This window comes from Sphaeramia orbicularis, chromosome 16 (genome assembly GCF_902148855.1).
Source record: "Sphaeramia orbicularis chromosome 16, fSphaOr1.1, whole genome shotgun sequence".
Classification (NCBI taxonomy): domain Eukaryota; kingdom Metazoa; phylum Chordata; class Actinopteri; order Kurtiformes; family Apogonidae; genus Sphaeramia; species Sphaeramia orbicularis.
The window spans coordinates 34,123,927-34,243,947 of record NC_043972.1 but is presented as its reverse complement, the minus strand read 5'-3'; the positions used below and the strand labels follow the sequence as shown (position 1 = coordinate 34,243,947).

At 39.1% G+C, this 120,021-nt stretch overlaps 12 protein-coding genes across 13 annotated transcripts; 4 read left to right on the top strand and 8 right to left on the bottom strand.

Moving 5' to 3' along the window:
- The first annotated feature begins 1,887 nt into the window (after positions 1-1,887).
- On the top strand, positions 1,888-16,839 carry LOC115436077 (brain-specific angiogenesis inhibitor 1-associated protein 2). Its single transcript, XM_030158796.1, is given in 17 exon segments — positions 1,888-2,189; positions 2,281-2,479; positions 5,711-5,846; positions 5,989-6,064; positions 6,160-6,246; positions 6,845-6,906; positions 7,691-7,762; positions 8,029-8,166; positions 8,725-8,877; positions 9,384-9,560; positions 10,800-11,433; positions 11,529-11,727; positions 12,324-12,386; positions 12,758-12,817; positions 12,819-12,924; positions 13,840-13,880; positions 14,318-16,839. Coding segments are annotated over 15 exon segments (1,989 nt in total). The 5' UTR covers positions 1,888-2,189; positions 2,281-2,479; positions 5,711-5,798; the 3' UTR covers positions 14,391-16,839.
- Positions 16,840-17,156: 317 nt separating this feature from the next.
- On the bottom strand, positions 17,157-19,300 carry ndufa3 (NADH:ubiquinone oxidoreductase subunit A3). Its single transcript, XM_030158798.1, is given in 5 exon segments — positions 17,157-17,339; positions 17,431-17,493; positions 17,496-17,507; positions 18,921-18,995; positions 19,247-19,300. Coding segments are annotated over 5 exon segments (249 nt in total). The 5' UTR covers positions 19,254-19,300; the 3' UTR covers positions 17,157-17,247.
- A 640-nt stretch (positions 19,301-19,940) lies between these two features.
- On the top strand, positions 19,941-26,022 carry tfpt (TCF3 (E2A) fusion partner). The gene is given in 8 exon segments (XM_030158797.1): positions 19,941-20,024; positions 20,027-20,044; positions 21,069-21,095; positions 21,098-21,193; positions 21,424-21,494; positions 21,568-21,637; positions 24,764-24,922; positions 25,088-26,022. Coding segments are annotated over 8 exon segments (600 nt in total). The 3' UTR covers positions 25,163-26,022.
- Positions 26,023-26,212: 190 nt separating this feature from the next.
- cnot3a (CCR4-NOT transcription complex, subunit 3a) lies at positions 26,213-38,727 on the top strand. Its single transcript, XM_030158799.1, is given in 19 exon segments — positions 26,213-26,366; positions 27,005-27,075; positions 27,266-27,333; positions 27,443-27,517; positions 27,625-27,714; positions 27,842-27,970; positions 28,230-28,325; positions 28,447-28,666; positions 29,610-29,743; positions 29,982-30,032; positions 30,331-31,258; positions 31,336-31,441; positions 33,351-33,409; positions 33,412-33,491; positions 34,160-34,259; positions 34,739-34,937; positions 35,908-36,040; positions 36,180-36,305; positions 36,983-38,727. Coding segments are annotated over 18 exon segments (2,718 nt in total). The 5' UTR covers positions 26,213-26,366; positions 27,005-27,050; the 3' UTR covers positions 37,082-38,727.
- A 1,102-nt stretch (positions 38,728-39,829) lies between these two features.
- prpf31 (PRP31 pre-mRNA processing factor 31 homolog (yeast)) lies at positions 39,830-47,501 on the bottom strand. The gene is given in 15 exon segments (XM_030157497.1): positions 39,830-40,076; positions 40,176-40,274; positions 40,363-40,491; positions 41,835-41,846; positions 41,848-41,908; positions 42,044-42,171; positions 42,471-42,560; positions 42,653-42,810; positions 44,914-45,083; positions 45,202-45,308; positions 45,498-45,595; positions 45,723-45,806; positions 45,920-45,980; positions 46,059-46,274; positions 47,335-47,501. Coding segments are annotated over 14 exon segments (1,527 nt in total). The 5' UTR covers positions 47,335-47,501; the 3' UTR covers positions 39,830-39,962.
- Positions 47,502-47,659: 158 nt separating this feature from the next.
- On the bottom strand, positions 47,660-69,716 carry lmtk3 (lemur tyrosine kinase 3). Of its 2 annotated transcripts, none has more exons than XM_030157495.1 (16): positions 69,461-69,716; positions 67,245-67,393; positions 66,202-66,349; positions 65,577-65,650; positions 65,237-65,355; positions 64,555-64,642; positions 63,550-63,698; positions 63,373-63,457; positions 63,157-63,278; positions 61,198-61,347; positions 54,920-61,109; positions 53,839-54,005; positions 52,285-52,418; positions 51,109-51,440; positions 50,752-50,836; positions 47,660-49,069 (listed from the first exon to the last, which is right to left on the bottom strand). In XM_030157495.1, the coding sequence occupies exons 1-16, from the start codon at positions 69,549-69,551 to the stop codon at positions 48,936-48,938; spliced, it is 8,217 nt and encodes a 2,738-aa protein (XP_030013355.1). In that variant the 5' UTR covers positions 69,552-69,716; the 3' UTR covers positions 47,660-48,935. The 2 variants fall into 2 exon arrangements, with proteins under 2 accessions (XP_030013355.1, XP_030013356.1); XM_030157496.1 differs by having other exon boundaries at positions 67,260-67,393.
- A 2,904-nt stretch (positions 69,717-72,620) lies between these two features.
- Positions 72,621-76,258, bottom strand: leng1 (leukocyte receptor cluster (LRC) member 1). Its single transcript, XM_030157577.1, is given in 10 exon segments — positions 72,621-73,143; positions 73,146-73,247; positions 73,250-73,326; positions 73,815-73,873; positions 73,876-74,104; positions 74,781-74,909; positions 74,911-74,975; positions 75,694-75,750; positions 75,752-75,773; positions 75,775-76,258. Coding segments are annotated over 10 exon segments (837 nt in total). The 5' UTR covers positions 75,825-76,258; the 3' UTR covers positions 72,621-73,096.
- Positions 76,259-77,471: 1,213 nt separating this feature from the next.
- Positions 77,472-84,115, bottom strand: tmc4 (transmembrane channel-like 4). The gene is given in 29 exon segments (XM_030158406.1): positions 77,472-77,571; positions 77,703-77,758; positions 77,760-77,787; positions 77,922-78,077; positions 78,200-78,248; positions 78,251-78,331; positions 78,427-78,451; positions 78,453-78,493; positions 78,496-78,539; positions 78,541-78,606; positions 78,711-78,808; positions 79,202-79,219; positions 79,221-79,329; positions 79,516-79,673; positions 79,763-79,791; positions 79,794-79,886; positions 79,889-79,919; positions 80,069-80,196; positions 80,199-80,215; positions 80,507-80,521; positions 80,523-80,650; positions 80,832-80,854; positions 80,857-80,916; positions 81,188-81,211; positions 81,611-81,742; positions 81,821-81,969; positions 83,024-83,082; positions 83,084-83,223; positions 83,423-84,115. Coding segments are annotated over 29 exon segments (2,112 nt in total). The 5' UTR covers positions 83,478-84,115.
- A 130-nt stretch (positions 84,116-84,245) lies between these two features.
- mboat7 (membrane bound O-acyltransferase domain containing 7) lies at positions 84,246-90,930 on the bottom strand. The gene is given in 13 exon segments (XM_030157575.1): positions 84,246-85,655; positions 85,658-85,994; positions 86,827-87,000; positions 87,094-87,246; positions 87,484-87,638; positions 88,138-88,243; positions 88,245-88,291; positions 88,417-88,475; positions 88,478-88,542; positions 88,656-88,729; positions 88,731-88,786; positions 89,824-89,903; positions 90,800-90,930. Coding segments are annotated over 12 exon segments (1,383 nt in total). The 5' UTR covers positions 89,897-89,903; positions 90,800-90,930; the 3' UTR covers positions 84,246-85,571.
- Positions 90,931-91,602: 672 nt separating this feature from the next.
- On the bottom strand, positions 91,603-94,074 carry rps9 (ribosomal protein S9). The gene is made up of 5 exons (XM_030157576.1): positions 94,023-94,074; positions 93,057-93,169; positions 92,851-92,973; positions 92,495-92,681; positions 91,603-91,857 (listed from the first exon to the last, which is right to left on the bottom strand). The coding sequence occupies exons 2-5, from the start codon at positions 93,151-93,153 to the stop codon at positions 91,680-91,682; spliced, it is 585 nt and encodes a 194-aa protein (XP_030013436.1). The 5' UTR covers positions 93,154-93,169; positions 94,023-94,074; the 3' UTR covers positions 91,603-91,679.
- Positions 94,075-94,604: 530 nt separating this feature from the next.
- On the top strand, positions 94,605-106,362 carry rbfox1l (RNA binding fox-1 homolog 1, like). The gene is given in 13 exon segments (XM_030157058.1): positions 94,605-94,953; positions 98,471-98,707; positions 101,870-102,049; positions 102,131-102,184; positions 102,267-102,279; positions 102,282-102,358; positions 102,452-102,521; positions 102,628-102,687; positions 103,100-103,247; positions 103,336-103,375; positions 103,469-103,536; positions 105,073-105,154; positions 105,247-106,362. Coding segments are annotated over 13 exon segments (1,161 nt in total). The 5' UTR covers positions 94,605-94,866; the 3' UTR covers positions 105,292-106,362.
- A 1,876-nt stretch (positions 106,363-108,238) lies between these two features.
- On the bottom strand, positions 108,239-117,884 carry leng8 (leukocyte receptor cluster (LRC) member 8). Its single transcript, XM_030159339.1, is given in 17 exon segments — positions 108,239-112,294; positions 112,392-112,599; positions 112,740-112,869; positions 112,961-113,029; positions 113,132-113,233; positions 113,455-113,749; positions 113,907-114,073; positions 114,151-114,392; positions 114,677-114,849; positions 114,928-115,099; positions 115,245-115,262; positions 115,265-115,546; positions 115,549-115,657; positions 116,169-116,246; positions 116,441-116,578; positions 116,809-116,941; positions 117,523-117,884. Coding segments are annotated over 17 exon segments (2,520 nt in total). The 5' UTR covers positions 117,564-117,884; the 3' UTR covers positions 108,239-112,131.
- Between the last annotated feature and the right edge of the window lie 2,137 nt (positions 117,885-120,021).

The window sequence follows — 120,021 nt, the reverse complement described above, 5'->3', positions numbered from 1 at the left end:
TATAATGTAGGAAAATACATGATTTACAGTGAAAATTGCAAAATACAGAGGATAATATAATAATAAATGGTGATAAATCACTTAAGAAAGGGTAAATGGAGAGAAAAATTCATCTGTGAACTAACATAAAATTAGCACTGGGTCTTTTATGGGTTAACACGTTACCCAAACATTTTATATCTTGCTTTTCAAGTATTTTTAGTCAGTGTCATTTACTTGTGATTGACTTAAAACCTCTCTTCCTGCAGACACTGGCCCCAGGTCCAGTCGACGTCATGCAGCTCACCTAGATCTTCACAGGGGAGTAATTGGCTTGATTAATGCATCGTCTCTTCCAGTCTGACTGACTGCCAGAGAGGCTGTGGCAGGATGGCAGATGGCTGCTTTAAGGTCAAAGACAATCACACAACACAAACACAGTGGAACACCATGTTGATTACAGGGCAGATAATTATACTGACATTAACATTACTTTGATAACATTAGACACACTGGCATATGTTGGACACTTACACTGTTCTTTTTCTGGCCTCTTTATCTGTTCAGGAGCCACAACTGAAAAGTTTATTGAAAGGTTAGGTTAAAAAGTCCATGAATTATATGTAGACAAAATGCATAATACCTGTTGTTTACTTGTACTGTACAGAAAACTGAATTTCATTGTACAAAACTAACATGTCCATCCCAAAAAGACTCTCAAGACATCATTTAGACAAATAATCCAGAACCAGTGCATACTAAATTACAATACACAAATAAACAACCATTCTAAAGTTATTATGTATTTTCAACAGAGATTTAATGAAGTTTTGGAAAATTTTAGTTAATTCTTAATTCATGTAATCTGTCCAGTCCTCATGGATGTTTTAAATCTGCAAATTCAAGGGTCGGAGGAAAGATTCATGTTCTCTGATACAAAACCAAAGATGTTTGACAAGTTTGCTGTGACGTGTAACACAAATGTAGGCCTTAACCCTTCGTAGTGTTGTGAGGTTAGATATAGACATGAAGGTAAGCTGATTTTTTACTTCTGTTTTTGCCTTTGAGTAACATATTAATAGGTTTTAGGTATATGCACGGTATTTGACTGGTTAATGAAAGACGCGCCCATCCAATCCACTATTTTGAACAAATGGCTGATTTATGGTATTAGTAGAAATTAAGTGCTTTCAAAACTGTTGTCCTCATTTTCCTGTTTAGAGGAATCTCTGTCCTCATGAACTTTTTCCAGTAAGAGGTTTCTGTGTCATGCATCCAGAGTGTGTGTTTTGACACCTAAGTACAGAAGTATGTTTTAACTACTTTTTTCTAAACTAGCCAGGTAATATCTCATTGTGTTCATGCTGCGTGATCAATTATTGTTACACATAGATTCAGCTTCCTCAAAAACATTGGGAAGTTCTGCAGCCAAAGAAGAATTATGTGTGAATAAAAACATTTTATTGACCCCATTTTCCAGTGTATTAAGGAAATGTTTCCACAGTCTCATCACTTCACATTTTCTCATAATTGATTCATTTGGTATTTTCACCTGAATAGTGCATTATCAGACAATAGTGAATATTCTAGATTATTTGTGCAAGGGCAAACTTTGATATTGTGTCTCCAGGGATGGTCAATCATCTCAGACACTATGTGATACATCTGGACAAGAACCAAGGAACAAATCTGAACTGAAGATCAGCCAGAGGGTCTAAACCATAGTTCTAAACTACAAAATACTCTTTCAAAGACAGAATAACTGTGTTGAAACATGTCGATGGGTGGACAGATGACAGAGACCTGGATGGTTTGTTGTTATACTTTAATAGGTCAGTGTGCGCTGAGTTCTCCTGTCTGTCAATCTCCTTATCTTGGTGTGAATTAGGACCCAAGGAAGCGATCCAAGACAAACAGCTTTACAGCTCATGTCTAAGGACACGAGACTACAGATGCTCTAGTGTTCTGTCTGGTACTGAATCATGTGATCCAGACCCCACAGAGGATGAGAGCACACTGGGCTGCCATGGCTGAAAAACTGAATGGTAAATAAAGAGAGGTTACGTCTGAGAAATAGATGGAGGCTCCGGGAGAAAGGACACTGTGTTATGGCTTTTGATTTGGGTTTGTCTTTATCTTTGTCCATTTACACATGAAATTTAGCACGATGAATTTGATTATATTGAGAATTGCTTTGCTGCAGCGATGAGGTAAGACATTAAAGACAGTATGTGTTTGTCATTATGAGGGGATACTGTCTGTCTGTTGTGACGTGTTGGCTGTCAGACTACACTGTAACAGAGTGGGAGTCTGCACTTGTTGCACACTGGCTGCTTCAGCTCACGTGGAAAAAAGCAGCAAAAGTCATGTCCTTCTGTCGCCATCATCTGGAGAACAGCTGTCATTGCAACAGAGCCTTAGACACCTGACTGTTCAGGCAGTGTCCACCACAAGAACATCTTTATTTCCCTGAAGACATCAGCATTAATTATGGAATGTGGTAAAGTTATATTCAGTTTTTGATATAACACATTTGTAATATGCAGCTATGTAATAATATATTTGTTGCAGGGAAGCTTTAGGGAAATAGGTAGCATGATGATATCTTGGAAAAACTCCATAAAACATTACATTAAATCTCTGGATATAAATATCTAACAGTGGCATTAGAAATTAATAAACCATTGTATTTGGAAATCCTCAGAGTTTTCTTTTTCAAATACTTTTTTTTTTTAAATTGTAGCCTGTTACTTAACCTACAACAAATTAGTATTTACTGTTTGTCATAAATCAGCACAGACACTCCAATACACATATACAAATCTATTTAAAATATCTCTATTACATATAATCTAGATAAATAGTTATAAGTATTTTCTTTAGTAAATTATGCTTTCAGTTATAACTCAGTATCCATTTATTTTTAATGTGATTGTCCAAAACTGGGGATTCTGGATATTATTATGTACAGTCATGGCCAAAGGTTTAGGCAGTGACACAATTGACTCTGCATATGTGATTTATTTGCCAAAACAAGTCTTTGAAACTTTTAAGAACTTAAACATAATCAAATTCATATACTTTTTCTTCAGTCTACTTCAGAAACATGCAAAAACAAAATTTAGCCACAATTGAACAGGTCATAGATTGAATAAAAAATTGCCTGTCACAAACAGATTTTATATTTTCCCTCTTTTTTATGTGTCTTATATTTCTTGTATTTATTTGTTTTGTATTTAGAGTTATGGCCACCTGTGTTGACTTTATCTGATTAAAAAAATATTACTAGGAGCTTTCTCTAAAACCTTTTCAAATGCAGTGCTTGACTAAATGTAGAAGTTACAGCCCATTCTTGTATACAGCTGAACTTAAACTCTTGGTATAGTTTCTCTCAGCCTCTGTATTATGTCTTATATCAGCCTTTATCTTTGCAGCCGTTTGTTTGAAAGGCCTGTGTCCATCCAGGGCCTCCTCCTCCTCCTCCTCCTCCTCTTCCTCTGTTCCCCCTCTGAGAAAAAGGGGAGCAGGAATGTGTGATGGGCCGGCTGTATGTAGGCCAGTGATATGGCTGCCTGTGCCGCTCTGTCTTTGGCTTAAAAAGTTCAAGTCATTATTCTCCTCCTGCTGCTATTCAGACGAGGTCCCGTTTGCTCATTGTTATTCTGCCCGAGTGAGAGAGGGAGACAGAGAGAGGCAGACACAGAATGGGAGGCAGCCTGTGGTCTCCAAACGGGCAGGGAGCTGCTCCTACTCACTGCGCCTGTGGGTGATTTTTTTTTTTTTTTTTGCGGGCGTGAAGGCATGTTGATAATCGGCTCAGTAATGAGGAGAGGTACTGGACGGCACCAAATATCTGACCCCAATTCCTAGGAGTAAAGACCGGCAGAGAGGGAGAAAGAAACTGTGTGTGTGAGAGAGAGAGAGAGAGAGAGAGAGAGAGAGAGAGAGAGAGAGGGAGGAAAAAGAGAAGAGGGCCATGTGAAAAAGGGGTGGAGGGGAGCTGAGATTTAGTGCTGTGCTGGATGAAACAACCCCCCACTAACTAACGGAGAGGGAAAGTAGCCTAATAGGAAGAAAAGAGGGGCTGTTACTGTTCATTAACCATTCAAAGACGCACAGGAAGCCTTTATCGCACCCAACAATGAGGCCAAAAAAGGTATGTAACTTCTTTTTTTTTTAAGTAGTTGAATTATTTGTTGTTGAGTTTTTGAGATCAACAGGTACTCTTCTTTTGGACTGCACCGTGGCCAAATGGCAGAGTGTGAAACAACCTCAAAGAAGTTAGATTTCTTCTGTTCTTTGCTTCTTTTGCTTCACCATTGAAAAAGACAATACTCATACAGGTTCTGATGTAGTTGATGCAAATATGAGATGGAGGAGTAAGCACCTGCATTTTGCTGAGCTGTTCTTACTGTTTGCACCATTGTCTAATATTGGAGGAAAGTTACACTTCAGAGCATTAGTATTTGCAGCCCTACATCTTTAAATATACCACAGATGTTCAAAGTGGCCCAAATGTGTAACTGAATTACTCGTTGGTCACTTAGTAATTTGTTAATATGATTTCTTTTTTACCATTTTTGATATTGTTGATTCAGTGTTAATATGCATACATTTTAAGACATTTAAAGAGGCTAAAGCAAAGCAAATGAATGCACCTTCTGTATGAGGCCCCCAACCACCTGCAGACTTTTCCTGTTGCATCCTGAAACAAACAACACTTTCTTAGAATTTAAGCACATAAGCTGGAAGATTTACATGTAAGTGGCTTTAACCTTTCACTACTTTCCCAAGGATTCTTTGCACAGTAATTAGCTGGAAAGGAAATAAAAAATGACAAATATGGGACAAATCTTACAGGTGGTCTCAGACCTTTTCTGTCTTCTCCAGTAGACTGTTACAGCTGCCCTGACAAATGACAGACTACACCAGCATGGCCTTAATGAGCAACAGTCTGGAAATGTTTTCTTTGTGTCATATACCATTAGGTGATCTGGGTCAACATTTTCTCTGTAATCTCGCTGTCATAACAAAGGAGGGCTGCTCAGGGAAAACCAAGTCTTTTCGCCATCAAACCCAGACTGGAAATCCTCTGACCCTGGATCACTCCCCCTTGATCGTCCTCTCTACTGAGGAAATATTGTTGTCGCATGTTTATTCAGTGCTCTGACACCTGTGACTCAGTCTGGTGAAGCCATTGTTCTTATCTGGAATGGTATAACTCATCTGGCACATGAATCTAGGAGAAATATTTGGGTTGCTGTAATGTGGTGCAGTGATAATGTAGAAACTGGCAGCTGTGGTGCAGATGAGATCCATGAGAAAGTAACTCTGCTGCCCTCAGTTAAAACCCAAGACGTTCATTACTGCTCAGTCAAATGAGGGTTCAGTGGCTCTTAAAATTCTTGAATCTGAATGGGCTTTTGCTGAACAATCCTATAACTGCTACAAAGAACTATAAATGTATCAAAGGTAATAAGTCCAGTTTCCCCCACCAGTTATTAGAACTGAAGAAGTCTCTTGGATGAGAGCTGAAATGTTTTCAAAAGAGCTAAACCAGTCCAGTTGAACCGAGAAGAGCTACCAAAGAAAATTTAGCAAAGGTATCTGCATACATGGACCAGTCTGATTTTCTGTTAATATAATTGTGTTAATACTTTTTTGAAGGTTAATGCATTTCCACAATTTTGAAGGCAATTTATTTTTTCTCTGTGGTTTTTTATTTTGGCAGGTTTCTATCGGCTGTAAAGCATAAGCCCTTGATCAGTAATAAGTGATAAATTCATGCACATTTGCAAGACGTAAGTAAAAGAGGAAAAATGTCTCGAACAGAGGAGGTGAACAAGATGACAGAGAATGTCTATAAGGTACAACTCTACATATTATTTCCATTTCAACTTCATGATAATCTGTTGTATTAAATTATGTCATTTTCACTCATTCACGGTCATATATAGTACATTGTTCAGCATTAACATGTGGTGTTTTTGTGTGTATTTTTGCCAACAGGGGATTTTAGACCAGTTTAATCCCAGTCTAAAGAACTTTGTGACTATGGGAAAACACTATGAGAAAGCCCTGACAGGTTAGTTAAACACAGACCCACTCACAATGAATGAATTATTAACTTGAATTCTTAATGAGTTTTTACAAGAATCACACATTTTCTGTCATCTTCAGGGGTGACGGTGGCTGCCAAGGGGTACTTTGACGCTTTGGTGAAACTTGGAGAACTGGCGAGCGACAGCCAAGGCTCCAAAGAGCTGGGTGAGTGAAGAAGAAAATAAAAATGATGGACTCAACAAAGGTTAAGGGAGTCGCAGTGACGGCTGGGGAGAAGTTGAGAATATTGTCTGTGACTCTGATGTATGTGTTTATGAGGGAGGAGATGAAGACAAGAGGGAATGAGGAAATGTAGAAAGAGAGAGAGAACAGAGGGAAAGGGAGAGAGTGGGGTCATTGTTGGGAGATTAACAACACCACATGATCTCATTGTAATGCTGAAAACAGCGGGGGAGGCAGGCAGGAGTGTCGGAGGGCGAGATGCCAGCCACCACATACTACTGTGCTGTGTGACCGAGGGAAGCAGCTGACCACCAGCATGTCAACTGAAAACTGTGTCAAAGAAATAACTTTAAAGACATTTTCGGAGACATATTGTTTCATACATGTGGATATTTCACTGAAAAGCAGTTTGAAGCTCACAAATGTTAAAAATTAAAACCATTCAGTCCTCATTATCACACAGGGTAGAACATAGAGCTTCTGCATAGAGTAGGGATGTTTCTTTTTTATGAAAAAACATAATAAGCCTCAAATGTCAAAATCATTTGAAGCTGTTTTGATTTTTTTTTGCTCCACACAGGAGACACACTGTTTCAGATGGCCGAGGTCCACAGACAGATTCAGGTGCAGCTGGAGGATGTGGTAAGAAAATCTACTATCATGCGTCAAAGATTAGATTTTGTAATTTTAATGCGTACATTTTTAAACACGTGTAAAAAATAACTGGTAAATGTAAAAGTACTAATTCAATCTCTATACCCCAGTTTAAGTGAAGCACAGATGATAAAAGTAAAAAGGCTTTTGAAGGACATTTCTGGTTACATCATATTAATATAACTGAAAGACTGAAATGATTCCAAATTCAAATTAAGTAAGAACAAAATACAATTATCATTAACTTTGCTCAAATTTCAAAAATCAGTTTTCAGTAGCGATTATGGTGTGTTTTCTCCATGGTCCACTCTCATGTCTTTTTGCATCTTTTCATCTTGTTTGTGTTATGTTTGATGGTCACCCATGGATGCACTAAATGTTTGTGTTTTCTACGTGTACATGTCCTGTCCATTTAGGTTAAAATTGTCTCTGTGATTGTGAAGGTTTACATTGATTGAAAGCACAAATTTAAATAATACATATTTGTGTTAAAATGTAGATAGTAGAAGTAAAAATCCATCATAAAGTAAACAAAGGAAAGTACAAGTACAGGAAAACTGTACTTAAATACAATAACAAAGTGTTTAAACTTAGGTCTTTCTGACATAATATATGACTTAATTTGCATTACATTTCATTGAGTGTCAAAAAAGTACTGCGCAGTTCTAGTTTCGAAGCCTGTGTTTTTGTGATCATTGATGAACTGTGGCCACGTCTGTCATGGGGACGGTGAACTATAATCATTTAAAATGTATATGTGGCTTGTTAACAGTTGAAGCTGTTTCACTCGGAGTTGCTCGCCCAGTTGGAGCAGAAGCTGGAACTTGACATCAAATACCTCACAGTAAGTCTAAACATCTCACACAAAGAAAATCTGTAATTGTATGTGCAGAAACAGGGTTTTCCTATTATACTTAATCTGCTGGTATTGTCAGTAATGTGAGAAATTGCTTAATTTAGTTGACATTGGGAACAACTACAAATAAAGCTTTAATACTTGTATTTCCATGTACGAAAGTGCATCAAATGAAGTCACACTAAATATAAATAAACTAAATATTAACGCTTCTAAATCTGAAATCATCTGATTAATATTGTTTTTTCTCATAGGCTACTTTAAAGAAGTATCAGGGTGAGCGGAGGTCTAAGTCTGAGTCTATCGAGCGCTGTCAGTCTCAGCTGAAGAAACTCCGCAGGAAGAGCCAGGGCAGCCGCCACCCAAACAAGTATGGAGACAGAGAGATGCAGGTAAGTGACGCCCACCTGAACACATGCAAAACATTCAAATATAATACAAGGTAGTGAACAACAAAGTGTTAGAAACATTGACCTCCTTCATGTGTGGAACAAATCCCTCTCAAACACATATATCTTCCATATATAGTACACTCAGCATTACAGGAGATTAAAAAACAGAGTTGTGAAATACAAGCCAGTGTAAATGAGATTAAAGAACAATCTGCCTCAGCTGAGTTTTGAGAAAATAAGAAACATAGTTCAGAAGCTTTTATCCAAGGAAATATGAATCATATAAGAAGCTGAGAGGATTTAGTGGGGATCAAAACAGAGGAGAGGGATATAGTGGCGAAAAGGTCACCGTATTTTATGATCCAGATTGTGTTATCATTTAGTGACTGGCAGGATGTAATGTCACATGTTCCTTTGTGTCTCTTGTTTTTCTTTTCTTCTCTCCATTTGCATCAAAGGTCACCTCATATTTGTGCACATTATGAAACCAGGGTTATGTGTTCATTCTGCATAAATGTATGTTTAAGGTTGCGGTAAAATCTTTACGTTTCCTTTCAGTTTGTGGAGTTGATGAGTCGTCGACAAGGTGAGCTGGACACACTTGTGGCTACAGGTTACAGGTCAGCACTGACTGAGGAGAGAAGAAGATACTGTTTTCTGGTGGACAGACAGTGCTGTGTTACCAAACTGCTCATCAACTACCACTCCAAGGTGAGCTGGCTGCATTTATTTTTAATTACCAAGCCAACAATTCAACAATTGCCATAATAAAATATTAAAATTTTAGTTTTGCTGATTGGTTACTCTGAAGGTGGTTTGAACATAGTCAAATCTGATAAAAACAGCAAATGAAAAGTGTATTTGTTCAGCAAAAACAAGGTGCTAGAGTTCCACAGAATCTATTAAAACACAGTAATCAGCCACATATTTGTACTACATTATCATTTTTCTGCTGTAATTATGCATTAGAGTATAGAATTTATATCAATACGCAGCTGTAAACAGACCAGGACTTTTACATTGTTTACTCCTCTTTCAGAAGCATTAGGAATTTAATGGGCAAAAGAAAGAAGATGTTTTTTTTGTTCTGTGTGATTGAATGAAATTAGGGTTGTGTACCTCAGGCACCTGAAAAAAAAAAAACATCAGTGTTTGTGGTTTTCTAATTAGCTGTTTCAAAGAGTTAACCTTTGGGGTTTCTTTTATTTTCATCTCAGGTGAGAGAGCTCCTGTCTCAGAAACTGTCTTCTTGGCAGCAGTCTTGTTCTCAGCCAACTAAACTCCCAGAGCGTGCACTGAATCTTCTGCGTCACACTGCACCTCAGAGCTCAGGGGCTGCTGGGATAGCAGAGGTCCTCCGCCACACCAAGCTTGGCTCTGCTCAGCCAGAACAGGTCTGGTCATGTTTGTGCATTTGGTTTCAGATGTTTCATTTATGTATATTGTGAAGCTCTCTGTTTCTGCAAGAGTTGGATGATTATAATAATAATAATAATAATAATAATAATAATAATAAACTTTATTTGTATAGCACCTTTCATACAGAAATTGTAGCCCAAAGTGCTTCACATTGATTGAAAAAAATACAATATTAAAATACATTTAGATTTGATTAGAAATACAATAAAATAAAAATAAATATAAAAACAGCGCACATTAAAATATTTGATTATGCATAGAATTTTTGAAGTGCAAGAAATAAGATGAAATGTGAGAGAAATACAATAAAATAAAAATAAAAGCAGCACACATTAAAATATTTGATTATACATAGAATTTTTGAAGTGCAAGAAATAAGATGAAATTTGAAATACAGTAAAATAAAAAATAAAAACAGAAATACAATAAAATAAAATAAAAATGAAAAACCGCACATTCCTGGTTCCTGAATTGTGACCCCATTTTTATCTCCTTTCAAAGGCTAATGAGAATAAAAATGTTTTTAATTTGGTTTTAAATATATTCAGTGAACTGGCTTCTCTAATGTCTTTTGGAATTGTATTCCATAACTTTGGTGCATAGCTAGTAAATGTAAAGTAAAGTATTATGTTAATTATATGGATGTACTTTTGCCAAAACACATTTGGAATTTGGAATTCATTGGCATCTAAAATTAGAAGCTTAAAGGAATAACAATATCAGTTTGTTCACTGTACACATGAGAGAACTGATGCTCCTTCATATTTGGAGCTGGAGTCTGTTAGAATGAAGTCTGAAAGTTGTAGGAAGTAGACAGGAAGTAAAAAGGTCATCTGGAAAGTTTCAAAATTAACAAATTTTTGTATTTTTTTTTGTTTCTAAAATGTACAATGTCCCAGAGACATCATCGTCAAACTGTGCTTCCTCACTGATGTTACCTAAACTTAATTTCCCTTAAACTACAAATGACAGTTCAAAACTTTTCCGTTTATGCACAGACTAAACATATGTGATAGATTGTGTATCTTAACTACACATAAGAAGTGTTAGTGTTACTGGTGTTTGCCCACTCTTTATGCTAAGTCAAACTAAGCTAACTCTCAGGAAAACAGAAAATCTCCTAAAAGCCTTTCTTAAAGTAATAGTCAGCTGTAATGCCTCTCTTTGTCAGCCTAAATTCTGGTCATTACTGTCGTCTGTCTTTGGTTTTCCAGAGACTCTCTGTTCAGGAGGTCCCTCCTCTGTTGAACGGTGACTCCAGTCGCTCCCAGCAGCAGCGCCCCCTCCCCTCCACTTCTCAGAGTGACCCCTCGCTGACCCAGGACTCCCCACAGACGTTCCGTTCCCTGTCTGCCACGGGAGGAGTGATGGCCAGCTCATCAACAGGAGCGTCCCCTCAACATGCCAGCACGCCCCTCAGCACGTCAGCCAGTCCCCTCACTGAGAGCAGCGGCACCCCGGCCGCCTCCACCCCCTCCACGTCCAGCAGCTCAGCTCAGCAGAGCTCTCTCCTCCTGGCTGCCAACACGTCCAACCTCTCCCCGAGTCTCATCCCCTCCACGGTCATGTCTCTCAGTCAGGTTTCTTCAGCCGGCAGCTCGTTGCAGGGCATGACCCTCCCCATCGCACACAGTGCTCCTCACAGCCCCCCACTGCCCCACAGCGCTCCTCTGTCCAGAGCTATGACTCCTGTTCACTTACTGCATCAGCAGGTGGGACCAGGTGGAAGCAACACTTCATCACTATCTCACCATCCATGGCTGATGAAAGCTGCAGAGATGTGTGCAACAGCGACACTTCCACTCCCACGGAGGCCCGTCAGTGAGATGAGGCTCGGTGGATTTCAGGGTGTGATTCTTCTCCTCAACCTGTTTCTCATCATCTCAGTGTCTTGCCCTTTCCCTTCATTCTCCTGTTTTCCTGTCTCTTGTCTCTTCCTCTAGGCTCCAGTCTGCCCCGGATGCTGCCTTTGTCAGGACCTACGTGTGTTGAAGCTATGTTTGCTCACAGTCCTGATGCGTCGGAGGCTGGCATAGGAGGCGGGGCTTGTTTACTGCACTTCCAGCCTGGCGACAACATCACCCTGCTCATTTCTGAGCCCAGAGATGGATGGCACTATGGTCAAAATGAGCGGACTGGACGGTATGTTTTACAAAGCACAATGTTGTACATCATTGTTAATCAGTAGTAACATGAGGAAAATATGACTTAGGCAATTAAGCTATGAGGCTCACAATATAATAAATATATAATTGAACCTAAAATAGTAAGTCATCTACTGTAACATGCAATAATATTTTTTTTACAGTATAATATTTTGTAAAATCTAAAAATCTGAAATTTCACATCATGAAATACAAGTTTTAAAAATGAATGTTACTTTTAGAAAGTTTGATTAGCTTCAGTCTTGCATTATGATTAAAATTTGTGTTGATCACCCTGGAACAGATTTACAATACAAAAGAAACTCACTTCCAGTGTAAACTGTACAACCTGGTCAGAATTTATTGCAGTACACTCACATGGTGTGTGGGCTACTGTGACATCTCTCCATCTTGTATTGGTACAAGTTCATTTAATCCTGTCTTGAGAACAGATATAGAACTTATATTTAATTCATAATGGTCCTAAAAAGTAAAATGTAACTTGTTGAAACCTGCAGAAACCCTTTTCCAGCCAAAATATATTTGCCTTCACTGTTTTCTTCATCATAAACACTTTCTCGTTTTTCTTCACAGGAAAGGCTGGTTCCCTTTCTCCTACACACAGCCACACCACAGTAAGATGGATCATCTCGAGAGGTAAGAAAAAAACTATAAATCAGAGGAATTTCCAGGTTGTTGTTGACAGAAATACTTCCTTCACTTTCCTTCAGAATTTTACTACTACTGTCTGTCTGTCAACATATTTGTGACACTTAGGAAGACATTAGTATGACATCCTTCCCTTTTCCGTCGCCACATATAATAAATGAAAACATCTCTTGTGACAGAATGTGCAGAGTAGCTGCACAGTGATACTTACTGTTTGCGTTTTTATTTCTTCCACCACCCTTTCCTTACACATTTCTTTTCCCTTCCAATAGCAACAACTTTGTTGATGAACGCTCACAAAACCAACATGTGTGGGATCTCATGATATTTCCCCTCTCTGTCTGTGACCTCCCCTGCAGCTCCCTCTTCTTATCTAAAGCTAACAGCACCAGTACGGCCAGCTCGACAAACTGGGTCTCCAGGTCTCCCGGCTCTGACCCCGGAGTCAGAGGAGGAACGCTCTTTTCCTCCCCAGAGGGTCAGCACCTTCCGCCCACGCCCCTACAGCATAGCCGAGGGAAACAAGGTCAGAAACACGAAACCCTGGGGACAACGACGAGGGTCTGGGTGAATGAGCGGGACAGATAGGAGTGTTTGTGCTCCATACCATGTATTTGGTGATGAGCAAATAAAATAAATAAGTTATAGGAGTCTTCATCAACAGATAGCAAATGCTCTCCATCTGACAGAAAAGACAAAGATAAAAGATAAACATGATTTCCTCTGTTTAGGACATGTAGTATTTTCTTAATGTATCGAGGCAAATGATTTTTTAGGAGTGATTTGTCAAACCTGCAGGTGTTAAAACAAAATCTGCGGCAGGGTTTTTCCACCAATCAGGATGCTATGTAATAATATTACAATCTGTTTAACTTTAATAATTTTCTGTCAAGAATTTAGTCATTATTGATTCTTCGTGTTTTGAGGAGTCTGTTACACAGATATGGGCAAATTTTCTAAGACAGTGAAAATGCAAAAGAAAACAAAACAGTGGTGGAAAAAGTTTTGTTCACCCCATGCATTTGTCATATTTTGCATCAAGAATCACACTTATATCTTTGAACTGTGCCAAATATTGTTTAATTCTCCAAACCTGCGTGATTCCTTCCTCACATGCTCTGTTACATCAAGGTTAAAACTGCAGATAATGAAACACATCCAGGACGTGACATGATGAAACTCTTAAGAATTTTATTTTGTTATTTTTTCTGGTTAACAAGAAACAAAAAAATCCTGTGCAGTTGTTTGTGTCTGTCTGATCCAGCCACACCTTTTGAAATACAGAGTTTTATTATTTTTCATGGTAATATTTGGGTGTCCAAAAAGTTTTTTCTACAACTGTACATATATGTACAATAATGTAGTATATAGTTGATAACAACGGCTGTATAATAATAAAATATATCCATAATTAATTATTTGTGTCTGTTTCACATTACAGATCTCCACAGTTTTAGCCTCTCCTCCACCATCTCCAACCAGGTAAGGGACGCACAGGGACTGTAAGTAAAAGAGCAGTCCACAGTTTTCATTTTTCAGAGGTAAATTACAGACAGAAAAGCAGTAAAATGTTTTTAAAAAATGCCATACCTGCAGATGTTAGAAACAATAACAGTGACGTCAATCAAAATCAAAAGGAAACCATTTGTCACTGAAAAAATAGAATCGGAAAAGAGGTTTAAGAGTCAATGTCAAACTCCTACTAGACTTCAAGTGACTTCAGAATAATTTGTTTTTGTCATAAAAGCAGATTCAGCTTGTTACTGTCAAACCCTGGGATGAATGGAGCTGTGTGATGTCATTTTTATAGCCTTACCCTCTATGTTTTAATGGTTCATATAAATGTAGACTCTTGTTCAGTTTTTGATAAAGTAAAGCAGATGTTTTTGCACATTTTGTTTGTTTTTCCCTCATTCCAGGCCAAACCCATTTGCCCATATCCGACTCCGAAAAACTGTCACCAATGATCGCTCTGCTCCCATCATTGAGTAAGTGGTTTATTCACACTACGGCAGCGATCCTTCAGTCTGTTTGTCCATCAACTCTCAGGTTGAATCCTGGAAACAGCACACTGGTTGATTTGATTTTACCGTGGTGTCTTTTTTTTGTGGCAATTTGATCATGAAACACTAAACATATTGTGTTTCATGGTGAGAAATAGAGCATTAAGTCAACATGTAAAGACTGATCTGTCACATAAATATAATTACTGTCTGTGGTGAATGTGGTTGCATATGAAAAGTAGAAACAGGACCAATATTGACTGAAAATTCAAGTGAAATGTGGGTATTAAAAGAAGATGTAGGTTAGTTTAAAAAAAAAAAACAACTGATGTTTGATTCGTATTTTAGTGTTTAAAATCAGCAAACTCTATCTTGTTCATCCAGAAAAACTAACTGAAGTAGGTTTGTCCTGGTCTGTGAAGGACGCCATTATCATTATTAGAGTGCAATGTTTTCTTGATGTAACCTTCAGTGTAGGTTTATCGTTATCGTGGCGATACTCAATTTTTTTTCTTTTTGGTTAGCTGATTTAGGGACTGGCTCCTAATAGCAGGTTTTGGTGTAATTTCACATATCACGGGAAGAGGACAGGCTCCTACTTTAAAAATGTTATTATGACTCTATTTCTTTTTGTTTTCAGCCAGATTGTGGCATTTTCTTGGTTTCAGAGAAGGTGAACATTTAAATTAACCAACCCTTGATTTCTTAAATGTGGTTAGAGGTGGGAATATTTTAATGAAACTGGCCCACTCCATTTATTTCTGTTTTAATCTTTACTTTAAATGTGCAGAGCGAGGGCAGTGCTGTGTGAGTGTAGGAATCATTATCTCCTGTTTATGACATACATTCTGCTGTAAAGCCACATATGAACGTAGATCATTGTATTAGTTTAACCTTTTACCTCAGTACAACATGTTTCTACCTTTTAATTGAACATTAGCAAAACGATTGAGATGAATCATTGTACTCAAAAACCAGAATATGCTTATTTAATGTAGAGCAACAACAAGAAAAGCTTGTGAGCGTCACATACTACTGTGACAGTTAATAGTTGAACATTTGGACGGTTTTATTATTGAGAGAAGTGTTTTTTAGGAAGTAGCATGTTGTGGAGGGTTCTAAGTAATGAGAATGAGAGATCTCAGCACTTAGTCTTTGGATTTAATGTCTTCTTGATTCCTTTTCAGTCCCAAAATCTAAAGCTAGACAAGACCTAGGCTAGTGCATTGTAGCTGCATGTTTACCAGTCAGACTGAGCAGAATCCACAAGAGAGATGTGAAAGCCAAGATGGATGGTAGGATTAAGATTTAACAAGGAAATGTACCTTTGAAAGTGATGAAGAAAGTATATGGGAAGTTGACCAACGTCTGAGCAAGTGTTCATGGTAAACTAGAGACATCCAAAGTATTATTCTGTAGTTGCTTCTGACAGAGTGTGTGAAATGTAAAATGTGAAATCGTGTACCTGTGTAAACTGAAATGGTTTATGTTCTTGCTCTAACCACCTTGAGTTGCTGTGAAGGTTCAAGAAATCACCCACAAGAGATTCAACAAATTTTGTTTTTCTAACCACATCTGACTGTCTGAGTAGTGGGCATCAGTAATACATGTGAAACAAAATGAGAACTAATGCTTGTAAATAGTGCTTAGAATGTGTATTTAATTGAGTTTTTTGGGGGAAATTATCACTTTGTAGAACAGTTTTGAACTTTGCAGCTCAAACACAGAAACAAATTTCTACCCGTTAAGTTTATCTGTCATTTTTACTCAAACTCCCCTCAAATCTGAATGAAAAAGAAATAATACTTTGCAAGAATACAGGTGAGAGCATGATTTATGATGGGTAGATTTGTTACTGGTAAACTGACATTTGATGAAAGTTGTGCTTTTGGTGTGAAAGTATGCATCAAGAGCAAAAAAAAAAACATACGCATAAACAGATTTATATGTAATTTGTTTTAAATATTAAATGTGCGCTGAAATATGTGGTAAGATGTTAATATATGAATAAGTATTTGACAAACTTACACAGCATGAAGAAATGTACTATAGTCGTTTATGTGTTGTCTATTTAATATTCTATTGTTCTCTTTCACAACTCAAGTGAACTAAAAAAGTTCAAAACTCTTCTACCGGTGACAAATCGTTTTCAGATCTGCCACTAATTTTCGCTCGTTTCCTCAGTAAAAAAAATGTTTTAAAAAAAGCAGAAATATCAATAGAACTGCATCAGTATTAAATCCTGTTTGCTGCAGATGGTATTATTTCCCAATGTTGAATACTGCTGAGGTCATCACTCTGTATTGACATGTTGTGGAATAAACATTTAAGGAACTCTGTGCTTTTTCTGTTTCTCTTGTAAAACAAACTTGGTCATCTGTACTCGCTGTAAAATGTGCATTTACAGGATTATGGTAGAATAAAGTAAACATACACTATGTTTGTTTTTTGGGGTGTGTTTTAGTTGAAGGAACTGGATTAAGGTGTTTCAATGAATGACTGCTGTTAATTTTAATGAATGACCTCCATTTTTAAGTAGAATAACAAGCATCCAGCAAAGAATTCATCTTTAGACTGTTAATCACCATTAGCTTCATCACACTAAGCCTCTTGGAGGATCAGGGCTGTGTTTTAAAGCTTTGTTTCATAACTTTGCTGACCTGCTATGGAAACTCAAAATCTTAAAGCTGAGTCATGTTTTCTGGCCTAGGAGCCTCAGGCAGCAGCTCACAGACCAAACAATGCACCACAAAAGTAGAATTAAATAGATTATTTTATTTTGGGACATTGAGAGGTGGATCAAACAGGTATAAACAGAGGAGTCAGCACTGGTGTTGTATGGAGGATTATAGTTTTTTCAGCCATTCCAGGTTGTTTCCTTTTGGCTCACATGGATGGGACGGGATGTCAGGCATATTTCCATCATCTCGTACAGGAACTGGATTAGACAGACAATTCAGAAAGAACAGTGTTACAGTAAATGGTTTAAAAACACAACCTGTAAAATGAAAACAAACAGCGACGTTTACCTGGGTAGTTTGCTGGAACCGCTGCGTTAATCTTTGCTGAATACTTTGACCAGGGGCTGATAATGGAAGAACAGTACCTGAAGGAATAATTTAACACAAGATACATCAGTGACACTTATTGAATACATTCTGTCTTCACTACGCATTTGTCAACAATTCATGCATTAAGTTGCCTCCATCCTTCATTCATTTATTAATATAGATGTGATAGTGTTTATCATATAGTTACATGGATGGTAGGAGTTTCTATTGTTGGTACTAACAGCTGCAGTAGTTGTATCCACTGCTAGTACTTGTTAGTGCGTGCAGTTATGGGTATTTGTACTAGTTATTGGTAGTTATACTAGTGACAGCAATTCTCATTGTAGTTCAGTGTGCTGTGCATCTATATGTGTCTCCCCCAATCTCTCTCTCTCTCTCTCTCTTTAACCCCAACTGGTAAAAACAGATGACCACCCTCCAAGAGCCAGGGTCTGCTCCAGGTTTCTCTGCCTGTTAAAAGGATGTATTTCTTCGACACGGTCACCAAGCGTTTGCTCCTGGAGGATTCTGTTGGTGTCTGTGAACTGGGTTATTAAGAGTCTGGTTTAGATCAGCTCTAAATGTAAAGAATCATGAGATAACTTTTGTTATGATGTGGGGCTATATAAAAAAAAATTTGATTGACTGATTATTTAAAAACAAGACAGAAAGCAAGATGGCCACTAAAAGGAGGACTCCTCACATCCTTCCTTCATTTGTTATTTTAGCAAATGTATCAACAATTTAGCTCTAGAGTTGCCTTTCAATGGAAGTAATTATGAGCAAGATGAGTAGCAACATTAAAACATCACATTATAGATTTAAATTTGGACTTTCTCCATGGGCTGGAACAACAGCATCAACTCTAATCATATCAATCACAGATATAAAATCTTTAATTTGTTGCTATATGTCATTGTACGCCTGCAGTTGTAGTGTACTGCAGTTTTATGGGTGAACTATATATCTGATCAATAACTGTATGTAGCAGTGTATACAAGAACAGAGCCTGAAAATTAGCAACAGCTCAAAACATCAACTCCATTCTTGGAATTATGTGAAATAAGTATTTATTCAATGGAACAAACAATATAGAATTTTATAATAAGAACAAAACGTAAAATGTGGACAAGATTTTAGGGATTCGTTACATTTTACATGTTACACCCACAAAACTACAATAACTGTAAATGAAAATTTCACAATTCAATTATCAATTTTAGTGTGATATTCTTCTGTGATTGAATGACTACAGCAAATAACAATTATTCACTTAGAGAAGATTAAGCAAAGGATAGAAGCAGCAAAGTTAATTTGTCCCATTATAACTTAGCAGATCCATATTTAAGTGCCTCCTTCAGTTTAAAATTTTCGCGTTTCCGTTTACACACAAACACACACAAACAAGTTCCTGTTGTGCTCTTTCACCTTCTACACGAACGCTCTCCAGTAGCAGATTGGTAACTCACCTAGCAGCCCTATGGTACAGGATGCCAGGATAACAGGCTCCTTATTCCACGCATTTTTCAGGAACCCCACGACACCTGCAGCAAACAAAATCAGACAGGTTACAGTCCTCCACAGCTACCTGGCTACTTGCAGCTAGCTAACGTTAGCAACACACCCAAGGTCACATATTCGTATTATTTCAACTGGAAGTCCTAATTTAAACTCTTTCTGCTAGGTTTTTAGCGTTAGTTATAGAATTTAAAACATTTGTTTGTGGTATCTTGAGGTCATATTAATGTCAATTACACCGGTTAGACGTGTAAAAGATGGCAAAATACACACGTACCCGCCATGTTGTCGAATGTAGTTTCAGAGAGATGTTGCTAGTGGGAAATGTAGTCACTATGAAGTGACGCATTTTTACTGCGCCGATCTCATGTAAACATTGTTTCATCAAGTGGAGTATGAAAGAAGAGCATTTATTGGCTTTACGTATAATTCCAGACGGATTTTATGCGGGTACACGATTTTAACTACCCGTACTGCCCAGGAAAAGACTAATATTCAGTCTTTGAGTTATGAACGTTGAAGGTTGAATCTGAGTTTTGAGGCTGAAGGACCCAGAGCTACGACTGAGCAGACTGTTCCTGGACTGATCACCATTAAATGTATAAGTATTGGTAAATTAACATTATAATATTTCATCATTGGTGGTACCTGTGCTTTATTAACTTCCCTACGCACACAGTTGCTTCTATATTAAACTATTCCTTTCAGAAGTCATAGTCACCAGTGTCCGTATCTATTTATCTGACCAGATTACCTATCCATTAGATTTATGTTATAAAACGGGAAAATTATTAATAGTTTTGGTTTATTTTATTATAACCGTAATGATGTCTTATAAAACTGGTATTATGTTTTCAATTGAATGGCAATAGTTCTGTCCATATGTGTTGTGAGGTTTTGTCTTCATACTTTATGCAAAGAAAATTTATCATATAATTTTTTTAATAATAACAAATTTTCTTCTTCTACAGATGATGGAGGATTTCTCTGGTTTAGCTCTTCCTCCTCTGTTTGGAGGACACATTCTGGAGGCAGAGCTGGAGCCAGGTGGAGTGGAGAGTTGGGACCAGGAGAGGTAACATTCATGTTAATGATCATGTTTGGCATCGTGATCACTGTAAAACTGAATGAGTAGGACCAGCTTAGGATCACAAAATATGCCATATGGCAAAAATATTGAAATGCGTCGTACAGACAGTTTGTATGACTTCCCATGCTCATTGATTTGAAAGTTTAACAGATTTTTTATTCCTGATTCAGAGTTGAAGTAACTAGCCAGTTACTTATGGTTTAAAATATTTATGGTCAGAGGTGTAGAAGTAACATGTTTAAAACAATTAGAATGATTAAAAAATCAATGCTAAATAAAGTCAAGTTAAACCCTACTCTGAAGCATTTTGTAAGCATATATAACAGTTTAAACAACATGAAAGCCAACATGATATTTATTGCAATATAAATTATATATTATTATATATTATATGTTTTCTTTGTGGAGTTTGCATGTTCTCCCCGTGTTCGCATGGGTTCTCTTCAGGTACTCCAGCTTCCTCCCACCATCCAAAGACATGCACTAATAGGTAAATTGGTTAAAGTAAATTGCCCATAGGTGTGAATGTGAGAGTGATTCGTTGTTCGTCTCTATATCAGCTCTACGATGAACTGGCGACACGTCCAGGGTGTACCCCGCCTTTGCCCATAGGTTGCTGGGATAGGCACCAGCACCCCCGCAACCCTCTTGAGGATAAAACAGTTCTGAAGATGAATGAATGAATAAAATTATATTATAACATTCATCATTGTCACATTAGCAATGAAACACCTGAATTCAAAATCCCAATACTAGTCTATGTATATAATAATAGAATACATTTCTGATGTAGGTAACAATATAAATCTGTAAATGAAAGGTAATTAATAAAAACTTTTTTTGACAAGTACTATAGTATTTCTGTAAAATGTCACTAGAAGATGTGAACTTTATTGTAGCAGTGTAATATAGATAAGAACTGACATTTGCCCAGTGAGACAACTGTTCTGTTTGTTCACAGAAAAAGAGATGTGAACACAGCTGAGCCCATGGACTATTTCTTTTCCAGGTGGAGCTAGGATCAGGATCCAATGATGCTTGCTGGAGAGCAGGGCTCAAGATGATGAAGAGAGAAGAGCTCTAGATAAGAGAAAATATCTGGCTCTGAGCAGACGATGCAAAGAAATTGAACAGGTGTGTGTAAACTGTAGTGTTATTGTAATGCTTTTATTTAAAAAATGAAGGGATGTGGGAGAGTATATGCAGATGTGAAACAGGTCACACTTAGACTATGTAATATAATTACTTCATTGAGAACCATAACACTATAATATTTTTTGTTTTGATTTTTAGTATCATGATTTATTAATATATTTGTTAATACAACCCTGTATCAATACTGCGAATGTTTGTTTTCTGTGCAGGTGAATCAGAAGATCCTTGGTCGCCTTCACCAAGTACAAAGAATAACAAGACGATTAAAGAAAGAGAGACGGTAAACATCTTTCTACATATTTACTACTTAAAATATTTCCACTTGAGGCCTGTATAATTTTTTTTTCTTACAGGTTCCTCATGAAGACTTTAGATGCCCATGGGGATGATTATAGAAATGCCCAGCTCACATTACTGTTGGAGGTGAGACTTAATAGATTCATGGAATATATTTAGAATAGGTTCATCAACTGAGTCAACAGACAGACTAGTCAGTCTGAGATCACTTTGTCAAAGTCATTGTGCACCATTCATCTGCCCAAACTTTTCTTTTTTTTGTTTTTGTTTTTATTGAAGCATAAGAGATACAACATCTTCCAGTCACATTAATCTGTTACATATTCCTCACAGTGTACATATTTAAAAACACTTTCTCCATCAAACAAGGTACAGTGAGGTTAATATGTTTCTGGTTGTCTCTGTCCCACTTTTTTAGGGATTAAAACTGATTCTTTTTTTTCCTTCAAACATCCAGAGAGAGAATTGCATGGACATATCTAGCTTTGTAAGACTTCCAAAAAAAAGAAAGAAAACAAACAATAATAATCCAGAATAAAAAATAAAAAGTAAAAAAGGATGCATTATATCAGATAGTGGGCAACACAGTGCAGTGGATAGCACTCGTGCCTCACAGCAAGAAGGTCCTGGGTTTGATTCCATCACCAGTCAACAGGGGTGGGACCTTTCTGTGTGGAGTTTACATGTTCTTCCTGTGTCTGCGTGGGTTCTCTCCAGGTACTCCGGCTTCCTCCCACTATCCAAAGGCATGCACTAATAGGTTGATTGGTTAATCTAAATTGCCCATAGGTGTGAATGTGAGAGTGATTGTTTGTCTCTATATGTCAGCCCTGCGATGAACTGGCGACACATCTAGGGTGTACCCTGCCTTCGCCTGTAAGCAGCTGGGATAGGCTCCAGCAACCCCCGTGACCCTAGTGAGGATAAAGCGAGTTCAGAAAATGAATGAATATATCAGATAGTCTCATTTTATGTCACCAAGGTAACATTTGGCAAGCATTGTTTCACATAGTTTTCCCAGTTTTCCCAATGATTGACAAATATTTCTAATTCTAGATTAACAGTGAAGGGGATTTTTTCCATTTTGTAAATGTCACTGGTAATTTGAACCCATTGCTGAACAGTTGGCTCATTTTGTACCATCCATTCCAGAGATACCCATCTATTTAAATAGGTGTCCTAAATACATAGTTTTAAAGTCAGAGGGAATATACATTTTAAAAATTAGCTGCATTGCTTTATTGATCTCAGACCAGTAGTTTTGTATACCCTGACAGTCCCAGAATATGTGGTAGTGATGGGTTAGCTGACAACCACAGTTTCTCCAACATTTACTCTTTACCTGGGAAAAGTGTGCTCTCTGGCATGGGGTTATGAAAAAGTGTGATATGTTTTTCCAACAATATTCTTTCCACATATGAGGTCTTGTGTTTTTCCATTGAGATGTACATATTTGCTCCCAGTCTTCATCTGTTATTACTAATCCTCCTTCCTTTTCCCATTTTTTAAAAATGTTTTTGGTGGAATGACTTTAAGATTTGAAATATTCATATCCATTCTCACAGAGGCTGAGGTCTCAGAGGTGGACTCATCCATTACCCAAGCTGAAGTCACCGAGGTGGTTGGCAAGCTCCTCAGTGGCAGGGTGGATGAGATTCGCCCTGAGTACCTCAAGTCTCTGGATGTGCAGGGGCTGTCTTGGTTGACACGTCTCTGTAACATTGCGTGGCAGTCGGGGACAGTACCTCTGGATTGGCAGACCGGGGTGGTGGTCCCCCTTTTTAAGAAGGGGGACTGGAGGATGTGCTCCAGCCATAGGGGGATCATACTCCTCAGCCTTCTGGGGAAAGTCTATTCCAGGGTACTGGAGAGGAGGATCCGACTGATAGTCAAACCTCGGACCTATCCAGGTTGGTGAGGAGTCCTTACCCCAAGTGGAGGAGTTCAAATATCTTGGGGTCTGGTTCACGAGTGAGGGAAGGATGGAGCGTGAGACTGACAGACGGATCAGTGCAGCGTCTGCAGTGATGCGGTCATTGTATTGCTCTGTCATGGTGAAGAAGGAGCTGAGCCAAAAGGCGAAGCTCTCAATTTACCATTCAATCTACATTCCTGCTCTCACCTATGGTCATGAGCTTTGGGTCATAACTGAAAGGACAAGATCCCGGATACAAGCGGTTGAAATGAGCTTCCTCCGTAGGGTGGCTGGGTGCACCCTTAGGGATAGGGTGAGGAGCTCAGTCACCAGGGAGGAGCTCGGAGTAGAGCCGCTGCTCCTCCACATCGAAAGGAGCCAGCTGAGGTGGCTCGGGCATCTGTTTCGGATGCCTCCTGGACGCCTCCCTGGGGAGGTGTTTCAGGCATGTCCGACCGGGAGGAGACCTCAGGGAAGACCTAGGATACGCTGGAGAGACCATGTCTCTCGGCTGGCCTGGGAACGCCTCGGGGTCCCCCCGGAAGAGCTAGAGGAGGTGTCTGGGGAGAGAAAGTCTGGGCATCCCTGCTTAGACTGTTGCCCCCGCGACCCAGCCCCGGATAAGTGGAAGAGGATGGATGGATGGAAATATTCTTATAAAGCTGTGATATTATCCCTGTTGGGAGTTCTGATTTGTATGCTTTTATAAAAACTTTAATAAGGGGGTTTTATTGTTCTGTATTTTTTGTCCTGATTTCCTGATTGTAGTAATTTTGTATTTGTAGATATCTGTAAAAGTCTTGGTTTTCCAATTTAAAAGTTTCCTTTTGTGTATCAAAGCTATTCATTTGATTTTCTTTGGTAATTTGGTGAAATGTTTTAATACCTTCTGTTATCCACATCTGCCCCATCTTAACGATAGAATGTACTGACAGGTGACACTTGGTCTCTTCACTGGCACACTGTGTTTTTTCACTAGGTGTAAACTAGGGCTTTTTAAATGGGGCTTTTTGTATTTAGGCCCAATATGGCTACTTTATTGTAGTGACTCGTCATGGCAGGATTAACCTGTAAAAAGGCAGAGGGATTGGTAAAAAAAGCATGATTTCAGCATCTTAAATCAAAATGTAACATTGGACTCAACAATAATGATATGTTACAATAATGTTAAAAATGTCTTTGTTGAATATCGTCCTAACATGATTTTACAACAGTTATGAAAACAAAATGACATACAGTTTGGGTGAGGTTTTTTGCTATTGGATCAAAGCAAGTCTGCCTGCTGCTTTGTTTCAATGGAAAATCTAAGAAAAGTGTTTTTTAAAATTTTTTTCCAGGATGAGCCTGGAGCCAGTTTAGATCCCACTCCTGGAGTAGAAGACGACAGACTCAATGGCGTGTCTGGTTCAACTTCGTCTGCAGTGTTACATCATGCTGCTGGACCAAAGAAGAGGAGGCATCGAATTCAAAAGCAAGAAAGGGATAAAGACCAGCAGGTAGGTAAAGTCTGCTGGGTGGCTACATCTAAATCAGTGACTCGTTTCTGACATTGTGCTCCATGAATGAATAAACAGGAGACATGGATGGATACAGACTATTTAGACATCATGTTAAACAGAGTAGCAGCTTTCTATTAACTGAATTTCTTTCTGTTTTCCCAGACTGAAGGAGACATGTCAGTGTTGGCAGACACATCGTTTGGAGAAATGCCCAGCCCGCCCTCTCTATCTCATTGACTGACCCTGACTGGTAACCTTGGATGTGATGATACATAAAAGAGCGCCCAGTTTCTTAAACTGTTTCATAAATACCTGTATGCGGCCTCTGTTCAACCAGTCTTTGCACTAAATGTAATTATACTTGACCATTGTGAGCAAATGAAAAGTTTGCCAGGTGCATACATACATACAAACATATTCTTTGTATATTTTTTTGTTTTTACTTTTTATATTGAAAGTTGATGTAATCACATGAATATCAGTTACAGTGTGTCATGTACAATCTTGTTTGGATAAGATCTAGCAACTGAAATTAAATTTCAGAGAAGCTACATTTTTTTCACAATAACTATGACAATATTGACCTAGACCACTTTAATACAGTAAAGAAAGGATCATCTTAAAAAATATTGTGAAGTCACTGCAAACTGCACTGCACTTAAAGTTCTGTTGTGTTTTTTTCATCTCCTGTATGTTCAATATTGTAGTGTTACAACTGAAAATAGCTAGAGAAACGAATTGCTGTTTATTTGTGTTCTCACATTTAGCTTTTTAACACTGACTGTCCGCTACACAAGATTAATTATACTTTCATACCATAATTTCAATACACATCCTCCAAAAATGTAGGTTTCAGCCATAGATAAATAGCAATGTGGTATTTGCATCATACAGATCATTGTATCTATACGCAGGTGATTTTATTTAGCATCACCAGTTCCATTTAGCTGCTTTTTCAGGTTTTTTTCTCAGATTTCACAGAACCGTGTCATTGAGTGTTCTCTAGTGATCATGAATGAATGTGCTAACATTAAAAAAAAAAAAAAACATAGTGTCACGTAGTAAACTCAGGAGTTAATAAATAAAGAAATACTGAAGTGTTCTGAAACATTTTTAAGAACCATGTTTAAGAGGTGGTTTGAGGTTTTTAATGCATCAATGGTTTGTATCGATCACAGTTCATCATTCTGAGCCAATGGCTGGTCGTCGTTTCAGCGGATGTGTCTGACTGACAGGCATCCAAATTGTCCAATCAGATTTTGTAGATTATATTTAGGGCGGGGTCTGTTCGAGGAGGTGGGATTTTAGGTACCGTCCATCTTCAGCTACATTACAGTGAGCGAGCTTGTCGAAAAGAAAACACAATTTGGAAGTAAAGAAGACTTTCTGGAATTAGTTTTGGCTGTACTTGAAAAAAGACAAACGAAAGCCCATACAATAGGTAAATGTCTTAAACAAGTATGAATGTAGATGCTCGGGTCGACCCAATTTCCCTTTTTCCTAAATTTGGCTAGCTGGCTAGCTAAGCTGCTAGCTAGCATTTTATGCATTAGCTAGCCAGACAGTTAGCTAAATTAGCTAGCAGGTTTTCGTTTAGAACGGATTGTGATATATTGATCATTTTACAACGCCAAACCACAATACAAACGCTATATTGGACCCTCAAAATAATGATGCATGTTTATGGAATCCATCCATCAATATATTGCGTTCTTGTTTTGAAACGGTTCAGGTAATGATCGAGCGAGGTGGAGGTGCTAAGTGACTGGCTAGTATTAACGTTAGCTGGCTAGGTCGCTAAATTTAGCTGATAACCATTTTAGTTACATTGGAAACATTAGCTGCATTAATTCTGTGTTGGAGAATTCAACAGTATGCGTGCATTCATGGGAAATACGGGTTTAAAACGTTTCCTGTTTCTGTAAATATATCGTTATTTGTGCAGCTAACGTCAAGTGGCAGCTAACTGGTGTTCACGTCAGTTCCAGTGAGAGTACCGATGTACTGATGGCTCTTTTGAGCGGATTTGTGTTTTCTCTCTACTGTGTTTGAATAAACGTGATATTTTTCTTTACACAGCTAACTTTGTGACAGACGGAATGTGGACAGTGTCGTAGTCAGAGCCATGGCTGACAAGAGAAAACTTCAAGGTAAAACTCTGCTGCTCTCATCAGCAGTGTTGCACAGGAACCACCACTATGGCCAACGTCGCATCTTTTTATTGTGCAGATACCCTTGACTGATTTTATTTGGTTATATGATAATGTGAAGATGTATGAATCTCTGCTGGTTTTGCATAAAACTGTGCCCAGTGACGTTGTCTACTGTCCATCTCCACAGGTGAAATCGATAGATGTTTGAAAAAAGTAGCAGAGGGTGTAGAACAGTTTGAAGATATCTGGCAAAAGGTAAAAAAAAAAAAAAAAAAGTCTAAGCATTCCGCCTCTATTTAATGCTGCATTTGTAAAATAATGCAAAAAAACCCCATAATACATTTATGATTTGTGTGCATTACAGCTTCATAATGCAGCCAATGCAAACCAGAAGGAAAAATATGAAGCTGACCTCAAGAAAGAGATTAAAAAACTACAGGTAGAGTAGTAAAGTTTTGTTGTTTTTTTTTTCATTTAAGTGGCAAATAAACAGTGCAATTCCTTTTTTCCATACTTCACTGTTTTAACCATCTTTAATCTTTCCAGCGATTGAGAGATCAGATAAAAACATGGGTGGCCTCAAACGAGATCAAAGACAAAAGGCAGCTAGTTGAGAACCGCAAACTAATTGAAACGGTATGGCTGCATGTTATTTAAATGTTATACAGCTGTATTGGTTTATTTTATGTTGGTTTATTTAAAATGAAATTAATCAGCAATACTTGGTTAATTACTGAGCCATGCTATACCTTTTTCTCTTTAGCAAATGGAGCGGTTCAAAGTGGTGGAGCGTGAAACAAAAACAAAGGCCTACTCAAAAGAAGGACTGGGGCTCGCACAGAAGGTGGACCCAGCTCAGAGGGAAAAGGAGGAGACGGGACAGTGGCTAACAGTAACATAACCTATGTTATATCTACACCACCTACACATTTTTAATATTTTTTTTTTCTGAAAGGTTAAATTAAAGTAAATTTCTCACATGTAAACCAGTTTTACAAATATAGCGAAGACATTGAAAATGATGTTTTTAGTCATATTTGAATAGTAAATATAAAATGGGGACCTCAATGGAAATGTGTATAGAGGACTCCTTAATGTTAAAATGTGTTGAACAGTCTGAGTCATTTGCACTGTTTTTTTGTCTTCCCCAGAATACAATAGACACTCTGAATATGCAGGTGGATCAGTTTGAAAGTGAGGTGGAGTCTCTCTCAGTTCAGACAAGAAAGAAGAAGGGTGACAAAGAGGTGAGTCTTTTTTTCCTTTCATCCTTTGTGACATTCTGTAGCTTATGTGTGTCAAGTACTGTAGTCCTTCAAGAGGTTTTTGTTACAAACATTTTTTTTTTTTGGTCATTCTGCATTGCAGAAGCAAGATCGCATCGATGAGCTCAAGCGATTGATTGAACGGCATCGATTTCACATTCGCATGTTGGAGACCATTTTACGAATGCTTGACAATGACTCTGTGCCAGTGGATGCGATCCAGAAGATCAAAGATGATGTTGAGTACTACATTGATTCCTCCCAAGACCCAGACTTTGAAGAGAATGAATTCCTGTATGATGACTTAGACCTGGAAGACATCCGTGAGTATATTGTGCATACAGTATATTCAGTAGGGGTGGATGATCTGGTGAAAGGATCATTAAAAACACAATCTTGATCTATAATTTGGATTACACTCATTCTTGAATAGCAGTAGAGCACAATATGAACTATTAAAATAGAAAATTGACCACAGTTAATAATATTATTATTGTTTTGGTATGAAAATATTTACTAGCTTTTATACTTCTAATTTATTATGTATAGTATTTGCTCTTGTGCCGTGTACTTCTATTTTACTCATTTTTGCTGTGGTACTCTATTGTTGTATCTATCGATCGATCAATCGCAGTTCACCATTTTCTGATTTGACCTGTCACAGTTTCATAATCACAAATGTTTGTTCACTTTTCATAATTGCATAAAAGAGCCTTAATGCTGTTAAGCACAGTTGCTTCCGGAAAGAATCCACAGTATTTACTGGTCAGAGTTCTGCAGCCACCAGCAGCTGAAATGTGACCAGAATATGTTTTGTTTACATGATTTTATTTCATTAATAACATAATCAATAGTCAAAGATCCCCTGCAGGTGAAAGTGGACTTACCAAACACTTTTAGTACTTACAATCTCCCAAGTATCACTTGGATACAAGGAAAAAAAACTGCCAACCCAGCATCAATCCTAGACTAAACGGCTGATATGCTGGACGATACAAATGCAAGACAGATATTTATAGACTGATGTTTTTTTATTATTTTAATACCAAAATAATAACCTATAGTGGAGATATTGCCATCTTTAGCTAATTTTCTGTCATTTATGTTTGTTTTAATGATGTGATTAGTACAAACTTTCTGAAAAGCAAATCATATAATTTTAATTCTAATATGCAGACATCAGTCAAGATTCATTCTACATTTTAACCCAAAGTTTTTGTTCTGACAATCTCATCTGTTTTTAACATGACTCCTACTCTCTTGCAGCGGCAGCATTAGTTGCCACTTCTCCATCAGGTCAGGGTAACGTTGAAGATGAGATGTATCTCCACTCCAGCAGCACTCCCACTTCCACCACTTCCTCTTCACCTATTCCACCTTCCCCAGCCACTTGCACTGCTGTAAGTTCTTGTCTAGGAAAAAACTATAGTTGGTTGTTAAAGGAATTCTGTGTACACAATACATTAGTATATTCTGACAAACTTCTGACATAATTCTGCCAATTTATACACATTTTCCTCTCTTAAGTTTGCATTCAGTTTACCCTCTACAAGCCCAATTGTGTTCTGATCCACTGATTAGTATGATGAATAACATTTTCAAAAGTGGATTGTCATATCAAGGTATCTCCTCCTATAGGAGAACTCAGAGGACGATAAGAAAAGGGGACGTTCGACAGACAGTGAAGTAGTCAGGTGAGAGGCTCTCATCTGTGCTGTGTCAGTAGATGAAAAGTTTAGTGCAGCTCTCTTCACCCCTTGGTCCTGGAGAGTCTTGGTGGCTGAAGGGTTTTGGCCTCTCAGGCACTAAAAGGAATAAGCTTGTTCTCTTGGGACCACGGCTGGAGACTAATGATTTAGTTGTACCATCTCCTGCATTTCTGGGCCTACATAGTTCACAGTAAACTTTGCTCCTCATACACTGTGTAGCACTGTGGGTGCCCTCTGGGTAGTTATGTCTGAAATCTCTGATACTCTGTCATTTTCAGTCGCCTGTGAAGAACGGCACCCCATCCTTGCTATCTTCCTTCTCTTCCTCCACCACCTCTGGGTCCTCCTCGTCCTCCTCCCTTGTGTCCATGGCGAGTGTTGTTGGAGGTATTCCTGCGGTTCCCACGAGCAGTGGTCTTATAGGAAGCTTCAGCAGTGCAGTGCAGCAACATCACCATCAACCTGCACAGCAGCAGCAACAACCTCAACCACCAAACCAACCGCAGCAACAGCAGCAGCCGCCACCTCAGACAAAACCCTCCGTCACCTCACACAATACCCCCAGCCCACCAAGCAACCCCCTCCTACCAGCCTCCACTGCTCCCTCTCTCCCTACACCCAGCACACCCAGTTCATCAGCTCCCAGTTCTCAGTCTCAGCCTACATCTGGGCTAACCCCAGCATCCAGCTTGGGGCTTGGGCTTGGGCTTGCATTGAGCAAAGGTGGCATGACGGGGACCAGCAGTGCCAATCAGATACCTGGTTTGGGCCTGGGCAGCCATGCTCCCTCTCTAAACACAATGGCAGGGCTTATTTCGGGTTCCACGCCTGCCCCTTATGCTCAGGCAGCAGCTTCAGGAGGCCTGGGTTTGAGCAGCACCACCCAGTCCAGCATTTCAGCAGAGAGCAGCACTTCCATCCCCACCACTGGCTCCAGTGGAGTCACCACCAATGGGGCGGGGACCGGCCTTGGTTTGCTAGGCTCCAGCCCGGCCCATAGCTCTCTGAGTGGGAGTATTCTGGGGTTGGTTCCTGGGCAGAACACCCCTGGAGCCTCTCAGGTGCCACCTAGTTCCGTCAGTGCTGCCCCTGGAGTAGTTGGTCTGATGGGAAGCAACGGAGGGAGCGTCGGCGTGGTTGGAGGAGTTGGGGTGAATGCTGCTCCTGCGAGACCACCGAGCGGACTGAAACAAAATGGTAGCACAAGTATGTCAATTTCCTCTAAGTATTTCTGTCTCTAACATGTTCAGAAATGTAATTCAGTTGTGTGTTTTGTGTCTCAGGTTACAGCGCTGTTGTGGCGGAGAGTTCCACAGAATCAGCTCTAAGCACACCGAGCCAGTCACAAAGCAGCCAACCATCATCTCTCAGCTCCTCAACCAGTCAGCCGTAAGTTATTTATTCTCCAACTCATCGAATCCTCTAATCTATTTACACCTTTTATTTTGTATGTCAGAAATTGTGTGACTCCTTCAAAATTCTAAACTTAAGTCTGCAATAAAATGTATAAGAATATCTTAAATATGATTTTGACAAGTGTTAAAAAATGATTGGCTTATGAAGCTAGAGTTACTTTCATAGAGTTGCATTGACTTTTATCCTGAGTTTAAATGTTTGGGGGAAATTCACATTCCAACAAAACTGCAAAACAAAAGTAACATGAAAGTAACCACTGAACTCTGCATCCTGAATTTATTGGACCCCATTCAACTAGCTAAAGAAATGGCTACTTCTATAAATAATAAGTTAAGATTTGTTTCTCCAAGCTTTTCTTGGGGTGTATTCACACCTAGAAAGTCTTTTGGTCCACTTATTTGATTCGGATCAAATGTGGACTTTATGTTTTTTTGTTTGGGTCGGATCACATTGTCATTGCATTCTTTTTCCTAGTGGACCAAACTTTGGAAACAGAAGCACACATGTGATGGCTGGCATTGGACAGAAAAGTTAGGGGCAGGGTGAATTGGAGACGGCAGGTGTTGATGAAAACAAACATGGAGGTCCTAAGTGCAGTTATCGCTTTCTGGATATTTATTCTATTTTTACAGATACAAATTTATGAAAATATTGTTAACTGTCAAGAACAGCTCGTTCGGAGCCATTTTTGTAATGTGGGCATCTGACGAAATGTCAGTGAGACATTCAATCTCATCATTGCTCTATGTCTGTCCACGGTTCATGGCTGCTGCTGCAATTAGCTCTGACTACCTGTGCGGTTTGGTTACTTCCGGTTCCAGCGGCTATGGTGGCTCATCAACCACAAAAAGGCGCGTGATTCCTTGGTTTGTTTTGGCTCGAGGCTGGTTGTATTCACAACTGAGGTGAGCCAGCCCAGAGTCCCTTTGGAAGCAGACCAAGACCAGGTCTGCTTATTTGATTTGAATCAGAGTTTGCATGCTTGTATTCACACCAAAAAAAAAAAAAAAAAAAAAGAAGTCAGGACTTTCCAGGGAAACGAACCAAACAAAGTAGGTCTGAATGCACCCTTAGATCTACTCTGGGTAAGTTTAGGTTAGGTTCAGTAAAGTTCAGTTTCGGTTTTGATTCAAGATCACTGACTGTTTTGTTGAAGCCTGTTATTTAACTCTTTCAATGCCATGGGCCGATTAAATCGGCTTTACGAATACAACCTTTAAAGTGCCACGGGCCGATCAGATCGGCTTTGGAGAACACGCCATATTTGTGTACAAACAAACCATCCACCCCCATTTCTTTCTCACATTTCGATGACGTTCTTTCTGTGTCCCCCTTTTGAGACCAATCAGACAGGAATTTGAGGTCACGCGACCGAATAAATTATGCAAATTATGATCAATAATGAATCGGCTGCGTCCGGTGCGTTTTGAATCTAATCAGCAATCGGTCGGATGTTACCGAGCGGTTTCCTGCAGGATTCTTCAAATATTATAAAAACGACGCGAAATACTGAAAAACGGCCAAATTCTGTGGCACTTTTAAGGCTTATTAGCCCCTTAACTGTCTGGCACCGAAAGAATTAAAAAAAAAAAAAAATTAAAAAATAAATAAATATATATATATATATATATATATATATATATATATATAAGAAAACACTCAAATCAGTAACTTGGGGTGTGAAAGGTCTTAGAGTTACATGGGAACTCAGAACATTAAGTTGGTCTGTGTTCGCCATTTGACCCCAGCATGATGGTAAATCAAATTAGTCTTAAATTATGTTCAGTATCTGTAAAAAGCTTTTAAATACAGCTGTCACAAATCCCGCATGTGCATTAAATATGTTAAATATGCTTTGCCACTCCCCTTCTATCTGCCACAGGATGGACAACGGCCCCAGTTTAATCAGCTCCATCACCCTGCCTCCCAGCTCTCCGTCCCCCCGTTCTCAGACAGCACACCTGGAGGAGGGAGCCTCCTCAACGGGCCCCACTCCTACTCTCAAGCCTCTGAGGGCCTCAAGGTGAGCGTCCAGTCAGGGGTTGTAGCAGAGAGGGCACATATTATACGCAACCTAAAAATAGCCTGCATTTGTTTAAACCAAGCAAAGAGTAATTGATCCTTATTAAGTATTCTGAATTTCCCCTGAGAGATTACGAGGCCATCAAGACAGATGTGAGACCGTAAAATCAAAAGCTTTGTTCACAAACAACTCATTGCTATTTCCTGGTCAGATTTACTAAATTATCCCCTTCAATTGGATCATTTTTAGTTCAATAAGGTGACTGTGGTGGCACTGGCAATTTTGCTTCACGCAGTAGTCAACAAAAAAGGGTAAAGCTGTGAATAGAATTAGAATATCCTCGTCTGCCTACGAACCTCTGCTCTCTGCAGCTGCCCCCACAGTACAAGCCCACACTTGTGATGCATTTAGCTACAAATCATGTAATGCTAAGATGCAGATATTTGCATGTGCACCTGTCTTGTTCTCTTCATTGCAGTTATGAAGAAAACACTGCCAGGCAATTTTTGAGACTAAATGAGTCAGATGAGTTGCAGAGTTCTGTTTGTTTTGAATCTGTTGCTCAGATGTAGTGTAACAGGTCATAGTTTAATGTTATGGCTAAAGGTGCATGAGTTTACCCTGACCCTTGCCCTTATGCTCATTTTACAATCCCGTTTCCTCATCAGGCTCCTGAGCCTCTGAGCTCTCTGAAGGCGATGGCTGAAAGGGCAGCGCTGGGATCTGGTCTAGATGGAGAAATTAGCAACCTGCACCTAACAGACAGAGGTCAGAATGGAACGACATTCTACGTATGATAATTAATGGCTCGTGATATGAAACTGCTATCACATGCGTACCAGTTTTTTACATTTTGATGAATAGGTTATGTTCAGTAATTATAGATTGTTCTTCAGTTGCTGCTGTTTCAAAGGTCAAAGGTCAGAGCACCTCATATAGTTCTGAAATCAATATTTAATGACTCAAACTACTAAAATATTTATCATAGGTTTATGTTACATTATTTAAAAGTAAATGCTTCTCTTTGATTCATATCATTGAATTTTTTTTTTCACCAGCTAATCGAACTAGTTCTACAGGCTGGCCGTTAAATAATAAAATACTTGCTGATAATGTGGTAGCAGATGTTCCTATTTTGTTATTCATAAATATTTAGTGTACCAGTTTCTGCCAGTGTAACCACATGAAGAGAGGGAGAGGTCCTTGAGGAGAATTGCTTTCTCATTCATTCTTTCTCTGTCCTGTAGATATTTTCTCTGGTTCATCTGCAGCGCCCGGCACTCCTGCAGCCCCTCAGCCGTCCGTGTCGGAAGTCAGCATCCCCCCATCGCTCGGGGTGTGCCCGCTGGGACCCACCCCACTCCCCAAAGACCAGCTGTACCAGCAGGCCATGCAGGAGTCTGCGTGGACACACATGCCGCACCCCTCTGACTCTGAGAGGATCAGGTGAAAGCTCCACATTTTTCATTAATATTTCATCTACTGCAGTTCCACAGTAACAGTTAAGGTGGCCTATTTTTATCCTTATTAGAAGCTTATTAAGCATAATCACTATTCCTGCACAACAACCTTTGAGGTGTGAAATACTGTAAGATCATTTATTATTTAAACCACGGGTGTCCAACTCATTTTAGTTCAGGGGCCACATACAGCCCAATGTGATCTCAAGTGGGCTGGACCAGTAAAACAATAGCATAGTAATATATAAATAATGACAGCTTAAAAATGTTCTCTTTGTCTTAAAGTGAAAAATGTAAAATTACCCTGTGAATAACTTAAACAACCAAGAACATCAAAGTGCATTTTTACTAATATTATGCCTCAGCTCATCATTTACTCATGTGCATCAAAACATACAGATCACAGTGGATCTACAAACACACCAAACGTTTAGTAACAGGCAGAATTATTGTTTTACTTATTTTTCTTCAGACATTTCAGGTTGTACATGGTTGTTCATGTTATTCCCTTTTTTGTGAAAGAATAGTTTGTAAATGTAAACATTGTTATATAATTTTTACTTTTTTTACACTAAAAGAAAACAATTTGGAGTGGTTGTTATTTATATATTATGGTATTATTTTACTGGTTCCACCCACTTGAGATTGAATTGGGCCGCATGTGGACCCTGAAATTACTGATTGTACATGTCTTCAGTGTAATTTTTGGCTTTCACAAATTCATCCCACTGGCCGGATTGGACCCTTTGGTGTGCTGGATTTGATCCACAGGCTGTACATTTGACACCCCTGATTTAAAGTATGACATACATGCAAGTGTGGGTTTCTTTGTACATCATCAGTTGCTGGTTTTTCTCTGTGGATTATTAGAGTGTACTGTGGAATAATATGAACATCTGCAGGTGAGCTGTTATCAGTTGTTGATGTTACTCATTTCCGTCTGTTCTGTCCTAAAGGCAATACCTGATGAGGAATCCGTGTCCCACATTGCCCTTCCACCATCAGATCCCACCTCACCACTCTGACTCCATAGAGTTCTACCAGAGACTGTCCACAGAAACGCTGTTTTTCATCTTCTACTACCTGGAGGTAACTGCACACCCACTCAGCTCACACACGCAAAGCTTCTGCCCAGTCAGCCTTTTCTGTTCATCTGCCTTTTCCCCCCTCGTGTACCGGAGACTGCATTTGTAAGCTTAATCCTCTCTTTGACGTATCTCTCTCTCAGGGCACCAAGGCTCAGTATCTGTCTGCCAAGGCTCTGAAGAAGCAGTCATGGAGGTTTCACACCAAGTACATGATGTGGTTTCAGAGGCACGAAGAGCCCAAGACTATCACTGACGAATTTGAACAGGTGCAGACCCTCTACAGTCCATATACACAGGACAGCTTTAACTAACACTGTTAACATGCACAAAATGGACAGGTTTTACTCTTATTCTGTATAAGATCATATTTCTAATAAGATGTTTACACTGCTAATGAAAAAAATATTCAACTAATTATCAAATGATTTTTTTGAGATCGGATTTAATTTCCCTTCTACATGCAAATAAATAAGCTCATTTTTAACCTAAACACACACAAGCTTTCATTTCAGTATTGACAGATTGACTTTGTATGTTTTCACATTGAATGCAGGACTACACAGCTTTAAGAAGCAATGTTCTCCTGCTTGTTACTCACCTACATGTCATTGCACCTTTAATATCAGTGCTCACTACTTCAACCATTCCATTTGTTTCATTAGTTATCTTTAATGACATATACTTTAGTGATTATTGAATAATAAAGCACTTAAAATATGTTCACAAATTTCTGCAGTAAAAGTGAGACACACTCTAAATGCCCCAACATATTCTCCATAAATAGGTGTATTACAAACACACTCCATTCAGAGAAAAGGCTAATTCAGAGAATCCAAACAGAACTGCTTTTCACATTTACGTCAAATTCAGAGTAAAAGTATATGCATGTAAACATAGTGACTGATTTGTAATGTTGTGTTAATGATGATTTTTTTCCCTGCAGGGCACTTACATTTACTTTGACTATGAAAAATGGGGCCAGAGGAAGAAGGAGGGGTTCACCTTTGAGTACAGGTACCTCGAAGACCGAGACCTGCAGTGACGGACACAGTGAAGCGAAAAGGACAGAGAGACAAAACGTGCTGCTGTTGACATTCCGAGACTGAACTCCAAACTGTGGATAGAGATTGTGATGTGTAGTAGAAACCCTCTCCTAACATGGAGACTGGTATCTGTATAGGCTGCATCTCATGTGAAGCCCTCGCTCCTCATGTAGCAGATTGCTTTTGACTAAAAAACGCCCTGTGGGCCTGATCAAACGCAGTGTGCTGTATGGGCTGAGGGGGTTTTCATTAGAGATCTGCGTTTGTGCCTGTCTGTGTGCACACTCAGTATGTGGCATTAGGAAAGCCTACCCCATGCATGTTTCTCATGTTTTGTTTTCTTTTTCCGTTTCATCAAAGATTCTCTGTACCACCTACCCAACATGAGCCTGGAAGCCTTTGACTTGACACAAAACAAACCTTGGATTGGATTGTGAAGTAAACTGCCCATCTTGTATTTACTGTAATTTGGTGGTTTAGAATTGGGGAAGTACATTGGACATTTAGTCATGGTGTGTAGGAATGGCTTCTTTTAAGACCCTACGATGCCTGTTGAATATGGTCACTATTAGAGATAGTGAGCGGTTATCAATAGTTTTATTGATATTGTCTTGGTCAATTTAAACGCTGATTGAGAGTGACCACAGGGCCTCTCCCCTGTGAAGGGGAAAGAGTCCTATTGGACATGGATTAAATTGCTATGCAATTGAACTGGTCTCTGACTCCCTCTCTTTACAGAAAACGTGTTTTTAAGTTAACCTGTCAGACAAATGCATTATTATGGCGCATTCATGTTTGTGAGAAATTAATAAACTTGTAAAATAAATCTCACCAATAGGCTTTGAGAAATTACTCTACTTGATGTTTAATTCGTGCAACACAAATTTCCCATTGGCCTCAAAGCCAGCGTCCATGCTCAGCGTAGTGAATGTACATGTCCCCAAATTCTGTAGACACAACACAGATCACCTCTTCTAGTCTCCAAATACACAGGTAGTGTTAAATAATCAGTTTGTTTGAGTCAACGTCCCCTTTTATTACTTTGGTGTTATGTCATCCTGAAATCCCACTGTGTTTAATTTACCACCTGATACCACCTGAAGTGAAGACCCGCTACAGTGACTGTGCACTGATTCAACTGTTTACATGTAGAAAATTACACATCTGGTGGTAGATTCAACTGGTGGTGAAGAAACATTTCGTCTGCCGTGCTTGTTGACGTGCAACCCAGAGGAACAAACCCATTTACACTGTAATCGGCTGATGGACAGATCCCAGCTTGTCTTTGAATCGGAAAGAGTGTTACAAGCAACGAAAACATCTAGAATCTGTACTGAGTTTAATCTTATGTTGCGTGTAAAATTCAGCTCCTGGTTAGTTTTCGGCTTTTTTTTTTGGGTGGGAGAGGGAGGGAGGGGGCGATTGAGGATGTGAAAAAGAAATATGTTTTAAGTTATGAGGAGATTGCCTTTTATAGATTCTATTTTTGGGGCTTTAAGGTTTTCAGAAAGGGAAGGGTGGATAAGAAATGTGAATTTCAAGACATATTTACAGTTTTTTTCTCATCACAGTTCTGCATGGGAGATGTCATAAAACGGGGTTATAACAGGATTGTACAATTTCAATAAATACTTTTAAGAAATGACATGTCGGTGTGTTTGGTAAAGTCCAGCCATTTCTACACTATATAGACAGTTTCCTCATTTTAGATTACAGTCATGTAAAAACTCAAAAAAAAGAGTTTGGTAAATTTATGTCCAACTTTAGTACTATGGTCAAGTTACTCGGAGCATTTATTACATTTTTTAATGTTAAAACACTAAGATTCTTGAAATTCAGTCTGTGAAACACTTAGCCAATGTTACTAACCTGAACACACATGATCTGCTTCACAATCAGTTTGCAATTTAATGACATTTCTCACAAAACTACACAATCTGCTGCACTAATCTTTCACATTCACACAAATACTTCACTTAATTGGTTATAAATAAGACACAATAATACTCCATGTGATGTGATACATCACACCTACAGGGTGGGGAAGCAGTATTCACAATGAACATTTAGTTGTTTTTTCTCAGCAGGCACTACGTCAATTGTTTTGAAACCAAACATATATTGATGTCATAATCATACCTAACACTATTATCCATACCTTTTCAGAAACTTTTGTCCATATGAGTAATCAGGAAAGCAAACATCAAAGAGTGTGTGATTTTCTGAATGCACTCGTCACACCAAAGGAGATTTCAAAAATAGTTGGAGTTCCATAAAGGACTTTATAATGGAAAGAAGAGAATGACTATGAGCAAAACTATATGAGAAAGTCTGGAAGATACTATTAAAGAAGATGGGAGAAGTTGTCACCCAAATATTTGAGGAACACTTGCGCAAGTTTCAGGAAGTTGTGTGAAGGCAGTTATTGAGAAAGAAGGAGGACACATAGAATAAAAAACATTTTCTATTATGTACATTTTCTTGTGGCAAATAAATTCTCATGACTTTCAATAAACTAATTGGTCATACACTGTCTTTCAATCCCTGCCTCAAAATATTGTAAATTTTGCTTCCCCACCCTGTATATCTGGATAATTTTACATCAGACCCACAAAGAACATGATTTAACCATTTCTTTTTCAGAGTCAATATTTTTGCATTCTTCTAGTGTGCTCCTGTTGAGAGGAAAACTACAATAAGTAACTTGTACATTCAATATTTTTCTCTATATAAATGACAGGACGCTGTGAAATCTTTACAGACTTTATTAAAATGAAAAGTCAAAAAAGTACAAACAAAAACAGAATTAAACACTGTTTCAGATGAGTTGGACATATACTACAAGCGACATTGAGTGCAAAGGTCTGTGTGCATCCATGATCACATCTTCGATTCCTTCTTGACTTTGAGGAACTCGGCCATATTGGAGAAATATTTCTGGTTGGCTTCAGCCACCTTTTTCTCTGCAGCTTGTGGGTTCACGATTTCCAGTCCCTGCAGACGAAAGCATGTTGTTAGCCAAAATAACTCAGTGTCGCTCAGGGGACATTTTGGTAGAAGAGGACGTCTGGTGTGTTTTTTATTTATTTTTACCTGTAGAGGAGTGAACGCCACACTGGAGCTGGTTCCTGAGGAGCGGTCTCTCACTGTGGATTTTCCTCCATAAGTCATGCTCTGTTTCTGTAACGTCCTCTAAAAAACAACATGGATTAAGAATCAACAAAAAAAAAAAATCATACAAAGCACTTCCAGCGGAGATGGACAGGTCTCGATGTGTTACCTGGAGGGATTTGGAGATCCGGGCCTTGGTGGCCTCGTTGACCTGAGCTTGACGGACTCGCCCACTGCCGCTCTTCCCCAACTGCCCCAAACTGAAGCCCAGATCCTCCTGGTATGCATCATCTTCAATCTGTAATCACAAATCATGCTTGAAGTTGCAGCATACACACTGTATATTAAGACTAAGGCTATTAGATGATGTTTAACAAAGATGATTTTTATTTGTTACCTCCGCCAAGGAGGTTATGTTTTTTGCTGGCGTTGGTTTGTCTGTCTGTCTGTGTGTAAGATAACTCAAAAAGTTATGGACAGATTTCGATGAAAATTTCAGGAAATTTTGATACTGGCACAACGAACAATGATTAAATTTTGGTGGTGATCGGGGGGGGTCTGCAATCTCCGATGTGCTTGTAGTTCCAGTTCTGTTTTCAGCTTCTTTTCCCTGACATTGTTTATATCTTTTACCCCTGGATGTCCACTGGATCATCATCCACCCCTCTAATGAGGGGTCACAGACCCCCTGCCCGTTCATTAAGTCATAAACATATTACTAGTGCCTATATAGGTATTCTATGGATCATAAGATTCTCCATATTTTTGCTATTTGGGCACTTAATGAAAATCATTAGCAATAAAGAACACTTTATTATGAAATCAAGATGTGTGTCGAGGATTGTTCATGTTCCTTTAGTCCAGTTCAATTATGATTTAAGGAGGTCCAGATGGAGAAAATTGCTCATGCACAGGTCTGCCAGCATCACCATGTTTCAGTTGCATTATAATTTAATTATACATTAATTAATTAATATACAGTATATATATTGAAGTAGCACTGGTCATGTATTAACATTTGCACTGTGTGAAATCAATGCCTCAAATCTAACAAAGAAGCAATAGTTAATGTCATTTCAACAATTTATTTTTTTCAATTATTTATTTTTAGTGCAAGTCTGAACTCTGAAGAGTTATCATTATCAAATTAGTGATGTTTATGTTTACTTTATTCTGATGAAACACTGGCCTAATTAAGGATGAGGACCCAAACTTGTCCTGATCTCATTTTACAGATTTGAAAATTTAACTGTGTTCCAAATATGGATTAAATTTACATTTATTATAAAACATGCTGAGTGAAAGACTATGAAATGTTTTTTTGACACAGTCTAAACTGTGCATCAGGTTTAAATAAAGCTAGGGCCTAAAGTGTCTAAAATGAAATCTCTGGTGTTTTACTGTTGAATCACATGTGACTTATGTGAAACTGTTCATCATCCATCTTCAGAGGTTATGTGGGCTGAACCTGAGCTGCTGCAGAACATGGAGATTTTTATTTTAAGGCGAGACATTTATGAATAACATGTATATTTAAATAAACCTGACTTGCCACACATTACTGCCAGAGTTAGACAGAAGTGTGGCTCACGGAGGTATTTTTATTAATACACTGAAGTCATGACAATACAAGCTACCGACCTCTGCAAAGGTTCATCCTGTTGGCGTGTTTCCTGATCTCAGTCAACCCAAGTCGCTCCTTCATCTTTCGATACCTTCAGTAAGAAAGAGCAACAGTCTCTGTTGGTACATACTGTATATACACACACACTTGTTACTGTGTTTTTTCACAGAGCCTTATGTAAGCCTCTTGTGCCTGGTGAGTTTAAAATAGCTAACAGGTTGTGTACCTTCTCCCTCCTCTCTTCTTCCTCTGTCCGTCCAACGGGGCCGGCAGTGGTTTGACCTGCTTCACCGGTGGAGGCTCCTGCCATTTATCAAACTTCCTCTCGATCTCTTCTTTTAGATCGTAGCCTACCTGCACAAATTCAACTCAAGGTTAAAGTCAAAACTGTCACAGGTGAGTTCCAGTCTTTCATTACTGCAGACACTCAAAAACAGGGAAGGTTAAATGGTAAAACTGATGAGAAAAGGGGAACATTTCTGCACACTGTGATGCTAATAGATTAGCCTTATGGTGCAATGTCATTTTTGAAGAAAAGGAATGACTAATACTATGCATCAGTGTTATTTTGCTTCCTCATACATGCAACAAAATATGTCAAAAACATTATGTTGTTCAGTATTGATGCAGATGTGATCTCTCTGCACACTCACCTTTCCATCTGAACTCTCATGGAAACTGTCCACTCGAGCAGCCAGTGTGCACTTGGCAGCCACCAGACGAGCCGCCTTCCTCCTGAGGTCCTGAACAGAAGTAAGACAGATATTAGCTACTGAACCGCAATGGAAAGCTCCTTCAACTTTTGATGTCTGTGCTTCTAACTACATGCACTGACAGGGGGCAGGGACTGCACCACATCACAGTGGTAGATGAATCCGGTGTGTGGAAGTAGAGAGGTGCTGCTGAAGCCAGACAGGGTTCTCCTCTGGGCTCCCAGCAGCATCAGGTTACAGGCTGGCATCTTAGAAAGGTTGGTCAGGCCTCCAGCGATACCTACAGCCAGAGAGGGAAAGAGAGGGAGTGAGAGAGAGAGGAAAACTTAACATTCATATGTACAAACAATCATTATCATAGCATAACTGCCCAAGTCATATTTTTGTAAAATAACAGCCAATGATGAAAAATGAAGCAGCAGTGTTAGGAGAGTAAAGTTATGCTGTTATCACAACGTGGCAGAAAATATCACATAGGCATTTATGCTATGAGGCTAACGATATGTAAAATATAAGATATAATATAAGAATTACATTTTAACAACATTATGAGACTAACAGAAACACAGAGTCCCCTGGTGCTTCAGCTTCTGACTTTAACTTTCACCTGGAAAAAGGCCAAATGGACTTTTAAAATGATTAAGTCTCCCCTTGTGTATTTTCTGTCATCTAACAGAGGGTAAAAGTATAGCGCACACAGGATGGTTGTCCAGGATTCTTTGCACTCCTCTGAACCAACTGCCATGAAAGTCAATGTGATGACATAATATGAGTCCCTTCAATCTGGACTGAGAGGTTTCCATGCCACATACTGCATTAGGTGCTCTAATGCTACACTGCAGGTAAAAGTGTCTCAAATCTGACTTTTTGCCCCTATGTGATTTTGTATGACAGTCTGAACAGCACAAATCCCATTTTTTCAAATCAGACTCAGACCACTTTCATATGTGGTCCTAAATCAGACATTTATCTGATGTTTTGCAATTCAGTCTGAATGGTCATGTCACATTTCATCTGACTTTTATTTCACTGAAATGCGACAGACGTCACAATTTGGCACTGGAGGAGGCGGGACCACGCAAGATCCATATTTAGGTCTATAAACACAGTGTGTGATGGTTTGTCTTTCTTCTGCGCATGCGGGTCCATAGACTGTTCACACATCAGTCTGACAGTATCACATTTGAATTAGAAAATGAACCCCCCACACACACACACACAAAAAAAAAAATTTGATTTTGGCCAATAAAAAAATAGAATTGAGCATTAAGACCTGTAGTGTGAATGTAGCGTTAAATTTATGGGTAGAACAGATACAGAAGTTTATGTTCAATCCTACAGTCTAAGCCTCCTGAAAAATGCAATCTGTGCTGCAGCCCAGAGCACAAGGCTGTCAACATGAGCTTATGAGATAAGCATGTTACAATGTGGACACCTGTGGGATCAGACCTGAATAACAGGAGTGAATATGAGTGAATAATCACCAAGCTACGATATCTAACAGGGTTAAGCAGTATCTCCTCAGTTTTATTCACTTTTAGAATGAGGTGATTAGCAGTATACAAATTTCTCAAAGTAACAGGGTGACATCCCCTTCTTTCTCTATACATTAAAAAAAGGCTGCCATCACTGAATTTAGTTAGACATTTCAAAAAATCATGGGAAGGAAAGCTTCTAGGACCCCCAAAATATAGTGCTTGAGGTGATCTTTGGAAAAAGGATTCATCAAGTAGATAAACAAGAAGAAAACTCCAAGGCACTCTCTTAAAGCATTAAAATGCCTTTATTCTCATGGCATGGTCCTGTGTAGACCTTAAAAAACACTTCAACCCGTTTTGGCTTCAAGCCTCCGTCAGGAAGTAAAACTAATATACTACATTTGTTAGCTGGAAGCTCTCACACAACCCTGAGGGACACCTATGATGTGTGCAGGCATTATTGATGTTTACATGTGGATATAATCTCTCAGAAACAACATCACTCTAAAGAAATCAGTCTAAAGTCATTCTTGTTTGGTAGAGATTCTTGGCTTTAAGGACAGCTCCCCGCCCCCACAGAACAGAAACAGGGTGTGAGTCCAGTGACTATTGGAAAAGAGGACCCCATTCTAGAGTTAACTCCTCTAATAACACCCACAACCAAAAAAGAAAGATACCTTGTGGGCCTGAGGCCCTGTGATGTGTGCTTAACAAGAGCCTGGACTTTTATCGTTCCTGTCCAGAACCCAAATTCACATAAAATGCTTTCTGTAACAGCAAAGTCTGGAGTCTCAACCCTGAGGTAAAATTCATTCAGTTACACCAAAGATCACAAGTGAAGCAGGTACACCATAAGAGTATACAGCAAAGATGATTACAATTCTCATGATGTTTTTTCTTCTTACCCATGATCTTTGCAGCTGTTGATGCTCCGACAATAATGGACAGGTTTGGGGCGATAAAGGACATCCTGGACTCCACATATTCATAGATCCTATGTTTTGATTGGTTCAACTCCAGAGCCATATTACAGGCCTCTTCCAGTTGCTTCAGTTCATCTTCACTGAGCAATGACCTTAAACAAAAAGAACATACAAATTCCCTTTACAATGTACTGAGATCAGTTTACAGAAACAAAAATGGAGCACAATGTTGGAAATACATGTCATATGAAACAAGAATTAACTCCTCACCCCTGTGTAGTCGAGGCTGTGACACTGACAACCATAATAGTGGCATTGGTGAGGATTTGCTGCAGAGTTTCATTGTTTTTGCATTTCTCCAAATTATTTCCCAATTCCTGAGAAGAAAGTGCAAGTTTTAACAAAATGTTCACACTGCATGCTGGAAAACAACACTGATAACACATTGAACTGTGCCAAAAAAAAAGAACAGTCTTAACATGTCCGGGAAAATTACTGAGCGGATAAAACACAAAACTGATGGTAGTAGCAGATTATTTATAGAAAAACCCGTCTCATCATCTCACCTTGACTGTTCGGATGTAATCTAAAGAATCTGGCACCAGAGATTCAAGTTCTGGAAACCTTTTGGAGTATTTGTCCCGAGTGAACTTGTGAATGATATCTGAAAACAGGCAAAAAAAAAAAAAAAGAAAAAAATGGTGTGTGTGTGGGGGGGGGGGGGGCCAGCTTAGATCAAAAGAGAATAGAAAAGCTTGGTGAACTACAAAGAAATCAACCACTAGACTCACTGAGCTCATTGTCGATTTCCACTGTGAGGTTATTGGCTGCGACAATCAGTCTGTACTCTGGGTCGGCTTCAACTGGGCCTGAGACTGAAAGGGAACATATAAAACCAGGGCATGTTTGTGTGGACGTTAATTTGTATGGTTCAAAACACATGATGTCATACCTACAAAGACATACATACAAATGTTTTTACACTCACCCTCTGAGTTTTTGCGCTGTTTTCCAATATAAACTGAAATTTTGTCCATGATCTCTGAAAACTGCATGTAAAAAGTGAAATTAAAAAAATGACACATGAAGAATTGTATTGACTAAAACTCTACTTTGATACAACTCACCTGTTTGCTGTTGCGAAGCTTGGCGATGGATGCAACACTCTCTGCTTTACTGTAATCCACCTCCATCTCCTCTGGGATGTCCTCCAGTCCTCCTTCCATTCTTCCATGTGTCCCCTCTCCATCGCTGTCTCCCTCCTCACCCTCTGGATACAGGCCATCCTCACCCTCATCTCCAGCCTCCTCCAGGTCTGCAAGCAGCTCATCTGCCAGAGACATCTGTGAAGGGACAGAAACAGGAGGGAACTGGCCTGATAATACTGATAGGACTTAACTTTTATTCATTGTTTTTTCTTACAATGAATAAATGAATAACTGCTCTAACTGTTTTTACTTTTAGTTAGAGCAGTAGAAAAGGTTACTGTTGAATCGACAAGGGATAGATCTATTATCATCCATGGACGATTCCTGGATTTGATATTCATGTTTTTATGATTATCACTTTTTTATCCAACAGTGAGTAAAACAAATTCAATTTAAAATGCTCTACATTGGTTCTAATTCAGCCACTTCTCTCTGCCTGTTGAGCAACATCATCCATTTACTTGTTAAAAGAAACAGTTAATCAGCACTGAAAAAATGAAAGAATATTTATCCATTTACTAAACTGTATTATTTATAATCCCTCCAGGTCAGTGTGGAACCTGACAAATAACACTGTTCAAACATTACTACATTGCATTGTTTTTATTTGATTTGAGCATAAGCATTTCAATGAAATTTTATGGTTGAGTTATTCTAAAATAGGTCACCAAAATGATTATTTCTTATTGCAATTGTAAATGGTTACAAATACTGGTTACATAAGACTTCCCATTCTCTGGACTCATTTCTCTCTACAGTATGTAATAGTTCAACAAAAATTTGTCCGGGCAGTAGAAAACGTCAGTATCAATATGTGAGCAGTTTACCAATTACAATGCTAATATTGCACCTATTTTCATAGTCCTCAAGTAGGATTCCCTTCAGACATATGTGGTACTTCATAAATGTGAGGATTTATGAATATCAAATCCCTGAGACTCTGCAGAAATCCCATTTCACATTAACCATATACAAGGCTAATGGTTGTACACAACTTTTCACTTTCAGCATTTAAGAATATAAATTCGCAAAATGTTCAGACATACGACCAAAGCAGATACACATAAACAAAGGAAGTTTGATCATTGAGGTTACTGTTCTACACATATCAACATTAGCTAAGCTAGCGTTAGCATACGTTGGCTGGACGCAGCCAGTCAGGCTAATATGCACTTTTTAAACTACGATAACTTACCCTGAGAGTTAAAACTCTTGTCCACTAAAGACGCAAAAACAAAGATATCCTAACCAGGCTTTAAATTCCTGTGAATGAAGGTAGAACGACTGGCTATATGATTTTTACTAGGATAATCGTGCTAAGCAGTGTTTCAGTGAAGAAAGGTCGCATCATAAGTACGTCACAGCTTTCGCATGGATTTTTGGGAAATGTAGTCAATTTACTTTCCAAGCTGTTTAAATGGTTTTCACAGAGGGCACATGGAGTTTTTCTATTTATAAATCGAGCACCTTAAAAATATAGAACAAAACAGTTTATTGCCATGAAACAGTTCAATAGGAGGTTCACATTTTGTAGTTTTTATTTCCCCTTGTTTATACACTTTCCCCTGAAAACCATTCTTTAAACAATACAGGTTTTAAACCAACATTTAAACAGACTAAACAAATGGACTAGTTGAACCTCGACTGCATGATGGACTGTTATTAGTAGAAAATGGGATAAATTAACAGATACACAAACAAATGGGGTTATTTACCAATGAAATTCTTCAATTTTTCATGCTAAGCTACATTAATTGTCATTAAAACAAGGTAAAAGAATGACAAGACAGCTAAAAATTCATAGACATTGAAAAATAATGAAACATTACAGGACGTAGTTCCATACAGATTGGCATATATTAACAAGTAAAATTATACAAAATACTTTTTTTTAGCAATTAAGACGTTTGGGAAAATATTTTGATTTATTTGTTATGAAGATCTTAGAGAAGATATAACCTAGATGCATTCTGTCCCAAACAAATTATAGTTAAGTTAATATATGTTAATTGCACCAAAGCAAATAAATAAAATAAATAAACAAATAAATAAATAAATACTGCATGGAAATAGGCTTTACATAAATATGTAAAACAATGAATAAATACATAAATTAAGCATAATAAATTATGAGAAAGTTTTTAAGACTAAAAGTATAAAGAGACAGAGCTTGTTTCATTTTTCGTGCAGTCTAAGAATACAGCTAAAGTAAACAGCTCTAAAATGATTTTGTATACACTTGTATTACGATATTTGTACAAATGTGAATGAGTATTTATAAATACAGGAGTCAAGCGATTTCTGTTCCAGACTGCTGCCTACAAGAACGACTGCAATGAAAAACTTTCTTAATAAAGAGAGGACTGGAATACAAGCGTTTACATAGACTGATGAATGACTAAAGACTATTTCCCATACACCTGGGAAATAAAACAACAGAATGAAGCAGAAAAAGAGAAGGTAAGCTGGTATACAGCAAGACTCCCACTGCATAGCTGTCAAATCTGTTTCAGATTTTACAAAGCTCCAGGCTCCTCTTCTCTTAGCAAACGCTGCCTTTTCCTTTGAATAAACTCTGTAAACAGTGGCAGACAGGAGCTCAGCATCCCCTGTCATACAAAATCCTGTCGCTGGTAAAACCTGGAATGTGTCCAGCTTTTAGTACGGGAGTCTTAATCTTTCAGTTGCCTATTCAATATAAAAATAGCCTCTGAGTGAATGGCTGGTCGTTTGGGGTAATTCACTGGCCAGTCTCAGAGGGTTTGGCTCTAAAGGATCCCACGATGACGTCTAACTTCACACCAAGTGCGGGTCGTCGGCGGGGCTGACAGTGAAGCGTGATGATGTCACTGGATTGGTCCCTACAGGCGACCTCGGTTTGATTGACAAATCCTCTTTCCTTTTTGAGTCTTTGCTTTTGCTGCTTGGACCTGATGGAGAGGGTAAAAAAATCGATTACTGTCATAACAGTGCTGATGTTAAAGCCCTGACACTGTGACACATGGGCCTTCAGTACCTCTGAGATCTAAACTAAGACATCAGTACCACCAGTGTTGAAGAATAAAATAATACCGTACTAGTATTTCTTAATTAGAGTTCAAATTATCAATCAGTATAAGACTTCACTATTTACTCGGATATTACAAGATAGTAAAGAATCAATAATTTCTATTAGGCCTCTGTTTTAAAACAAAGTATAAAAATGTAACAAATAACCAAGGTGAATGTTCAATTCAACATAAATGTGCGTTATTGGTATTTATGTTCTGTTTTATTCATTTCACGCCCTGTGAAAACTGTAGTAAATGCTGTAGTAAATATAAATGGGGGTTTTAATTTTTTTTCTAGACAGAATGTCATTGCTTTTATGTTCACATACTTAGAGTTTACATTTGTTCTGTTAGTGTTGTTAATATGTTGACTCGTGGGTTCGATCCACTTTGGGATATGGGCAAAACACTAAATGAATATGATATATTTGACTTGAGATTTTATTTTATGAAAAGTTTCGAACAGTTCCCTCAAGATACCTTTGTTACTCAACAACTATTCCATAAACAACTTGTTTGTCTGTTGTGATACATCAATTATAAATATACATAATTATATATATTTCATTGCCTGTCAAGTGTGCTTTATTGTATCTAAAACAATTTTTCATTATTTAACAAACTGACACCCCCAGAAGTGCTGTTAATGCTTATTACACATTAAGTATATGGTGTTTATAAAAAGATACCTGGAAATCATGCTTTGTCTTAAGTTCATAACGTGAAAATTAAAATCACAAATCATCCCAAACATGGGAAAAAATCAAGATGACATTTTTGGCCGTATAGGAGTATTGGATGCCACATTCATAAACAATGGTACCTGAAATATCAATGTAAGAAAATGCTAAGGTAACAAGGACTTAAAATGAGCTCCTCACATTGAGAAAACAAAAAAAAAACCACTGTTCAGCCATATCATTGTCATATCATATTTAAGTGCATGTATTTTGTGATTGGTTGTAAAGTATATGTTGAAAGGAACCCATAACAGACTGCCACTCCACAGCAAAACATAAACCAGTAATCTATATCTATTAATATAACCAAGATCCAACAACACAGTTAAAAATAACCCTATTCCAAAGGTAACACAGTTTCTTCTGTCATGGCTTTGAAGTCTCAGTTCTAAAAGCTGAGAAAGATCATGAAAGCATCTAATTTTGGTTTTAGTGCTTTGCTACAGGAAAGTCTAAACCCAAACCTTAGTATGTAAAATGAGGCGATCAGTGTGTGAAGATGGAGACCAGAAGTCAAAGCAGAGCAAATCAGGGCAAATGAAAGTGTGTTGGGGAACATAGCGAATACTGTCATTGTTAAACACAGGATTTATGTCCCCACTCAGCTGCACATGTCACAGTGTCGGGGGGATAATTACAGAAGATTAATAACATTTAGAAAAGGAGATGGGTGAACTGAGGGATTTCCATTTCAGTGGGAGGAGATGAGCTAGGAGCTGTCACATTTTATTTGGTCATTTTGCAGCTAAAGGTGGGGACAAACTGATGACATGTACAGAGAGGAAAGACATGAGTAATAATTTTAAATGTTTACAAACTTACCATGTAAATCCAACTTGGTGTTTTTGATAGAGACAGAACCTGGATTCGTGGGTGTTGAAGTGCTCAATTCATTGGTTGGAGTTTCCTGTTGCATTGAAAGAGAAAAGTCAGACCACCTTTTTACAAACAACATAGTGACTGGTTAAATCAGTAACAAGGTATTGTCATTCCAATGACGGTCAGTATCAGAACAGTTACACCAAGCGCACAGTCTAATAGTCAAATGAGTGAACAAATGATGGAGTGAAAATCATTGTCAGAAATAAACACAATTTGTTAGAAACTGAACAATATCTTGAGCCTTTGTGTTTTTTTGATGGATTTACTGAAATAAATAAGGCAATAAGGTAATTATACCTGATCAAATAAATAGATGGTGACATCATCAAAAAAGGACACATTTCTTCCTCTGTCTCTTTCTCGATCCATTGGTTCCTTGGGCGACTTCAGCAGACTCCTCAGACCCACACGTTTGTCAACATCTGTTTCCGTAACAACGATAACTCTGCGAGAGCTCTCATCCTCCTGCTCGTCGTCCTCCTCATCGTCGGGGTCACTCCCCGGTGACAGACCTCTCCGTCTTCCAAGTCGACTTCCGAGCCCTCCGTCTCCGAAGCCCTTACCGCTCGGTGTGAGAGGAAGAGTCAGAGCGAGAGGGGGGAGGGCCAGGGACAAACGGGCCAGTTTGGCTGGTAAAGAAAAGACCACACTTATAGATAACAGACAGACAGAAAAGTCCCAACTTTCCAACATTTGATATTATTAAAATTAAAGTTTAATTGCTTTTGCACATTTTTTTTAGCTATGGTGAGTTATCAAAGAGGTTCTGGTCAGAGGAAAGGGGAAAAAAGCTGATTTGATGCAAAAAAAACAAACAAACAAAAAATGCTCCAGGAGTAACTGACTCAATATGCAACAGATATAACTGACATCTACTAAAACTGTACATATATATATATATATATATATATATATATATATATATATATATATATATATATATATATATATATATATATATATTTATATTTACCAGCTATAAAACTATATATATATATATATATATATATATATATATGTATGTATATATATATATATATTTACCAGCTATAAAACTGTATATATATATATATATATATATATATATATTTACCAGCTTTAAGTCCATATACGAATGATTATATATATACAGTATATGTCAGTCAGTTAGATTTACACAAATAAGCATTTAATTTAACAGCTGTTAAACTGCTATGACTAAGAGACCATTTAGAGATAATTTTCCATATTTTATATTAACATCTTTGTCAAATGATAAATTCCTCATGTGAACAGCCTTGTCATAGCCAGGAAAATATTCAAGAAGCCAGTCATTACAGTAAAACAGATCCAGCACTTGGCATTCTCTGTATTGACCTGTCTGGATTTATTTCACTGCACCGACCTGCATGCTGTACTTATTTATATATTGTTTATATATTGTTTTTTATATTTATACTGTCCTTATTTCGTGATATACACATATGTACTTACCTTTCATTGCCTGGTTTGCTGTAGGCTGAGGTGTTGCATTCTCAGGTTGTTCAATCACAGTGAGCGGCTCAACTTTAGTTTCCTCAGACTCTGCATCAGACTGAGTGTTTGGGATACTTTCCTGATCCTCTTGGCTACAACAGCAAAACAGAAGAATACATATGAATATCGCAGGGTCAAATTATCAAACACTTCACACTTCACACTTGTAGTTAGGATTGGTCTTTACCGCTGTTACACTTTACATTTCCACTACAATATAAAATAGTGAATGTACATGTAGTGTACACTCCATCAAAAATTACAATTAAAAAATTGGAAAAGCGTCATAAGTTGCTTTTCAGTGGTTTTCAGTTGAACTGTTTTTTTCCAGATGAAATGGTCTCAATAAAAACTGAGCTCATTAGATTATCAAGAATGTAATGTTATTTTTGCATTTGTAGCAGAGTGAAGCAGAAACTTCAAGAATGGAGGATGAAGACAAATAAAATTATGTGTATGGCTACATATTACCTAAGGTAGAAATGTGTTCTCAGTTTCATTTAGGTGAATCACATAGACCCTTACAGTCACATTGTTGGGGAATAACTGTTTACTTGTGACAGAGACAATTACAATACAACATTTATTACAGTTACTGTAGTGTAATTGGTTTGCCCAGGTCAGAAGCCTGTTCTGGAGACTGAAAGGGAAAGTAAATCTTTAAAATAGATCTGTATGGCCTTCCCATTTCAAGAGGTTGTACTGGAGGAACATAGTTTCAATCACTCCTTCTGTGAAATGGGGGGGGGATTAACTGTATTCCAATTCCTCTAGTTCTAGTTTATATTGTTGGCTATAAATAATATAATCTGATTTAAATATGCTTTAACTGCCTAACAAACTGATGACAAAGAAACATCTGAGGTCATATTAATCTCTGAAATTATAGACAGTAAATCTACATAGTTTTCATTTGTTAATAAAAGTGGAATAAACCTCTTGTTTCTTCTGTAATGCTTACTTCAGAAAATGTTAATTCAAGTGATATTTACATGACTGGATGTCAAGGGTCAACTTATTATCAGTGAAAAAATAATCAACTCTTCTGCCTGTACATGGGAATTCTTTCAGAAAACACCATGTGTCAGAAATGCCCCATTAAGAAAAGGAAAAATTTGTGAGGGCAGTTTATTTTAAATCACAGTTACTAATTTAACAATCACAAAGATGTTACATCTGAACATATTCTTTTCTATAAAATATGATGTGTAGAATCGAACCCTAAATCTCCTCCTTTGCTTCTTTTTACCAGGTTGGAATGCCTCCTTTTTACAGATACACACACTATGGGTCACAAAACTATTTGTTTCAAGTTTTATTGAACATGTTTTAATAAAGGTCTGACAGTAATCGGCTTTTATTTTAACTTTATTACCAACTTTGCTAAAAAAGAGCTATCAAATATAGCAAGTCCTTTGATGGAGTAAACGAAACATCTCATTTACTTCTTACATTGAAAAGAGTGACTCGTAATCCATCACCTTTTAACCTTCCCAACATCAGTCTTCATACCTGTCATCCTCTTTTTGCTCTTCCAAAGTGACCAGCTCACCACCACTACTCTCTGCCATTTGTTCTCCCCACGGCCTCAGTGTGACTGTATCTTTAACAGTTGTCCCCCAAAGCACATTTGTTTTCACATTTTCACTGAGGGAGAACTGTAGCCGTTCCTCACACACCTGAAATGACAATAACAAAATAAACAATAGATGGTGAAAACACTCACAAAGGTAATTTAAAGAGTAGAAGAGCAAGACAATATTGATACACTTAAACAATGTGATAGTATGTTTTATGAAAATGTAAATTATTTTTCTGTTTGCATAAAAGTGCCATGATGTTACATGTGATACAGACTATAATGAATGCAAATGCAGATCTCAATGTTCCAATGGCACTCAAATTTTATGCACATGGTATTTTATTATACTTCTTTTACCAAAATTAGATTTTAAAAATTACCATGTATCACAACAACTTGAATACTAAGCCCAGTGTAATTATACAGAGTCCTGGTGAGGAGGACATTAACCCATAAAGCCCCAAACAGCCACTGGCATCCAAAAGCATCTACTGATCTAAAATGCTTAATAATTTCTACACCACTAATCCGATCAATATGTTGAAATAATTGGTGTAAAATGCAGTTTGTCATGTTTTCATGGTCATCAGATATGACCCATTTGGACATTCAAAGACTGTTGTCAACATAGAAACACAGTCATCTTCTACAACATTGATCCACCAGTAAAAACACATGGGGTTGGATCAATGACAGTGGATGGACCACACTGGGTTTTATCTTCAATTACTGATATCTTTGCTGAAAAAGTCACTTTTTCTTCAGTTTTCTCTGTTTCTGATATAATAACCCTCAACTTTGATCTGAGCTTTTAAGAGGATCTACATGATCAGTGAATTAAATAGAGGAAAATACCTGATTTCCACTGAAAAATGCAACATTACATAAAATAATATTATAATAAATGGTGATAAATCACTTAAGAAAGGTCAACTAGAGAGAAAAAATCATTTAGGGCCACAAAAGTACCACTGGGTCTTTATGGGGATTTAACTTTAAAAATATGCTCACCTGCATCATGAGGCCATTTTTTGTTGTCATCTTAGAAAGAGAGCCCTGATCTTTGACGTCAGATGCTTGACACGATGAAACACTCTGTGATCTCTGCGTGCCATTTCTCTCCTCTTCAGATGACACTTTATCTTGGGAGTCCAGGACCTCATTTGTTGCAGATTGTGTCAGCTTATCAGAGATCATGTCGTCCTTTAAATCCACTCTGCTATCTTCAGTGGAAGAGGAACCACACATGTTGTCAGATGTATCACTGTCACCTGCACCGCTGTCTTTCTGATCAGGTGTTTTCTTCAGGGACTCCAATAGATCTAGGTTCTCCAAGAACAGGTCATCTTCATCCCCCGATATGCAGCACAACTGCTCCAGTTTTTCAAAATCCTCCAAGGGTTCCTCATCTAAATCTTTCCACTCAGAAATCAATAATTCTGGGAGGGTGTTGAGGGCATCTTGAGGTGAAGCTGGTGTAGCAGATGATGTTTTCTGGAGTTGGTTGTTTTGTACATCCTGATTTGCTGTGCTGGACATAAGTGTGGTTGCATCGTCCACTTTTATGTGCACAGGGGAGAGGTTCAGATTGGCCGAGATCCCTTTACATTGAGTTTTAGTTGGTGTCAACTCCTGCAGAGGTGGTTCTGGGATATCTGTGTTGTGTATTGGGGAAATATATTGCTCTGTGTCAGTGCAAGCAATAAAGTCTTCTAGATTAATGTGACTAATAAAGTCCTCTGCCTCTATGACAGAGGGTGGTGGACTAGGAAAAGAGTCATCTAAACTTTCCAGTTTATCATCTTGCACATCAAGATCTATGCTTGGTGGAGGACTTGGAAAATCTACAGAGCTGAAATTGTCAGTCTGATATGACTGATCCATCTCCTCCTGCATGGGATTAGATGGAGGAGACATGTCTTTGTACTCCTCCTCAGAGTTCATTATGCTTATTCTTTCTTCTATGTATTGTCTCTCCATCCATGGATTCACTTCATTCTCGGAATCTAACACTGATTCTATGTTTTCCAGCTCTGCAAAGTTCTCCTGAGGTGCTTCAGTAATTGAAATAGATATACTTGTGTGGCTCAAGTAGCTCTCTAAATTGGAGCCTGTTTCTTTCTGTTCAGATGATGTCGACTCCTCTTCTTGAGGGAGGTGACTCTGAGGCCATTTGTTAAAATTCTGATTCTCCTCTGTCTCCGTAGACTCTATTCGGCCTCCACTGTCCCTGACTGTCTCAGTGCGTGATGAAATCTCTCTCTCTGCTCGCTCCAATATCTCTTTCTCTGGTATTTCTATATTCTCTACTTCAATAGTTGAGATTTTTTGCTTTTGAGCTTTCTTAAAATCCTCAGTTTCCCCTAGATCTTCAACATTCTCTTCCTGTTGTATGTTTATGACTGGAACAGTTTGCTGGTTATCATCATCTTTTGAGTCCCACTTCTCCTTTATGCAGATTTTTCCATCTAGTCCCTGTGTTTCATCATTCCAAGTGTCCTCACAGCCCTCTAACACAGCAGGATGAGGCTCACTTCCAGCGAGTTCATCATTTTCCTCGTTGTCCCAGAACTCCTGACCCACTACAAGCCGCTCGCTCACCTCCCATGCTTTATTATTAAACCCCGAGAAAAACTCAGAAGTTAGCTCAGTGTCATGGTTTCTCTTCTCCGGTGAGGCCCACTGGTCATTTTCATCAGGCCACAAGTGCAAGTTCCTCTGTAAAAAGCGGTGACAGTCAAGTTCTCCCCTGACCACCACACATCCCAGTCTGTCTTCATTCTCCACCATGGTGTTCCAAAACTCTTTAGCTTTCTCATTTAGGCCATCACAGGAGTCTTTATCCACAGAGTCCATCCACCCCGCTGCTCCTCTGAGGGGTGATTTTTCCTTCATGGCGTTACTAAGCTCTGCAGCAGCCAGCTGTTTCTCTGAGTCTGCTGTGATCTCCGCCCTCTGGTTCTCTCCACCATCTGAACAGTGCAGGTTTCTGAGGCCCAGCTCATTGCGGTCGGTGTGGTGAATCTCTAAACCAAGCCTCTTTTCACATTTGTCAGGTTCCCCAGGCCAGGAAGGACAGGTCAGATCACTCTGTTTATCATCTACACACTTTTTATGTCTTGGCTCAACTTCTGACTGAGTTTCATTGCTAAGCTTAGATAATACTGTCTCTGTGTTGTCAGCTTGGGATGCAGCCACAGTATCATTTTCACATTTAAGTGTATTTAGTGCAGATACATCGTTAACAGTCTTTGTTATGTATTCTTTGTTGCTGGCTCTTAAAATGCAATCCTTGGATTGACTGCCAGATACAGCCTCAATCAAAATATTTGTCTCAGCTTGGCTCCTGGAATGTAGATTGAAGTCATTTTCTGCAGAATCCTTGTATTTGCAATCTGTTATCTGAGATATGATACCATCTGTGTAGTGGTTGTCTATCGGATATCCACCACCGTCCTGGAGCCCTTTCAACGGCTCATCATCTAATTTTGAAAACAACTTATCAATTAAGTCAACACAGTCCTTGGCCTGGGGATCATCACTCAGAAGTGCTGACTTTTTGCTCTCATTGTGGAAAATGCCAGAATCATCTCTCTGTGTAGATTCCAGCCCTTTATTTAGTGTCTCTTTGTTGTCCCCTAAATGAGAGACATCATTTTCATTTTGATAAATACTTGTAACCACACATATTTCAATAGTCTTCCTTTCTGTGCTTTCTGACATCTGTACACTATTCCTCAAAGGACTCTTTTCTCCCATCTCACTCTCTTCTTCAGTTTTTTCCTCTATCCCCATCAGTGTTCCTCGATCCCCCCCTCCTCGACCATTGCACGGCCTGGACATGAGTCCATCGCTGCTCCTCCTGCTCCCATCCCCCTCCCAGTCGCTGTCTGAGAAATATGCAGAGTCTCGATGTGGTGTCTCATTTCCCAGAGCCCTCCATCCACTGCTTCCCACTCCTCCTCCTGTCCATGAGTCACTAGGTGTGAGGCAGTCGGCTGAGCTGGAAGTCATAGGTGACAGGACCGAATCAGTGGGGGTCATGAGTGAGACATCAGAGGATCGATCCCAGTCTGGAGTGGTCGGAGTGGCAGCAGGAGTTACCTCCTTTTGGACAACATGACTGCCTTTTTCTTGATTATTCTCATTGTGTATCTGTGAATTTTCTCTTTTGGTTTCTGTTAAACTTTCATTGCTTTGTTGAGAAATCACATTACTTTCAGAGTCAGTGTTATCAGTGTGGTGTTTTTCAATCGCAGTCCCATGTGAAAAGTTATCAGTCCTTATACATGTTTCATCTCCTCTCTCCGGACCGCTCGCTGCTTGTGGGTCAGCTTTCATTAACTCTCCATTCCCTAAAACAGCAGCCCTTTGACTATCACTTGTAACAAGCAGTTCATTCAAACGCAATATCACAGTGTTTGTTTCCTCTGAGAGTTCTCTGTCTCTTTCCTCTCCTCTGGCAGGTAAAGCAGGGCCATCCAAACCATCATCCTCTTCTTTCTTACATGAAAGTGTCTGGTTGTGCAGAAGACCATTTTTGGGCATGATTTCTGAAAACACAAACTCTTCAGATTGGCAGTGGTCAGCATTACTTCCATGGTTATCCAGTTTAAGTGGTTTATTTGAACCGATATGAAGGACTGGGATCTCAGGTCTCATGGAAACCTTTATCTCACTCTTTTTAGCACGCTTGGTCACTTGAGCATAGATGGCCTCAGTCTGGTTGTCATCTTTGCCTTGGTTGGATGCTCGCATAGAGCTCTCTGACTGAAACCTGATGGTCTGAGCAGAGTTTGGGTCTATGCATATGGACTCGTATTCTGGGGACAGTGGAGTGGGAGAGTAGGACGGCTCTGCTTCCTTCCTGTTTGCTGCAGCATTTTGTCTGGATATGATTTCAGTCAGAAAGGTCTCTGCTGACTGGATCTCTTTGAGGAACTCCTCCCTGGTCATTTCTGTTCTCCGTGGCTCCTTATCACTCTGTAAGAGGTCAGGCTCCTGCTTTCCGATTGTGATCTCAGAGAGAAGGGAGCGAGATCTTCGTATGCCCTTTGAGTAGGCCTCCTCAGCCTCAGAGTATGAGGGAAAGCCAGGAGTGCAGACGTAGGGCTGCAATCTGGACCCTGCAGGATAGAGGTATTTTACAGGGTCATTTTCTGTTCCTACTTCCAAATCTACATCCACAGCTATGCTTCCTGTGTCAATCTCTGTGAGAAAAAGGTCTCTCTGGCAAGACTCTTTAGTGACCGTGTGTTGCTCTTCTGCCCCTGTCTTGTTGCTGTGCTTCTCTGGCCCCCATGACTGTCCTGCTGACCCCAGCTCTGTGATCAGTGACTGCGAACGCCGCATCCCTCTGTTGGGCAAAATAAAGTTCCCCCATCGCTCTCCATCTCTTTTTTCATCCCTGTCACCCTCCCATGACGCTTCTGACTTGGACTCACTCATCTCTGTCACACTAGATATTTCTGTCAAAAACAAATGCATGGGGGATTTCTTGGCAGCGGCCACACGTTCAGCCTGGAGTTCGGCATCTTCTTTCCAAATGGCAGGCAGGATCGTGTCAAGCCGTGACTGAGTCCTCTTCATTCCCCTGGAAAAGAGCTCTGCAGCCGGGTCTGCGTCTTCAGAGAGACTGGAATGAGTGACAGTAGTCCCACTGCCAGGTTTCTCAGGGGACATGAAGGGAGAGTCATCTTCGTCTGAGTAGGTAGGACTGGATGACGACTGCCTTTCGACCTGGGGGTTTGCTGGCTGTGGACGGGGTAAATTGCGATAAATGGGGCGAAGTGGGTTTTCTCTTCGAACAGGAGAGTCGAAGTCTTTTGCACGTGAATAAGAAGTCTCCTTTGAGTTGTGCAGTGATGTTACGTGTCTAATGTTGCCCTCTCTTTCTGACAAATCACAGGATAGTGGGTCTCTGTTGGATCTCTGCATCTGTGCCTTACTGTATCTTGAGTAAGAGTCCACTGTGTTGTAGTTTCTTAGTGGTTTGGAATGAGGAGGGAGTGGTGGAGGACACATTTGAGGTGCAGGATAAATGGGGTGGCTTGATGGGGGCAGGGAGGGAGATAGGGATGGGGATGGAGGTAAAGTCTGTCTGGGCCGATGTAGCCCCAGGTGATCGAAAGTAGAGGGTGGGCAGCTGCTCATATGGTGGGGATCTGTCTCAATTTTTCCACTGATTGTGTAGTGAGGCAGCCCTCTGTACCCAAGAGGTGGGGCAGGGAGGGGGCGCAAGTGGAGGTGGTTGGCTGATGACATGGACATGGACCGAGGCTTTGGAGGGAGGACTGGTGCTTGAGAAGATGACTTTTTATCTGCATCACTACTCTTTTTCTTTTCCTCTTCCTCATCATCTCCTAGATCTACCACTGAGAAGTCTGTCACTCTGCTCAGAGTGTCTCTAAATTCAGCCACACCAGTATTGGGCACCTGGAGCTGAACCTCACTCGATCGCACAGTCTGGATCCCTTTTCCACCACCACATATGTCAGAGCAATAGGGAACTCGCTCTTTTCCCAGCATTCCACTGCGAATCTCCACCAGCTCCATGTCTCCGGGGCAAACTGAGTCGGAACGGAAAGAGGACTGCACTTTCCCTTTCAGAGTTGGTGACTTGTCCTGGGGGGTGTGCTCCTCCAATCTGATGTAGTACTCACTAGCAAGGGAGGGGCTGCGTGCACTTATCACCGGGACCACAGTGGGCGTGTCCAAAGACTGTCTGTGGTTATTGTTCACAGTCGGGATTGGCTGAGGAGGGGGGAGAGGTTTGTAGCCCCGTCTGGCATGGGCTTTCTCCCAGAAATACTCAAAGTTCAAACCTTTGCTAGTTTCTGTGACAGTCAGGATGTCGTCCATCTCAGACGTTGACGGAGTGATACAGTTCCCTACGGGATCCAGCAGGGGGTAGGAGTTGTCTCTGTCATCCCGGCTGTACTCTCTCTCCCTTTGCCGCTCATTTGCTGCAGCCTGGAAGGCAGGTGGACGGAGTAAGTCCCAACGTCTTTCAAATGACTCCTCACTCTCCCCTCTCCTTCCCCTGCCCTCCTCATACTCCTCATCCTCTTCATCTTCCTCACCGACACTCCCCCTGGCCATTCCTCGCTCGGCAGCCAAAAGGGAGGAGAGGAGGAGGAATATTTCAGCTACAGAAGGGCGCTGAGATGTAGGTAGCCAGCAGGACTGCATGATCTCATACCTGACGACAGGAGAGAAGACAAACAATTAGGGCCTTATTGCTCCCTATTAGCATTATTTCCTTCTCTAAAGAGGATAAATTCACTGACCAGTAGTCTGAATGTGAGAGTTTGAGTCTTGGCTGGGCCAGCGTGATCTGCCTCTCCCTAATGACGAAGGTCAGCACCTCTTCATCACTCAGGTGTCTGTGTGGCTGAGAGCCAAACTCAAACAGTTCCCAAATAACTACCCCCAAGGACCTGAAGAAAAGGAAAAGGAAGATGAACAGAAGGTGAGAGACATGAACTCATCACAGACCTCTTTGGTTATGTAATACTTTTATGGTGACACTTTGAATCCATACCAGACAAGCCTGAGAAGAACAACAGGCTAAAATAAGATAAGGGTTCTGGTTAATATAAATAATAAAAAGTAACATAACTAGTTAAAAAGTTATAAGTTGCGTCAATATTTCTGTGGTGAAAGCAAGGATTAGTCTTTTGTTTGTTGCTCCCATTACATTCTTTAGTTGGTTTGTTCAATAAAACACATTAAAGCAGAGTTTGTAATACAGGAGCCTGAGGGAGGGTTCAGCCCAGTTTGGGCTCTGTTTCTTTCATCCCTCCCTCTGGTATTACTGGGCCTCACTATAGCACTAAGACTGCTAACAAACTCAGCTACAGCAAAATTGAGGTCACACTGATCTTTAAAGGGGCTACAGTATATCTTAAATTTCTGTGGTATATTTTGTAAGTTTTAAAACTGCTGTGCATGTGGCATAGTTCAGAGTTTCAGCCTCAGTCAGTGCAGTTTGCATACATTCAACAGAAACTGAAAACAGCCTTTGAGTATTTGAGATCAGATAGTTAAAATGCTCGTACTCTATTGGAGTTCAGGTGAATGAGGGCCATCCTAAGTCTAAGTCTTATCTTTTGGGCCCCATTTCAGATCACACAATTGTGAATACGACTCAATCAAAAGCATTTTTATTTCTACACAGATTACAGCTCAAACAAATTCAGTGTCTAAAATATTTCCAGTGGCTGAAGTTGCAGGGAGATAACCTATTTGACAATTGTTTCTGGTCTTGACTCTTCTAAGATAAGCTGCCGTCACAAAAGAAATCCATATACACAAAATTGCCAAATGTTTTGAGACATCCACCATTACACCCACATGAATTTTAATGACATCCCATTCTAACCCTTTGCAGCTATAACAGCTTCAAATCTTCTGAGAAGGCTTTTGAAAAGGGTTAGGAAAGGGTTTTTGGGAAATCACCAAATTTTACACTTGGCACAATGCAGTCAGGAAAGTACCATTCTCCTGTCAATCACCAAACCCAAACTTGTCCATCAGATTGCCAGACAGAGAGGCATGATTTTCCACTCCAGACAACAGTCTCCACTGCTCTAGAGTCCAGTGGCTGTGTGGTTTATGCCACTGCATCTGACACTTTGCATTGTACTTGATGATGTAAGGCTTAGATGCATCTGCTTGTCCATAAAAAAACATTCCATGAAGCTCTCTATGCACTATTTTTGAAGGCCACACAAAGATTAGATGTCTGTAGCTATTGACTCTGCAGAAAGTTGGCGACTTCTGTACACTGTGTGTCACAGCATGTGCTGATCCGCTCTGTGATTTTACATGGCCTACCACTTTTGAGTTTCTGTTGTTTCCAATTGCCTCCATTTTGTGATAACATCACCAATAATTGACTGCGGAATATTTAGTAATGAAAAAATTTCATAAATGGATTTATTGCACAAATGGCATCCTACCACATTACTATGCTTGAATTCAGAGGTCTTGAATGTAACCCATTCTTTCACAAATGTTTGTAGAAGCAGTCTGCATGCCTAGGTGTTTCATTTTATATACCTGTGGCTATGGAAGTGATTGGAAAACCTAAATAGAATGATTTGGAGGGGTGAATCAATACTTTTGGCAATATAGTGTAATTGGGATAGACACTATGTAAACTAGCATAAGCAAAGCATTTTCAGTATGAAGCAGCTTTCCTCACCAACATTTTGTTTAAAAAGAGGACATTTATTTAAACATACCACACATTGCTGGTCTTAGTTTGGTCAGTAACAATGAGAGATCCTCTGTACTCCTCCAAAAGCTCTGGAGCAATCCAGCGTAGTGGGATCCATAGCTTGTCTGGAGTTAAGTAATAATCCTCCTAAACAACAAAAAAGAAAAACTATTTAGTGCTATGTTTTTAGGTTAAGAATATGATTTATGGTTCTTAAAATTAGGATCTCAAACACACAGACCTTGTAATGGTTATGAGAAAGTCCATAGTCGCCTATTCTAACGGTGAGATCTGAAGTCAGTAGGCAGTTTCTTAAAGCCAGATCACTGCAGAGAGAAGAAAATAACATGAATATATATATATTTTGGCTGAGAAAAGCTCTTCTGTGGATCATCAACACATTATGAGTCATGCAGACCTATGGATGTAGTTGTTCTCATGGAGATGGAGGAGGCCCGAGGTAATCTCAAAAGCCATTCGCTGAAGAGTCAAGAGGTCCCGGGTGGGAAGGTCAGGAGTCATCCCATCTGACTTGCGTTGAGCTCGCAGATACCTCTTCAGGTCACCCTAGTTATACATCACAACAGTACAAGTGGTTAGGTTGTACGTGAACTGTAGCAGAAGATGCATTTGTGCCAATTCAGGCATAAGCATTTGTGTGCCAAGTATTTCTGTCCTGCTCCTAAAACAGAGATAAAAACTGCAGGTAAAACACTGTCTGCAAAGAGGATATTTGTGACTTGTGCAATAAATGTGTCTGTTTTTAGGTGTTTTCCATCACACCAACTCAAAAGCAGCAGGGGAATCAGTAATGAGCTGGCAGCCTTTGTATTAGTCATTTGTGCTTCAGGAAGGGCAAGGGAATAAAATGAGGACTATATAAAACGCTGAAAAATATCTGCAAGGAAAGGACAATAGACAGGGCAAGACTTATCAAACAGCGGTCTAAGAGGACTCGAGTGTTGTTTGGCTTCATGCAACGTGCCATTGTAATTGATCGGCTTGTGTGTTTGTTTAGCCTGAGAGTCCACTCATATAGCTTTCTTAATCAGTCAGTGATTAAGCCAGCGGAGGGAAGAAAAACAGCTCGATTGTTCAGGAGCACAACAGATTGCACTGACACAAGAAGACACAATATATAAATTTATAATAATCTCTGCAGCAATAATATGCAGCTACTCACATCAAATCATATTAAGACAGGTATGAAGAAAAATAGATGCAACAAAACCATGAGTAACTGCCTTACTTTGTCAGTAATGAGATATCTACTGCAGATAAGATGTAAACAACAATGCTTTATGTGCAAATAGCACTGCCTTATTCAATATAACGTCATTATGTTTGAAGGCTCCATATTATTTTGTCTTTTCTAAGTTCAGTTTAATATGGCAATTAGTACAAATATTAAATATGCAGTTACCAGCTGACAGAACTCCATAACCAGAAGGAAGGGGATACTTTCACTGCACTGCCCCAAACACTGGAGGATGTTGGGATGCTTAAGGCTCCTGAAGAGAGACAGAAAAATGATAAACAAATTAAACAAATTGGTCAATCGACCAACCGACAGACATTTAGACAGTTAGACAGTTAGACAGACAGACAGACAGACAGACAGACAGAGAGAGAGAGAGAGAGATAGATAGATAGATAGATAGATAGATAGATAGATAGATAGATAGATAGATAGATAGATAGATAGATAGATAGATAGATAGATAGATAGATAGATAGATAGATAGATAGATAGATAGATAGATAGATAGATAGATAGGTTGTGCATGATCACCACAGGGATGCTGGTGTTGGGTGCTACAAATAAAAAAAAGATACAGACAGCCTGTCCTTGAATGCCTTTTGTTTGTGTATGCATTAGTGTGTGACAAACCGAGGACAACCAGATTCCCACTCACAAAACTGAACTGAACTCATCATCAAGCCCAGGACTGATCATTATATTTAACATAACGCTACTGCTCTGAGTATACAGTGAAGTAGTTTTCTTAGGTACTGCGGCTTTTATTATGTTATAGACATACTGTTGCTTCTTTCATAATCAAAGATCCAAAATGACTACCCAAATGTCCACAGTTTCAGCCCACCTGTATGGCTCAGACTCTGCCAGGAACTTCCTCTGCTCCAGAGGGCTGGCACTGACTCGCAGCTCCTTCACCACAGCCTGAGAGGAGCTGCAGTCACACAGAACTTCAGCCAGGATCACCTAAGAGAAATCAATGGACAGTAAGGCGGAAGAATGCCTAGGAGATGCAGATCAGCAGTAAAAGAACTATTTTGGGTTAGCACTCATGATCTGGTTGAGAGCCAGTATTATATATATATATATATATATATGTATAAAATGGGCTCTGAAAAAGAAAACCTATGACGCAGTTCATATTATTACATGAAGTATGATTCTTGAATATGTGTGTGTCATTCTACCTTTCCGAACCAGCCATTTCCAATTTCTTGAAGGTAGTTTAAAGTGTGCCTTTTGAAGCACTGAGACTTGGAGTCTGTGAAAAAATGTGAAATAAAAAAAGATCAGGGTCACATAGGTGTCAAAATCTGAGATTCTTTTCTGACATAATATCTCAGAAAAAGAACAAAAAATACTTTAAAACTGATACACTCAGGGACAAAAACATTACACTGCTCATATGTGTACTTTGATAAGTGTAAACTATCACACATTTTCACTGAAAAAAAGTATATGTGCCACACAAGATATACCCATGTACTCCATGCCGACATGTGCTGATACTGATTCTGACATAAAACTCTCACCCTGTCAAGGCTAATCCACTCTATATGCTCATAGCACATCTGTACAGCTTTTTCTCAGATCACAGTTTCTACTTGACTGAAGTTCACTAGGGAGTCAGATGCGTCTCGTTGTAAACTCAGTTTGAGTCCTTTAATAACTCCACATCAGTGATTCAGGTAGCACATCCTGAGGGGGTATACTACAGGACATTACAGACTCTCATTTAAGGACAGCATCAAACGCCTCATAACAAAGATGAAACTAAACCTGCTGAACTGAAAACATGTGTCTGGTTGCTACCTGCTCCATCCTGCAGGGCGGGGCAGTTGGGCCTGTCTCTAACCGGCAAGGTGTACACCTCAGGGAGGGAGGGGCACGAGGAAAGGCTGTCCTCCTGGATGGGACTGGAGCCCCCAGAGCACTCCTCTCCTTCAGCATTGTCAAACTCCTGGTTGAGCCACAGCGACAAAGACATTTAGAAAAAGTTTGTAGATTGTAACCAAGTACTTTTACTCATATGAGGTACATTACACTACTTTATACTCACACTGCACTACATCTCAAAGGCTAATATTATTTTTACTCCACTACATTTGTCTGACAGCTTTAGTTAGTTTTCTGGTTACAGTTTTTGTGTTGATTTGGAGTATGTCTGATAAAGTGAGGAATGAAGTGTTCCTTTATGGATTGGGTTTTCATTTACCCTTCTTCTTACGCCAAATAAACTCTTTAAAACTTTCTTCAAGTCATTTAAAAATGCATTTTCACAAACCTTGACTATCTACACCAGTGAAGTGCAACATATTCATTGATGCAACAGTGATATTACTCAAAAATATCATGCATTAGTGCAAATATCATGCAAATACTGACCATGTTACAGCGCATTAAGTAATTTTCATACATTCACTTTTATTTGTAGTGAATTGTTCTCATGTGCAGTATTAGTACTTTGCATTAGCAAAGGAGCTGAATACTTCTTCCTTCACTGGAAAAATGACACTATTATTAGAATCAATTACAACACTTAATAAAACACTTAATATCTGCAGTTTTTAGAGAACATGCAATGAGAAAGCAGCCATCCTGAACTCATGACACCCTGTCCATTTGCTGCAACAACAACACTGTCAGGTCAAAGACTGAGACTTAGTGAACATTACACTGAGAGACAATTATTAGTGATTCCTACTCCATCAAGTTGGAATTATTGACTCCTGTTTCCATGTTCATACCAAATCCTCCTATGAAGCTGCAGTTTATCAAGTCAAGCCAATACAAAGGCCTTACACACATGCAAGTAGTGTGACAAGAGAGCAAAGAGAGGTGAATAAAGCTCTTACATGTTGAAGACTTACATTGAATCCCACTCCTCCTCTCTTACAGCACAAACAGGTGAGGAGCAGCAGAACAAAAGAGACAAGCCCCGAGCAAGAGATGAGAATGACGACGTAGGGTGGAGGAGAGAGGGATGCAACCCTGGACTGAGAAACTGAGGAAGACAGAAGAGAAGGGAGGAAGAAATACATAGCAGGAAAGGATTTAATACTGGTATTAAGGGTATTTGTGGTTCTACTGACACAATGTTAGGTTTGTGTCAGTGAGAAGAAAAAAACAGAACTGCACTGAATCAGAAAAATTGTGTACATAGATGTTTTGTTTAGGGGAAAACCATTGGAGATTCTTAGCAGCAGGTTTGAGACACAATGGAGAACCCCAATGGACAGTTTGCATCAGGGATTTGGGTACAAAAGCAGGAAACAAACTAAGTTCAATATTAAAAAACACTGTCTGAATCAGTAAAAGAAAATAGAGACTGGAATTAAAGTTTGAAAGTGGGAGAATATACCATTCCAGTAAGGAAAAAGCACGGGGAGGGGGAAGTATCAGAAATGGCATTCCACTCAGGAAACACAGTTAAGAAGCAAGGGAGGGGGTGGCTTGTCATTTAGGTAAAAAGGAGCGCTAATTGGGAAGGGTTGGAAACTGGAAAAGAATTACTAATTACAAATCAGGGAGGTTTACTACTCAGGTGAGAGAGGGAGGGATCGGGACATTTGATATTTGTACCTCAAGGTAGTTGATTGTGAGAAGTGAACCATCTGTAGAAAAGAAAGGGGCAGGGCAGGCTGGTTAATACCTTTCTGCTATTATCTTTAGGCTTCAAAAATACCTGAAGTTATAGATAAATATAGCAAACATTTATAACTCATGGACAGATGTCGAGAGAGAGAGAGGAGCAATAACAACTTCACATTTATCGGTGAAGAACTCAGTGTAGTAGAGGACTTAAGTACAGTAAATACTAACACCACACATGAAAACACATGATTGAGTCTATCTGTTCCAACTCAGTACTGTCTAGAAATACTTCAGCCTAAGTCCCTGTCTCCCTCTTACAAATCCAAAAATACATTTATTCACAAGGTCATGATAGTGTAAACACTGCATACATACATTTTAAAACATGCTTAATAATTTTAACAACTATATAAATGTTGTAAACCAAGGCAAAACATTCCCCAAGCTATCATGCGAAGTGACACACCGCTATGTGTGGTAGTGTTAGACCCAATACAAGCATCACCACAATTAACATTTCTTGTGTGCAGAAAGTTGGAACAGACAACATTTACTTAATTCATGCCAACAGCCTCAGTAAAGGTAAGTGAGAATGTGTTCAGCATTTAAAACCATCTTTATATCAGTGTATGAGCTGCTGAATGGCACTTATAAAAGAAAATAGGTACCTGAGATCCAACAAATTATAAATAACAGCTGATCTACATGACTGTCACATGATTAACAACCATTTTTTTGCTCATCTCATCTGCAAACCAAAAGGTAAATGTGATATCTGATACATCCCCTCTTGACAGTTCAGTCTCCTAAACATGCACTGCAACATAAGATGTGGCTCCAGGCCTGATGCACAATTCCTTTGCAGTGCTCTTCTTTCATCTTTCCCTAGACAGATGTCCAGACAGACACTGCATATAAATAGGACCCTAACACAGGGCCCTTTTTCCCACCAGCCCCGGTGCCAGCAGCTCTTATCAAAACAATACACCACAATACAATGACTGCACACATTACACAAAACAAACACTCTGCCAAAATCTTGGGGGAAGAAGGCATATTCAGATTCGGACAAATAAAGATGCCAGCAGTGGCCTAATGGCTAAACAAGCTGCTGGGCCAAGCGAAGGCTATTATTAGACTAAAATCTCGCACTGACCGATGATTTAGTCTGTTATTCATACAGTATGTTTTTTGCGATCGATATAGGCCGACATCGAAACACCCCTAATATTTTCATCACTGCATGCAAATATGGTACCCTACCCATCACCCAATCAGCCTCCTGTTTGGATTCAGTCAGCCACGTACTGCAATAACAATTCGCATTATGTCTCAGTCACACAGGCTGATAATACAGTAACCCCCCTAAATGTACAGAGGCCTTTGGTATCTGACTACATCCCCCCTCTCTCCTTCTTTCTCTAGCATCACTGACAGGTTTTCCACCCCCTCCTCTTTCTCCTCCGACTCCGCTCACCTTCCCTCTGCGGGGCTCCGAGGGCTCTCTCCGGGCTGAAGTACGACATGATCCCCGCCAGCGCTACCATCACCCAGCAGTGGGGCCGCATCGTCTCCGCGTCCGGAGCAACAACACCATCCGAGCGACGCAGCCGACTGTCGGTGTCGGTGTCCTCCTGTCTCCGGTCCCCCCCGCCACGGTCTGTGCCGTCTCTGGGCACACGTTGTCTCCGTCTCCCCCCTCCGCTTTTTCTCCTAATAATAAAGAGCGTCTCCTTCCCTTCCTTGTTGTGCTCTCCCCCCTCCCTCCTCCTCCTCCTCCTCCTGTTCTAATCCGCTATTAAACACGGTGTGTGAGATGCTCTATTGTGCATCCTCAGCCCTCTGTCCGATGGACATGATGCCTCTGCTCAAAACAACCAGCCGCTATTTCTGCCGTGAGGCTGTATATTTATATATATATATATTTAATTTTTTTTCTTTCTCCCCCTACCTCACATTGTTGGAGGGTTGTCTGTGTTTTTCTCCTCCACCAGCCTACGTCAGACACACGGCGCGCATTGTCATGGTCTCTTGATCATCATAATGCTATCCAGAAAAAAAAAAAAAGAGAGAGAAAGATATTCCCACAGGGAGCTAATGGTGTCTGTGGTGGGGTTATATTGATCTAACATTGGATTTTAAAATAGTAATAATAGTAATAATAATAATAATAATAATAATAATAATAATAATACATCATATAACATTTCACTTAAATATTCATAGGCTGTACATTATTCTACTTCTCAGACAATGCAAATGTAATTAAATGTGTGTTGTTAACCCCACAAAAGGTAATAAACCGTAAACGTAATAAAAAAAAATGTGCAGCTTTTAATGTAATAACCCCACAAATGTATTAATTTTCCCACAGGTGCAGTAACAGTTGCCTACCACGAGACGGTAAAAATCTTCAGTTTCCAAAACTGTAATAACTTCCCACAAATGTAAGAAATTACTGCCTCACATACATTTAAGCAATGCATGCATGAATATTCATTTATCTTTCTTTTCCTTTCCCATTTATTCTTGTCCTTTGCCTTTTTAGAATGATCAAACGGTGCAGTTACACCTCATGGTACTAATTACAGATAAATAGGTGTTTAATTACAAATACAAGTGGAGGAACAAAAGAGAATGGGAAAAACTGTTGTTAAGGTTTTATTATAAAGGCTTCAGTATGAACTGGATATTATTTATTCTCATTAAGTATAATAGAAGCCTGTGTTTGAAACATGTAAATAAAATATCTGGATAAGATTATGATAACAATGGAGAGGGTAGGAGCACACTGTAAATGAGGTACTACATTTGTGGTTGGCGACTGTTATTACATTTGTAGGATTATTACGTTATAAGATGCTAATTTTTATTACGTTTGCAGTTTATTACGTTTGTGGGGTTAACGTGTTGTTTTACCACATCATTGGAATGAATAAATAAATAAATACATTTCTGTGGGTGCACGTTTCAGTCTCTCTCCTTTAAAAGGTACATATTGTGACAATACTTCATTATTTGGACAATGACTTGTTTGCCAATTTTGAAAAATATAATAATGTATATTAATGCTGAAATAAACTTTCAAACAGGATGAGTAAGACACAGTGTAATGTCAGTGTAATACCCCCTAAGACCCAGCAGTGCATTAAACTTTACTAAAAAAAAAAAAAAACAAGAAATGCTTAAATAAAAAAATTATATCTGAAAAGTGTGTTGCATCATGCTGTTAATGTAAAAAAAAAAAAAAAAATCCAGAGCTTTTACTTACTGAGTCTCATGGAGGATATTGCTACTTTTATTTGACATGTAACTATAGTATGTGCTGGAATATTATTATAGAGATGTTGTACATGTATATGCAGTACCATACAAACAGAATAAAAACGTGTCTTGTTTTATATTTCACTGGCACAAAAAAAAATCTCTGGGTGCATGTTTAAGCTGATCTACATATTGTGACTATATTTCATTATTTGGACAATTGCTAGTTAGTTTGGTAATTCTGAATAATATAATTACCCATCATAGCCAGTGCTTATTATATTTATACTGCTCAGCCAAAATGAAAGTTGCCAAGACGTACGAGCCTTCCTTCTGATGCAGTGAGTAGGTTCTCATTTTTTAAAACTCCCATCAGTTTTATAGAAAGCATAAAGATTGGACTGTGTTTCAATGGAAAAAGGTCATGTGGTCTGATGAGTCCAGATTGACCCTGTTCCCGAGTAAGAGGGGTGGATGAAATGATTACCTATCATGGCTAGTGCCTACAGAACAAGCACGTGGGGCAGGTGTTATGATCTGGGGTTGGGTCAGTTGGTCTGGTCTGAGTTCATTACATTATGCGTCCATAATTAAGGTCACATGACTACCTGGATGTATTGAATGACCAGGTCTGAATTGTCAGTGGATGCTTTCACCTGATGACACGGACGTATTCCAAGACGATGATAGCAGGATTCATTCATCAGGGTCATATTGTAAGAGTGGTTCAGGGAGAATGAGACATCCTTTTCACACATGGATTGGATACATCAGAGTCCAGACCTGAACCACATTGAGAATCAATGGAATGTGATGAAGATACAATCAATTCAAGATCTTTTCCAAAAATGAATGCAACTATGGAAGAATATAACATTGATCTTGCACGTACTTCCCTGACATAAACAAAAGCAGAGCAAATGTGTCCTGTAATTAAAGGTAAAGAAATAATGTTCAGGAATTTTTTTTTTTTTTTGACCGGGCAATGTGTAATACTATTTTTGCTGCATCAATTTTTAAACTTCTATTCTCTAACTTTTTGGTGTTCATTACTTTTGATGCCAAAATAAACTTAGTAGTGCAAGACAGTGTAAGGTCAGTGTGATATTGCTACTTTTACTTAAGATGTAAGTACAGTATGTGCTTGATTGAAGGTAAAGCTTCTGTGTCCATTTGATTAGTTAATTCAAAGTCCAAAGTGTAAAAATGCATCAGTTGAACTCATTGTAGTTTGCTTCAGTGATTGCAAAAGGATGGAATAATATTACAAAGACCCATTATGACTCAATACAATTAAACAGCATGACCTAATTAGTGGTGGTGTGATGCAAACTGATTCACTATAAGGCCAGCCAAAATAAAGAAGTCATCAATATGGTGCCATGCTGGATTTATTACTTCACTCTGAACAGATGTACAAATGTACAACAAATATATGAAATAAGACAGAGCTGGATATTTTCTTTGACTTTAGCAGATAATTAAACACCAAACCAGTGGACAAACACACTACCAGTCTGTCACTGAGTGTTGTTCTCTGAGGCCTGAAGCCCCCTGTGATTGCAACCATCTGCCCTGCTGACGTGTTCATGAGCAAATCACCGCAGGGGCTCAGGTAGCTGGAAATGAACCTGACCTCTGACCTCTCCGTGGAGCTAGGTAGACAAAAATATATGACCAGCAGCTGTACACTGCATCATCACTGACCTTTCTGACAGTGCCAGGTCCAGGTAAAAACCCATGACACTCTCCATGTTACCTTCTGGTGGAGTTGAAAACAAATCAACCACCAACTCCAGCTCTGTAGAGTCCACAGAGTTCAGGGTCAACCAGCAGAAGGTTCAGGATTTTAATATCTCTCTCTCCAGCTGTCTCGATCCCGCCTCTGACGCTTCGGGCAAGTTCTGGGAAGTAAGCACTGTTGTAGGGTCTGTCTCTGTCATTCATTTCTCTCCCTGAATCTTTTCCTTTTCCGCTCCTCTGATCGAGCAGGGCCTGGTTCTCCTCCGTTCTTCAGCTTCCCTCTGTAAACGCTCGGCACGTAATCTTTCTATGGAAACTAAAAAAGACAGCTCGTCACTTCATCATGGTCTAATACTACATTCACACTGCAGATAACATAGGCTCAAATCCAACTTTTTTACTTATATGTGACTTGTATGTGATTTATTATTATTATTTTTTTTTACGACAGTCTGAACAGCACAAATCACATTTTTTCAAATCCGACTCAGACCTCTTTCTACGTGGTCCTAAATCGGATACTATCTGATGTTTGCAATGTGTCTTTAGTCATTTCCTCCGACTTCTACGTCATTGAAATGTGTCAGATGTCACAATTCTGCATCGGAGAAGGTGGCAAGATCCAGATTTACTTCTATAAACACAGTGTGCTACAGTGTGATGTCATTAATGAGCCATTCAGGACCGTAGACTGTTCACACATGACTTTGATGGCACTTGAATTTGAATTATTATGTGATTACGCACGCAAAAAAAAAAAAAAAAAAAAAAATTTTCAGCAGAAAATCGGAATAGAGCAGTAAATACAATATTAGCATCCTCACCTCTCTCCGGGCTCCTCTTTTCCCCTTATCTCTCTTTCCTTCTTCTTGCTCTTATGCTCCGCCTCCTGCCATTTGTACCAAGAGCTTTCTTTATATCTTTTAATGGGTCCAAACTGTCCTTCAGTCTACGCTCCTTCTTTTCCCTCTCCTCCTCAGGTTAGTGTTTTCCTCTTCTCTTTTTCACTCCTCTCCTCTTTTTTTTCACCAGTTTTCTATACCATGGAGTAACCTCTGAACCAGGTTGGGGTCCCAGAGACACCAGTAAACCAATGGCACGTTCCCTGCTTTTCCTGGAAAAAGAAGGAAAATCTGATTAAAATGTGACAAATCCATTCCCTGTAGATTGGGCTGTCCATTGGTGAGTTTATAGCAAAAAAATATGGCTGGAAATGATGGAGAACCAACACACAATTAATTCCAAAGAGATACAACATTTTAATATCTGGAAATGACAGTATTTATAGTTTTTTCCTCCCATTTCTTTACTCTGCACTTGTTTGTATGCATATTGTGACTGGGCTTAATTCCAAATATAACACAACAACATACAAAGTACTTCTATCGAATCAAAAATCTCCAAAGGGATATCTGCAGTGTAACTTTTGGAGATTCATTTATTAGGTCACGGTTATGTAATGCTTGAGTTACCTGTCATACCAAAAAAGTATCTATATTATTAGAGCAAGGAGAGAGTTAACAGAGGCTCACTTCTGATCCAAGTCACTGTGGTACGTTGACACATAGAAATTCTTTCACATCAAAAGAAGACTCGTGTAACACTCAGGTTTCAATCATGATAATAGTACAGCAGCAATTGAATAACAAAATGACATGTGGCAAAGAACAGAACACATTCTACATCACAGTAGCAAATTACTGACACTCTGCCTTTCAGGTGTCTAATATTTTGCATACTGACCCTAACCACATGGTAGATAAGAGTGGACAGAAATTGCACCATCTCACCTTTCCTCTTTTCTTTCTCTGAGATACTCCGCGTTCCCCTTTTTTCTCTGAAGACTCCTCCACAGGGAAAGATTGAGATGCTCACAGCAGGACTCCCCTTCGCTCCGTTCATTATCATCATCACCATCACCCCCCCTTCCTCTGCTTGACTGGAGCGTATCTCGAGCCCTTCCTTCTCAGATACTCTGTACGTGCCTGTGGAGCATCAGATAGGAATATGTGTTATTATTACTTTAAAATACACACCAGGTGACTCTAAATAAAGCATATCAGTGACATAAGTCCCTAAATGGGATGCAATAATATAGCAACAGTAAATATTCAGCTTTAATGAAGATTTTCTTTCTATATTTCCACCTCCAGTATAAAGACAAACTGCCTCGATTTGAGTGCAAGGGAATATTTTGTGTTTAGACCTATTGTCTAATATGTGTCTACATGAGGTGGAAGTGGTACTGATCACTGTCAGTGGACACTAAGGGGACACCAAAGTCCACCCATGAGGACATGTCTTGCCTCTGGACACCAAAGTCCACCCACGAGATACGTCTTACCTCTGGACCCCACTAAGTCCACCCGTGAGACACCTCTTACCTCTGGACACCCCAAAGGCCAACCCATGAGACAACCTCTTACCTCTGGACACCCCAGAGGTCCACCATGCGGACACCTCTTACCTCTGGACACCTAAAGGTCCACCCATGAGACACTCTTACCTCTGGACACCTAAAGGTCCACCCAGAGACACCTCTTACCTCTGGACACTCAAAAGTCCACCATGAGACCTCTTACCTCTGGACACCTAAAGGTCCACGCATGAGACAAGTCTTTCCTCGGACACCCAAAGGTCCACACATGAGACACCTCTTAACCTCTGAACACTTAAAGGTCCACCCATGAGACACTTCTTTACCTCTTGTTCTGCACGTTCAACTCGACGCTTGGCCTCGAGCTCCTCTTCTGCTGCTTTTGGCCTCATCCCTCCGCACACTGCAAGTTGTCTTTGTTGCGGACATGCAGCTCTTTCTTCGGAAGGATATTCATTGTTGCCTTTGTGACAGACTAATACAGTAAGCTAACACGTCGCTAGCCGGTAACTAGCATCGACCGAAGGTGGGAAAACTAACAAAATGAGCGTTTATAGCAAGATATGAAATATTAGGAGACACTAATATCACATAAATGTGAAGACGGAAAAAGGACCCACAGCTAATATTCGTTCATTTAAAACGGTATTGCTTCCACCAGATTAGCTACAGTTAGCCTACTTTGCACTTTACTTAAACTACTTAATTACTTAATGTTGACGTTAACAGCAGACCCATTGTCTTATAAAAACATATAATTACAGAACGTTAACATGGAAAAAGGCCAAATACTTTTACTGACTTGAGTAAAGATGAGCTGATCCTGCAGGCTGCAGCAGATATTTTAGCTCACAGGAAGACGAAACCACGCAGGAAGTAAACATTACACATGAAGGCAACAACAAAATCTGGACTCCAGAGGGCGCTATAACTCCTCTTAATTTATATATATAATAAGAATAAACCAGTACAATTTATTCTTGTAACATGACCCCCTCCCCTCTTAAAAACTTGGCGAAACTGATTATTGTGGTTTAATATTGGTAAAATAAGATGAGTGTTTTGTTTTTGAATTGGTAAAAGTGTACTGAATGAAACAACGAATACTATATGTACACTTGATCCTATATCCTCCTGAGACCCAGGAAAGTAAAGGTTTTGGCTTTTTTTTATTGCATTAATAATTGTCTTGATTGGGAAAAAAGCAGAGTGAAACAGTTTTTCAGATACAATCTTTATTTTTATTTATTTTTTATGGAATGTTCTTTGCAGTGGACAGGTTATTTATTTATTTATTTTTCTAAGTAAAGCTGTGAAACTCTTGTCCCCGTACAAAGGACAAAAATGCATTGCTGGGACTCAAGAGGATATCTTCAGTGGGGTAAATTTAATTTTACTTTTTTAAAACTGGTATGTAAGTAAATTAAGTGTCTCCGTAATATCAACATTTTAATTTCATTTAGCATTGCTATGAGTGTCTGCTTAAACCAGGGGTGTTTAACACATTTTAGGGTCACATACAGACCCATATGATCTCAAGTAGGCCAGACCAATAAAATAATAATATCCAAAAAAGAAAAATTAATCATGAAAATGTTTACATCTACAAAGTATCCATTTAAAAATTGTGAATAACATGAACAACCACAAACAACCTGAAAATTTCTTAAGAAAAGTAATTGCAATTTTAACAATGTTATCCTTCAGTTTATCATTTACACATGTGCATTACAACTTACAGTGGATCTATGAAGGCACAAAACATGTAGTAACAGGCATAATATTGTTAAAATTGCATTACTTCTCTTAAGCCAATTTCATGTTCATTATTTGTTCAGGTTATCACATTCTTTGTGAAACGATTGTTTGTAAATGTAAAGATTTTTATGTAATTTGACTTTTTTACATTAAGACTGTAAATTTTGCATTTCACAAATTCATCTCGGGGGCCAGACTGGACCCTTTGGTAGCTGGTTTTTGGCCCATGGGCTGTAGGTTTGACTCCCCTGGCTTAACTCCTGCCGCAAATTCAACTGTTGTTACCATGTTGTTTTTATGTTCAAGGTGAATTAAAATAGAAGACCACTGAATACTGTATGTTACATTAATACCCATCCTGTACTTGGGATATTGATTTGGGTAGCTGAAGCGGCCCACTCAGCTTCTCAATCTGTTTGACCAAGAAACTGTTTGTCACGGCTCTCCTGTAAGTCAAAGACAAACCTCTCAGTTAGAAAAAAAAGAAAAAAACAAACCAAAAACTGCTTGCAACTTGTAGCAAATTATGCACTACATGATCCAAGACAATGAAATTAAAGCTCTACAGTTGTGACACCTCCCCTGTTTAAGCTGGGCTTTTAGCAGATCAACACTTTTTCCATAGACAGCATGCTAAGGCTATAAAATAACACATCACCACACTGTAAAGGAGAGAGGATCCATGATTAGGTACCCATGATAGTGACGAACACACAAAATACAATTCATATCATGTGTAATATGCAGTGTATATGGTTACAGAAAATTATGCTACAGAAAGCACAAATTCACCTACCAAGACAGAGTAAATAGAGGAATGGAGAATGCCTGGGAGCCAATGAAGAAGAGAAACTCCTGTGTAACTTCAGAGAGGTTGTAGAAAGAGGTTGGAACAATCGCCCACATGTTTGGGAGGGAACGGAAAGGCCCACAGGACATTGAGGGATGGATCCTGGTTGGAGAGAGGGAATCACAGTCCTCTGTCCAACAAACCTGTTTTCTTTGGTTAAGCACTGCCAGAATTAAACAAGAAATCACATCTATAATAATGTGATTACAACAATCAGCACTCACTCAGCAAGACTGTAAATCATAACAAGTGTAGCCAGACTCCAGCCAACCCAAGTACCACCAGGAAAAATACGTTAGAGGTTGTGGAGCGAAATGTCTTCAGTGCAGGGCGACAGTTATAAAACAGAGTGATCTGAGGAGGCACATTTTAAAAAAGAAGACATTAAACAAAGCTAAAGAAAAAATGCCACTTGAGGACTTTTAGCTGATTTAAAACCAGTGTCTTTACCTTTTACAATAGAAGAGGATGATGAACCTTCACAGTGTTAATGAGAGGCAGCAGAGGGCAAAAAAGAGCCCTGTCCAAACTACTGTCTGCCCATAAACCAGGCCACGCACATGGCGGAACGACAAACTCCTGCCGCCCCACCAACTGAGCCAGCTTACTGGACCCAGTTGTCCATTACATCCTGACACACAAACGCGCACAGTGATATGGTGGACATCTTAATGATCTGATTAACTACAGCTCCCATTTTAACTAATACCGAATATATTTAATGAATGTCTGTACCTGGTGGCAAACTCCACAAGAATCAGAACAGCGATGTTGATGAGGAGGTCAAACAGTGTCAGTTTGTACATCTCTTGTCCTATACGTGTTTCCCAGCACTGTAATAGGAAACAAACATGAAATAATTTAACCTGTCTCAAAGTAGTTACATGAGGCACAGATGATTTCAGTATTCTCTGCAGTCTTCAATTCTTCTGACATAAAATTCTTACTCTAAACACACATTTGTTTTTTCTATCATAGTACAATGACAAGCTGTAATTACACTGAACCAACTAACTGAAGCTTACTGTGTCTACAGCTTGTCAGTGCAAAAATAGGAACAGAGTTTGCCTATGCAAACATTACTATGACAAGAAAGTAGGATAGAGAGTAAATGCACACAGGGTTTCATCTTTTCATTTCAAAGTTTCTGTCTATAATATTCGAGACAGCAGCGACTCTAGTTTTGAGCAGGTAAAGACTACTGGATGGTTCAGCTGTGCAGTTACCGGGTATGCTTTATAGTTTGTACTGGCACAGTGTACAGTCTTGATGACTCATGTTCCTTTCACAGGTGATCTGGCTCCACAGGGTGAAGAGGAGGACGCCTAGACTGACCAGTCGCAGAAACACAGCCCTGGACATGGAAGAAAATTAAGAGATTCCATCCATTTAGTTGTAATTACTTTAATTTAACACATTTTTAGGCCTCATTGAAGACAGCTCAGCTTAGATAACTGAACTATACTTTTGCTGCTGGTTTCTAAATCTAAATTACAGCAGCATTTATGACTTCTTAATGACTGTAATTCTGTATCCAAACCTTAAGAGTGCAACAATGACTGTAGTACTGGGTGCATATCGCTCAATTAATGCAATCTGGTCACACAGCAGAGGCACAATGAAGTTTGCAATAGTGATCACAATGGACGGTAGGAATTCAAAAATCAAACCCAGGATCCCTTCCTCCCCTGTCTTTGTCTGTTTAGGTGAAAAGAGGCAAAGAGATCAATGTTTGCCTACTGACAAAAATGTAAATGAATTTGCATCATTGGTTTTTCAGAATTTACCTGACTGAAGGTGGTGGCATAAAAGATCCGATGAAGGCTGCTATGATGAGTCCAGAAGCACTCAACCACATAAAAATCCGAAGTGCATATAACACTATTTTTTTAGATAATGTCAGAGCGGCTTTTTTTTCTTCAGTCTCTCCTCCTCCAGGTCCACCTGATAAAGAAACAGAGGAAGAGTCATATGATTGGTTGTGATTACATGAGGTCATTATATAAAGCTGTCTGGTGCTAAAGAGGATAAAAGCCACATGTTGATCTTTTTCCTGCCCTCCATCCTGTTAAGTAGGACAGATCCCCTCTGACCTGCAGCCGATAGTGGATGTTTTTCTGCTTCAGTTTGGTAGCCCGGTCTCCTAGGCAACCATAGTCACAGCCTGTGAACACTATCAGGCTGTAGTTGCCTTCATTGTGTCCTCCTGTTGCCACAGCACTCGAGCTGCTGTCCCCATGCTGTGCAAAAGCAGGCAGAAAAAATCAGAGATGATGAAGGTAAAGGTGAGTGAACTTTTGGCACAGGCTTTTAAATGTCATTCTCTAGATTTTTAGTATCGAAGGAGACAGGCCCGAAAACGCCCAAAAACAGACTTTTTTTGTCTTAAATATATATATATATATATGCCAAAATAACTTAAGATTTATTGTACATAGCATGATATTTTCAAAACCAAAAATGAATAGATAAGACTTATACAAACAATTAAGTCATATTTAGAGCAGAAGTTGTTACAGAGTGGGACTGACCGTGCAATGATACAATAAGACAAAGACAAAATAGAAGACAGCAGTGAGGAGGTAAGCCAGGGGGATGTTGTAGGAGAAGTTTCTGTCCTCTACCATTGTGTTGTTGTAGTAGCCATAGAACATGTATGAATACTCCATAAAGCCCTGAACAAAGAGGAGAAAAGAGACTATGCTCACATCTGATGTACATGTTGACAGGAGAAATAAAGCAAATATAGCTCAGTATTTCTAAAATACTGCCCCACTTTAGACATGTGCACACAGCCAAAGATAAGTTTTACATCTGTTAGACTGCATAACTGTAAAATATGCAGTACTTTCTCACCGTTCCTGAAAGTAAATCCAGAAGTAGTTATAGAAAACCACCAAGCCTGGAGGATTAGGGTCATATTTCATGCATTCCTCTGGACCTGAAACCAGCAAGTGCAAAGATTTAAAGTCATTCATATCCATTACTTTAAGTCATTAGCTTTTAATTCCCATCTCTGAACATAATGGTCCAGTTGTTGCTCTATGATTTTCAAAAACTCACTTGTAAAAGTAAGAGAAAAGGTGTAGAAGAAGAATAATAAAAGCTTCAGTAAAGTAAAAGTAAATGACTTATAAAATAAATCAAGGGCTTTTGTAAATAAATAATATATATACAATTTTTACATAGAAACATTGCTCTGTAATAAGTACCTGAAGACTGGAGAACAATAAGACACTAATATCAGTAAAGTTTTCTGTGATTGATAAAAATTTACTATTTGAGAATCATCTCCTTGAGTCATTTTTTTCTTTAACAGAATTTTTGTTTTTAAATCGTCTTCTTCTGTGCATATGTAACCTTTTTCTTATATTTTCATGTGGGGAATGTCACGGCTGTACCACTGTCTCTACTTTTACTCTGGAACCATCCTCATCTGCTGAGACTGGCTGTTGCTAGGTAACTGTTGCATCAAACCGTAAGAAATCTTTCTCTCTATGCTGTACATTATGTTTGCTGAAACATCAGAATGGAAAAAATGTTAAAACAAATTGCAACTGTATTCTTTTCAAATTAAAGTGAAGTGAAGTCATTTTGCACCCTGTTGCACCCTTACCAGTGGTGTTAAATGGGGCTGGTCCCAACAGATCTGAAGACGATGCTGGGGATGATGACGAGTCCAGCGATCAGCAAGAAGGAAACCAAATTTAGCACCACCAAGAATCGCAGGAACAAGAAATAAGACTGGACACCACCTCCAAAATTCCCTGGAGGAGAAAGGGCCAATAATGTCTGGACATGCCTTATATTGTGCCCACTTGAAATGACAATTTTTGAAGGTTTACCTCCAATTTTTTGCAACGTCCTATTCCACGGGGTGAGAAAGTACAGAAGTCCTGTAGCATTATTTTTGACTTTCTGTAAAGTTTTGGTTTTCTTCCTTTTCCAAGAATCCACACTGGAGACCACAGGCACCTGTAATTCCTGCGCCTGCCTGAAAAGGAAACATGTATTAGACTTTGGACTACATTTAATTTCACTCTAATCAAGAAAATATAGTGTCTGTTTCTCTATTTTGTGTGCCACTAACTGAGAAATGTTTGTATTCATATATTATCAGAGGTTTTTACAAAGCTGTATTTATTTATTTTGTCATAAGATAAGTAAATCACCATTAAAAAAAAAATACGTAAAAAGATTTATTCAATAATTGACAAGAAGTCTACAAGCGTGAAAATTATTATATTATTTACACTATTTATTGAAGTCTAACTTTTGCACTGTAGCAAGAAAAAACAAGTAATGTGCAATATCACTTGTATCTCCAACTGGAAGTCATATATGCAGTCAGCTAAAGTCAACTGGCTACACAGTTGATAAAGCCAAATTTTGTTGCTGCATAATTTTCTTATGTTCAATGTTTAATATTAACAGAATTCAAATCTGCAAGGGCCAGTTTAATTTAAAAAGGGTTCACCATGCACTATTGTGTATGAGTAGACCTTACTAAAGCTACATTCAGACTGCAGCCAAAAAGGAAATAAATCCAAATTTGTGTTTTTTTCATTCATATGTACTCAGATTTGTTCTTTTCATGATGCCACTTAGAAACATATCTGATCTGACGCAATGCACTCTCAGTCTGAACAGATCTAGTTCATGACTTATCACTCCAGATTCATCATAACTCTGTTTTGTTGGAATCACTCAAGTATCTCAACCTTAAACATCAGTAAAATGCAACATACACACAAATGTTGCAATATTGTGAATTCAAGCATCACATGTAACAACCAAACAACGACAGGGGCCATTTTACTGCACAATGATGACTTTATAATATATATTTGTACATGAACTAATGTTTGGAAAACAGCTGGAGTAGTCTCAACTTGTGTTTTAGTACTTTTACTGAGAAAAAGAGCTCAACATTTTCTACATGTGGTTCAGACCAGGAGTGTGATCAGTTCACATTAGAAATAATAAGACAGAAAAATGAAAAAACAAATCATGACTTCATAAACTTAGGACACACAACAGTTTCATACCTCACTGCTCTCTTCAGTGCCATGTGCAGAGGAGTGTTCCTCAGGTCCTGTGGCAGGACCATCGCCACCACCCTCCTCCTCATCTTCCTCTGCCATGCTTGAGCTCCAGTTGTACTGTGGGTAGTTCTGATTGGACATCCGAGATGAAGTCTGCCGTAACCTTATGGACTGCTGGTCATCAGGGTAACCATTCCCAGCTGCTGGTTCAATGAAGGACAAAGAAAGATAAAGAAATACCCACCAATACAACTGTCAAATGTCTTGGTTGTAAGTCTTGATGAGCTATTATTTAATTCAATAAAAAGAATAACCTGCTTTCTTATGAACATTAAGATCTTCAGACATTTAGTAATAGTTTAAAATAGACCAAATGTAAAATTAAAGAGACAAAAAACACACCTTCACTGTAGTCGTACATCTGACTTGAGCCTTGTCTCTGCAGTTCACTGTCCATTTCTCTGATGTTGTACAACACAGTATCTCTAAAGGTTTCCCTCGGTTTCAATACTTTACCAAAACGATTCAAATGTGTTAAGTGAACCTGCTCTACATGAGGAATGCTGCTTATCCAGGAGCCTCTTCCCTGTTTCTCCTCTCATGGACTTTACTCCCTTGCTGAATGACCACACAGGTACTTCCTTGTACGCTTTAACCAATTATTTCCAGGGAGATAGTTACCAGTCATTCAAGCTGTTGAACTAGCAGCAGCAAGAAAAACATGGCACAGCGAAGGAATAGGATTCACTTAATAAACTAAAAGGATTAAAAAATAAGGTTTTTTTTTTTGTGAAAACTTAGTTTCAGTAAATTTTAAATTTGGACAGTTTTGGGAACAAATTGAACTTAATAATCTAAAATGTAAATAAATGTCCAAACAAGTTTTGTTTTATCACATAGATATGATTCAATACAGAAACACTTATGTGGAGCATGAATATGGCACTGTAATGTAAGGTATGCACATGTGAGTTAATGATTTGCAACAACTGAAAAAAAATTTATGTGTACATACCCATTAGTCAATGCTTTATTTTAAAGCATCAGAGTAATTAACTGCAGCTAATCATTAAACATAAAAAGCAAGACTACTGAGTATAATTAGTCAGAAGTGCTGTGATGTATTTGACATGTAACATGTTAAAACAGGAGTGTTACATTTACTCTACTGTGTGTAACCAAAAACAAGAACCAACCAAATAATGGAACAAGTTAAAACAGTTAAGACAAGCACAGTCAGTGTTTAATGACCAAAAAACTATAATTCACAATCATCATTGAATAGTAAGAAAGGGAACTTTGTTTTTAGGGTTGAGTTTTATAAACCGAACAGGAAAGGATTAACAGGAATGCATAAAATCAATCAGTAAAACATATATGACAAGGGTGTAAAACTAATTCATCCCAGACACGTACCCTTCAGGTCTGCACATAGCCATACTCATATGAAGACACGCAACAGTGCAGGCAGAAGTGACTGAAACAATGTTTGCCATGTTTTCTGAGACTGTTCACAGTTTGTTGCGGTTAGAGCTTTGTAAATAATGTGATGTTATCAACACAAGTGAATCAAGATGTTCTATTTACTAATTTAAGATTAAGCTCCAATTAAACACAACCAAAGTGTATGTTTTACACTTAGTAAACATTACATTGTAAATAATACAATATTTTACAAAGCAGTGTGTTGCATTGCACATCACTTTGTTCATTTTGGATGAGAGTTGGCTGTGCTGTTACTCATGACAACTGGCAGCTTATAGTTATGATATGCAACATTCTGTATCAAATGTTTGGTCCCAACCCTGAATGGTCTATGATGGCAGTACAGATATTGTGGCAGTGAATAGACAGTGATTATCACTCTTTCACAGATAGATTACAGCTGTAGAGACGTCAGCGTATGTTCCTGATATGATCTGAATTGCTCACAGTTACAAGAAACACATCAGCTAAAGACAAAAAAAAAAAAAAGACTTGGAGCAAAACATGTTCCATTAGAACACAGCTGATGCTCACCATTTGCTGGTGAAACCAAAGTCATAAGGTACCCGTCTGACATCCCCACTTTAGTAGTTAAATCCTTAGGTGTAAATGTAATCTGGACCTTGGTTTGTGTATCTTAAAACCTGTTTGTGAGGTGGCATCTGGGCAAAAAAGCCCATTTTTGACCAGTGAGACAATTTCGAAACATTGAAAAGTGGTTTCTAAAAATAAAGTAACACATTTTTTACAGTTTCGTGGGTAGTAATGAGACTATTCACACTGTATCTGTTACTCCATTACAAATGAAGCATTCACTGATCTTAGACACTCCTCCATCAGTGCCTGACAGAACTTATACATGTTGTATATGTGGGGAAATGTGTTTTAGCAGGCTTTACAAAAAAAAAAAAAAAAACCACACTGCCTCCCAACTTTTGTTCGTCCAATTCTAATAAGAGAGGCTTGAGGAAGATTAGCAGATCTGTGTGATGTGTGTCGCTTGGAATACAAGTAATACAATCGGTGTTGGAAACTGCAGTCTTAAAACGTCCAAATAAAATCCACCTCATCCTTTCTGTTCAGTCCATTTTTGCTCCAGTTTTTTCTTCTGCTTGTCCTTGTTCTCTCCCTCACTTCGTTCCTCTTGTCTACCCTCCTCCCATCCCTTTTCCCTCCCTTCAGGACCCTTCCTACTATTATACAGCAAATGGCGATGATGTGCATGGTAAAGTAGATGGACGTCCAGTAGTTGATGGTGTCAGAGGCCTTGAGCAGCACGAAACCCATGCACATGTAATCGTAGGCTCTCATCTTCAGGAACCAGTGGATCCAGTCAAAGATGTTCTGTCCACCAGGGCCCAGTTTAGCTCTGACAGAGGCCTCCATGGCAGACTCTGCTGCGATGCACAGTGGGATAGTAAGGAAGGAGAGGTAGTAACCTGCATGTAGACCATGCCAGTAGGCACTGATGAACATTGTCCAGCCGGCTCTGAGAATCAAGAGAGGCAGGAGTCAGACATTCAATCCTGTATTATCATTCCTTTAAGGTGAAAAAGGATGAAGAGTGTTTGTGCAAAACATGACATATGATGACTGTAATTCAACATCAAATAACTGCTAAATGTTCTCTGCAGAAAATAAATAGCAACAGATTTGATCATTTCAGGTCTAATATTTTTTATTTTGAGACAACAAATAATTATGTAAAAATATAAGCATTTATTTCTTTGTCGCTTAAATCAGGCCACAGTATGAAGGACTTTTTTCTTTAAAGAATTTGGAGCAAATTACAAGTTGGAGGTGGTGATGTCAACATTATCCAACCGTAGTGTATTTTGTTTAAAGCATAGTGCTAGCCTTTTTCTCTTGGCATTTGCATTAGGCTTCAAAATGGCCAAAAGTGGTTCATTTATCAACATTTATGTACAAGTTCCATAAACATATGTTTATGAACCAATCTACTTTCTACAGTAAAACCCACCGTAAAAATCTCATGGCTGTAGGTCAAGGGAAATGGGGTGTCGAAGACCATTTTCCAGTATTATGTACTAGAATGACTTGCAAAGGAACCCCCACTTTGCCCCCATGGGGGCCCACTGATCTGCCTTGGCGGAGGTCTGCGCTCTCCGAGTGCTTTTCTAGAAAAGAGAGCGCAGACCTCCGCCAAGGCTATAAAATCATGTAAAATGTTTCAATATATGTAAAGCTAGAGATACTGGCACTTAGAGGTGTTTTAGGAAAGAAAAAGAGTCTCAAACTGGACACTATGCCTGTACAATATAAAGTTGAGCCACTGGGACACAGATTTTCCAAAGCCTTACCTCAGTGTGTAAGCTTTGAAGGGGGCGTTGGGGTAGATGTAGTGATGCAGCCACCACTGCACCGTCATGTTCCAGTAACGCATGCCATGCCGCACTTTGACACAGAAGTCAGTGTTGTAGCAGTCAATGTTCTGTATGGTTTTGAAGTCATAGCTCTCTTCAGCAGGACCAGGGCTTGTCAGAGGGAAAAAATAACATAAAGTGTGGTGTTAACCAAACTTACAATATGAATTTTACATTTTATTTCCACAGATAAAATACTCTTACTTGTAGTTGACAGTGGGTCCGCCTCCAGGTTTAGATAATGCTTTTTCTGGATAGCAGCCGAGACCTGCACTGATACAACCAGCCTCGGCTCCACACCATGCTGCGTAGAAACGCATCCGAAAGACAAAGAACACCACAATCATGTAGAAAAACCTGACAGAGAAAAAGAGGACAAAGTTACATGATGCATCATTATTTATCTTCTTAAGGTGTGGAGAGATTTCTGACAAAAACTAGTACAGACGGACTGCATGTGACCAAATCTATAGCACAATATAACAAATATTTAGAAATATTTATCTATTACCTATTCTATCTAACTTGATTTAAGACAATCCAATTCCTAAATTTGCTAATATTGTAGCTTGCACCTCTTTATTGTTACCCTACCTGAAGAAAAAGTTTTGATCCAGGAACTCCTCTGTGCGAACGTAGGCCAAAGGAAAGACATAGTTAACGGTGAGGAACAGAGCACCGTAGACAGGAACCAGTTTCAAGCGCTGCAGGCATGGAACCCGACCGGGCAGAGTCTGGGGGCTGGGCTGCTGCAACCAGTCAACATATGTTTGGAAGCGAAAGAATGGGCCTTTGGGAAAAAGGAGGGATAAGACAATGGGACAAAAGTTGTTTGAGAGGGCAGTGACAGACAAAAATGAGATTTAGGATAATGCAAGACAAAACGAAGAAAAAAGGGAACAACAGAGGTACAGTGTGGTTCAAATAAAGAAGGTGTTGATGGATAGGAAAGAGGAATAAGAAAAGAAAAAGGGAGGAGTGTTGTATGAAAACTAGAATTTGAAATAATACTTAAAACAATATGGACTCACACAATATTGGACAAGTAGCGGAGAGTGAGACAAAGAGAGAACACAGTTAAAATTGATGCAAATGCAAATGAAGATCAAACAACATGTACATGAATAATAACATCTTACACACACACAAAACGATGTTTACCATTTAAAGATCACTCAAACGTCTATACTGACACGGACATGATATATTAGACACCACATATAAGTTCAGACAATGTCACACACTTACCGTCATTATACCCACATAACAGTAGCTATAGGACAGAATATCGTAGAGAGTTGGCTCCTGAGAAAGGCCACCAATGACAGGCGACTTTGCAAAGAGCTCACTTCCCTCTTCTCTCTGTGTGGAAACTGTGCACCTCATTGGCTAGACTGACCATCTAACCCAAACAGTTAAAAAAAAAAGAGAGTGCAATCACAAAGTGTAAATATGTTGCTGTCATATATGCTGCTTTAATAGACCACACTGATTTCTCCACTGTGTAACAATACTGTGAAGCTGTACCTTCAGTGTCAGAATCAGTTGGATGGCATTGGCAAAAGGGGTCGGAGGCGGAAAACCAACCAGGTGACTAGCCGGAAGAAGAGGAGGTAGACAAAGGTCCAGCTGAGGCTCAATGCTGGCGCATGCCTTGTGATCACAGAAAAATACAATTAACGGGTTTTATTTTAATACATAGCTACAGAGGAGTTATGGTAAGGTTATATAGGCTGAACATTAATAGCATGGATATTTTCTCTCACCGCCAGCTGCTCTTTATAATAATCCATGTTCCAATCACTGTGATAAGAGAGTGGAGTGTATGGATGTGACAGGTGGGTGATTGCAATAAAGAGGCCTAGGAGTAGAGCTGCACCCTGCTTCACAGGAGGACCTGTACAAATGTACAATAACAGAGTTAGAATGGAAATGCATCAGATTACACATTTGTACAGTATTGCCTTTTAAATTAGATAATTATTACTTTAAAGGCTAACGTAATTCATTTTTGTGAAAGGCTGTGTGTAAACCTGCTATTCATGGGATTTTCAATGAAGAAAATAAATGCTGGTTTTAGGTAAGGGAGTTGGGATGTTGTTGCAGGATACTGTTAAATTCAAATGAGCACTTGCCATTTCTGCTCTGGAAACTGGCTTTGAATACAACTACTGATGCGTTAACCAGGACAGGTGCATCCACACATGCAAACAAAAGGTCTTTATGTAGACATGGCATGAGATGTTTTCCAAACAGCCTGCAATAAAGATGTCTCACACACAAACTGTACAACAGTTAAAAATCCTAATACTGCAGATGACAGTAGCTGCAAAGTATACCAACATATTGGATGAGGTTAAGGGTCTCAAACTCTGTACAAAGAAAGATTAGCAAGGCATCCTTTCAATGTCATCCATGACCTCCCCCAAACACCAGATTAAATATCACTAATCCTTAAGAGACAAGAGGCTATGAAGTAGAATCCACTAAGAAGATTTCCATTTCATCAAAGAGCAGGTCCAGTTTCTTACTAGAAATGATAACACATTTGCATAAAAACACTCTGATGGGAAAAAAGAAACAGCATCAGAGTGTAGGATTTCACCTCCAATTTACATACTAACAAATAAAGAGAGCTTGTTTCACACAGACAGATTAAAAAAAAAACATTCAATAAGATGCAATGACCCACGGCAAAATACGTGGCCCATTTATTCAAGTAGTATTTCATTGATTCATTCATTCATCTCCTGAACTCGCTTCATCCTCTCTACGGTTGCGGGGGGTGCTGGAGCCTATCCCAGCTACCTATGGGCGAAGGCGGGGTACATCCTGGACGAGTCGCCAGTTCATCACAGGGCCTCAAGTAATATTTGTATTATGTTATGATGTATCTATTTGAGTCTTGATATTGATAACTGATATAATACTCACTGAGGTAACGGAAAAGAAATCCAATAGGGATGGAGGCAGCAAGTACTCCTAAGTACACCAACTCATCAGACATCTCTGTGCTGCAAAAACAAATCATCACCAGTGTCAGAAAAACATTACAGGAGTAAGTGGTTAACGCCACAGTGGAAAACATGGCTAATGCAATATTGTCTTGTTTGTGCAAGATCAGTACGAAAAAGTTAGAGGTAACAGTTACTGATAGTGTGATGCTGTTGATAAGCTATGCCACTAAGGTAAGTGTTTTACAAAAATAAACAAATAAATAAATAACACTAACTCAAAGGTGCGGGATTGAGTTTTGTGGGGGAAATGATCTGCTCATTTTAAAAACATTTACAACCTTTGTTAGTCACTGAAAGGGCTCCACTATTACTTCAGGTTGTCTAGAAATTTGTAATAAATTGGGACATGGCTAATTCAGAGGAACCAAGAGTGTCAAATATGGACGGTGCATTTCACAACATAGCACTGTTTTCACAACACTGTTCAGAGAAAATATTAAGGGATTTTCCGGTGTATAGTACTCAACATTAAATTGTAACGTTATTGCAACACCTCACATACCTTAAATTATATACTAATTACATTACCACCAGGATAATCTTAGACAATTTTCTAAGAAACAGACTTATGTAAGAAAAACGAAAAAAAACAAAACAAAACAAAACGGAACCTGAAACTGCACTTACATTCGTAGACTGGCATCTACATGTAAGCTATTTTCTGGTTTAAATGCTATAACGACCATTAACGTAGCCTTGCAGAGGATTATGACAAATGGTTTACACATTTGACTGAAACATTACAAACTGTGTAGAGTATCTCGCTTTACTGTAAGAATTAGTGAGACTAAACAAGCTATGCTAGCATTAGCGTAAGTCCCTTCTAAACATTCATCAGCATAGTGACTGAGATTAATTTGCTCATTGGCGGTGTGAAGCTTTAGAGTACTTACATTTATAATGTTTTAAGTCACTACGATGTAATTACTCCAGTCTCTCACGGAGGCTGGAACCCCACCTACTGCTAAGCACACATAGCTACTTTAACACTAAACATGTACTTTACTTCCGACGTGATGACGACAGAACGCTACAGGTGGACGGTACCATCACTTCAGATTACAAGGGGTGAACTGTTACATAGGGACCTCAGTTTTTCCAAACACCATTTGCCTGTAGCATAGTGTAACAAACTGCATTTAATCAATGACAGAAAAGTAACCATTTGAAATAGTCAACTACAACTCTGATACTCCTTTTAGGGGGTGCCACTGATTTGCTGATTCCATCCGACTATCCCCTGCATCCTCTTGCACACAGAGTACCTGCTTGCCCTCCTCCACATCCATAAATGTTTACTTCTTGCCTGGTAGCTCCTACCACTGCATTCATTACTCATCTTCTGTAAATGTCCGAACCATACAGTATGGTCCTAGTATAATAATCTGGAGTTGCTGCCACCACTAAAATTACAACTTAACTTTGCTGTACCCTACCTTTGTGAAAGTAAGTAATAAATTAAAAGCTGAATTCATATATTTGCTTCAGTCCATTAATAGTAGTGGCAACAAGTTAGTTTTCCATGCATAGCACTCTGCCAATTCTAGGTAATACATGACCTGTGTATTTCACCATTCATAGAGTATCATTATATTTGCCTGTAGTGCATCAAGTTTCATCACATTTCAGTTGTGTCTTAAATTCCAAACTGTTCCTACAGCAGTGAAACATTCTGAAGAAAGGCACAACTCCGTTATTTGGTCAGAACAACCATTTTATTCAAATGGTAACATAAACAAGCAGCGTTAACACACTCCTTGGATAATGTCCTTCTTAATCTTCCTCCTCATCATCAGCTCCTCCAGCTCCACCCTGGCCCTTCTTGGCGTTCTTTCTCTTGACGCGGCCTGGGCGTCCACCACCATATGGTGACCTCAGAGAGAAGTCAATGTGCTTCTGACTGTCCAGACGAACCACGAAGGAGGGGATGTTCACCACCTGCTTACGCACACTGCAGAAGAAAAAAATAAATAAAAATGAGACTTGACAAAAAACACAAATTGTGTTCACATGTACCAATGTAGCCAAGACAGATCATTTATCTTTAAAATATGTTCCCATTTTTGATACAGGGAACAACATCACTGCACATCCCATCTTTACTACACTGGTGATGCATTTGATGATTAGTCATGCTAGTGCACTACTACTGACATTTACTGCAGGCTTCATTGACGAGGAATTCGTGACACCACAGAAAATCTGAACATATAGCTTAAATCATCAGCCTGAGTATTCAGTACACACTTCACTCTAAACAATATAGCGTATACACGTTACACTAAATAGTGTAGTGTATACAAAATTGCCCGAGGTGCAATCCCCCATACCTTACCTCAGACAGCCACAACACCAGTGGCACAGTCCAAGCCCTCAGTGGCAAGATTGGCTCTGGGCAATGTCTACTGACAAGGTATACGGTTTTGATACCGAATTGACCTTGATGATATTTTAAACTGATCTCAGCGCGTTGTGTTACAAGTTGGTGGTCCTCTGATGGAAGAGGAAGCATTAAGACGGTTGCATGAGTCTCAAGACTTCCAGTCTTTCAAGATTTGATGTTTGTTTTAAGAGGAGTGTTTGCTTACCGGATGTGTCTCTGGCGAATGAGAACACGAGCATGGTGGATACTCTTGGCAAGTCCAAGCTTGAAGACCTGTGTCTGCAACCTCCTCTCCAAGAAATCCTCAACCTTCAGACCCAGGATGTAATCGAGCTTCATCTTGCCCTCGTCAAGCACACCAATTCTCACCAGACGCCTGAGCAAAGCATTACCTGGGAAACCACACGATAATTACTCAACTTAAAACATGCTTGGTCTGCTACACAAATAGGCCAGACTGGCCTCATTGACGAGGAATTCGTGACACCATAGAAGAGTCTGACAATTAAAATTTAAATCATCGGCCAATAAACAGACTAAAGCTAGAGACTGGATATGTACCTTCAAACAGACGCTTGGGGTCCTTCTCATCCAGAGTAAGCAGCTCTCTGGCAGCTTTGCGGATCTTGGCCAAGGTGAACTTGACCCTCCACACCTCACGCTTGTTCCTCAGTCCATACTCGCCTTGAAAGAGAACACTTGTCAGCCCAGGATGTTACAGAGGGTGACCAAACGCATTTCAACCTACAACAAATGTCACAGCTTACCAATGAGTTTTAACTCCTGGTCAAGTCGTGACTTCTCAAAGGGGCGGCGGGGGGTGACATAAGTCTTGCGACAATTATTACTCCTGGCAACGGGCATGGTTGCTTAGAAGTGCCTGCAATATCCAAAAGCAGACAAGATTAAACTTACACATGGACAGTCATTTCAGGTGTTAAAATTCAACTTTAATCTTTAAAAGTAAATTCTCACTCAAAAGTTGTATAAGGTGCAGTCTTGGAAAATGTAGAACAGATTTTAAGTACTATCAAATGAATATGTATAAATTTATTTATTTCCCATTATGTTACTTTAATACCCACCCTATGGCATTACTGCATCTCAACAAACTTAGGTGAGAGAATTGCACTATTGTACAATTCAGATAAATACATGTCAATCAATTTTAATACTATTTCCAGACAAATAGTAAAGTTTTGACATATGAATAAATGTACACTGATACATTTAGTCTTTACTCCAATATATTTTAGCATCTTCTGCAAATAATTCAATTGGCTAACTAATTTAGTCTAAAGCAATATTTTAAATAACAAATGCCGGGTCATTACTCGCAACATGATTAGGCTAACCGTACTGTGGAAACGCTTGCTTTTCAGCAGACTATGGTGGTGCAGGTCTTTAAGACATTTACTCCCTACAACAAATATGCATCTTGAATTGCAACACATGTAAATAAATTATTTCTGTAACTTCAGAAAAACTTAAAAGCACCATTAGCCATACTACTAGGCCGCGCCTGCCCCGCACCACGTTGTTTGGCGTGTTAGCTTAGCATAGTTAGCCTTTCCCTTCAACAGTCAACTAGCCTTCTGAACGACAGTGAACATTTTAAGACACGCTCGCTTTTCAGAATGAGATTTCCTTCACTGTATATGACGTTTTGGGCACTTTATAGCTCGCAAGTGTCGATTTAAGAATTGGAATCAACATGACGATCGAGTACATACCTGTCTCGCTCAGGCTCGCGCAGTAAAGAGGAAGTATGATGACGTTGCGCTTGCTTATATTGGTATCTCCTACACTACATTTCCCATGATGCTTCTCTCCTTCTGAATGGATGTCGATTGTTAGTCTTGTCACACTCTATTGGCTGAGTTGGAATTGCAACTGATAACAATCAAAGTACTACCTTCAAATGTACGGTATGTTTTAGGCTTAATTTTACATTTTAAAATAATCACATTAAATTTGTATTTTATTTACCCATTCAAATACCTCAATAAATAATAAAATAGTCTGTATGGTGGCAGAGCACACAAGATATATAAATGGTCCATTGAGCTATTGTGATGTTGACATCCTCACTTAATCCCTGTTGAATGGGATGTTAAAAGTAATAGTAGCGAGTATAAAGTAAACTTGCAGGACAAAGTGAATTAGAGTGAGGGTGGTAAGGTGGTATACTCAGAGAGAAGGACACGGGTGACTATTTATATAACTCTGAAATGGGACCCTGAGCATGTGTTTCTGTCTGTCAGGCTGATCAACTGATGGACACACAGAAGCCTGCTTGCTTCCTCTTTCACTGCTCTAAATCCTGTCTTTCCCAGGCAGGACACGGTGGACTTTCATCTAGTTTTGCCTGAGTCATCTACAACTTTATCAGAGTCTTAATCTTTCTTCTCTCACCCTATTGGATCATTTTTCTTTTTCCATTTGGATTCTTCTTTTTTGTACCAGACAGCCTGCTTACTTTCTTGTGTGCTTATTGGCCCTTCCTTTTCCCCTGCACTCCTCCTTTTCCTCCCATCTTCCACTGTTCCCTGTCTCATTCTACGTGGTTTTTGGGCTATGCTCTCCTCACCCACTGTGATCCTCCAGCCTTATGGACTGCCTGTCTATCCACAGACAACCACATGCTACCCCAGCATAGTTCAGGTAAACTCACCTTTATTCGTTGTGTGAAATACAAAGTCCTCACCGACTCACACAAAAATGTCTGCCAGGAAGCCATGAACTTTGAGTGTTAATACAAGATGGTCCACAATAACAAGAGAGTGGATGTGTCAGTATTAGCCAAGTGATATAATAATATCAGTGAAATGATTTGTGATGGCAACAGAGATGTTAAACTCATTGTATCCAGCAAAACAAAGATAAAATTAAGTAGAAGAAATCCCCCTTTAGTTTATGTGTCACATGTCATCCTATTTGGTGTAATGTTGCATTCCTTACCAGCGAATAGAAAGAGTAGAATGATCAATTAAAGAGGCCTGATGGGAACTTGGTGAGGGACACTGTGAAATATATTTACTTAATAGTAAGGACACATTATGGGATATCTTTAGTCCATAGGTCTGGTGATATAAGTTGCCTGTACAAGTGTCCCTGACATACCATTAATGCCACAGTGTGTCTGGTATCTCTCTACCTTGTCTCTGTGCTTCACACCAGCTGTATTTTTAGCCCAACTCTCCTGAGCAGATAAACAACAAGAGATTCTGTCACCTATCTTGTTTTCTGTTGTCAAGTGGACCTAAAATAGGTGTGGAACCTTTGTGTTGTGCATTTTTGTTTAGACTACTTTACGTCTAAAGGGTGAGCATTTAGCCATCAGTCACAGATAATGTCACAACAGTGTAATAAATTAGCATAAAAGGCTAAGTAAAGATATATGTGACTGTTCTTGTAAAAAAAAAAAAAAAGAATAACTTGATTGAGACAATAGCCCTATTAGTTTGTCCCTTGATAAAAGATCAAATAATTTTTATTAAATGTGAAAATATTCAGAACAAAAACTTTGTTTCTTTAATAAATGTCTTTGCTTAAGGAGGTATTACCCTTAAATTACAACAGAAGTGTACAACTTTATCTTGCAACACCACTGTGACAAAGCAGTAAACAATCAACATTTGTCATAAATGCGAGTTGTATAATTATTAAGGTTATTGTATGTGATAATTTGAGGAAATAATGTAGCAAAAGATACATGACATGCCTGCTTTATAAATCAAATAACGAAATAAGCTGTATTTAAATGAATGTCAATAATGACCCATTTTACATAAGTAACATAAACTGAGTGCATCTGATGTTAAAAAAGATTCTGGAAACAGTTAATAGTTTATGAAGAAACTCATGAAGGGTTATGTCGAAGTTATACTGAAATTATACAAAATATTTTAAAAAATATATGTGGTCCAAGATTTTGTGTTGTTATTAGTGGTTGTTATGATGACAAACAGCAGCATCTGGTGATTAATTTGGGTCAAGGACGTTTGTCACATGTCAGTCTCCATCTCTCTCCAGTCCTTCCTGTCTCTCTTCATTATAAACTATCTAAAAAAACTTTTCACAATGGTTTAAAGAGACTGAATGTGCAATTCAGGTTTAGAGAATGGAAAAGGGAATATTCGGTTTCACTTAATGAGGTGCATGTTTTTACCGTTAGTATCTTGGCCGGCAGTAAAAGGCCACATCTGCAGTCACTGTCGTCCTGGTGAAAATCCTGTGGCAGCTGCTATCCCAACAGGCACCTGGCTCTGAGCCGTTGACCTCTGACCACCAATTGACAGCTGAGGAGTGAGAGGAAAGACAGAGGGAACAAATGGGAATCAAAAAAAGGACCGCAAGGAGGATAGAGGGGCACGGTGTCTGTGAGGTTGCTGACAGTGTGATACTGAATCAGGCCCAGTAGACGGTACATACAGTCTGAAAATACTACACAAGAAAAGAAATCTGACAGTGATATCTAACAGGGCATGTTATCTGCATTCCTGTGTCTGTTATCCAGGGTGAGACAGTCTGACATCACTAGTTGCATGAGATAAAAGTGATCCAGTGCTGGTACAAGCATTTGTAAAAATAGAGTGCAAAGTAACAGACTGAAGCATCACGCAAAAGCAGGAAATCTGTCCTCATACTGTGTTTTCTAGAAGATCTAAAAAAAAACTGTCTGAACATCAACACTTTTTCTTTGGCTGCCCTTCTGAAAATATTCTGCACTTTTGTTTCTCTAAACTGTAGTTTTCCTCACCTCCTAAGAATAACAGCTAATCAGTAGACATACGAGACGTTATGAAATGACAGAGCACGGACATTTAATTACAATAAATCCCTCTAAATTATAAAGCTGGCTGACAAACGTGTGGCATTTTGTTTGGAAGCCAACACACATGATAAGTTTATCAGTCTCTAACCCTCATCTTGTGTTGATACTCCTTTGAGGGTAACATTTTCATTACAAAATCATGGTGATAAGAGTGTGACATTAATGAACAATTATAAAGCAAGATCCCACTTTATACAGTCAGAGTATTTGTTCTGGATATTGCTATTCTTTTGTTATTAAATATTGTCTGAATTAGAATGTGAATGTTCTTTTATGATTCCTGAAACATTTACAAGCATGTCACAGCTGTATTTTAAGAGCTTAAGGAAAAACAGTTGTTAGAGTATCAATGTCAGTAATTGCAGTTCATTTAGAAACGTACATGCAGAGGAAACGGACGTCGGACTCTCTTGGGTGTTGTATTCATAGAGTTAACCTTGAGAGTGACATTCTGTACTCTCCAAAGCAGCATTTACAATCATAAATACCTCAATGTAGAGGTACAGCTCTGTCTGTTGTGTGTGTGAAGTGAAGGCTGGGGGGGGGGGGGTGTGAACAAGGTGACTGACAGTTACAGATGACCACAGCTGGTGTGTAAACCCCCCCCCCCCCCTCCCATCCACCCCCTCCCCACCCCACTGGTCCCTTTTGCTGTGGCAGTCACCAGATGTGATTGGTGGATGAGTTGAACTTATGGTGCAGTGGGCGGGTGGTCAGCGGGCATTAAAATGCGGCAGTTGTGGGACAATGCTTTAGGGATTGAGGAATGCAGTGAAGGGGTAAGACAATGCTTTGTACTTTAAAATGGATGATTCACTTAAACAAACTTTTCTATTGAGTGATTGTTGACTTGTGTTACTTGGTATTTACATCAAATGTACGTAGTCTCCTACATTTTATAACTTAAGTGTTTCCCAAAGTGAAGGAGGTAAAATCTGGCAGATTTTCTCAGGTTTGAGGGTGGAGTTGATTATTTTTCAAGTGTTTTTTCTTCACTTACTTTAACGCCAGAGGGCAAAGGCCATATATTCAACTTCCTTCTTTCAACAGTGGCAAGTAGGACACATTTTTGGAATTTTTTCTTGATAAATGACAAATGAATTCTAATGAAGTTTACATGTGAGAGAAATATTCTTTTAGATGAAGTATTTGTACTGGACACACACTGTTTCTGTTGTCATCTTAATGTGACTTGTGTGTCATTGTGTATTTGTAAAAGGGCTCGTACAAGCCAACTGGACTGAAACTGATACAACATTTGATGCTTAGTATGTTTACACCACAGACATCTGATATCATGTTGGGTATCAATGGTTGATCTCTCTTCCCCTCTCTGTTTTTTAGGGAGGCCCCACTCAGGAGGCCGGCCCCGGCAGTGGTGACCCCACCCTGTCGCAGGTCTATGCCCCGCCTCCCTCCTACCCCCCACCAGGTCAAGGTCCACCAACATCTGCGGGCAGACTGCCCCCTCTTGACTTTAGCTCTGCACATGCCAGTTCAGAGTACCCTGAGCATCCCCAGCTCAGAGTCTATCAGGGCCCTCAGCACGACGGGGCTGAGACCCTGGCATCCAGTAACACGGTAAGGACCCCAATGGAATCTAAATCATGACAAGATCCTCATATACCAATAAATATGATCTGTATTAGTTCAGGGAGTTAATGTGACTACAGGTAGCTCATCTACATCTCCTATCAGAGGAACACGTCCAGATAGAATTTCCTTCTATATTTAGAGCTCCACCTCCATGGTTATGTCCATGTACGGGAATGTTGCTGACACAAGTTGGGGACAGCTGAGAGGGGATTTGTTGTTGAAACGAATCCCCACTTTCCTTCTCCCCTGTGTCTTATTTAGCTGGTAATAAAACAGATCATCTTTCGAAATGATAGCTGTATAATGTTTTTACAATGAAGTTTGTGTCCTGTAAGAGGAAAAGCTGATGCAGTGTTAAAGGTATTATTGTTAGCCTGTGAAAAGAAACACTAACAGGGATTGAAATGTATTTATACAAAATTTAAAACAAGTATTTAATGCATACATGTATTTAATTAAGAGATACAAAATATGTTGTTTTTACCTGCAATGCAAAAAATCAACTAAATCTGTGATATTTGTCTGCAGTTTCCTTTTAACATTTTTTATACAGTTGAAAACATTTGCCAGCACAGTAAATGTTTCCAGTAGAAATAAACCTTTTTCAAATATTTTGTGTAAAATGTTGCATTTTTCTTCATTCTAGTGCAGTGCACACTATGCCACCCTTTCCTTTTCCAGTGAAATCCTCATTTGTGTAAAAGAATTGAATTAATTGACCTGGAAACATACTTAGTTATTATTACTGTACTGAAAAATTTTTCCACTTTAAAACAACAGAATGTTTTAGACCCTGCTTCAGACATAATGACTTTATAAAATGGAGTAAACTGTAACGTACAGTAAGTGTCATTGAGGCATGAAAACCAAAGACAGTGGTGCACAGTGTGATCTGTGCCCTGCTGCTGCAGCACATTTTTCTATCTCCTCTCATAAATGGTGTTTTGTGGCCCCATCTATATATTTTATTACTAGAGCCCCTGACATACATGGGTCCCTGCTGATTTTCGGGGAAAGTTGAGACGTCGCCATGGAGGGGGGGGTCAAAGGGGAAGGCTGACCGGATGACCCCCTTTTCCTCCCCTGAAATATCGCACAGGTCCAGAACACAATTCTGCATCGTGACATGACACCACCACCACCCACCTCAACCCTGTCTCCTGTCTCCCTGTCCAGTCCTGTCTGTGGTGTGTGGGCGGATGTGATGGTGTGACTTTGTAGTCTACTGTCATCAGCCATGGCCAGTGTAGTGTAATACAGTGGCTGCGTGTGTTTGTTTGTTTGTTTGTTTGTAAAAGCACCCCTGTGTGAATGTGTCTCCCCACAGCCCCTCTGTCAATCACCAACTTATAATGATGTCCCTTGACAAATGACCTTTAACCCTTGGCAGAAAAGCAGCACCGTGACCCCAGACTGACCCTTGTGGAACGTTCAGTTCTGATCTCTGCCCCCCTTGCCTCCCCCCACACCCTCTTCCTCTCCAAGCTTTTTGCGCACCTTCTTTGCCTTGTTTATTTGGTTTAATTTAAGTCTTCACTGCTGCACTGAGGCCTTTTGTCTGCCTCTTAGTACTAGAATGCTAATAATTCCAGTCTTCACATCTCTCTTTTTCAAATATCAGTAGTTATTTTTCTCTGCTTTATATTTTTTTCTTCCATTCACCCTGCTCCCTTGCACTTTTCTCTCCCTCACTGCTGAAGCTCACTGAACTTTTTTGCCTTTCTTAAAGATCTTTCATTTTCATTTATTGTTTGGACTTAATAATTTGTCTTAAAAAGAATTTAACCTTTTTTTTGCGATGGTTGATGATGCTGGTTTACCAACACATACATGCACATCCATGTGCACACACTAGCATCGTGGTGCATTGTGGGATAGTGAATGTTTTGGTTTTGGCACATTAGTCCTTGAATTGTTCTGCATGGGGCAATTTTAAATATCAACACAGTTTTATATGTATTTTAATATTTACATTTGAGGTTTGGGTTTACACACAACTTGGCTGAATGCATTCAAACTAAATTTCTTACAATTATGCAGTTTTTAAAAATGTAGTACATTCACTTTGGTTGGTAAGTTATATCTAATTGTGTGTTTTATCTGGTCTAAAAAGGACCTAAGGTTTACAAAGTTGATTGTAGCTTCAAACAGCCTGAAATCATCTGAAAATAAATGTGATGACTTAGAAACTTCAGATTATTGGGATCCATTTAGTGGAATATTGTACCTGAGGCTACGTTACAGGGAAGATCATCACCATAACTGTGAAGCATTACGTTGAAGGTTGGTGGAGTACAAAACAGAAAACTGAGGGCATCATGAAGGAGGAGAATAGAGTTATGTGGATATTCGGGATAGCAAATCCTACTACCTACAAACTAATGTGGTGAAATTTCCCATTATACAAAGTATTTAGGATAACTGAACTAACAGAGAGAAAACGTTTCATGAACTAACATAAAAATGTTTGAAAAACTGAGTTTGATGCATTTAGCCCAGCTATATGTGAACCTTTAAGCTGTATTTGACAGTTAACAATACCCAACAACTTTCTATAAGGCAACTGAAGCAAACTTTTCCAGATGGGGACCATAAAACTTTAACTCTTTTTATCACACTAGGAGCAAGCATAGTGTAGACCTATTTAATCTGTGTATCATATACTTAGTGAATTTTGCATTAGCCTTCATACTCTTCTACAGGCATGTATTCAAAGACGCCTCACTAAAATGGAGCCCTTTCACGCCTCCTCACATTTGCCTGAGAGGGATCACTGGTTGCTGAATGCTCTTTGACCTTGGTTTGGATCACCTGACCTCATGAATTTTTTGTTTGTTTTTTGCTTAATGCCATGTGATGCTTATGCAACAGAATCAGAGAATCTCTGAAAAATGTTGCTGATTTGACTTTGAATTGACTTTATGATTTTCTCAAATTTTTTTTCCTGCTTTTCTACTGATGCCCTTTCCTGTTTTTCTTCACTTCTACTCTCATCTCATCTCATTTCATCTCATCCATATTCTTCTTGTTTTCCATCTCTCTGTTTTTGTTTGTTTTTCATGTCCATGTTCTTGTCCATTCTTCCCTTCACACGCTTGCCTCCTGTCTTTCTCCTCCTCCTCCTGTTTCATACTTTTTCACTGTCAGGAGGATGTCTTGGCTCCTGTGACCTCTGACCCCCAGTCTCTGAATGTGTCGGTGTCATCAGGGGGTGGAGCAGGCAGTGGAAGTGAGGAGGAAGGCTCAGGCAAGACTCAACCCAAACGCCTCCATGTCTCCAACATCCCGTTCCGCTTCAGAGACCCTGACCTCCGTCAGATGTTTGGGGTATGATTTTCTCCCTTCTTGATTCAGCGTCATGGTACATTTATACAATTATCATCTTATACTGACGAAATATTATTTCAGCAATTTGGGAAGATTCTTGATGTGGAAATTATCTTCAATGAGAGAGGATCTAAGGTGAGTATTGCATCAGAGCAAAAAGAGATTGAACAAAAATGTTAATTCACAGAAAAGTAATCATGACCATGTAATTGTGCAGGGCTTTGGGTTTGTTACTTTGAGAGTGCAACTGAGGCGGACCGAGCACGAGAAAAACTCAACGGGACAATTGTAGAAGGGAGGAAGATTGAGGTAAATGAGGCCTTCCTACCATTTGTGCATTTCTTATTCATTGTCCACATATTTATCCTTTATTCTGCCACTTGTGCTCTTCTGTCGCCCTAGGTTAATAATGCTACTGCAAGAGTTGTTACCAAGAAGCCTCAGACGCCCCTGGTGAACGGAGAGATTTCAAGTAAGACATATTTTATCATTTCATGTACTGTATGTTACATTTTTAAGAGCTGAGGATTCTGGGAAGTTTTTTGACAGTGAAAGAAAAACTTTTTTTGTTTTTGTAGCTTCAGGCTGGAAGATTAACCCTGTCATGGGTGCAATGTATGCCCCTGAGCTCTATACAGGTAGGTACAATGGACAGTTTACTGATCAAAGATTCAAGATGCAAAGATTTTTATTTTGTCAGGTCACATGATGCACAGGACATACAGAGAATTGAGATATCATTTCCCACCTTGTAATTAAAAAAAGACATGCAATTTTGGTGATAAGAATAAGAATAAATAGGTAGTATAAAGAATAAACTATAATAGAATATGAAGTGTATATGTAAGTCTATTTACAATAGCAGAGAGAGAGAGATCCATGAGTAATGGATCAGAACAGCATCAGATATGACAGTTAACTCCATTCATTCAACTATATATTGGCATTGGAGTCTCGGGATTTAATGTTTCCAGAGCGTCATGATACAAGAATAATATCAACAACAACAACAATAATTATAATAATAATAACTATTATTTATCTCTTTAGTTGCGAGCTTCCCGTATCCTGTAGCAACCCCCACCCTGGCCTATCGGGGCTCAGCGCTGCGAGGTCGAGGCCGAGCCGTCTACAACACCATCCGTTCTGCTGCTGCTGCTGCTGCTGCTACACCTGCTGCTGTGCCTGCCTACCCTGGGTAGGACTATGTCCAGCTCCCAGTGCATGTTCAACACCAGTGACAGCGTTTCAATGTTTGTCTTGTTGTCTTGTCTGTTTTTTTTCAGGGTGGTCTATCAGGATGGGCTGTATGGAGCAGAGGTTTATGTAAGCTGTACACCACTAACAGGTTTCCCATTTACCTTAATTAAAAATATTGTTGTTGCGGTAATCATTTAATGTGATGTCTTTTCTGTGCAGGGTGGTTATCCTGCAGCTTACAGAGTGGCCCAGTCAGCATCTGCTGCCACAGCAACCTACAGTGATGGGTAGGCAGACATAGCATGCACAATGCAAACATAAACTAACGATAAAACATGCATTCACATCCACAAATACTCCATTGTAAGTAAAAGTTTCGCATTCAAGAAGGTTGGATCAGTAAAAGTTGATAAGTATTAGCACTTAAAGCATGAAAGTATTCATGCGGTGAAATGGTGTTTTACCATTTTAACCCATAAAGACTCAGTGGTACTTTTGTGTCAGTTTCCAAATGAATATTTCTCTCTATTTAACCTTTTTTAAGTGATTTATCACCATTGATGATAATATTATACTCAATATTTTGCATTTTTCGCTGTAAATAATGTATTTTCCTATATTTAATTTATTACATTTGAAATAGATGTTCATGAAAACTCAGAGTAAATTCAACAAATATTATATTACAAACTGGGAAAACTGAAGAAAAAATGATTTTTTCAGCAAAGATATCAGTAACTTAACATAAACCAAGTGTCCCCATCCACTGTCATTAATCAAACTCCATGGGTTGTACTGGTGAATCAATGTTGTAGAAGATGACGGTGTTTCCACAGTAACTATGGAGCCTCTGAACGTCCAAATGGGTCATATCTGATGGCCATGAAAAGATGACAAACTGCATTTAACACCAATTATTTACATGTATTGATAGGATTAATGGATCAACAGGTATTAAACACTTTAGATCAGTAGATGCTTTTGGTCACCAGTGGATGTTTGGGTCTTTATGTGTTAAGTTCATATATATATGTGTGTATATATATATATATATGTGTGTGTGTATATATATATATATATATATATATATATATATATATATATATATATATATATATTATATATATATATATATATATATATAAATAATGTTATACTGTAGTGTCATTTAATCTGCAGCAACTCAGACTATAAGATTGCTGCTTTTGTAGTCTTATACAGCCTTTAGCTTTGTTGTTTTTACAGGGTTGTAATGGGGGTGTGTCCTTATTTCTAATAAGATATATGCAGGACATATGTGCACTGTACTGAAACATACACAACATCCTATTTCTGTCTGAAATGCTTGACCACATATTCCCCAAATTTGAGGTACATGTACTTTAATTTCATGTTATACATCTTTATAATTCTACTCCACTTCATCTCTGGGGCAAATATTGTACATAAATATTGAATAAATATTATTCTATTACATTTGTCTGATAACTTTAGTTAGCTTTCAGATTGCAGATAACAGATTTCTGTGCAGTGAAAATGTCAAATCTCCAAATGTGGTGACTCATGTTTGTGATGCCGTATGTCTCTCTTGAGCTGACACCAGTACATTTCTAAATATTTAATCTGTACAGTAAGACAAACATTTCAGTTTCATTTCATTAGTGTGTCTATTGTGGAACAGACCTCAGCGACATGACTATGTGTTACCACAGACAGTATAACTCAGTGCTAAATTAGTGGAATGTGTTCTCATGACCTCTGCTTATTTAAAATTGTGTTCATGGCTTTTCTGTCATCGTGAAACTTACATCTGTCTTCACCAGATATGGAAGGGTTTACGCCACAGCTGCAGACCCCTATCACCACTCCGTTGGACCAACAACGACATATGGAGTTGGCACAATGGTGAGTGGAGTGGAAACATGGTGAAAGCTACTGTATTTGGTTACATGTGCAGCAGACACTGATCACACCTGGCACGCCGCCTCTGTCAACAGGCCAGTTTGTACAGAGGAGGATACAACCGCTTCACCCCGTACTGAGAGGCCTCACATGGGGAGAAGATGTTTCTGTTGAACTCTGGGACGACAACTGATGAAACAGACGCTGCAGGACAGGTTATGAGACCCTTAAGCTTTGGAAACTTGGTGTGGACATGGGGTTCCCTCCTGTCTGCATCGTGAGCTCTCCTCGAGAGACTAAACAGACTGAAGTTGTAAATACTGTAGGACCCGTCACTGACTACTGAAGAATATTTAACACACGGAGGGGGATGTTTTGTAATGTATAGACTGTCGCTTAAGACCTGTAAGTGATTTTGTTTTTTCTGAGATTTAATATTGGTAGCTATCAGAGCAGAGGAGAAAATGGTGCAAAATACTGTGAGAATATTAAAGATTTGGATTTTTTTTTTCAAGTTTCACGGGTCAGACTGTACAAAAATGAACATTTGTGCAATGCTAAATGACTTATTTTTGATGCCAGGTATTTACTGTTTGAGTGTGAGGTTCTGTGTGTGTGTGTGTGTGTGTGTTTGTGTGTGTGTGTGTGACATCAGACAGTATTGTTCAGTCCTCCAGTGATCTGAGAGACAGCTGTGACACTGGTACCATTACGACTCCTTATCCCATCAATTGAATCAGATGAACAGAACTGAAGTTTGTCTGGATGTAGTTGGATTTTATTTTTTTTTTTAGCCTTTCTAACAATCTACCTCTCATACATTTCAGCTGTTCATACTGCTTCCATCAGACTTCCTGTGTAGTTGTCTTTATTTGTATTGTTTGGTAAAGCTTTATTTCCATTTCTATTTTCTTTCATCTCAGTCCATAAATCCTAAAAATAACTAACATAGCTTCATATTCTGTTTCTATGACACCAGTGCTTACCTTTTCATCCACAGTCAGAAACACAAATAATGTAAACATTCTGTTACTCTATTCTTTATCTAATGTCGCCTTCTTTTGCTCTTTGCTCTCATTTTTTCCTGTATTTTTTCTCCTTCCTCACTCCTGACTTCTCTTCTTTATTATTTATTGTTGATCTTTTCTTCATTTCTGTTGCACTCTTTACTGCTGTGTGATGTTTACTTCTAAATAAAACTGTTTTCCCTCTTCTCTTTTTCTGTCCTTTATTGATTCTCATGTTTTTTGACACTCTATTCCTCATTTCTTCTTTTTTTTTCCTTGGCTGCCTTCTGTTTCTTTACAACTCTACTGCTAAACAGACCTCAACATGTGCATAATGTATATGATAATACACTGATGATGGTGCTGTTAGTAGTTTCAGTTGCTTTTTTTGCTTAATATACTCTCGTTCCTCTCTTCTTACTCTGCATCACAAAATAGATTTTACTTAAACCTAGTCTGTCTTTCTATTTCTGTGTATTCTCTTTACTTCTGGTTTAATTAACTTACTTCACACTCTTCTGTAGTTTTACATAGTCTAACTTTCATTTTCATTGTCTTTTTTTTTTTTTTTTTACTTTTTTTCAGACTAATCATTATCACTCTGTTGCATGATACATTATTCTTTATTCTGCTCAGTTTATGCTATTTACACTGAACAAAAATATAAACGCACCACTTTTGTTTTTGCTCCCATTTTTCATGAGCTGAACTCAAAGATCTAAACTTTTTCTATGTACACAAAAGGCCTATTTCTCTCAAATATTGTTCATAAATTTGTCTAAATCTGTGTTAGTGAGCACTTCTCCTTTGTCCTTTGCTGAGATAATCCATCCACCTCACAGGTGTGGCATATCAAGATGCTGATTAGACAGCAGGATTATTGCACAGGTGTGACTTAGGCTGGCCACAATAAAAGGCCACTCTAAAATGTGCAGTTTTACTGTATTGGGTGGTCCAGGGGGGTCAGAAAACCAGTCAGTATTTGGTGTGACCACCATTTTCCTCACACAGTCTTCATGAATTCTCTGAAACAGCTTTGGAGATGGCTTATGGCAGAGAAATGAACATTCAGTTCACAGGCAAAAGCTCTGGTGGAGATTCCTGAAGTCAGCATGCTAATTGCATATTCCCTCAAAACTTGTGACATCTGTGGTATTGTGCTGTGTGATAAAACTGCACATTCTGGAGTGGCCTTTGATTGTGGCCAGCCTAAGGCACACCTGTGCAAAAATCATGCTGTCTAATCAGCATCTTGATATGCCACACTGTGAGGTGGATGGATTATCTCAGCAAAGAAGAAGTGTTCACTAACACAAATTTAGACAGATTTGTGAACAATATTTGAGAGAAATAAACCTTGTGTGTACACAGAAAAGTTTTAGATCTTTGAGTTCAGCTCATGAAAACTGGGAGCAAAAACAAAAGTGGTGCGTTTATATTTTTGTTCAGTGTATCATCTTCAGTTTTTCTTGTTTCTTCTGATTTTCTCGTCCTTCTAGATTCTGCTGTCTTTTTCAAAGCTTTCACTCATTGGACAGTTTTGTATTTCATCATTTTTGTCATGAAACATTTGTTATTGAATCTTATTAGAATTGTGTGCAGCTTTTTGATCATGCAAAAACCAAAGCTTTTACCTTTAGTTCAACATTTTCAGCTTTTCTTGCTTTCTTTGTAGAATTCACTTAACTTAAATGACTTTTAGGTAGCATTGTTACTTTCCATAATCTCTTTTATTTACAAGTCTCTTCTATCCTTTTACTGCTTTTTGCTTACCTAAATGTTTCCCTGTTCATGATATAACATTTTTCTCCAACTGCTCCAGTGACCTTAACTCTCATGCGGGTTTTAAAGTTCAAGACTGTCTACAAATAAGCAAACTAATCTGGATTTCTAGTCTTACAGTGTCACAGGTGTCTCAATGGATATTCACATTTCACAATAAACTTTACCTTATATTTCTTAATTCTGTGCTTGTCATTTTTATAGCAACAAATCTTCCAAAATAAATGAAAACACCCATAAAAATGTTTCCCAAGTTTGCATTACAAGATTAAAAAGAAAATCACTGGAGTACTTCCACTTCATTCTTCAATTTCTTTTTTTATTAGATTTCAAAAAGATAGTATTTACATGATATTTACAAGCTGGCAGTATATCTCATCAGATCTGTAGAGTCGTAAGAAATGGAAATAGGGAGGAGACATTGCAGGTAGACCTCGGTTAGTGAGCTGCAACATAAACTATTAAAGCATTGCAGACACAATACTTACTAGTGAGTGACTACTTGCACATGGCAAACGGTCACAAACATACAAACCATAAAAGGAAAAGTATGAAAAGGAGAAGGGGAAATATTGGTAAGAGTCAGAGGAGAAAGAAGAACATGCAAGGAGAGGAATAAGAGAAAAGTGAGAGCAGAGAAAAAGAAACTGAAGAGTTAAAAAAAAAAATGGTGGGGAATGAAGTGAGGGGCATGAGAGTTCTTCCACTGTCAGATATCAAGGAGGGAGTTACAGAGACCGATAGAGGTAAACAGTACATGGGAGCAAAGAATACTGAAAACATGACTTGAGGCATTGGAGAGAAAAAAAAAAAAAAAACATCCAAATGAAAATGTGTACTGTTAGTTGTCTGGGTTGAATTTTCTACAGACAAAAAAAAATTGAAAATTAACTTAAAAGCATACAACAAAAAAGGGGCCAACATCCTGGGCTCATTCATTGCTGAAAACACGACATCCGACAAGTCAACCCTGTATAAAACACATTTACACAAGCCAACAATGTCAGTTATAATCATTACATATGGAAGAAGCAAAAAGTACGGTTTTCGCATGGGAGCACACACAAATACTTTGTAAAACATCAGAGGGAAATTTGCCTGAGTAAGACTACATACTAAAAAGAAAAAAAAAGAAAGAAAAAAAAAAACCCTGAAGAAATTGCTTAGCTTTGAAGATCATTCTGCATGTCCAGACGCATCTTTACACGCATCTACTCTAACTGAAGGAAGTCTGTTCAGTAAATGCAGAAACTGGACTATGAGCAAAAGAAAAAACCTAAATAGTGACGAGTTTTACCACTGAAACAGATGAAAGCATATCATTATAAATGAAAATGCATCTGGACAAACAGAAAACAATACATGACCAATTCTGGTATCTGTCAAACATTTTACATAAATACAGAGAAAAACAAGTTGGGAACTGTAGATTAGCAGCAAATGACTTAAATGTCAGCTTAACATTTTACACATTTCAGTATGTGAGGCTCCCATGTGTTTTATCAGCTGTTTGGCTTCAACTTGAGTGGGTCAAACCGAGACTGATTGCTCACAATTCACTCCCTCCGGCTGGCGTCTGGAGGAGGAGGCAGCTGAGGTGGTTCGCCCACTTTTCCACTCCATGTGCTCCTGCAATGCAGCAGTGCTACCAGCTGAAGAACGCGAGGGTCTGGTGGCGTGTGAGAGAAAGGTTCAGGAAGTGAGGAGGGGGAGCAGCAGAGGACAGGGAGGCAAGGTAAATGAAGGGAAGAAAGAAAACATGTTGATCAATTGTTTGCTCAAATAATGGTCAACCATGAATAGTCCACATTTACAAAGGTGACTTGCTAACTGAAGCAGCTGTCCTGATGTGGAAGGTGTTTACAATACATTGGTCCAACTCAATCTGAATTCAGTCAGCGGTGTAACACAGCTTGCATGGACCAAACAATCAGGAAAACAATATGTTTGTGTATGTGCCATTTTAATCAACAGATTTTTTTGGGGTTTCTTTTAAATCACTGGAATTTGAAAGTTACAAGACTGGGTTAAAAAGCCTGTGCTTCTCTTTATCTGGATGGATTTTAGCCAAATGCACATACTGGAAATTATCAGCCCTCCACTATAACCCACTGTGATTACGACAGAATGCAAGCCAATCCAGATGTCTGAATTTAACTTTACATATTCATAAAGGTGATCTAGAAAGGTCCGTGAATCCACCAAAATCACACTTACCCATGTGTAAAAAAAAAAAATCCTACACTATGCATTAACTAAAAATAATCACAGCAATAGGATACAATATTTACAAAAATATTCTATAGACAAGTAGATTGTACAGCAAAATCTGCATCAAATTATTATTACACAACATCCTTAAATACCTCAAGATGTCTACAGTGGCCAATAATACTGTAGAAAAGAATCCAATTATGAGAAACATTTGAAAATGCCTCATTCTTCAGAAAGACTCAAAATAATATGAAGCACAAAAGTATGAAAATTTTGTTGGTAACGGTAAGATTTCCAGAAAAACTGCAACTATGCCTGTTGGACACATGTATTGCCTAAAATAATGTACTCTTTACAAGCACCAACATGTCAAAGAAAATAAATGAACCTCCTCTACCACTTTGAATTATCATGAGTTTCAGTACATTTTTAAGAAGCTACAAATATTTGATTCTTTCATTCATTTCTGGAAAGTGAACATTTAAGCATTACTACACTGACTTCCATGTCTTTTTTACTAAGTTACTGTCTACAACAGTGTAAAACCCATTTTGACTGAAATACTCATAGGCAGCACTGTTTCAACTCATAGTAGAAAAGTGTCTAAAATTTGTGATACTCAATTCATGTTTGGAATTTTCATTTTGTAAAAACAGATCAAAGATTCTTGTGTTAAAGACCAAAGGCCAATACTGCTGTCCAAGAAACACAAGACTGACAACATTTAACCCACAGAAGAATTGTGAGGCAGCATCTCTGCTGCTCCGTCATCCAACTCCTTCCAGAGAAGTCTCCTTTATCTTACCAGCTTCACAAAAACCAGAGCCAGAACCAGCATACAAACCACTCGTCAGGATTCCGTCTGGAAGAAGCTTCAGGTTTACCTCTGCTGCTCCCTCCTGTAGAATTCACATTCACCTTGACTGAATGTTGGCAGCAGATGTGCCGGTTTGGGCTGGTGAAGATGATCAAAGAGGTGTGATAGCTGGGCTTCACTGCTACATTTGCAGAGATGACGGGGTGTGTTGGATTCAGGCTCCAGCGCTGACAGGACGCTACCTGAGGACGATGGACACCCTCCAAATGAGCTGCACTGAAGTGATTAATTCCAGGCCTCCAGGGAGCGGGAGAGTGAAGAGATCACCTCGATGAACACTTTCCTATCTTATCAAACAGTTCACTGCTCTTCACACCAAGGCTTTCACTGCTTGCCAACCATTTCTTCACATTGGATGGACAGCACTTCCAAAACTGGGGGAGGTTCACAATACATTTTAGTCCATGGGTTTCACAGGCCATAAATGGTGGGGTAGGAACAGGAACAGGTAGAGCAGCTGGCTTTAGATGGCAGGATATACAAACCACCGATTCTTCATCAACCAAACTGCTGCCACATCTCACGCTGTCATCTCAGTCTCTGAGAGCAAACTTTAAAGCTGACCTGACTTGAAGCTGGATGAATAACTTGAAGAACAGCAGTTTGCATTTCCCTTTTAAGGCTTGAATCTTCAGGTCTTGGAGCTGTTGACTTGAGGAAGGAAAAACATAACAGAACACTGTTAGCTTTAGCATCTGATGGTGCTAATGGAACAGGAACCATGAGGGTGTCTGCTTCTCTGATCTGGTTCTGTAACTTCTTTGTATGTGCTGAGATTACATGTTAACCCCAAATTTAAACTGTTTGCCAACAGAGGACATTATGAACATCTGGAGACTAAGGCTGACCTACAAAGTGTGAATGAATGTGTGTACAGGCGTTTCTCAATGTCTAAAGTAGTTCTCATCTGAGTGTCAGAAAATTACATCTGCTGTCAAACTGGGTATTATAGCACAGTATTCCTCTTAATGTGTAGGTATTATGAGGTATTAGCCTGCCATTACTTTATCTCAGCTGGTTCAAGTGTCTGAAGTGCAGTGCAAAATCTAAGGATCCATGATGCCCTAAACATCTCCTTTCACTATGCTACAGCCTATCCCTCAGGAGGCAGCCAGTGAGGCTGTGCTGGTTTTGCAGTCTATCTTTTGGGGGTCAGAGGCAGTGAAGGTGACACCTAGCCCAGTAAGGAAGGCCATACAAGAGTCTAAACAAGAGAAGCCCAGAGTGGACTGCACATACTGCACTGGCAAATCAGGCCTAAACCTGTAAACAGAGGAGAAAAAAAAAAAAAGGACAGAGGTTAGTATTTGGATAATACAGACCTAGAATTCAGAAATCCATCTTTTGGATCAAAACATACGTTTTGACTATAGCCCGAAGTGCAACCTTTCTTTCCCTCTCAACAAACTTGTCAATGAGGTATGAAGCCATGCGTGGGGCTTCCAAATACAGCTTAAAGAAACGGCGAAAATTTCCTAATGCCCAGGCAGCGCGGAGTGCAAGAGCATGAGCTACACACTCATCTGCCCTGAGCGCAGGGGTCAAGTACACCAACTCAGTGGTGAGATCTGCAAGAAAAAAAAAAGACATGATATAAATTATAAATAAACAGTGTTAGTGTGTAAGGGAAACATGTGAAAGATGAGGATGTTTAAGTAATGAAAAAAAAAAAAGGGTCTATGTAAAAGAATTAAAAAAAAAAGCCTACCCCCAGAGTTTTTAGTAAAGATGTAATACAGCAGTCTATATGCTGTAAACTCTCCAATGTTTTCTGATGGATTATCCTTATACAGGGCCTTCAGCTGGGTCTGGCACTGGTTGAACTCTTCATGGTCACCCTGACAAAACAAAACAACAGACACTTACTTAGAATTTTAAAATCCCTGTTATGATTTTGACTGCCAAAAACAATTGAAACGCATTACTCACCTTTTCCAAAGCAATGCGTGCATGACACTCGTACACTTCCACTGTGAAGTCAGTACGAACTCCCTGGACCTGGACAGTTCAGGAGAGAAACAATTTATGAACAAATGACCAAAAACAAACTATTAAATACTAAATATGTAGACATAGAGAAGAAATGCAAGAAGAACTAACCGTGAGATCCTGTCGTATGGATTTCATCTGTTCACATGCATAGGCGTAGTCTTGGTGTGTTTGCCAGTGGGCTTTCACAGCCTGCAGAGACTTTCTGAGAACCTGCATAAAGGGAGTTCAAAACCTGGATTAGGACTCTATGATGCTGAAGACTAGGTTTTAGAAAAAATATATGCTCAGCAGATCCTTCTGCTCCCTTATTCCAAGTTTTAAGTCATAAAAAAACTCAATCTATGACACATTCATCTGCAAATGAATTAAATATTTTACCTTAAAAGATATTAATTACTAATACATCAAAGCAGCCAAAAAAAGTAACTTACATGTACAGGGCGTACAGTGGAGGGGTCAGGGGCACAGGTGAGCCTTAGATAGGACTTTGTGGTGTCTTGGCATGTTCCTACAATGGGGCAGTCCTCCCAGCTGAGGCCCTCCTGTGTTCCATCTGGTAAATCCAGGGCATTGATGGAGAGAACCAGGGGCTCTGAGCGGAGCTGCTTGTGGAAGCGAGCTGCTCTGCTTTGCTTTTTGGCCTCACGGTTGGGGTCATGGAAGTCCAGACCTGCACTGCCTCCTTTCCTCTTCTTACCAACAGATGAGTTTGTATCTTCCATGTTTCTACAAGAACAAGAAAGGATTAGTTACAAGGTTTTGTGATGGCACAGTACCTTATAAACTAAATCTCACTGTTTTCGCCTTCCTGACAAACATTACTTAATGAAAAAACCTGAGGCATCAGTTCACCATTATGCTTGCAGTAAATTCAATAATATACCGTCTCCCTCTGTTGGCCTTTCCTCCTCTTCCACGCCCTCTTTCCCCTCCGCCACGGCCTCGATCCCTATCATTACCACGGCCACGTGCCACTTTCTGGCTTCGCCTTGACAGCTGAGGTCTGAGGTCACTAGAGATGCTGCTGTCTGACTGTGAGTCAGAATCACTGTGAACATAAACATTAAGTTAAATAAATACAGTGAGCAGCCACAATGCCCAAAAAGTGGGAAGGTGAGTTTTCTACCTCGCCTGTGCCTCTGGCTGCTGCGATCCGGTGTCGGCCATGTGAGGGAGATGGTGAGCGGGAGGATGATCGAGCATGAACTAGAAGAAGGACTCCTCTGGGAAAAGATATTCCTGTAATGGCCCAGCCTGTGTCCACCACCTCTTCCTCTTGAAGCTGCAACTGTACTTCCACCACGACTAACTGAGCTTTCTGCTGCTCTCTGATTTGAAATAGCCTCCCAACGAGACTGCTTGACCTTCACCTACAAAAACAAGCCAAACTTGTCTCAGTCACAGTACCTTCTAAATAAAACTCTTCACACAAGCTGCCAGGTTGTTTTGCTTTCTGTTCAGCATGGCAACTAGAGGTTTACAGCCTGAATGAAAAAGGAATATAAAATGCAAATGCATAACTTATTACCTAAAGCCATATTTTCATTAATTTTGTTGCATTAATTGGGAGAACGTTAAAAAATATGGTCAATATATTCCTAATATAAACAATGATATGCCATATCAAAGTTAACCTGACAAACTATTAAACTCACTCTGGTAATGGCTCTCGGGTCCAGTCAATGGTATAAGCAGAGCCATCCTTCAGCCTGTCCTGCAGGACTTCTTTCAGCACCTTTTCTGTGCGATCTTTGTCCTCCTCTGTCTCACAGGCTGTGAAACAGCGCTGCACATACTCCTTCATGGCTTGGGGCCAGTCCTGGGGACTGAAGAGAAAACACTGAAAGGTCAGTACATTATTAACAGAAATGACACAGGCCCTGTGGAGGCAGTCTGGCTCTCACCGTGTCTGAGCAGCTCCAGGTGCAGCACTGGCAGTGGCAGGTGAAGAAGGAGTTAGATTCAATCCTGAGGGCTGCTCGCCTGGAGGGAAGGCCTGATTAGAGACTGGGGAACACTGAACCTGATAAGGCCTCTTGGGAATATTAAACTTGACAGAAGCTGTCCCAGGTGCCTCTGTAAGAAAAAATGTAGAAGGAAAAATAATCATGATATTAAATCTTCTTTCCAAATGATTGTTTTACTAAAGCTGACTTCAGGGTTTTCTCACACAGTAGGAGTAATTAATATGTCTCCTACATGACAAGTGCTTAAGGCTTACGTTTCATGCGGTGCCAAGTTGCTGTCCTTGTTTTTGGTTTTTGTTTTTGTCTCCTCTGCCAAGCCCTGGTACATAGTGGCCAGGTTGCTGTTGCTGCTGGGAAGCATTCTGAGGAGGCTGATAGTTGTTTTGGGCCTGGAAGCCTTGTCCATAATTAGGCCTCCCCTGGGAGTGACTGTATACTCCCATTTGGCTGGGGTCACCAGGAGGGTATGGCATGGTGTTGTTGGTATTATAAGCATTTTGTGATGGAGGAGGATACTGGGAGTTGGGTGGGGGAGGAATGGGTGGGGGTGGGGGGGTTTCTCTGACGTGGTAGGGTTCTGAGGAGGCTGGGGGGTAGCAGGGGGAGGGGGCTGAGGTTGAGAAGAGAAGCTGGGAGATTGGTCTTCCATACCAGGTACTGGGGGAGGCTGAGAATAGAAGAAAATTATCAGAACACTGTCAAAATATGAATACGATTTGTATAAATAGAATAATTTACTAACAGTACAAATGTCACAGGAATAAGTGTTGTTTAAGATGTTACATAAACCAAAAAAATTATATAATCATAAAATTCTATTATATGAAATAAACTGAAAGGGTTTCAATCCTTTCCAGAAACACAAGCATTACTCTTTTAAGTGTCAGGCTCCTCACACCAAAACCTGACGTGATTCCTCATTGTTCCACCTGAATTACTCCATGAATTTATACAATTCCATTTAAGGGGAAAACTGTCAATCTGACTTTTAAAAACCATATTTACAAATCACTTTGTATTTAAGGTATTACAGCATTTTCTCTCTAAAGTGGGGGAGAAAATCTAAGTTTCACTTTTGTGCAGTGCAAAAATGTTTAATAACTGTATTTTAGCCTTATAATTAGGAGGGCAAAACCAGTCGCAACTTTAGGAATGATTAGAATATCTTATTAAAATACCTGTCCATTCGAGTTTGGTGCTCCTGGGAAATGTGCGGGGGGTACGCCATACTGATTTGGTGGATATGCTGCCCCATACTGAAAGTTCAGAGACAGTTATTTTGTCAGTGTCAATTGGGAATATGTGCCAAGTGTAACCTTAGAACCTCCTCCCAGTCCCAGAGCAATGGAAGGTATTTTGGGAGATGTAAGTGTGCAAGCCCTGAAGCTAACAGAAATAACTGTAGCACATGCTGAGAAATAACATTAACTGAGCAATAAACATTACTTACTGGAGCCATGGGGTAGTAGTAATTATAGGGATATGTGTATCCAGGATACTGTTGCTGATTTTGCTGGTACCACTGATAGTACTGCTGCTGTTGCTGGATAGCAGCAGAGTCACTCACTGCTGGTTGAAATTGACCTGCCTGAAATGACATAACCCCAAAACACCCTTAATGATATGATCCAAAATCCAACTGAGAGCGAATATTATAAAAGGGAGAAACAACATCCTAATAAGAACACATAAGTAATTAATAATTGCATGTTAATACTTTTGATGTTCTGTGTCCACAAGTATATACTTAGCCTTAAGGGTGTTATGAGATTAGCAACTTTGTATTTAAATATCAGATCAAAAGAGACGATGACACACCTCTGCTGTAGTCCGACTGGCTTGTGTAGTCTTCGTAGTGTTCTGACTTTTGCTAATGGAGGCTAATGCTTGTCTTGCCTTCTCCCATTCTGGGTTTTCATGAACCTGTCCTTCTGGAGCAGCACCGAAGGACCTGCAATCAATAAAATAACATGAGGGAAGGGCATTTGGAGTGCACTGAATCAAAAGCAACACTACATGTACTACAGCACTGGGACATGCATCTAGGTCAATATAATCACCTATGTAAAACAACTTTGTATGGTAAAGTTTGTTACTGAAAACGCTTGAGGGACTAATAACCAGTGTAATACTGCTTGAAGTTCTACAACGTAAGTAGTTAGCGATTCTACCTATTTAACAGGGTTAAATTCCAATCTAACTTCCACTTCTCATAAAAACAGCTCCAGGTCACCATTAACCTAAAGAGGTACAAAACAGGTCAAACATGAAATTAAATTAATGTCACCGTAATGCGGTTAACTAGGCGGACACGATATTGATTTGAGGTGTGTAAAACGCTGAGAGTAGCTAATGCTACACCACAGGCCTGTGTGTGCTAGTCAACAATGTAGCTTAGCTAAGACCATGATTAACTTTAACTTGCAGCAAGATGTGCTTGCCATAGGTGGAGCTTTTACAATCAAACATCAATTTACAATGATTAATCAACTGACTGCGTTGATTTTTGTTCTTAAAAAAAACACAACATACCAGTTGGTAGTAGGGGTTGCTTGTGTCGTGTTGGCCGCCATTTCGCCACAGGTTAGCGTCAGGCTAACGTTAGGATAGCTTTTCGCCACCTAGCCAGTTAGCAATAACTAGCACCGTTAGCGTGAGCTCTTTGCTACAGGAAAAGGTAAACAAGATGAAGTCCGACACGATAAACAGTGTTAACGAGAAACAAGAACAACAGCCAAGAGACCGTGAACACTATTACAAATGACACTAAATTTAACAATATTCTCTTAAGATTACAGATGCAGAGTAAAAAAATACGTAACACTCATTTTCACTCCGTTCTCGTGACCACCAACTTCGTCTGACCGGATTGAGGAGATACAAAATGGCAGATAAGGAAAACGGGCCAAGGAGGTGACGTTTCACCGCTGGTACAATACCCTGAGTACAGTCTGACAGGCTGAACTTACGCCCAAACCACTCGCTACATTTGCACCGCCCACTACAAGCTCAACCAATCAAATCTTCGTTTAGTGTTGTCTTTACACTAGAGTTATCTGCGGCAAAGAGCCATGACTATTAGCCAATCACAATAAAGGGGCGGGATAGAGAACCTAAGAGATCAAACTCAGGAAAAATTATTTTAGTCAGTAACAAACTTTCTCAAGCAAAATCACTATAAAAATCAATGTTATTAACGCATGTTGTTTTAAATATTATACACATGTTAAGCTGAACATAATACCCCTTTGAGCCTATTTGGAAGCTGTTCAGTTTATTTTACCACACTGAAAAACAGCTAATGAATTTCACTTACGGGTTTCTCAGTAAAAGACACATTAAAGGACACATGCATTTCCTCTGAACTTCCTGAAAAGGATACACAGCTGCAGGATGTGTGTGAGGACATGTGTGTATTCCTTGTTTTTATATCCTGGACATGACTGTGACTTGAATGTACACTGACCTATGGGACTCACGTCACATTAGGGACAAAAATTAAGGCTTCTGTGGGCATGGATTGAGTTTTGGGAGTTAAAACGTGGTTTTTGGGATTGGTATGCAGTTGTGATAGTTAAGAGAGGGGGGGCTAGGGAATGGATTATGTCAGTGTGTGTCCTCATGGGCATGGTGAAACAATGATGTGTGTGTGTGTGTGTGTGTGTGTGTGTGTTTGTGTTACAGAGAGGGAGTCATTTCCTGTCAGACATTCTCTCCCACACTCAATCCCTTAAAACATTTAAGTCATTTGGAAATCCCTACACAGTGCAGATGTTATACACCACTGATGTAAATTTTGAGACAAGGCAAGGGATAAGTGGGATATTTTGCAACACACAATGAGACTTTAGGAGACTTTAAAATGTGAAAGAAAACCTGCAGTGTAATCTTCTTGAATAGGCAACCAAACTAAAGGAATTAAATGAATTTCTTTCAATAAATGATTATTTGTCCAACTTAGTCCTGCCTTTTAAAAGACAAATGAATGTGACATCTTTTTCATAAGCCTACATAAAATATACACTCCAGTTGTATTGTATTCCAGCTTGTAATAGCATATAAATAAAAAACGACTGTATTTACTATAATTTCCAGTCCATTTCTCACAGTGAATAATATCATGTGCTGGCTGAATGATTAGTTTGTTCCCATTGTTGTCTTGTCGGCTACATCATCACACAAATATGTTGAGCATTTGTGACAAGTTCTCACAAACAATGACTCACTAGACAACACCATTGTATGACTACCTGAGGTTGGAAATAGACATTCTGTTTTTTTTTAACCCATAGAAGGAAGTTGAATGAGATGGACTCCTACAAAGCATCTGTAGCATCTGCCAGCTGATGACACAATTTAGGTTTTCTTCAATAGTTTTTTCTGACTTATATATTATATAAATAGATAGGCTAAATGTGAATTTGATTATTAGTGTACAAGTTACTATGCAACAGGCTGACACCCTTTGAAAGTATGTAACTGTCAACTAAGTGATGCAGTGGTGTTAAGTTTACTGACAGCATTCCACAAGTCAAGATAACTGTGTCATAAATAAAATAAAATAAAATAAAATAAAATAAAATAAAATAAAATAAAATAAAATTCATCCCAGTGCGGTCAAAGCTGGCACTGCCATGGTAACAAACTAAAAAGGTACAGCAGAAGAAAATCATATCTCTTCACAGTAATTTCATTTGAATTAGAATGAAACTGCATAAAAAAAATAAAAAAAATTCTCTGCTGTTAAATGAAATAGCCTATGTGTTTTAACTTTGTCCTAGTTTCCTTGAAAGCTTGCTGAAAATAAATGTGTAGTAAGAGGTAAAAGTAAAGCGTTGAGTTGCTTGTGTTTATTCATTTTTCTACCGTATTCACAGAAAACGACTATCTGTTGTTATTATTATTATTATTATTATTATTATTATTATTATTATTATTCAGGATTTTTTCCCACACTATAACATACACACGTGACTGAACAATGTTATTTACGGAAAGTAAAGCGTTTACAAGCCAGATGTTCAAAGAAAA

Excerpts from the sequence above, each read along its gene's own strand:
- lmtk3 (XM_030157495.1), bottom strand. The coding sequence starts at position 69,551 with ATGCGGCCCCACTGCTGGGTGATGGTAGCGCTGGCGGGGATCATGTCG. Across the intron at positions 63,279-63,372 it reads TTTCTCATAACCATTACAAG|GAGGATTATTACTTAACTCC; the intron begins GTCTGTGTGTTT and ends TTTGTTGTTTAG. Across the intron at positions 61,348-63,156 it reads ACTAAGACCAGCAATGTGTG|GTCCTTGGGGGTAGTTATTT; the intron begins GTATGTTTAAAT and ends CCTTTTCTTCAG.
- rps9 (XM_030157576.1), bottom strand. The coding sequence starts at position 93,153 with ATGCCCGTTGCCAGGAGTAATAATTGTCGCAAGACTTATGTCACCCCC. Across the intron at positions 92,682-92,850 it reads CCCCAAGCGTCTGTTTGAAG|GTAATGCTTTGCTCAGGCGT; the intron begins GTACATATCCAG and ends GTGGTTTCCCAG. Across the intron at positions 91,858-92,494 it reads ATTCGCCAGAGACACATCCG|TGTGCGTAAGCAGGTGGTGA; the intron begins GTAAGCAAACAC and ends TTTCTTCTGCAG.